The 133305-nt window shown below is 42.4% G+C and overlaps 1 protein-coding gene across 4 annotated transcripts; it reads right to left on the minus strand.

The window, feature by feature from the left end:
* Window positions 1–5209: 5209 nt before the first annotated feature.
* dbn1 (drebrin 1) lies at window positions 5210–121463 on the minus strand. 4 transcript variants are annotated; one of them, XM_073478812.1, is made up of 14 exons: window positions 121249–121463; window positions 25172–25227; window positions 22973–23085; window positions 20908–20982; window positions 18992–19132; window positions 18780–18857; window positions 18263–18414; window positions 16941–16998; window positions 15268–15324; window positions 15069–15183; window positions 8528–8653; window positions 7868–8328; window positions 7679–7778; window positions 5210–6079 (listed from the first exon to the last, which is right to left on the minus strand). In XM_073478812.1, exons 1-14 carry the CDS (start codon window positions 121329–121331, stop codon window positions 6024–6026), a joined length of 1671 nt encoding a protein of 556 aa, XP_073334913.1. In that variant the 5' UTR covers window positions 121332–121463; the 3' UTR covers window positions 5210–6023. The 4 variants fall into 4 exon arrangements, with proteins under 4 accessions (XP_073334913.1, XP_073334912.1, XP_073334911.1 ...); XM_073478811.1 differs by having other exon boundaries at window positions 18989–19132; window positions 121249–121362; XM_073478810.1 differs by having other exon boundaries at window positions 20893–20982; window positions 121249–121362.
* Between the last annotated feature and the right edge of the window lie 11842 nt (window positions 121464–133305).

A 133305-nucleotide genomic window follows, 5' to 3' on the forward strand; every position in this document is an offset into this window, starting at 1 on the left:
TCACCAAGTGGCCAAACCAATTGATTGGACAACCTCTGGAGCTTTCCCATCTGTCTGCCTAATTACAGTAAACCCACCCACCTTCACTCTCCACGTCCCTGCAAACGAACAGCTCACAGGAAGTACATTTCTCTCTCAAAAAATCTGAAAACATGCGCAATAAGGTTGAGTATCAGTTGTCGACACCCATCCGGCATTTGCTTTGAATTCTTGCCAAAATCTGGTTCTTGTTTCCTGCTGAAATGGCTTCATACTTCAGATTTTTCTGTCCTGCCACAGCAGCGTTAATAAAATCACGTCAGCACAATAAGGAAAGGTTCGTTCAGTCCCACACCATTTAAAAATCACGTAAAAATGTTCACTACATCTTCCTTTTTGGGTTTTACCGACAGTCGGTGAACCATCTTACAACCACCTCCTGGGCCGGAGAACTCCTCTGGTTCTGACTTGACTTTGTAAATTGTGAACATGTCTTCCTGTGACAATGATATCCCAGTTTTTTGTTGTTTTTTGGCAGATACTTACCACAATTTACCAAAACATTAAATATCCTCTGGAAATAATCGAGCTTCTGACCTGGAAAACCTTCAATCAGCAGGTGCTCCAGTCCCCAAAGAATATATTTATTTTGTTTTTTAAAGAATCTTTTAGGATTTGAGGGGCGCATGTGGCTATTTCTCAGTTTCTAATCACAACATAATGACCTCTGAGAAGGTTCTTGTAAAAATGGGACAATTTAGCATATAATCATAACAAAATATGCCACAAAAACATGAAATGTCTTGTTTTATCGTTAAAAAAGGATGGATTTATTTTTGCGACAGGAAAAAACTCAAGGAACTCAGTCCAAAGTAGACTGGAGCACACGGATTCAGACCACAAACTTTTCGACACCATGTGCGTCTTCATCAGAGTCAAACAATACAGAGACTCATCCTGTTAAATAACCTCCCCTCATTAGGACCTGATCCAGCACAGGCTGCAGAAAAGGGGGGGCGATCAATTAGAAGTGGAAGGTTAGACAGGTTCAGATAAAATACACATCAGTAAGCACACGAATCACAGAGATAGAGAAGCTCAGCTGGAGAAAACCTGAAACAGACAAACAATAAACTTTAATTCGAGTACCACAACAAGAGGGAGATAAAGGAAGCCTCCTTTGTATTAGACTCAGTACATATAGTAAATATAATAAACACATCAATAACTGTCAAAATACACATCATTCTAGATAATCAATAGAAGTAAAAACATACACATATAACACAAATATCCACCCTTCAAATGCATCAAAATAACTAATATCAGTGAGTCTTTGAATTGTTTGACTCTGATGAAGATGCACACGGTGTGGAAACGTTAGTCTTTTAATAAAAGTGTGTGTGAATCCATGTGCTTCCTTGGAAAGTCCAAGGGAAGCACACGGATTCAGACGGATTCAGACCGCTCACTTCCCTCCGTACTAAACCTTCCTTAACCAAAGTTATATTTGCTCATGGTGGCAGTAATGCACTGCTGTGAAGGAGCTCTGGATGTTGTGCACAGATGATTTTGTTAAAAAACTCGTGTGCCATGAATAGATATGATAGCAGCTGTCAGCCAATAAGATGTTTGCAGACGTAACATATAAATCATCCAAGTTAAGAAACTTTTAAGGTATAAAAACATGCTCATTAAAGCTGAATAATATGAAACCTTAATTAAAGCTGAGCTGCAGCTCTGCATCAGGCTGCCTCTGAACCTGTCAATCATGTCGTAATGACGAATAACAAATTAAAATTAATTAAATCCAGTAGACCTCAAGGTCGTCGCCATGACACCTCGGTTGGAAAAACAGACGGAGGGAGAGTTATAAACTCCAGTCCGAGAAGACGTCAGCGCTGCAGCTACGAGCTACATGAGAAATATTCTGAAGTCTTTGTCCGTCTGATTGGACTGTGACCTTCCTGACAGGTGAACAGTCTGAAGACATGAGTAGAAGAATTACATCCTGAGAAAACAGTCACAGATGATCGTCTGTGACACAAACTGTCAGTTATTTATGAAGACGGGAGAGAAACACCTGAGGATGGAGGACAGGAAACAAACATCCTCTCAGAGAGTGATGCAGAGGTCCACCAGAGAGAAGGAAGTACAATGAGGCCATCTAGTGGTGGAGCTGTGAACTACAAGACAAATTCAATTCAAATGTTATTTTGCTAAAATGAGTCTACAGGTCAGTGAGGTTTTATAGCTCTGATCCAAACTGCTTCATGCTGGCTGAGCAGTGAACACGTTGAAATGTTTTGTTTTCCACTCAGATCTCATTTTCGTTATGATCATAACTTCACCAGGAAAATGTGCAGCTTTTTGATTTTACCTTGAATATTAATTGCTCCTCCTCCTCCTCGTCCTCCCGCTGGCCACTAGATGTCACTGAAAAGACGAGTTTTGACTGTACTGCAGTGAAAATGCAGGAAAAAGAAGGAAAAAATACAAAATCCTTTTTCTTTTTAACCAAATTATCAGGGAATTGATGTCTTCTGCTGTTTGTCTCGGTGGTGATTTTGTGATGTTTGCGCCACACGATCCACGGCATATTTGCCTTTAATTCTCCTTAGAAATTTATTTTGATTTAATTATATTTCTATTTTTATTTGTAATCCATCAATATTTGCCACAAATTGCATCATAGCAAGACACACAGGCACGTTTCAGGGTTCATGTTCAGACTTTTCCTCTCGTTTTGCTGCACAAACTCAACTCAGGAACTCAAACTTTTCTAAACTTTCCCTTCAGCTTCTTTTCCTTTTTATAATTCTCTCTGTCTCTCTGCATTTCTGGATTTCTTGCAGTTTTTAATTGGCTGAATCGTGCTGCTGGGAAGATTCTCTGCAGCAGCGCCGGAGGAAAACCTGATGAAGACTGCAGGGAAATAAGATGCAGTCTTCATCAATAAAACATGAAATGAATACTAATAGATTCATGGTATTGGCACAGCAAATGTAGTTATTTATATTCCACATTTAGTCCAGATTCACCTTTTCACATCCACCGTTTCTTTTTAAATCAGCAGCTAAATTCTCACCGGGCGACACACAGCTCTGAATGATGAGATGAAAATGGCAAAAAATAAAACCAGGAGTTGTGTTTTTATTCACTAATGTAGTTTTTTTTTTAACAGAACTGAATATAATTTAGTGAACGTTGGATGTGAGCACGTCCTCTCCGTGCTCAGGACGCAGAAGTAAAAATCAGACCGGGTGAAATAATCTGCAGACGCCTGTGAGAAGCTGAAGTCTCGCTGTCAGGTGAACACACACACACACACACACACACACACACAGTATCAGGTAATCCTCACACACACACACACACACACACACACACACACACACACACACACACACACACACACACACACACAGGTGTTGTTATTGCCTAGGAGTTTTTTATTTTCTACAGGAATTTACAGCAAAAGAAAAAGAGACTAACAATGTTGTTGCTAATATTCAAAAAGGTCCTGAAAATCATTTCTAGCACACTTTTTGACAGGTATTAAAAACACACGCGCGCACGCACACACACACACACCTCCCGTCTCAGCCCGCCCCGCCTCTCGCTCCAGTTTCAAGGGCAACTAAACATCACATCAATAAAAACTAACAAAAAAAAAACTAAATACATACGGTGCTGTTTTCTTTTTGCATTGGCACAGAACAGAAGCAGTCGGGCAGCAGACGAGGGTCACACGGTCACAGAGTTTGTTTTGAGCTGCGTGGAGAAGCAGGAACGTTTTCAAATGACTTCACACTCACGCTGGAGATGTTTGCAGATGTTTGTAACTCTTCAGCATCTTTTCAGTTCTCTCTACCAAGACTCTGACAGCTGATTTTTGCCTGTTTAGATGTGATATAAGTCTGGTTATCTTGTTGGAAACAATGAGTACCACAAACTAAACTATAAAACTGTAAAACTGTAACACAAAAATCAATAGTCGGAGTAAAAGAAGCTGAGACATGCAAACTCTAAGTCTAACACAACACTACAGGTTACAACCTCTTGTTTGTTGGTTGGTTTGTCAGGATTACACAAAACACTAGAAGCCGATTACCTCTGAATCTCCAAGTGAAGTAACAACTTAAAATTATTAGTCCACTTTACCTGGTAATTTTGAAGTGATTGGTTTCCTCAATTTTTTTTAGTAAAGTCACTTTGTCTGATTTTACAGTGTAAACTAAACTTGGATGGAGGATGGGTCTCGGTCCAGAACAGACCCAGTTAACTTCTGGTGCAGATCCGGTAAAGAAGCGACGGCTCCAGGAATATTTTCTGACTTTCTTTAACTTCGTGAGATCGGACATTTTTCAGCATTTTTGACAATTTGGGAACAATGCACGGATTATCACCGAACGTAATAAAAAATGTAATTTCTGTCAATGTAACTTTAATCTATCTTTTCATTTTTTAACCAATTACTACCCGACTGTGACCTCTGGACCTCATGCAACTCTGTCGTGTCTTTTGCTCGATGTTCTCACCTGGTAAACAAAAACTTCTGGTGAGCCTGAAGTTGGGTTGTTTTCAGTCCTGTGTGAGTTCGTTCAGGGTGCTGCAGTGTACTTCCTTCCTCATAAGTTTCTATAATCTTCTGACTGTGAAGCTCAACATCTATAATTAAAACTGACACCATCGAATCAGCAGCGATGTGATAAACTGTGAACATCTGGTTTTCTCCACGCAGATTAAAAACAAAGACCCAAAAATAATATTTACGAGCGTCGTGTGGCCCCGGTTTGCTTCCTCCTGTCATCCAGTGACTGACAGAAATAAACGTTAAAATTATTATTCTTTAAAACCTCCCAACTCTGAACAGGAAGTGTGCCGAGTTTTAGCTTTTGGAGAAATTCAGAAGAATAAGAATCAAACAAAGGATTCATTGTTTTTTGTTTTTTTACTGTGCACAAGCTGGAGGAGGCGTCACGTTTGAGCCAAACTCTCCTAAAAAACTGTAACACTTGGAAAAATATCTCCAGTATATTCATCTAGAATTTTTCTTTTTTTTTTTTTGCTCATGTAAATATATACGTGGGGTTCGAACGATGAGTTTTATGGACGCAGAGGGGAGGGCTGATTGAGAAGCTGCAGCTCATCCACAACGAGGCAGAAGAAGAAGAAGAAGAAGAAGAAGAAGAAGAAATAAAAGTGCACTGAAAAAAAGCAAAACAGATTTACTGTACAAGCCATTTAATCTTGAATTCAGTCTGAAAATCATACAAAAGGAGTGAAAAAGGGTCAAAAAGGGAGCTGCAGTTTGACTCGATTCAGGAAATTTCTTGTTGGTTTCCATCAGTGAAAGAAGCTCAGATACACCAGAATAAATACAATAATCCACCTTTTTTTTTTTTTTTCTTTGTTCCAGTAAAGTGAGGGCTAAATACAAGATTAACTGACTTGCAGAGAAGAATATTTTGGGGATATTTTGGGAGGAAGGCAGAAGGAAGGAGGGAGGTGAAAAAGAGGTAAGAAAAGAGTGAAGATATACATGGCAGCTGTATTAGTTTATAGGGTGTTATTAAAGCACTACAGACTAGGTGTGTCGGCTGCCTGCCACACACGGGCTTCATTGTCTCTAATATGCAGCAGTGCGCTACGTTAATGTGTAATAAATCATTTACACAAACAAAGTGTCCCGCTCTCAGCTAGTACATCTGCATAGCAAAAAAAAAGAAGAAGAAAAAAAAACAAATAAATAAAATAACAAACACACAGAAAAAAAAAACGGAGCCTTCAAACCGTCTTTAATGAAACTCAAACCTTTTTTTTTTTTTTTAAATCGGTGGCTACTGTTTCGTTTCCTCTAAAAGATAATACAGAAGTAGTTTGATGCAAGATTTGTTATTATTATTACTTTTTTTTTTGTTTGTTTGTGTTTTTGTTTTTTAGAAAAAAAAAAAAAATCGGTTTTCTTCTCGAAGCGCACTTCCTTCTTCCTCTTGGTCCGGTGGTGTTGGTGGTGGTGGAGGAGTTTCTGATTGGCCGGTTCAGTCGTCGTCGTCGTCGACTACGGGGTCCGTGTCCCAGCACGTGATGTCAATCTCTGAACACACAGACACACAGAAGTTCACTTATGTTATCGAAGAAATGATTGATTTATGGCTTAATAACACATAATACAGATAGTCAGACTCATTGATATAAAAGGGGTGGACACAATAATAGAAACATCTGTCAGTAAAACACAACAAACTACAGCTGCCAAATACATATGCAACATTATTTGTGTTATTTAAAGAGTTATGAGAATATTTTCACCTTGTTATTAAATATTACACTGATATGAAGAGTTGACACAGGCTTTTATTTGAAATTAGTCATCTTAATATGTATTAAAATATATGAAATATAGATTTAATAATCTACTTGCAGTGTATTATTGAATATATCAAATGATATATTCCATCTACAGTATATTAACAAATACAGCAATTATTATATCTTACCATATACAATATATTATCTAAACCAAAAATTTATTAACTTGTAACATACGCAACACATATTTTAAGAAAAAAATAGTATATATTAATGATGTATTATCAAAATGTACGTTAATTGTATTTTGTAATATATTCTTGAAGCGAAATTTAGTTAGTTTATTAGTTTATTTTTAGTTTATTTATGTTTTACCTCGAAAAACCCCACTGAGAACGTTTCCTCATTTAAAATGCTGTTGAGCTGTAGAACAAAACAGTTCACGACAAACACAACAATGTGTTACAGCTAAAGGTTTGAATACAGGAGAAATATAGGGATGTAAAAACAATGAAGTATAAAGTAGAATACATTAAAAAAAAATACAAGAATAATAAAAACAGTTAAAACCATTTAAATCAGACATGACGATCAGAACCTGACGATCAGAACCTGACGTTCGTCTGTTGTGAGAACTTTAAAAGGTAGAAAGACTAAAATATGCAAAAAGAAAAGAAGCTTTTTCGGAGATATTTACCAGAAAATATTGGTGCGAGTGTCGGTTGTGATTGCTCTGATTAGACTGATTATCAGTTCATGTGTGTTTACTCGGTGTGTTTCCCTCTGTCAGTTGTTGGTTCGTGTCCGATCTGTTTACTTCCTGTGTTTCCTGCATTTTATCAGTCTGTATTTTATTTATTTTTATTCTGTAGTTCTTGGATTTTGTTCCGTCTGTTTCTCATTTTTTGTCGCTTCAATGTATTTAAGCTAAATTTTTTTGTTTCTGCTACAACTGCCCATCTTGAGTTTTGTATTTTTTTTTAAATGGGACATTTCAAACCAAACTGAACCAGAGGTAAAAGCAGATATTCAAACCTTACATAGTAGTCACTGAGGCCAGTCACTAATAAAGGCAGTAAACCACAGAGGGAAGTTATAGAAGTTATCTCTTCTATAATGGCTCACCTGGTGATTTTTTAATCCACTTGGCTGGTTTATTGCAGTTCAATTAGTTTTAAAAAAAAACTGGATACTTCTAGTTTTTTCACAATAAAAACCCATCAGGAAACTTTAATTTGAAACATTTGAGCAGGAAGTGTTCTGTACGGTTGAAGCCAATTTAAAATCTAAAAATAAAGCAAAATGGAAATAATATGTAAATGTTGGACAAGAGAAAGTGAGAGTAGCAGGGTGATGAGGCAACATTTTCAGACAGGTGTCTCACCTGGTGGCTTGTTATAAAAGACCGGTGCAGGTTTAGCCGAGGACTCCTCTGATTGGCCAAATTCGTCCTCCTGTGATTGGCTGAAGTAGCCCTCGCTCGCCTATAAGAGCCAAAAGAGAAAACAACTCTCAACCAATAAAACGACAGAAGGCGTCTTTATGAATCAGCAGCTGCATCAACCCGTCTGACCTGAGTCCCTTCTTTCAGCAGCGTCTCCCCGTTGGTCATCAGCAGCTGTCCGTCATCCAGCTCCTGCCCCTCCATGGACGCGTGCTGCAGTGCATGCTGGTAGCTGAGGGTCATCTGGTCGGAGGCCGTCACGTCCACCAGACTGGAGGGGTCGTCCTCGGCGGCCGAGCAGAAGGTCCCGTCCACCATGTCATCGAAGCTGACGAGGGGCTGAGGCTTACCGCTGGCGGTGGCGGAGCTGGGCGGGGCGTTGTCACCCATCAGGTCCACCAGATTGGAGGTCTGGGAGGTGTTGGGTGGAGGCCCGGAGCTGCTGTCCCACAGGTTGACCAGGCTGTCCGTCCCGGCGTCCCACGGGTTGAAGCCGGCGGAGTCGCGGGCCTGCGGGGCGACGCTCTGCACCGGCTTGGAAGGTGTCGACTCCTGGACGGGCGGTTTCTGCTCTGGCTTCGACACCGAATCTGACGAAGGAAACAAACACAACACCAATTTAATAATAATTCCTACATTTTCAATATCGGTGTTTGAGTGTTGCTTTGTATATTTCTTTGTGGTATTTCTGAGTTTGTAACTTCGAAGAACGCCACCAGACCGGAGTGCTCTCGACTGCCACAGTAACAGGTCGTCTGTTTTTAATTTGGACTTCACTTTCACTCTTACCCCACTCGTCTCTGCTGTCCTCGTCCTCCCTGTTGAAGTCCTCTTTGATGGGCGTGGTGACTATTTTAGGAATGGGCGACACGGCGGCCATGTTGCGGTCTAAGCTCGCTTCGTCGTCATCGTCCCCTACAGGGACAGAAGGGACACAACGACATCGAAAAAGGCACAGAGCAAAAGTCCTCGCCCAAATCCTCCTAGAACAAGAACATTTCACTCGTACACCAGAAGTGTTGAGCTAACACAGAATATTGATGCCTCACTTACAAATCGAGAAACTATAATAATCTGTTTTAAAAAAGTTTTTCTTTGATTTTAACTTGAATCAAGTGATGTTTATAAGAAGCTTCAGGGCGGTGAAGTTGTCACAGTCAAATCCTGTGTTACTTCAACACAACAACATATACAAATAAAAGTAATCACATCATCAGCAAACAGATGCAGTCACTGAGCCTGTTTCAGACCTCTGAACCTCCGCTCATATCTCAAATACTTGAGGTCCCAAAAGTTGGTAACGTAACTTAACTGTGTCAGACGGGCTCCTTAACCACATTAAAAGTTTTATTTTGGTGGACTTTTAATCTGTAAGTGTCGAGCAAAGTAAAAGATGAGCTCTGTAACGTCTGAAGACCAATCGGGACTCGTGAAATACGATCTGAGATGAGAACTGAAGTTCAGATTTTGTCTATTTAAACTCTATAGATTTAATCTTAGCCATGCTAGCAGCTTCGCAATGTGTCAGTCTGTGTTGACCATCAAATGGATTGTCATGGAATTTAGGTCAGATATTCATGGTCCCCAGAGGATGACCCCTAATGACTTTGGTGATCCTCTGACTTTTTTCTAGCGCAAACATGAGGTTCACATTTGGGGTTTTGAATGAAATATCTTGACAATTTATGGACAGATTGTCATGAATTTCTGTTTAACTACCTGCAAGTGAGGTGACTATCTGAAAACAGCAAAGGCGGCTCCTCAAGAGGTTAGCGTAGCTGCTATAGCATAGTTACAGCAGAACTGGAGAGCTTATTTCAAGAACAGCACTGAATTCTTGATGTTTTTGCTCTTTTGTTTTCACCTGGCTGACTTCGCTAAGACTTTACATTTTCACGGTCCCCTCAGGATGAATTTAAAATTTTGATTTATGACCAAATACCTGCAAAACCGACGACATTCCCATCAGCCTCAGCTGCTAGCATGGCTCTAAACTCTTGGCTTTGTTGCTGTGTCTTATCAGGTTTGACTGACATTTGTTTGAATATCATGAGACAGAGCCTGGAAGTGAGCGACTCGGCAAACTTGTCTCTGAATCGGAGTGGAAGACATGTGACACTACAGACAGAGGAAGTAGTAACGAGAAGAGCCGAAGTTAGTCAACACTGATAAATAACCACAAGTTGTCACCCAAAACAAGACGCACTATTACAAATATAATCCAGCAAGTCATGAAACACTCATCAGACATTCATTAATATGCCATCAATGTATGCGGACACATTGTGGGTGAGTCACAGTCACAATGTCGACACCACATCCAGTAATTCAGCTCGTTAAGACAAACATCAACACAGCGTCAGAGAAGCACTTCCACGCCACTTTTTCTCAGATGTTAGATGATTTCATGCTCGTTGAAGTCAGACGTCCTGTTCGGAGACCAGAACGAGATTTCCCAGAGGACACGAACACAATGAAGCACAGATGAAGAACAACAGAGTCACTTTGCCTGGAAATGACTTGAGCGATGTGACCCTGTTAAAATGACAAATCACATCCAGCTCAGCGGAGGCTTGCATGGGTGGGTTTTCTCCAGTTCACCTGGTGGTCAAAAAACCCTCTAAAAATGGAAACCAGTTTAGGAAACAACAACCTTTTAATACTGAAGTAAGAATTTGATTTATAGAGAACTTTTTCATTGTTGTCAGCTGTCACTAGGACAGAGATGAACTGGTTATTTCTCCACCCATCATAATATCTGCCATTACTGCACCGACACACATGCAACAACACGCTGCAGATCATAAAGGCGATCTGCATGATTTTGCATAGTAACTGCATAATTGCTGACCATTTTCCAAAGCATTTTCATACGTCTTTAAAGTCATGAGTCATCCACTAATTTTCTACGTTTACACCTTTACTGGTGTCTAGGCATGCATGTACGTAGTTTTGTGTTTCGTCCAGGCTTTGAGGTATTTAAGTCAATCTAAAAGTCAACAGTTGCGAAAATTCGCGTGAAGGCAGAATTGTTGAAAATATTGAACTCAAGTGAAATTTTCGCGTGACGCCGTGTCGTGAAAGCCTATCGGCGCTGGCGTTCACACTGACGTCATGACGTTCACGTTGCTGATGTCCAGACATTCATGAACAACAATGGAGGAGAGGATAATAATCACTAATCGTGGCCGTTTGTGGACACACAGAGCTGAACGATAACACATCTACTCGTACCGAGACAGGACACAAAAGGAGCTGCCGTGAAGGGAAGTGAGCTAGAAAGTCAGACTGCCTGGTAAGTTTTGGAAATACGTCTCAGCACAGCATAGCTCTGATCGATCCGAACTCCATTCAGGGAAGAAGCATTTTAAGAGTTGTTTGTTTGTCGTCTGGCCGACAGACCTGATGAAGCATGAATTCAGGTTTTTTACAAGGCGGCATTATGATGTTATTGTTTCAGCATCCTTCTGATCAAGTTATTGCAGTCAGATCACAGAGAAATCTCTTGGTTTTAGGTTCATGCCGATGTGGTTTGATGTGTTTTCCGGTAAGTCTGTGAGGGTTTGGGGCTATGTCCAAATCGTGAAGTGCATGAGGGCTCTGTAAGGGACATGTCTGCGTCCTAACATCTGTCAGGACGTTTGTCAGCTGACTTTGATTTTTGGTCAACAGAATTTGTCGCAGAAGTTTATCAAAGGAAGGTAAGTCATCTAAAAACACAACGTTGTGTGCTCTGGAAGTTGGTCTGCAGCGATGTCAGATGCGCTACCACAAACAAAATCACAGCAATGGTCTTTAAACAGACACTGGATCGACTCCACAGAGGTCGAAGGGCAAAGATCCACATTCAGTCGAACAAACATCGGTGGCGACTGACGGACGGCTCGACGACGTCACACACACACTCGTACGCAAACACTCACAGGTTGGTCAGTCGGTCAGGATTAAAAGCAGCAGCAGGAGCAGTGTGTGTTTGAGTGTTTGTGTGCAAAGAGGCGATGTAGCCCAGGATCAGAGGAAGAGGAAGAGGAAGAAGAAGAGGAAGGAGGTGGAAGAAAAACCAGTGAGATTCTGTAGTTACAATAACAACCTGTTTATACCTGAGAGAAGCACAGTTAGCTCGTTGCTAATTCAAACCAGAAAACATCAGAAAAAAAACAAACATTCAGGAAAATAATTCGACATCAGCAGCTGACTGGACGACATCTAAAGGATGAAGACTGAGGGGACGACAGACTCGACATCTATCACACAAACCGACAAACAGCTTTATGGTTCACGGCCATAAAGGAAAGTTTAGGAAATGCTAGTGTTAGCCTGTTAGCTATTGGCTAAAAGGAAGGTGAGTTATGGAGAGGTTTGAAGTAACTACTTCTGCTAACAACAAGAAAAAAGGTTTAAAATGAGTTTGTTTTTAATGAACAGACACAGCTAGCATGCTAAAAAACACGTAAAGTCAGATTTTGATGCCTTTTCTGACTCGATCTTTAAGGATTCTTCCTCTTTTTTAGCGTTTGAAAGCTGCTGGTGATAAATGCTACATATTTTTAGTCATTTTATATTTTTCTTATTGTCAACAAATCCCATGAAAAGACCAAACCTTCTGTAACAACGAACAAATATAGTTTTGTTTTTAAAAATAAGCTCAATTTCTTTAAACTTCTGGCCATTGTGATTTTTAGCCATCACTACTCAACCAGAAGTAAACAGTGTTTTTGTTGGGGACTATTTTCAGCGGTGGATTAATCCACATTTTGTGCTCTAGTGAGTATTTGTGGACCGTGTGTGTGTGTGTGAGTGTGTGTGTGTGTGTGTGTGTGTGGGACGGACTCTAAATAAACTGCAGTGTGTGTGACTGATGATGATGATTGATGTGTTGTTATTAGTTTATGACAACAACGGAGCTCGACGGCACGGAGGAAGAAGAGATATCAGTAACACTTGTTACTGGATACACTCACATGTTGGTTGTGGTCTTTTTTAAGGGATGTCGACAAGAAGAAAAACATAAAACATCAGCTTCTTTAAATTGCTCCGTAAAGAAGTCGCAGGGGGAGATGAAGGTTGTCGGGAGCGGAGGGCAGGGTCGGGGGTGATCTCGTCAGGGGGTTGTGAGGTGATTTTGAGGGTTGGTGCGCAAATGTGTGTTTGTGCTGCTCAGTGGAGTGAATGATGAGAATGAAGAGCTACAACTGAGAGGATGAAAATGCACGTGGACTAAAAAAACTGAGGCAGCATATCTACCTGCTGCCGTCCTGTCATCAGGTAACACTGTTGAACTTATCGATTGGTTGGTGCCGTTAATTCATACCGGAAACAAAATACTTGAATCAGTCTAAATAATAAAGTCTCATCTGATTCTAGTCTGATCAGAATCAATCTGTCTGATTCTGATCCACTAGCCTCAAATCTCACATCTGTTTCTGTTTGTGAAACGTATTCTGGTTTCTTAAACTTGTATAAGATCTTATTCTGGTTTTGAGAATAAAGAAACAACGGACCTCATTCTTATTCTAACCGTCTCGTTACCTCTCAGAGGTTCATTTGTTCAAATCGCTTCATCAAACTCTTTTAATGAGTCTTGTTACGTGAAGGATCCTGTTTTTGTTTTGGAGTAAAGATCATCAGAAAGTAAGATAATGTTTGAATCATGTACACAAGAAGCAGAATAACAAGATTACATGTGTTTTCTGAGAATGATCAACACCAGAATAAGACTCTTTGATATTGGCGTTAATGTAAAAGTACTCGAGGACGATTTAATGGTTTCTAATCCACGTGCAGTTTCATCCTCTGCTACTCTAATTTCTCCATATTTGTGGAGGGAGTTGGTGTCGGGGGGGGAGGGATGTTCGACCAAGCTGCTGGTGTCCACCGGTCTTCTTCTTCTGCTGTTTATCAGTTATGTGCTGTACCTACCGGCTGCAGCGGCGGGCTGCCTCCGTGCGTGTGGCGGGGTGCGGAGGGGCGACTCACCCCGGAGCGGGGGAGTCGGACTGGGGCTGCTGGGACTGTGCTGCTGCCTCAAGAACGGGCTGTCCAAACGGCCTGGCGGTCGAGGGGGGGGAGGGGGGACGACACACAGCCACACACGAAGATTCAAACACACAAACATGTAACAGAAGACACGAGGCGACGCAGCAGGACAGAGAGGATGGACGAGAAGACAGGACGGACAGGAGGAGAGGGAGGAGGACAGGAGAGGTCAGAGTCAAGACACAAGAAGAAGTTCAGCCCCAGAGGAAAAATAGTTAGAAGCAGAAAAGGATTGTGGGAAAGAGTCCCGTGGAAACCCCGTGAAGAAGAAAGAGAAATCAGAGGAACGGGTGAATAAATAAATATGAGTGGAATAAGAAGGAGTGAGGATGGTGAACACAAATGTGGAGTCAGATGAGTGAAAAAGAAACAGAGAAAGAAAAGAAGAAGAAGAGAGAAAGAAAGAAAGAAAAGAGGTTAGTGTTGCTGTAAACACCAACTGACAGCATGCAGTTAAGCAGAAATGAAAAGCTGACAGAGTTTTTTCATCCTCAGGTGTGAAACTGCATATTTCTGTAAACTCACGAGTCTGAATAATGAATCCCCTGAAAATTAAATAAATGTACAGTGAAGACAAGTCGCATCCCAAACATCTGCCACTGGAACGAGTGGACATAGTTTCTTATCTCACTCTGATGTAAACTTTCTAGGTGATTGTGTTTTATATATACTGCTGACAAAACTTCATGAAACAGTAAACTTATATGTAGCCTGAGAGGCAAAAAAACAAACAGCATTTCACTTTGATTTAGGAGAGAAAATCCTGACTCTTGACACCCATCCCCAGTGGAAATCCCTCCTCTGTCACTGAGACTCTGACTAACGCTGCAGACGAACAACGTGCAACAATACAAATTCAAATCATAATGACAGAAAAAGCTCAGCAGCAGTAATCCAGCGGTGAGAGAAGAGACAGAGATCGTCTGCTGGCTTTACGCTGTTGTGATTCTCTCTCTCTTTTTCCTCTTGGTATTTTATTTCTATTCACCAACATTGTAAATCTGTGAAGATGAAACATGTGAGTTGTGGATCTAAGGAAGCAGCAGAGGAGATGTTGATTACTGTCATGATGTCAGATGTCATGAAGCCTCTCACCCTCCCTCTGTCTTCTCCTCCTGGAGGCTCCTTCACCCCACACTTTCTTTTAAAAGCTTTTTTTTCTTTAAATGAAAAGATGAACGCAGTGTTCTCGCTGCTGAGACGATGTTACATGCATATACATATATTTTTTGTGTATTGGGAAAAAGCCTCGGACGTCAGAGTTTCTGATGAGAAGATGATTTAAAGAGTTTACCGGTCCTGTGGACGGAGACGGGCGAGGTGTCGCAGCTGATGGTCATGGCTCTCTCCTTCTGCTTGAAAAACTCTCGCGGGTTTCCTGACCGCTGAGCGATGATGGCCTTCGCCTCCTGGAAACACAAGCACACACAGTTATTTCCTAGTTTCTGTCTTTGAATTTGTGGTGTGTTCTTCCTCTTGTCTGTCAGACTCACCTCCACCTCAGTTTCCTTCTTGTCCAGGTTGAGGTCCTCGATGCTCGCCTCTGCTACCTGCAGTGAAGAAGAAGAAGAAGAAGAAGAGGATTGAAACATAAAGCAAACAGATCACAAGGAGGAAAACAATCACAAGATGCCACCAGCGAGGGGCGACAGAGACCGGGTTTGTTTCAGTTACATATGTACAGGAGCAAAGCTCAGAAACACAGACGCACTGCAGTGTTTGCAAAACTGCCATTTTGTGGCAAATAACTCTGCCAGAGAGTATCAGGAGCAAAAACTCATTATAGTTATTCATAGTTATTTCTTATCTACACTTTTTTGCAAATAAAATAGTCAAAAACAAGAACTTAGGTTAAAAAAAACATCCTGATCAAACAGCAAAATGCATAAAACTACATAAACCTGCATAAATACCAAGTGTATGGCTAATAAACTATATATTACTGGATTTGAAATCTCATTGGCTACTTGATGCATCAATCATCCTGAGGCTGGCGTGTAAGTGGCTCAGGAGAGAAGAGGAAGACGAGAGAGTGGGTCTCCTGTCTACACGAGCACTCATTGGCTGTTATAGGCTCTAGGGCGGGCATAGCAGCTCCTGTCAGCTCAAATAAGCTGTCAATCAAACGGCTGCCATCTTTTTAAGCTAGATTTAATGCAAGACCTGCAGACACCCTGTTAAAAGAAGCATGTAAATGTACATCTCATCCTTTTATTTAAAGCTGCCGTTCGTCTCTAACGAATCATAAAGTGCCTCTTTGTTCGCTGCACAGTTTAGCATTTTATTTTTCTCATCTTTATTGTGTTGCAGCTTTTCACTGTTTTTGTCACACGTCCTCTGTTACATTCTGAATTGTGTGTTTCACAGTCTTCAATAGTCCCATTGTGTTTTTACTGTTTGTGTTGTGAGACAAAAAGATCTGGACTGAAATAACAGTTTTTGTGCTTTCTTTGGCATCTCTCCTGTCAACAGACGAGTGTTGAATGAGTCTTTTTATATCTACTTTTGTGCTGATAGAAAACCATCGCAGCGGTTTCCTCCAAAACATACTTAGCTAATGCAAAAAAAAGTTACACATGAGCCGAACTGTCCGGACGAACAGCTCCATGTTTCATCAAACAGACAAAGAGGTGTGACAGGTGTGTAAATCTGTATAATATCTACGACACAATGATCTCCTTTTGTTGTATTTCCCCTCGTCCGTCAGTAACAAACGATGCCTGAAGCGTCTGAGCGAGTCATTATAACTGATGTGTGTGAACTCAGCCGCAGGACGGAGTTTAAGATGTTCGGGAGATTAACTGGAATATCAAAACTGTGCTACGACGCAGCAGGCAGCTGATTACAAGACGCTCCAATAGTTTTTATGTCTGCTTGTGAAAATAAAGCACACACACACACACACACACACACACACACCCACACACACACAATGAAGGCTTTAAATTTCTGTAAAGCACACACAGCGTGTAATCGCTCTCCTCAGAAACAAACCACCACCGTCACACACATTGTGTCCTTTTTCTGTGTCGTCTTCATGGCTGTTTGTGAGGAGCAGTGTGTGTTTGTGCTGGTGTGGTCTGATCTCAGTCATCTCAGAAGTTGTAATCTAATTACTGATTTCACTGGAAACAAAACCAAAACAAAACGAGAGACAGAAACTTACGATGGTGCTCTGGTTCCGCAACCTCTCTCTGGCCTCTTCCTCCTCCAGCAGCTTCTTCCTGCTCTCACACAAACGAACACACACTTTCAATGATACTTTACCAGGTCCAGCAGGCGAAAACCAGGTTTCACGACGCGATAAAAGGTCAAATCGTTCTCTTAAATTTCTACACAGTTCTGCTAAGAGCGAGTGCATGTTTGTGGGATTAAGAGCTTCATTTTCCAACCATACGCCAGCATGATTTTAAATAGTTTTTGGTTTCTCCTGCTGGTTCTGGAGCTTCTTCAAGGAACAGTTCACCCAAAAAATGAAAATTCAGTCATTATCTGTTCAACCTCATGCTGACGGAAAATTGGATTAAGTTTCTTCAACATTTCTGGAGCTTCACAGCGAATCAGTGCTGCAGCGTTCTGCTAAACAACCGAAGCAGCTGGAGACTTGATTTAAAATGTTAAAAAACAACAGAAAGAAAACATGAAATGGCTCCAAAATACGTTATTTACACCCTCGACGTGCGGTCGAGCTCGTGCAACCTCTTCAGACGGGGTGCGCTAACGCTTTTAGCCTCGCAGCTACAGTGAAAAACTTGTTTTCAAATCAATTTGGGATCCAGAGACTGTATGGAGATGTTTTTTTCTTTTTCCAACAGGTTTCTTTTTTAACATTTTAAAACAAGTCACAGCTACTTCCTCATGCTGACAGAAAATCTGATTAAGTCTGCAAAACATTTCTGGAGCTGCACAACAAATCAGTCCTGCAGCGTTCTCTTAAACAGCTGAAGAAGCTGGAGACTTGTTTTAAAATATTAAAAAAAGAAACCTATTGGAAAAAGAAAAAAATATAAAATGGCTCCACACAGTCTCTGGGAGCCCTGAGATCCCAAACTTATTTGAATACAAGTTATTTACGCCCTCTTTAAAGCTGAAACCTTCACTGTAGCTGCTAAGCTAAAAGCGTTAGCGCACCCCGTCTGAAGAGGTTGCACGAGCTCGACCGCACGTCGAGGGTGTAAATAACGTATTTTCAAATCATTTTGGGATCTCAGGGCTTCAGGAGACTTTGATTACACTGATCGAGCTGCGTGGAGCCATTTCATGTTTTCTTTCTGTTGTTTTTTAACATTTAAATCAAGTCTCCAGCTGCTTCAGTTGTTTAGAAGAACGCTGCAACGCTGTGAAGCTCCAGAAATGTTTTGTGGACTACAAAACTTCACCTGACTCGAAGAGAGTCTTAACTAATGACGGTTCATAAGATGGATGACTCTGCAGAAATAGATTTTTGAATCCATCAGTACGGTGACGGTCGTGTCTCTTGTTCCTCACCTGTGCTCCTCGATCTGCTGCTCCCTCTCGCGGTACCTCTTCTCTCGGTTCTCCTGCTCTATCCTCTCCAGCTCCATTCGCTCCTCCTCGTAGCGCTGCCGCTCCTCCGCCGCCTTCTTCTTCTCCTCCTCCTTCCTCAGCTCCTCCTCACGCTGGAGAGAAAAAGAAAACATGAAATGTCCGAGGCGATTGTCTTTAGATGTCTTGTGTTGAGGCTGGAAACAGAATAAGTGGCTCTTTTGCTTTATAAATGGTTTATCGACGATTAACTGATCGATCTAGTTCTGATATCTCCAGTTTCAGCGTCTGAAGCTGTGAAGGGCAGGTCCAGTGAACAACCCTGCAGCTGCATGAAGCTCGCTGTCATTTCACATTTTCTTCCAAAGTCCTGAAGGCGATACAGCCGGAGGACGCAGACGTTCGACTTTGTTTTTCACTTCATCTCAACACAACAGGCGTTCACATTGACTCTGATTCAACACTAATGACACTAAACACTTCTTTACGTCACACTCACCTTGGCTTTCTCCCAGAACTCCTCTCTATTGATTTTCTTCATCTCCACCTCAGCGTTGGTCTTCTCGTACACCGTGCCCTGCATCAGGAGAGGAGAAAGAGACGCTCTTCTTGAACTATTGGGAGCACTGACTTGGTTTTTAAAAAGGTAACACTGCAGTTTGTCCACTGTGAGTGCTGCCTCAGTGTTGCTGCGTAAATAAACCGTACCACCTCTCCGTGTTCTTCCTCGCGGGTTCTCAGGCGGCTCAGGACCGGACTCGCCAACGCCGCCGTCCCATTGGTCAGCCGCTGCCCGATGGCTGACGGGTCGATGTCTTCCACACTGCTGGCGTTGACGGTGACCTCCACCCCCTGGAGAGAGAGAGAGAGAGAGAGAGAGAGAGATGTTTGGTTTCACTGATCACAGATCTTCTTCAGGCTTCACATCTTTCACCGACGTCATCATCATCAGACACAAACTCATGTCGTCACATTTTAGAGACCAGAAAGATGAAAACTTGTTTCATAACCTGCTGTGAGAGTTTTCTGTGGAACAAGAAGCTACAGCGAATTAAACCTGTGGGAGGATCAGAGTGTGTGTGTGTGTCTGTGTGTGTGTCTGTGTGTGTGTGTGTGTGTCACAGTGCATGACTAATACCACCTCTTTTTTTAAGTAATCTCTCCGAGCAGAATGAAAATCCTCTCACTCACTGCCGTGTGTGTGTGTGTGTGTGTGTGTGTGAGCAGTGTATTCATACCTGTACACCTGACTGAGTGTGTATTTTGTGAGTAGATACAAAGATCAAGATTAAAGCCGAGGTGACGTTTTTATTTGTTCTCTCTCTCCACGTGAGTGTGTGTGTGTGCGTGCGTGCGTGCGTGTGTGTGTGTTGAAGTGTCATTATTGTAAGTGGCAGCACTCTCTCCCACACAGCCATCACACCGACAGGGTTTTCAATTAGCCCTTTTTTTGATTGCATACACAGCCCTTTACTGTGTAACGTCTGTGTTCCTACGCACAAGAGTGATGCAGTGACGGCAGCTTGTTACTGCAGGTAACACAACGGCTAGAGATAGTCAACTCATATAACCCCACATCACAAGGTCCAGACGTCAGAACATCAAGAAACATCAAGAAGAAGAAAGAGAAGAAAAAGAAGAAGAAGATGATGATGAAGGGGAAGAAGAAGAAGAAGAAGATCAAGAAGAAGAAGAAGAAGAAGAAGATCAAGAAGAAGAAGAAGAAGAAGAAGAAGAAGAAGATGATGATGATGATGAGGATGAGGAGGAGGAGGAGGAGGAAGAAGAAGAAGAAGAAGAAGAAAATGAAGAAGAAGGAGAGAAGGAGGAGGAGGAGGAGGAGGAGGAGGAAGAAGAAGAAGAAGAAGAAGAAAATGAAGAAGAAGGAGAGAAGGAGGAGGAGGAGGAGGAGGAGGAGGAGGAGGAAGAAGAAGAAGAAGAAGAAGAAAATGAAGAAGAAGGAGAGAAGGAGGAGGAGGAGGAAGAAGAAGAAGAAGAAGAAGAAGAAGAAGAAGAAGAAGAAGAAGAACTAGAAGAAGAAGAAGAAGAAGAAGAAGAAGAAGGAGGAGGAGGAGGAAGTGTCTTACTGCCTCGTTCGACCTCACGTCAAAAGACTCAAACCTCCTCTCTCACCAGCGGCTCTCGTCTTCGCTGAGTGGCGGTTTGTGTTTTTCCATTCAGAGAGCTGGTGTGCACGTTTCATCACGAGGCACGGCAGCTTCAGTTCATTGATTATTTAAATCTCCCGACAGGATCGGTCAGGATCTTATTTTAATAAATGTTCTGCGTGCTTCCACGCGACAAAACGCTCACACGCAGCTCAGCCGTCTGAGATGATTTATTTCAGAAGCTAAAAGTGTTCCTCTGTTTCTGTCTCTGCTCCTCTGGAGAGCTTCCTCTCTCCTGTCAACTCTACGGCTGCTTGGATGGTTTGTTTGCTGTTTGCTGCAGTGAAAGCAGCCAAACAATTTGAATGCAGGACTTTGTGTTTCAACTGTGTGGTGTTCATACGTTTACACAGGTAAAGGATCTGAACAGACAGGTGTAGATGGTTTTATTTCCAGAACCAAACGTACAGACATCAACATGGAGTATCATTAAACGTGTAGTACTTTGGTGGTGCTGACCTGGAAGAAGTCAGCGATGGTGGCGACGTGGCTGGCACAGGCACACTTCCTGGCATCCGGCACGTCTTCCCCGACCTGAGAGAGGGAGAAAAAAGGGGGGAGGGGAACATAATAAAAGTTAGAGAACAAAAAAAAAAATGACATCACAGCCGTCGACGTGTTTCTTTTCTGTTTTCATTCCTGTGCTCAGATTCACGAGGACTGTCTCCTCCCGGTGTCGGTCTCATCAGGGCCTCTTTGTTCGGCGGTGGTCATGATCAGTTATTGAAACGGTCGCATCATGTGATTCAGTAATCACGGCTCATTCACAGCGACACAATGCAAACACAGCAGGCAGCAATTACACAGAGAAAGAGGCAGGAACACGTCTGCAGCGCGTCTGAAATCATAGCAATTTATCTCTCAATAAGAACAAGTGATCACTTAATCTATCAGACAGACTGAAGAGGAAGAGGAAGAGGAAGAGGAAGAAGAAGGAGAAGAGAGCTTTAATATTTTGCAGTTCAGAGTTTGTGGTACATTTTGGTACAGTTCAGCGTATTATTAGTGTATTTTGTTTCATCTGAAGAACATTTTTGCACACTCTGTCCATTTCTGGCCCGGTCTGGCCCGGTTTGTTCTGGTCTGGTGCTCTTCTGGCTGTTAGTGTTGCTGTGCTGCATGATGACGGACTCCTCTGGCTCTGATCCCGGTCTCTCTCTTTAAAAAACCCCAAATGTCTCGTTCTTTCTCTCCCTCAGCCTCCATTCACTGCAATTACCGGACCTTTCTATCGCTCTCTGTCCCTTTTCTTACATCGTTCATCCTCTCAGACGTTCAGTTCATACAGAACTAATCCTCAACAGCAAACACGACAAGTGACATAATGTTCCTGCTCAATGTATCTGCAGGGTGTTTACTGACGTATCTCATTAGTTTTACCTGCAGAATGATGACAGTTCTTGGTTTTTATGTCCTGGAAACATCGTGGTCTTGGTTTGATATTGAAAAAGGTCGACAGTGACAAGTTGTTAAATCACTGAGCTCCACCGGTCTGACACGTTAAAGTGTGTTCGCAGGTCTTGAGGAGGACGACAGCGTACGTGAAAAAAGCCGTACGAAGCCTTTTGTGACTCCAGAAGAAGCTGCATGTAATCTGATATAATGCCTCCAGTGATATCACACAGTGAGTGAGTTGCATTGTGGGTAATGTAGGCGCCAGGTTTTGAAAAGGAAGAAGAGTGTGTGGAGTAAAAAAGGTGATATCTCTGCTGTGTTTGGTCATGTGTTTATAAAGTGTTTGGTTTAGTCATCTCATGTTTTATTTTGTAGATTACATCCTCATGTGTTTTGTGTTACATTCCACTTCCTGTCTTTTTCCCCGCCCTTTTTCTACTCAGCTGTGCTATTAGCGCACGCACCTGACTGGACGAACGGCAGTCAATGTACCTTCACTCGTTGTTGGTTCGTTTTACCTGCATTTGCTGCCTGTGTCCTCTTGTTATCTTGATTTGTACTTAGTTCATTATTTGTTCTGCTCCTGGATTATCCCTATTTTGTCACCAGCCTTTTGATTTCTGGATCCAAGCTTTATTTCATTAAAGCTCGCTGTTTGTTTTTCTGACTGCCAGCCGCGGTGTCCTGCGTCTGGGTCCTTTTATGATACACCGTAACACCATCAGTGTTAAAGGACTTCAGTGCTGCAGCAGCTTTTCAAAACCTGAAACTCGATAAATGTAATTAAATGAAGTCTTTAATAACAAAACAGGTACCATAAAAGTAGACTTAATAGCAGAACATTGGTTCTGGACTGGTTCAGATCGTACGGGTGTATCTGCGGCTCTAAACTGCTGCGGTGACCTTCCTGGCTGAGGCTGCAGCTCTGTGATTGGACGATGAAGACAGAGCATCACTGACGCGGTTCTTCCTGGTTAAACAAATGGCTCAATTAAAAATGTGCGGTGACCCTTAACGACTCTGGTATTCTGCTGTTATACCTTCCAGGATATTTCAGTGAGTGTGTGTTGTGTGTTGCGTCATGCAGCGCCCGTCTCCCCTCGTCTCCCCCCGTGACCCCGGGACTCACCCAGTTGATGAGGATGTATCGTGGCAGAGCGGAGTTGGGCTCCTTCAGGCTGCAGAAGCCGTACATCACCCTGCCGTTGTCAAAGGTCAGCGTGATCTCTGCCAGACCGCCTCCTGCGACACACACAACCACAGATCTGAGCACCATTAAAGCACAACGACAGTCATGTTAATGTTTCTGTCCTCTGCAGGGACGAGCTGTGAACCTCCAAACACACACACTGCTGAGAGATTAACGAATAAATCAACTCATGAAAGAAACTAGAAAGCAACCAGAGATCAAATACTGTGACTCTGCCAAGACCAGACAATCCTCGAAGTCCTGTCGGATATAAGCAGCCCGGTCGCCAGAATACAGTGTTGGCGGTATATGTTTCTGCAAACCACGGATACATTCACATTTATACGTGAATCATTGTCATATCTCCTTCACTTTATATGTCGGGACGTGGAGTGGATGGCAGTGATTTTAAAGCCAGAGGCCACTGTTCGAGACGGCATTTCAACATTCGTAAGTGAGAAACCAAAGGAGACATGTTTGTGGCGACCAAAACATGATCTTTTCTGAACCCTAACCTAAACTAAAGTGTTTTTTGTGCCTTAACAAAACCAGACAATGAGCACAGAGTTGTGCAAGAACTGAGCGTAAAGCAACATAAAAAATGTAAAGTAACACGTCAGTGATTTGCAGAAACGTACATCGCCAATCTATTCTGGTGATCGGGTTGATGTATCAGACTCAGAGTTATCATCATTTTACTCACATACATTCACATTTTTTTTTAGGATTTCTGACATTTTATAAACCAAACAACTAATCAGTTAATCAAGAAAATGATAATAATTGTTGGCTGCCGCCTAAATTTATGTCAAAAACTACAGTTTATAAAATATAATCCATTGTGACAGATTAAAATGGCTATAAACTGTTTGAATGTAACATTAAATGTTTTTACATATTCATACTGTACATCAGTAATAATAAACAATATACAGCAATATAACTCAGACAGGGTCCATACTTCAGTGATATTTTGAATGTAATGTTTTCACATCGTTGTGCTGCTGCTATTCTTCAGTAGACGGCCTGAATACTTCCTCCACCACAGTCTGCAGCAGTGAAGTCATCCAGGCCGACAGTTTTATGCCTCAGTTTATGATCTTGTTCTTCATATCTCAGCGTAGAGACTCATACGTTTGCACAAACATGAGTGTGTGCTGCTGGTTCCTGGTCTGAAGAGGCACATCGATTCCTCCGAGGTTTACAGTTCAGTCCGTCGCTGCTGAAATATTCACACTGATGACATGAAGGAAAAGGCTGCTGGCAGACGAGGCTCTTTATCACGCATTGCTCCAGCATTAGTGATGCAGCTACTTTCTCTGTAGTAGCTCCAGTTTATTCCCCTCATGTGACGTGAGATCCCATATTCAGGATTTCTACATCGGTGATCGCATTAGCCTCGCAGAATGAGTCGCCGTGGTTCCCATCAAAAGCAGATCAGACGTCCTGTTCTTTCACTAAATCTGGTATGTTTGAGAGGACGTGAGGCTGGTGTTGCTCTGGATTTTAATATCGTCAGAAATGTGTTAGTCGGTCTCATTTTTCTGTCTGCGACTCTCAGCTCAAAGCTCATTTGTTCCTACTGAAGACTTAAAAACAGCTCCCACATATAGAGTTTCATTTTTATCTAAATAGGCTCAGTTATATCCTCAAATATAGAGAAATTATCTGAATAACGTGTGAAAAACAAGATCATTTTGGTTGAAATCGGTGAAAACGGCATTCCTGTGAATTTACTCACAACACAAACCATGATGCAATGGCATTACTAGACGATGTTGGTGTGTGTGTGTGTGTGTGTGTGTGTGTGAAATGGAGGCATCTCATTAAACTGTAATGATCATGCAGCGCGTCATTAACTGTAGTAATAATGAATCCAGCTCTCTGACAATCAGCAGACAAAGGACATGATCATTTTTTGCCCCAAAGCAGCGGCAGAACCTGCAGAGCTCATCAGAGTTACAGCCGGCGGGCTGCAGCAGCAAATTACAAACCGTCTCCCCCCCAAAACCAAACACACGTGATGCTAACATGTTAACAGGCAGCCATGTTCATTAAAACATGAAGGGGATGACAGCGAGATGTCACCACCGGGGGAGATTAAAATCCTGGAATGAAGACAGAGAAGCTGTGACGTACCTCCGGATGAGGCGAGTGTCAAATCATTGCTGTCGTCCTCATATGTGTACAAGGCCCTGCAAGACAGAGAGACACAAGTTTAACCTTCATGAACGTTGCAGGAGCATGTAGCTGGTGATATAAAGGCAGAGGAAGCAGAAAACAATATATTCCAGATAAACGTCAAACAGTTCATCTGCAGCCATTCTGACAATCAGTTAATCAGTTAATCAGACTTGGAGTCGAGTCACTGAGAGACACGAGCGCTTCGAGCTAAATGCTAACATCAGCGTGCTAATACGCATGTAATATTTAGCAGGAATAGTGTTTACCATGTGTACGATCATAGCATGTTAGCATTAGGGGATTGTGCTGACACAAACAATACAGATAATGTACTTTTCACAGTGAAGGTAATCCGAGTATCCGAGTAAAATGCGTCAATATGATGAAGGAAAACTTGTTCTGTGATTAATTCTTTACGTCTTGTGATAGAAAACAGACCCGAAGCTCAATTCTGAGGCTGTTCTGGAAATAGATACCGGTAATGGTGTATTTTCTCATCCCTAGTTAGCATGCTAACATTTGCTAATTAGCACTAAACACAAAGTGATCTTAAAAAGACTCCTTAAGTATTGATGAAAACACCAGCTGGTAGATCTGCTTCTCTCAGCAGCCAACAAGAAAACAATGGTGATCTATTGAGTGATGGATGAAAAATGTATACTGGACCAGTAAATCTGCCTGATACGGGGAAATGTACATTATTTGTTATCTGTATCATTGAGGTGAAACATTTACAAATTGTGAAACAGCAGGTGGCTGTTTGCACCTTCGCAATCCCCCAATAAACACAGAGAAGAAGAATCTTTGCTTGCTCCCTACATTCAAGCCTTTCTTAGCATCAGGTGTGCATAAACTGCAGGTTGTAACCGTATTTTTAAAAAACATGAATATTAAATGATCAGTTATCTGTTGGTTATCGGTATCGGCTGAAGACAATCCGTATCGTGCAACCCTACATTTACCAGCTTCATGGACAAACCTGCTGGCGTGCAGCGTGTCATTGTGAGCGTATTAGCATGCTGATCTGACCATTAGCTTAAAGCGTAAAGCACCATTGTTCCTAATACAGCCTAGCAGAGACGCTAGCATGACTACAGACTCATCACACTGAACCTGAAGGGGGCAGCACGTCTTTATTCTTTGTCCTACTGTGACTTTTTCTTGCACACCAGCTCTCATGAGCTCTTTCGTGCCGTCACTACATCAGGTTCCCCGGGCGGTTCATACTGGCCCAAAATAAACTGCATTACCCAGGGGGGCACTTTGTGACGCTCCCCTGTCCCTGGTCTCACCTGCCTGTCGCCATTAACATTATATTAACCTCACAGTAACGCTGTACAGACAGTAGGGCGAGAGCCAAAACCTGTTGAGTGCAACGAACAGGTAATTCAGTCCTGTTGAACGCTTCTTGTGGTTCGGAGGATTTCAAAGCTCTGGTTCGTCATTGGGTTGATAAATAACATTGAATACACGCCGAAGGTTGCTTGAAACCCAGCTGATCTGGATGACCGGGCGATAAGACAATGAGATAGAGGGCCTGTGTCATAGTTGGGGGGAAGAGCCTTCTTATCCAGGACCGGTAGAAATCTACCTATCTATCTGTTAAAGTTATATTTCTGTCCCATCTAGATTTGTCTGATTCACCCAAGGAGGGCGTTTCCTAAAGAGTGTTTTATTTTGAAAACTGACTGGATGCACTATGTGGGACGCTGGTGGAAACTTGAGCATTGACTAGAACGGCCGCAATCAGCTCCGGCAACTGTATCACGGCCATAACGGTCCCGGTGGCATTTAGGGGATAGTGTAGGAAGCTAATTGTTTTATATTCTTATTAATCGAGATGGCTGTCCCCTTGTTTGAATACATTTATGTTGAAACATCAGTAACAACTCCTCAGTGATCGTTAGCTCAATGACTTGCCGATACACACGCCAACGTGTTAATAAGAGGAACACTTGCATTTAATTTTTTCCACTTCCTCCACTGATTTTACATATATTTAGCAGACACTTGACCCAAATTGACTCACTCTAAGTGCCTTCATCCACTACCATGTATATACAGTAGTGGTGCTACATGAACAAGAGGTCGACGTTATCAGAAATCGTAAGTGGATCCCTCTCGAACAAACTGTTCAGTGCTGCAGAACAAAAGCTTACAAGTGTTTTCCCATTTTAAACACCATCTCTTCTGTATCAACACCTCGCCAATAGCAGGATTTTAAGACTGATCTGTCGGTAAACACTGCAAAGCTACGACAAAACACAACCGTGCTGCTTCAGACCAACACGTACAAACCAACCTGACCTCAGATAACAAATCAGCTGCCTCCTGAGGACGACGGATGAGAACAATACCAGAGGTCGATTTCCGTTTGTCACCAGAAACAAGTGTTACAAACCTCCTTAGGATGACTGATAGAGCTGCTTTATCTGCTCGAGTGTGTGTGTGTAAAACAGATTACCCGGCTTGATTAACGACTGTGGGAAGCCTTCGACTAATTGCAACCCTATAACCAAGTCAGAACCCTCAGAACAGAAGTAAGAATCGGACTAATTATTTTCACTTTCTGCTCTCAAACTTCTGTTTTTCGCACCGTAACAGCTGCTCTCTCAGTTTGACCTCCGTCGACCTCTCCATCACTGTCATTGCACAACACTCACAGTACATTCAGGCACGTACAGCAAACACCTACTGCATTATATAAAATCTATTATATGCACACACACACACACACACACACGCACACACCTCTGACCTCTCTCTCTGAGGTCACGACGAGGTGACAGAGATTACAGTTTAGCCGACATCTCCAGATTAAACCAGTTTGACCTTCAGCTTCATGACCCTGCTGTAAAATCCATTAACCTGCAGGTCAGAACGAATTTACTGCAACAATAAAGCCACGTTTTTCTCTTGTGAAGCTTTCTGTGGATTCTTGATTGTTAAAATTCGAGTGGGGAACAAATGGACAGTTTGTCCTGAGGGTTGTTAGTGAAATTGAAAGGGTTTATCCTCTGTATGGTGGCCTATTTAGGACATCTCCAACTCAGCAGGCTGAAAGCTTGACTTTGTTAAACTCACAGTCTGTAATTTCTGCAACTGGGGGCTCTCAATTAAAACAAGACGTCAGCAGCGTGGGATCATAGAGTTGTTGTCTTCGTTGTTAAACATCCACCATTGCTGATGAAAATCTATGTGACACACTACGTTTTGTCTCGTTCTCCATCCTCCCTCACTCTCCAACTCAACAGGAGACCAAGTGAAACTCACCGTTACCTTAAATAAAATAAAAGTACGTATTTTTCAGGGTTTAAACATCGTTGGAAACATTTTGGATAATGTAAATACACAACTCGACAAAATATATAGCAATGGTCTGGTCGTTTATAGACATTTTCATGCAGGAATGTTACATATTATATCTGTACTCAGGCTAAACTATACTTTATAGATTTCATGTATTCCCACTCTTAAAAACTCTCAGCGAACCCTCCCTGATAAATATTAATAAAACCGAAAAATGACTATTTAATCATAATGTCTTGTGCAGCTTTTTACACACATAACAACAGGAAGTATCCAAGAAAGATCATATTATTACTTAAATCAAAGTAGCACCATAAAACATGGCAACAAACAAAGCTATTATGAGCTGCAACCTGCACATTTTGTGAACCCAATGAAAAACAGGCTCAATAGGTATCACACGAGGATGGAAAATTATAGCAGAGCGCATATAATATAGAAAAATTATCAATTTGTTTGGATCAGAATAAACAAAGAAATGCAAAAATGATTAAGTTTAGCTCCAGCTTCAAAGATTCACAACTAACAAAGAGACGTTTACGATACGATCCCCGATATGTTGCCCCCGATAACGATAATATCACGATACAGCGATTTTGTGATAATCGATACAATGCAAGACCATCATTTAATGATACATCACGATATCTGTGTGTCGCATGTTTTAATAAAAAAAATATGATATTTGGCGCCAGCGTATCGATAATCGTATCTCAGGTGGAAGTATCACGATATATTGCTGTATCGATATTTTGTCCCACCCCTACATTTTAACGTGTTTCTGAATTCTGGGTGAGTCGGCATTTAAACGACCCATATATAATATAGTGGAGTAAAAAGTCCAATATTTCCCTCTGAAATGTAGTGAAGTAGAAGTGTAAAGTAGGATAAATGGAAACAGAAGCCGAGTAAATGTATTTAGTTACTCTCCACCACAGGTAGCAACGCTCGATTCAATCACTTGACGAGCGGCATGTGTTTCAATCACCGACCATCTGCAGGGTCATGTGGAGTTACAGAGGATTTCAACATGTGCTTCCAGTTATTAAATATTATTTCTGTTCTTCAAAGTCGACATGATGTCTGAACACGAGCCGGCATGGACGAGAATCAGGGAACTAAAACTCTCCCTGAATGAATAAAAGGTATTTTTGGCGTTCGCTCTGATCACGACCGACTCTCCATCAAATCACTGTGGAAACTGAAAACCAACAGGAGGAGGCGGCGATCAAAATGGATTTTTCTCCATATTAAATTCATGCTGGGATTGAGGCTAGAGAAATTACCCTTTAATCTATCAGGGTTTAAAAAGGAGATTATAAACCAGAGCAGTGCACACTGTAGATTATTGAAGAATATTATCACAATAAAACTCTTTACCAAACTCTCAATCAGCACAAAAGCTTCAAGCTGCTGCCAACGACTGGATACATGTAGCTTCTGTTGTTTTTCACTGAGTGTGAGTGACTTCTCAGATAAGTTTTGGGGGTGTAACGTAAGTAAATAACGTGACTTACATATTTAAACCTCACAGAGTTGTTTTTGTGCTCGACTTTGTGTGTTGGACAACATTTATATCATTCCAGAAGTCATAATGTCACAATATGTTTGTCAGCAAACCTTATTTTGAAAGTCAAACTCCACGTTACGTATTATTGTTAACCCGTCTGTGGAGACGCTACAGAGGTGGGTAGAGGGTCACGGGCACTGACCAATATTTGGGTTGTGAGTTGCACCTTCAGATAGGCAGCTAGGTGAGACAGCAGCCAAGCCAGAGACGACTGTTCAGGATGGTGTTTTAACATTTCCAAACATCGTAAACCACTGGATATTTTTAACAAGGCATGGGGACAATTTCCAGCCATGTTTGTGGCGACAGAATCAGGTATATTGAGCCAAAACGTGATGACCACAAGCAGAAACGTACATCATACAAACGTACAACACAGCTAAAATAAAATGGCTCCTGTTTCTGTCTCCTGATTTGTAATCTTACTGTTCTGTCTCGTCACAAAATAAGCAAATACTGCTGAAGTCAAACTGGGATCTTCAAATATTTTTAAACCAACATCATAATGAGTCTTTGTGCTTTTTAATAAATGCATACTTTGCAAATGCTGTAAACTGTGATGTAATCCTGGAGAACAGGATGTTTCTTTCACAGCTGCGTGTCCTGTTGGAGATGTCCATGTGCCTGTGTGTGTGTGTGTGTGTGTGTGTGTGTGTGTGTGTGTGTGTGTGTGTGTGGCGGGTATTACCAGCCGGACTCAGTCCAGATGACCTCACACTGTTTCAGCCTGAAGCTTTATAGTCTGGCCTCCGTCTGACTTTCTGCCGACCGCACCTCCTCTCCCTCCCTCCCTCCGTCCCGTCTGTTTCTGCAGAGTCACTCTCTGCTTCCACAACATTTTTTCCTCGTTCTTTCTTTCTCTTTCTCTTTCTCAATGTCAGTCTTCTGGTTTCTTTGCTTTTAACGTCAGTAAAATAAATCTCTTCATCTACAGTCAGCTCCGTTTATCCATCCTCGTGTTTATTAAACTTCTGTTTACATCATCCAGAGTTTAACGATCATTCGAACACGTTAGGCTGTTGTCGGTACGCATGACAACCTCAACTAATGTTCATGGGAGTTTGAACTTCTTACAGAGTCAAAACATTGCACTGTACAGCTTAACTCCACCGATCAGGATGTCTGCAGCGTCTTAAAAAACTATTAAATGCTGTTTTCAATATGTATATTTATCCAAACAGGTCAAGTTTGCCTGAATTGAGTTGTTACCAGACATTTCCCCTCTTAATTCCTCATATGGTTTCATTTAACTATATATCTGAGGCTCTTAGAGGTTAAACTCTGAAATATTTCACAAAAAAGCCAAAATTAGACCAAAAATAACACAAATTTGTGTAGCAGAACTTTGTTTCTACCCCGTTAATAATCTCAGCACCCCTCAGATTTATCCCCGAGGTTGGGAACCACTGGATGAATCTAGCTCATAGTGTATAAAGTAATTACAGCTACAACATCATTGATGCAATATTAATAATCTAATGATAAATGATCTAATAATATGTCAGTCACAGGGCCAATTTTCTACAGAACGAGTTTTGCTTTTGATACCGTTTGCTGATGATACTCTACTTTTTCTTCAGTAGGACTTTGCATGCAGTACTTTTACCTGTTGTGGAGTACTTTAACATTGTTGTATTGCTACTTTGACTTGAGTAAAAGATTTTAATACTGTTTACCTGCTGTAACTGAATTGTTCTTGTATCTTGTATCTTTATTTATATTGGTATTCATATGTATATACTTGTTTTAAATTTATGGTCTTATTTTTGTATTTCTTAATATTCTGTATCTTTTTACTCAACATTGTAAACAGTGCTGCCCTCAATGATCTTTGAGTTTACATAAAGGTAATAAAATTAAGAGATGAAATATTGATGTGTTTATCATGTTAATAATACACATGTGATCATTTCGTGTGAATAATCCAGTGAAGATGTTCGGCCTCGTGCGTCTTTTTTAATTCATCCGGTTGCCTTTTCACAAGTCGTTGAGAAGTAATTGTTCTTTTTGTTTACAGACTCTTTCTCCACCTCCTACACTCAGATTTTGAGGGTAACGTCTTTGCCAAAAAGAGAGACAAACAAAAAGTTAAAGATAGATATGAGGCAATCAGGAAGACTATCTCTTCATTCACTTCTCTCCCAGCGTTTCTTCATGTACTCTCTCTCCATTCATTCAACCAGATTCTGCCTCCAACACTATCAGCCAATCACGTCTCTGCTGTCAAACTTAAAACCGCTCTCCTCCACCCCATCCTCCTCCAGCTCTTCATCCAGTGGCTCGGTTCGACTCACCACAATCAACTCAACTGTCGTCAGATCTCCAGGATCCTTCTTCCTCCATCACCACCACCAGTGTCTGGACTCCATCGGGGGGTTTCCTATTCTACGCACAACTTCATCACCTCCACAAATATTACTTCATCATGATGAAGTCTAACCGCCAAACTTTTTCTCATTCTTTATGGTACACATGCCGATAAATCTTCATGTTCACTCCAAAAATCTCTCTCCTGATTGAAATCCCGATAACATCGTTGTTATGAATGTGTTTGTCCACGATAATCGTGTTGTAAAAATCTGATATCGTGACAGCCCTTGTTTGCTCAGTTCATCCTCGAGTCCAAGTGGACATTTGTTCCAAATTTGAAGAAAATCCTTCAAGGCATCTTGAGATATCGACTTCTTAAGAAAGAAACACAGGCGGATGGACGACCCAAAACCATGGGTCACGGAGACGTAGAAGTATCTGTGTATGCTGATGACAGCGTGTATTACAACTGTAATGGAGACAAGCAAAGTCCTCAATAAAAGGTTGAGGGAGGGGATTATAGAGGGATATAAAGAGAGCAAAAGTCAGGGATTACAAAGATGACAGATACTAAAGACAACAGGGGATAAGAAGGATGGAAGAAAAGGGGATGAGAAAGAAGAAGAGGAAGCGTTTAAGATCGAGAGAGAGATACAGAGATACAGAGAGAGAGGCTCTATAAATAATTCTCTTTAAAGCAGACAGCTGTTTATTATTCATATAAAGCCCTCATGACCTAGAAACAGCTCAGTGTGTGTGTGTGTGTGTGTGTGTGTGTGTGTGTGTGAGCACAGCTGGGCACGTAAGAGGAGGAAGGAAAAAGAATAAGAGGATGAAAAAATACAAGAAAAGAGGAGAGTAATAGATGATGATGATGATTTGCTGGATAAAAAGGATTTCAGTGGTGGATATTATAAGTGTATTTACTCGAGTACTGTACTGAAGTGTCATTTTTGAGGCGCTTTACTTGAGTATTTCCATTTTGTGCCACTTCAGTATCTGAGCACAATCAGATTAATAATACAAAGTATAATTAACAAAAAAAATGATGTATTATCATAAAACTTTAATGATCCCCTGCTGAAAGGATTACATGTGCTAGAAAAATAAGATTACACCGTTAAAGTGATCAAGATATTAAATATTACAAGACAATATTATAATAAACATTAATCTGAAATGGGCTGTTCTTTAAAATCGAGTTTATTTTGATTTTTTTTTACGATGAGGTAACGTATTGATATGTGATTTTAGATGTGATATATGTGATCGGACCCGAGCACAGGCGTTAATAAAAACTATATAAAGACAGCAGTCTGTTCACTGATGGTCCAGTTTGCTGTTACAGGTCATTTACAATCATCAGAGGAATCAGAGACTGTTTCAGAAGCACTTAAAAGTTCCTCGTTGTCACTTTAATCAGAATTCTGAACGCAGGACTTTTACTTAATATTTAAACATTGTTGTATTGCTGCTTTTACTTCAGTAAAAGATCTGAGTGCATGAATGAGTGCAGATAAAAGACAGGAAAAGGAAGAGGAGGTGGACAGGAAGAAACTAAGGCAGGGTGGAGGTGGAGGAGGAGGAGGAGAACAAACATCCAGCAGCAGGATAAAAGATCAGAGTAACGAGGGATTGAGGAGGACCCATTTAATTAAAGTCTGAGGTCGAGCCGGGTCTGATCCACACAAGCTTGGTTCATCTTTTCATCCAAATAACGGTGAGAGAACAAGCTGTTCTTTCACATTTCAACCCGTTTTCTAGACAACAATGAATTTTAGATTTTTTTTTTGTCAAATTTGAATTAACCAGCAATTTAAACACAACCCAAGTCGTCATTAACTGCATGACTCACCTGAATGACGAGCTAATGATCATGTGAGGAGGTCAATTTAATCAGCTGTTTCAACAAGTGCACTAAAATGACATCGTGTACAAGTGATAAAACCCTCCAGTGGCCCTAAGGGATAATGACTCTTATATATAATATAAGCCGATCTCACTGTTGCATTGACGGGAGCGCACAGTCGAGATTCACGACAGTTTCAACCCTTCTGCTGAGGCTTCAGATGGGTTTCTTATAAGCATGAAAGAAAGTCAAACTCATTTCATCACAGCGTTTGTTCGTGGGCTCTGTCGGGATGAGCTGACGACGTCACTTCACAGCACTCTTTGATTAAAATAAAAAAGTTGGTATTGTGAAGCCGTGTGCGTGCGTCAAAGAAGAATAACCTGCGGGAAAAAGGTATTTTAAACTTTATCTTGGGGCACTGAACTTTAAGCGTTTTTTGTTTTAAATCAGATTTTTCGTCTTTATGTCTCAGTTACCATTAACAGAGAAATGATGGCTCCTTCTCTGCATTCATTTAGACTTCATCCACAGTTTTTTACATCCGTGGCATCAAATCGAACTGCTTCCTCGCAGGACTTTTCAGATGGTTCAGCGTCAGGTTTATTCCTCCAGCACGACTCGTTTTCTCTATTTTAGCGCTTGTGAAGGGCAACAGAGCGTGCAGCGGGTCAGGACTCACCTCTGAAGCACAAATATCTATTATTACACTGTTCTCGTGTTCAAAACAGAAGAAAGCCACGTCCCTAAAACACACACACACACATATAGTCCATACATCTACAGAAACAGGTCACAGGGGCTCAGTGAACGGTTCATTTAGTATGGAAATGATGTGAATCACAGCACGACCTTCAGTCACCTCACCTCATAATGCAATGGGGAATATACTATATATAGTCTATATGAACTCAGTATAATGTGTGTGTGTGTGTGTGTGTGTGCGTGTGTGTGTGTGTGTGCCCACGCTACCTTTGATGTGCAGAAAGAAGAATCACTGTACAGCTTTTAACCGGAGGCGGCACAACAGTTTTATTCTTTAATCTGCTCCTTACTGTAGGAGGCTGTGAGTGTGTGTGTGTGTGTGTGTGAGTGTGTGTGTGATCTGTTTATTATCTTGTGGCGCCACAAAGATGTTAACGTTTATTTTCAGTTTATTAGAGTCCCTGTTATACACTGTCACCTACATGGTGTCATGATTAAGACGCAGAAGTACAAACTGAGAAAAATGTCCAAACAGCGAGGAGAGAAATTAAACGATATCACTGCTGCAACGTTCACAGAGTAGTTAAATTCATCTCATCTCAGCTAAAAATGACTCAATTAGACAAATAAACCTGGTTTTGTGTCTTTGAACAGTTATTCTACACTTTTATCTGCTTTCTGCTCCACACACACACACACACACACACACACACACACACACACACACACACAATATAAATCATATCTGATACTGCTGCACGTTGTGCTGTGCAAACATGAATCAGGACGACTCTTTTCATCGCTCCCAGTCCATTAAAAATAACAGGAGTCTCAACAGGAAGACGCTACAGAGCCAGAGTTATTTTTAAGCTGAAAGCTGAAAAGCTGATTCGTGCTGTGTCACACACTCAAAACTCACAAATTATCAGGACCAAGAGGCAACTAACAGAGCGGGTTTAAACAAATAAAGATAAAATAGATTTTAATTTTTGAAAGATTAATAAAACAGAAGGATCAGGGAGGAGGAGGAGGATGAGGAGGGGCAGTGACGGTATTTAAATCTCCGTTACAGGAACAGGACGACCCAGGACTGAATAAACACCTCAGAGAGACAGTCAGTCTCAACAAACACAGGACAGCGTAAACTAAACCTTCCCCTTCAGAAAATGTCGTGTTTAAGAGGTGAAACGACGCCGAAGCCAAACGTCGAGTCGGGAGCGAAAACGTTTCATCCCGACAGCTGCTTCACATTCGTCTCACTTCAAGCTGTTTCTGTTATTTTGTCCACCCCCTGTATGCAGGAAACGGACTTTGGAGCCGTTAAAAAAACAAAAAACACACAAGGTTGCCAAGATAAACCACCTCATCCCCCCCGCGGGGAGTGTCACTATGGCAACCGGGCAGCATCCCCCACCATTATCTCGGCAACAGCAGTTTGTGACCCGAGGGGAGCAACGAGGACACACACACACACACACACACACACACACACAGCATGCAGTGTGTGTGTGTGTGTCTGTGTGTGTGTGACTTCACAACTTAAAAGGATGTGCGGACTTGATGTACTGACCTCTGTCAGCGGACTCTCCTTCACACCGGTGAACAGCAGGAGGGTAAAGAAGATACACGGCGGTGTCATCTTTCATAAGACAAACACGCAACAACACACACGACAGCACCGACTGAATCTCATCACGCACAGTGTGTTTCAGTACGGTGTCGTGAAACCTGCAGTAACTTCAAAATCGGCTCAAGAATCGGACTAAGATCCCAGGATGCAGCTGACAAACACAGCCTGCAGATGGCGCTGCTGGGTGTCGCCCTCTGCAGGGCTTCAGATGCACTCAGGTGGGTCATAGAGCTCAGAGTGGTCCGTTCGGGACAGGTAATCATTATTACTATTTCTGTTTTAGTGCCTTAATGATACCAAGGTTCAACGTGGGAGCAATTATTTATTTTGGTGCGTCAATTAAAAACAGAGAGACACGCAGTCCGATTAAAATACAGTCTTCTGATACCTGGCAGGTATTCTGGTAGGTGGCTGTGGCTATTTCCTGGAAGCAAACGAGGAACTACGTCACTGAATCTCGCTTTGGGGCCAGACTGTGGCGACAGCTGTATTGAAGTCTATGGGAGATGATGGAGAAACACACTAACACCCAACACATCTACATCGTATGACTTCTGATGAAGAAACACACTCCAGAGAGTCAGTTAACCACCGACTGTTTAATGGAAACATCGATAACGTGAGTGTAACTGCAGTCTCATCAGCGATATTTGGTCGGACCTGCCCCACGTATGTATAAAAGCAGGATGATTACAGTTAAACAATAAACTTTATAGTCCAAAAATGACATCAGTGCAATGAAACTACCAAAGGGATCTTTTTCTGGATTGTGTTACACATCAGACATCGATATATCTGCGACTGGCGAGATATCGGCCAACTGGGATATCGGTCAGGCTCCAGTATAGATAGAGTAAAATCATTTTCTAAGTTATGAGCCTTCAGCTTAATCTAAAGTCCGGCTGCTTGTGGCCTGTAAGTGCACAAAGCCGAATACTCCAAACACTCAAAGTAATGATGTGGTGACATCCAGCTGTGACGTTGCCAGAGGTTAAAAAGGACTTGAACGCTACGGTCCAACTTCAGATGAAGAGTAGAGCGACTCTGTCTGATCCAAGTAAAGAAGACGGCACTGAAGTTTGGAGCACAGCCCCATCTGACAGTTATTATTTTGGATATCGCCCATGACCAACCCGACATGTCGGAGTGACATCTCATGCCTTTGCTTTTGGATTTTTCATTTTATCAACAACAGCGAAAGACGACCTGTCCACACGTTTGCAGATAAAATCGCTGAAAGTAATGAAACAGGATAAGATGAATCACTTCGGGGACTCTTTGGAGGAGTTCAACTTTGAAAATTACGTCTCGGTCTCGAAGGCTTGTTGAAGCGAGAGCTCGAGAACAGCACGGAGTCATTCATGTGGATTTAACCATTTTAAAAGACTCAGTAATTTGTGGGTTTATTAAATCAGTTTTACATTCAAAACCTTCGAGCGTGTAGGAAATGCACCAGTTGCCATGACAGCCCGTTGAAAATTGGCCTAATTTGTCAATTTGTAGAGGTTAGAGGAGTCTTGAGAGGAGCCGCAGTCTGAGTAAAGAACAAGGCAATAAAGCTGCCAGAGTTTAAGGTCCAGACCCCCTCAAGGCTCCGGCCGGGTGGTGGAAAATGAAAAACGTCTTCACTCGTTCTTCTTTCAGGCCTCCTGGACGCATGTCACCACACGGCTGATGTCATGAATAGTGCCAGAAAGCTTTTTGCTGCTGCGAGCTGCTTTCAGCCTCTCCTGAGTCAGTGAAGACAAAACACCAGAGACTGAAGCCGAGGCTCATTCAGGGAAGAAACAGCAGATAAAGTAAAGAAATTAAAGCAACTATTGTAACATAAAGCAACAGCCTCGGATCATTTTGATGGTTGACTGACTTCCTCTTTTAGTCCGACTTTGTGCCCTAAACGCCTGTTTTGCACAATGTAACTTGGATAAGTGGGAATGATCTTCCTTCTGTGAAGAGTGAGGCAAAACCGGATCATTTTTTATGCACAAAATGTTTCCTGGTTTCCCCTCTGATGTCCTCCAGCTGCTCTGCCTTAACTCTGAGTGATTTACAGAGTCCCCTGATGGTCAGAGAGCTTTACTTACTGCTGCTGTCACCGCTAACGCCCCCTAAGTGTATAGCTGCTGTTAGCAAGTTAGCTCAGTTAACTTAGTTAGCAATGCAGGACCTGGATCGGACTGGGAGCTCAGAGCACCATGGCATTGTTGGTGTTTAAACCACTAGCACAGGAGCTTTGGATATCCAGGACGACAAGGTTTTCAGGCCCAGAGTGCAATGAGACAGAAGCTCAAAAGAGAAAAAGAAAGAGAAAACTGAAAACAAGAGGCCGAACTCTCAGACTGGCTATTGGTCTTTTAGTTGAACACTTCACTTCAGTGTATGCAAATGTTTTCAGAAAGTATTGTTCCTTTGAAATGTTCTGAATGAACTCTTGACATCATCAGAGATTTCCGGGCCTTAAACAAAGGTCTGAATTCAAACTGTATTGAATTGAGTAGCTTTGCAAATAAAAGGGCTGCAGGACAGACTTCATGAAAACAAAATGACTGTGATTTCTATAGAAAGTTTACAGAATCAAAAAAACCCTCCCATGCTAATATTTTCAGGGTGCAGGTGGAGCAAACCGCTATCTGTTGAAGATAAAAGAAAAGAAACCGAGCTTTATGCATTCGGCTAAGTCGCAGCTTCTTCTTGCTTCTGTTGCTTTAACTGTGAGACATGAAGCGAGGTGCGTGTGAACACACTGTCATGACGTCACTGCCGCCCATCTCATCGTCATCCTTCCTGTATCAAAAGACGTGAATTATAACAGATGCGGTAGAAAATGTGGCAATAATTTCCCTTAAAGTTCTCACAGACATTTGTTGAGACAGTGAGCATGAAATGAATCTTGTGTAGTAAAACCAAACGCAGTATGGTGAACTAGTAGCATATAATCAGTCAGGACAAAGAGTGAAAACAGACGTGCAGCGTGTTTCTCTCGGTTATTTACCCAGATTCTAAAGCAAGGCACGCTTTGTTCCCCGACACAGATCCAATATTTATCCTCGGGGTTTGAGGGTTATGGAGTCCTCCTGGGTTTTTTAACGGCCGGAGGGGAAAAGAGAAATATGTGCGGTTAGAGACTCTACAGAGACCGAGGATGCAGACAAAGAGCTGTGAAGACAGAAGCAGGCAGACAGAGAGCATTGTGGGACGGGACATGGAGAACTATGGGGGATGATTAAGCATGCTGGCAATGACTGTTATGCTTGTGGTCGGATAACGTAGCGTGATTTACAGAGGAAGAAACCTTCATGGTGACTTAATGTGAAAGAAATGAGGCGGACAGACACGAGGACGCAGAGTTACGGGTAATGTTTCAGAGGGAACAGCCGTGACTCGTGTTCCTGCCGGTCTGGGAATGTAGAAATCTGAGTTAGACACGAGTGTGAGAGGTGTGATGGGAAGGCAGGCTGTGATGCTCAGTACAGTACAGAAGCCTGTTCGATAGAGACAAAGTGTTGGGATATTAATCAGAAATATCAGGACTGAAGTGTGAAGTTTGTCCTGCAGGTGGCGCTACGAGGGAAAACCATGTTGTTTTCTGGATCAAAAGGATTTATGGTGCGTCACCAAATCGCCAGAATAAAATGTTTGCATTGTTTGTTTCGTAAGTTTGTATGTTTCATACATGTAACATCAACACTTAACTGAGGGGATGGTGGCGGCGGGACACTACGCTGCCGAACAAGAGTGAGAGAAGAGAGGCTGCAACATTTTCAAGCCACGTTTATGTAAAATGTCTTTTTGTATTTTTTAAATGCTGAATTATTTGTATATTAGTTAAATACATTTTCTCACACTCAGTATTTGTTTAGGTATATTTGAAAAACGAGTATCTGTAATCTGTTATTGTAAGATACTCCTTGATGTATTTGTGCCCGTTTCTTATTGTTGATTAAGACGTTTTTAACTGGTTTAATTCTTAATTAATCGATTAATCATTAACATCCCTAATGGCACTAATGACAACATTCGCCCTATGAATAAGCTTATGGGGACGGGAGTTCAAACGTGAACTTACTGGCTGGATATTTAACGATTCATCCTGAGTGACGCGTGAATGATTTATGATGCCTCCTTAGAAATAACCCTTAACAGTCACAATCACAGATACATTATCTCACAAACAGTGGGAGGACAAAGGGCAGAGCACAAAGAAAATAAAAAATATCGGAGTATTTTTCTTCAGCGAGTCACGAGGAGAGAGAAGGATTAGCAGAAGGACAAAAGGATGGTCTGAACTTGAGTCTGCAGGAGTCTGAGCTGGCATTAAATTATAATGAGGGGAGGAAGAAGTCTCTGGTAATGGCTTCCCCTGAGCATATCATCATCTCACTGGTGTGTGGAGCAGAGACAGGGTGGATATTAACGTGGTATTCAGTTATTTACAGTCTCCATACATTTTTTTTTTACAAAAATCCAAACCACTTCCAGCTAAAATAACATCAAACGCAGCAGTAAATCGAGCGGCCATTTTGATCTATTTCTGGGCTTAAAAAAACATATTTTAGTCACATTCTTGGTCGTAGTTCATATTCTGCATTCTGGAGATAATCTCATACTTCTTTAATACTAAAGTTCGATACATGACAACATAAACAAGTGTTACATAGAGTGTTTACTGTTTGAAATGTGTTACAGGAAGGTAACACGTCATCATACGAACGATATCAGAGAGGAGGATATAACGCTGATGCACGGGATGACCGAGCACGGTGGGGTTACTCAAAGATTAGAAGTTAAACTCACATTTGTTTAAGTGCTGGGATGAGCTCACGATGTCACTTAGCGTTATGGCTCTCACCACATTAATTTAGATAGAGGCCTCGTCTTGTTAGCCCCCAAATAACTGCCAAGATGGGGGTGATGCCAAGATGGCTGCCAACAGGCAAGACATGTCTTAAAGGACTTCGTCGGTATTCAATGGGAACTATACGATCATTATCCAAAGACAGCTGGTGGTATTTAAGACAAAAGCAAACAGTCGCATGAACGAATCAGATTTCTGTAATTTAATGTCCATCCTTAGAGTGTACGATGTTCGAAACTTAAGTCACTTCATGTTCGTGACGTCACTTAACTACGTTACTTAGTTAAAATACCTTTTGGTTTCACACCAGACACAAGCAGCAGTCTTTCTGGGTCAAAGTCCTGTTTGTTTGACCCGTCCGGCCACGCTATGCGGCCTTAGTCACTCTTCATGCTACTGTATCTCACCTGAACTCCTCCTTTGCTGTCGTTATCATGACTATGGCCACTAGAGGCCGCCACCTAACAATAAACTTAAAAATGGCCGTAGCAAGCTGCTTGCACAGTCAACCTACAGTATATGGATGTTTTTCTGGTGAGGATCGAGTGAAGAAGGTCTGGGAGTGGTTTCAAGTTTTCCATAACAAAATGATTTGATCTACTTTGATCACTGGAGAGATTTATCTTTCATCATTTAACAAAACTTAACACAAAACAGCTGTTCGAGAACCTTACCCAAAGAAAACGCAGTCTAAAACTGAAACGATCTGATCCAACGAGTAAGATTCATGAGTCCAACCAGATCCGATGATAGCTTCTGACACTCGACAGTCATGATGCTCTGTACAACAGACACATTTCTGCCAGAACCAGAAAAAGGATTCATGTTTTACACCCACTCCTGGTTCCAGGCTGCTTTTTTGGAATCCACTTCAAGCAGAAACACTGTCTCCTTTCAGTACCGGCACACACACACAGACAGACAGCTCTGTAAAAGGGTTACCCAGCGGTCACATCTCAAACTGAATCAACGTTTGCGGCTTGACACACAAGCTTTTACCCGGCAACAGAGACACAGACCGAGGGTGGTGTTTTTAAAGAGCGCCTTACACAAATCTACATCCTACTCTGAAAACAGATGTGGCCCAAATGTTGAACCACGCTTCCAAAAACACCGTCTATTATCCACGAGCAGTATATCATCTGCAGGAGTAGCTATTGTACTTGTGTATTCATACTCTCAGCTTAAAAACTTTACTTGTTCGAGGGCTTTTTCCAAACAAGATCCTTTGGTACAAACATGAATTATAGTATGAATATATTCTTTATATCTGACAGACTTCATATTTACAGACAACGCACGTCCCTGCCACCGTCCTACATGGCTAATAACAGATTCACCAGATGGAAAAGCTGAATTATCTCGCCAAACCAGGCGCTGCTGAGGCAGCAGAATCACTGAGGGGAACATTTTCCATCAATACTCAAGAATTTGGTGAGCAGACCAGCAGGCTCACCGCTCGTCTCACTGTCTGTCTCCATGTTTGGCAGCGGCGTCTTTGTAGTGTTGAGATTTGGAGGAAAAGGCTGACTCTCGACTGATTTTTTTTAAAAAAAGGAACTCTGCCTGGATCAGCAATTGTTTTGTTATGTTTGAACGAGCTGCGAGAAGTCGAACAAAAGCAGAGACGGCACGTCATTTTTGTCAATTGTCAAAAGAATTATGATTTCTGCAAATAACCACAATTAGTTTGGCAAAAGTGATGAAAAACGCACAGAATAGAAAGACATAACAGAAGGTCACCTTGTTACGAACGAACAGGAGGATTTGGACGAATCAAACAAAGAGTTGAAGACAAAGGAAGCTGCTGCACATGACGAAACCTTAAGTGAAAATGTTTACAGGCCTGAAGTGAAACCAGCACAGAGAAGTGACGGCGACACTGAAAAGAAGGAAATTAGCTTCGGTCCCAAAACAAGAGGTTTCATTTCTCTTTCGAGGCCCCAGGCTGAAAACATTTCCATGATATGAAACTGAAGATATATAGATATATATAAAAGACTCCCAGGATAAGACTGTGAATCCGCCAAAGAAATAGCAGAAGACTTTTCTGTAATGTTTCGAGGATTCGCTTCACAGAGACCTGTACTTTCCCGAAATCTTTTAAGATTTATAGCGTAATATTTCATGATATAACAGCACATTTCTGTGGAAGAGCTATTAAAAACCATCCAGACATTCACTCCTGGAAGATAACCAAACACAATATATAGTGTTTTCATTTCAGAGTTCAAGAAGGGTTCAGACTGCCAGCCAAATCATTTCTGGCGTGCTCAGATTGATTTTAGACAGTCTGGACAGCAGCAAGAAAAAGGAAAAAACACTCAATGCGTTTTTACAAATCAGATCCAAGACACATTTGGAGGTTTGAAGGTACAGAAGCATCTCAGTCCAGACGGGATGACCACTCAAGATGGATTTCAAAATGTCTTTTACTACTAAGCAGAATAAGAACATTTTATATCTGTCGCTTGTTTGTCCAATCCAGTAGAGGAGCTCTGCACCATGACTTCGTATCTCGATTGTTTGGGAGGTGAGATGATGGTTAATGTTATACAGAGAGGTCGTTTGGAAAAGGGCAGATACTAAAAAAAAGATACTCAGCAGATGATCGAATGAACCATCTGTTCATCACAAACCTTTTGCCGACGGCAGTCGAGAGAGGAGCGAAGAAAATCTTTTCCATCAGAAAGGAAAAATAAACTCTCCAGTTCTGATATAACTGATGCTGCAGCAGCGACGCTAACCTCTTGAGGCGCCGCCATCGCTGTTTCCAATCGAACAGTCACTGGTCGTCACACATAAATGCCCGTAACTGCCAGCCCTTGTTCAGCTGTGGTTCGGCCACAAGCACCGATACGCCTGCAGTCTCAACAAAGCCTGGATGTTCGCTGGCCACGGCAGTCCCTGTTTGTTTGAGCGAACCAGCGATGGCGAGAATATTTATCGACCAACGAGGTTCCTAGACGTCTCTGTTAGATAACCGCTGTAGAAATTCTTAGTTAACAAATCGGTCTTGAATATTTATGTGTCAAAGACGTTCACAATGTCTGATATGTGAACTTGTTGTCATTTTAAACCATAACTGTAACATTTAAAGATATAAAGTTAGAACACAGCGGTCCAACCTGTCTGATATTCCTGCTGTTCTTATTTAATGTACTATGTGTCTTTGATACCCAACAGCAACATCTCATTAACTGCTGGTGGAAAAGATGTTTTCACTCTCCTCCTCTTGATCTGATTGGATGAAGTCAGCTGATGTTAGGCAGTGATGGATAGATGGTTCATCCAATCACCTGCCGTGTGTTTTTTCCAAACAGTTTCCAGATGTTTCTGAGTGATGAACCATCAGGCGCGTCAGGTTATCAGAATGTTTGGAGGATAAACATTGTAGACACCGGCTGTGGAAATTCCTGTCTGACATATAGGTTCAGAATATTTATGCGCCAAAGACATCGACAATGTCTGTTTGCCGGTGAGGTCAGCGATGTTTATCTGGAAGTCTGGAATTCAAACGTCCAGATTTGACTGGAATGCCTCTCCTCCGTCCCAGACAGAAGTGCGTCTTGTTTGTCCTAGAAGTCATTAAACGCCTCCTTTGTGGAGGATAGGACAGTCACAACAGCCTCAGCTGTGGCCCAAAGTCTGTCACAGCGACTTAGTCAGCAGAATGGGATTTTATACTTGCTCAGGACACACACACACACACACACATATCACCACCACTCTCCGGGTCCTTGCTCACTCGCCCTAATCAGCTCTCCAGGGACGAGAATGTGTGAGTCCCGGGACTCTGAGGTCTGCTCGAACACTGACTCAGCAAGAGAGACAGCAGTGACAGACTCATACAACTACACAAAACACACACACACACACACACACACACACACACACACACACACACACACACATCTCACTGTGTCTCTGACTGTGTGTCAGAGGCATTGCATTGTATCCAGGGTTTCATTGAGTATTCAGTATTCATCCCTCCTCCGTCCACTCAGTCGCTCCTCGACGCTGAAAAATGTAAAAGTGCCTCAGGGAGAAGTCAGGGCATCGGTCCATTATTCCACAAATAGTCAAACTATCCTGACAGATGAGCTCAAAATCTCTGCTTAAGTTTTTTTTTATCGAAGGTGCAGCAGTACCTGTCCGTCTGTTTAAATACTGTACAGAAGATAATTCAATATATGCAGCAGTTTGGATGCAGAACGCGAGGCTGAGGAGACGCTCGAGGCAAAGTGGTAACGAGAAGTGTTGGGAACACAACAACGGACACAGTCTCAAACTAAAGTTAAAGATTTTTTGCATCAGCCGTGTTTTGTGAAGCACAGAATGAAAATCAACATGGCGTCTTTGTCAGAAGCTCCATCAGTGCAGACCGACAGCAGACTGGTGGAGAGCCACTTCTTCACACAAAGAAAGCAACTTCACTCTCATTAGTGCATTTCACTGCACACAGTAACACACATTATTATAGAAAACCTCATCAAAACATCAGATATCCTCGTATTTGGTCATCTGAGCCAGTCCTCAGACCTCACTATTACGACCCATATTTATGTTTGTTGTTAGGCGGCGACCTCTAGTGGCTGTAGTAGTTATTACAGCAGTACAGGAGGAAGTAGGATTACTGTTACTGAGGTAAGAAGAGACAGTTAGAAAAGTAACAGTGATTCAAACATAAACCTAAATGTTTTCCTAAACCTAACGCAGTAGTTTTCTTGCATTCATTTGAGTTGTTAATTTTCTCTTTCTTTCTATCGGTCAGACAGTCCAACCCCTTTAGTCCAGAATTAAATATTTCAACAACTAAATGGTGGATTGCTAATAAATCTTGTACCTTGTATCTTTGTACTAACTTTTCATCCGATGCCTGTACTACGAAGTGCATTCAACACACCCAGGATATGTTTCTGTGATCTGGCTTCACTGAGCACAACAATCACAATCATCAGTGTCACACCACGGACGAGTTTATCAGCTGCAGTGCAGAATCTGTTGTTACAGCAGAGCATTGAGACGAGTAGAGGACGGCTGAAAGCAGCACAGTCACAGCTGCCAGATGCAGGCAGGACAGTGTAGTTTTGTATCCTGCATCATTGGAGCACAATCTTGTTTAGTCGTCAGCCAAAGCTGCAGAAAAAATCCCTAATGATGGAAATAACATTTTGTTTCTCGCTGTAATGAGTTGATTATCTTGTTTTTCTGTCGATGACAAAATATTTAACTTGTGATCTGAAGATAACTTCATTAGGAACAATAATTAGTTTCAAGCTTGGCCTTTCTGGGCTTCCATACCGAACAGTTTACAGTCGAACCAGAGTGTTTTTAAAGGACTGAAGTATGTTTGGGATCAGATTTTCACACTTTGTTCTTTTTATCTTGTTGTTGTTGTAACGTGCCGCTGGCAGGTCATTCCTCTCTGGACTCTCCACGGACGCCGCAGCAGCTTTCACAGCCCTGCTTTGTGCGCTGGACGGGGTTACAATGGACTTCCTGTGGCTGTGGAGCCGCCGTCTCCTCTGCACCAATCAGAGCTCAGCACTGACCAACACAGCGTCCAGCACAATGTTGGGCCGTTGCCATGTGAGCGGCGGACCAGTGTAAACAGGAGGGAAAACAGAGAGTGTTTGGACTGGTTAAACTGGAAGCTGATGGTCCGCGGAGATAGAAAACAAACATTTTCTGTGTTTGGTCTCCGTCGTCCTGTCCTGACTCCACCAGCGAGTCCTCTGTTTGTGGTAAACATGATAAACATTTACTTTACCTCTCACACACTCATATTGTATATTTTCTCCTGTGAATTACGGAGGAACAGATGGCAACACTTCGTCTTTCATTTAGCTGTCACTCCCTCAACAAGGGACCTCCGGACACCTTTCCTGTGACCGTCCTTCGCTTCTAATATAGAAAGTAAACCAACAGTGAGTCAGGATTTGTGTCGGTGCAGGAGAGTGACGCACAGTGCACAAACCAAATGTCAAATATCATTCCTGACATTCCTGCCGAGTGTTCCTGGTCAGTAAACGTCTCTCAGACCTCCTCCCTCTGTGTCAGTGACGTCACATATCAGCATCACCAGCAAAACGCTCTCTTTTTGAAAAATATTCTACCTTTGTCTGTGTTGACCATCAGTCCTGCTGGGCGTCTCTGTCCTGTTGTGATTGAACTGTATATTTTGTTTGCCCTCCTAACAATGGAACAACGGCTTTGACTCAATAAATCTCAATTTGAGGGTGTTTATTGTGATTTATTGTCAATGAACACGACACAATTCGTCCTCTTGTCTTTTTGGTGTTTTCTCTGCTGAGCTGCTTCTGTTGACATAAACCTAACCTACGGGCCACATCGTCGGGGGGTCGAGATGATTGAGGCTCCCTGCTGGACTAATTAAGAAACATATTATTGTTATTATCATCGCTGTAATTAATCGTGCTGCTGTTGCTTCTATTGTAATCATAATTATTATTGTCAGAAAAACCCGGCTAATTTCTGCTCCGGTGAGTCATCACACGTCCCTCAAATGTAAAGTTTCAACACGTCTGTGGTTTGCAGAATCGCTCACTGCAAACATTCATTCACTGTCGAGTTTTTGACTTTGAGGACGTCTTTAAGGCCGTGCCTCTGCTCATTCAGATGCTGCAGGCTCATCTGGCTGTGTGTAGTAGCCTCAAAACAGAGACGTGTGTGTATAAAAGGCTGGTCTACACACACACGCACACACAAACACACACACAAACACACACACACACACACACACACAAACAAACACACACACAGACCCCTTGTGAGTTGTGATCGAACAATCTCTGGTGGTTGGTCGTTGTGGGCAGCGGGCCAGCGAAGCCTTTCATCCTGCCTCCCTCTCTCTCTCTCTCTCTCTCTCTCTCTCTCTCTCTCGCCAATACAAACCTTATGTCTCTCTGCCTCCTTTTCATTTTCTCTCTCTCTCTATTTAAAAACACACACACTCCATTTTCCTGTCGCTCTAAATCTCCACCTCCCTCTCTTTCTCTCTCTCTCTCTCTCTTCATCTAATATCCGGTGTGAACGAGAGGACGGACGTGCCAAAGTGACCCACACATCACAACATCACACGCACACACACATAAATAACCACACACACACACACACACACACACACACACACACACACACAGGCAGTACGCTGATGCTGAATGTGAAGTAGGTCAGTTGACATGTGGCCGGACACATTCACACACACTGCAGCAGGAAAGGGGCGAATTAAAATACATTTGAATAAACATATTTAACATGCCGTCGATGTTACGCCGCTTTAACTGGAGCGAGAGGCTGGAAGACATGTAGGACATCTGATCCCCCAGAGTTCCTCCACTGAAATGGATTTTCTTGGTCAAATGGATAAAACTGCTGAAAAAACACGATTATGTTGTGTGACGCGAAAAAACGCTCCACTGAGGACGGCGTTATTTATAGAGCGGCAGAACCGGAGCAGCTTTGCATCTGAAGGGTTGCTGTTTTCTTTAAATGCTTTCTTTTATTCACAATAGGAGCACGTCAGTCTGTCAGTCCATCCACCATTTTGGTCCACACCAGTGGTGGACTCGGGATGTTTGAAGGGCAGGGGCGGAAAAAAATCAACAGGGCACCACGTGTATGTGAAGAGAGGGTACTTCACCATGTTTCATCTACCATAGGGACGTCCAAGAGGGCACTTTTGCAGCTTTTTTGTCGAAGTCCGAGTCCGTGTCCACCAACGGTGCACGGTGAAATATCTCAACAACTTTTCCTCAAAGGCCTCCATGAGGTCGACATAAAATACCTGGTTCTGTCGTCACAAAAAGGGCTGGACAATGTCCCGACGTCCTGTTTCGAAATATCCAGTAGTTTCACTCTTACAAATGTTGGAACACTGTCTCGAACAGTGGTCTCTGGCTCACCTAGCTGTGCAGCAACCACCACCCCCTCATACTGTACATCATAGGACACTTCTTGTGGAAATATTAAGGTGATACTAGAGAATTTTAACACATTCATGTGCAATACCGGCATTTTATTCTGCTGACTGTGCTGGATTTTTCATCTACCTCCATCGCCAGGTCAAACTTCTATACATTCCCATCAACCTCAGCTGTACCTTCACCATCAGTGTTAAGTTATAAAGCACTTTGTCCATTAAGGCAGAGGAGTGCTGTACAAATGCAGTCTGCAGCCTCACAGAGCTGCTAACTTGGCTGCAAAACTCTCAGTCTTGTTTACAAATGCCAATTTCTCCTCAACACAGAAACACCGGAGTCTCCTGGATAATTTATTATGTTAAAGTAATTGGTTATAAATTTTTAACTCCTGTTCCTGACAAATTACATTTCCATTCAACGTTCGCTGTGCTGAAAGCCAATAAATACTACAGTACCCACGAGCCTGTGTGGCCTCTAAACCCACAAAACGAGGCAAACTGTAGATGTGAAGTGATTCAAGAGGCTAAATTCACCCACCTCGAACGTCTCATCGCTCTGTAAATGCAGAATAACTCTCATAAACTTTTTAAGCTAGCTTCTTTGAGTCACTTGACAAATGCTAAGGACGTCTACAACAAATACCACAGCCTGTAGCTCGGGAAATGTTACTAATGCTAATGAGAAATATGAGATAAAAATGAGATAGAAACAAAACAGCAAATAAGTCAGATCATTGTTTTGGCCACAGTATTAGCCCCGTCAAAGCTTCACAGGGGCTGTAGCTTCAGATATAAACGTTATCTGTAAGGTTAATTACCTAATCATTAGTTACTCATTAACTAATGGTTAACTAGCAGTTAGTTCCTCATTAATTCCTCATTCATTCTCTTGTAACTCCACAATAACTGTGTCCCTTATTGTAAAGGTGGGGTGGGTGTAAAAGTCCTCATAAAAATGTTTATCAATTGAAAATAATAAAGTTTGGGGATTCAGAAAGAAAAATGAAAGTGTCGGAAATCAAATTGTTATTCTCAGCAAAGAGGGCCTTTGTCAGCTAGACTCAGTGTTTCTAAAGGGGCAGTGCATGGAGATAAAAAACATGCTTTACAGAACATTGGATCAGTTGTATCCAAAGCACGATCAGGCAAAGCCAAAGTGAGCACACCATCAGAAGATCAATACATCGAGCTGAGTTCACTGAGAGGTTGAAAATGAACAGATACAGACTTTTTCTTCATCATTACTAATTTGTTGTGAACACATGCACGCTGTTGTGACAAGCTGAAGCATTAATGTCTTTGCTAATTTAGGCTACTGGCTGATAAGCTAGCTAATGGTTTGTTCTGAATAAGTGAGTTGATTTGAAGACAAGCCACTTTGTCACAGTAACCTTAATAATGACTGAAGCTGTTAATGAATCGTACAGCAGACACACAACTACAACTTCACTCATCTACCAGATGTTTTGACATTGTAAACACAAAGACATGTCTGCTGTGGTCCATCATGATGGATCCAGCTGTGGCTGAAATGATCTTTCTACATTAATGAGTCTGATGTGTTCGTCCTCCTTCTGTAAAACCACCCGGTGACATGATGTCATCCACCAGGGAGCAATTCAAACCCCCGACCCCCCCCCAACACACATCATCACCATCCAATGTAGGAACGACCTCATCCGTAAACACAAAGACTGACATCTGACAGAAATCTGATTTCTAAAGATGAGTTTTGTGGCGGAGAACGGAGACTTTGGCTGCTCGACAATTTCTGAAAGACCTGCGATCAAAATGTGTCCGTCAAATAAAAAACTGGCTTCCAGTTCTCACTTTGATTCAAAAACTGTCTCATCAAACAAAAAGTGACGACGACTCAAACTCAAATAAAAACTTTGCCAATTTTCCCAGACTGTATTAAAATTATGTAACGTCCTCCTGATTAGACGACAGTTATCCTTTGAGAACTGTGATTTGTGTTGTGAATTAATCTTTAAGCTCGAGTAACTTATCGTCTTCTCGTATTGAACCATTTTGAACGATACCCAGCCTGACATACAAGCTGCTGTTTAAATCAAATCTTTTAACCCTCAGAGACGGAGAATAACTCTTGTGCAGCCTGACTCTAATGTATTTATTTTGTTTTTCCTGCATCAAGGAGAAGTTCAACTGTCCGTCCGGCTCATTTTAAGTTTCAATTTTATGTTTGCTTAGTCCTGGAGAGTCTGAGAGAACGGATGGATTTACCAGAACATTTTTAAAAAGCCAGTCACAACTTGGCGTATTTGGATCTTTTACTCTTCCGATTGATTTTACATCTGAACTTTCCTCGGAAACAAAATCAATTTATTTTAATATTATCCTCAGTTTTTCAGTTTAAAACAGGTGTAATCCTTTATTTAATTTCCCGACCGTGTTGATGTGTCCATAAAAGAGAGAATAGAAAGGTTATCATATCATAACAGAGGATATTGAAGCATCAGTGACTTTTTTCAGAGAAAATTAGGTGTGTTTTAATTAATCAATGCTGCAGAACGTGATGGCATAATCCCGATCACTATTGATCCCCTGAATGCCTGTGAAACCACTGAAAAGCTGAGAATCTCTGCTTTACATGAGTCGTAAAAGCATATGAATAGAATAAGCAGTTCAAATTGATTAATGCAATGTAATTAATAATCAGCTGGTGGCTGTCCGGGTCTTTGAAGGTTAAATCTAGTCGCCACAGAAGAATCTCTTCAGACTTTTTACTAAAGATGGTAAAAATACAGTCGTGACGTGACGGATTTTAGCAGCGTTCTCCAGTAAGCGACTCACTTCCCTCATTTCCCAGAAGTTAAACAAGACCAGTCGACAAACTGAACCAGTCGGTGGTCCGACATGTCGCTGATACGATCTTACATGAAAGTGCTGCGGATGAATCAGTGTTTCTCTAAATATAAAACCACAAGCAGCTGGACCATAATAAAACCAGTGGCTCAGAGCTGAGTGGCATCATCTGTCCAGAGTGTCTGCAGGATGAATGCAGCTGCTCTGCATGAGTGCATGATGATGAATGTTTCTGTGTGTGTGTGTGTGTGTGTGTGTGTGTGTGTGTGTGTGTGTGTGTGTGTGTGTGTGTGGGAGGTAGCTGCATATGGAAAAAGAAGAGGTGGAATGAATAAAGAGGTTTGTTCTCTCGTGTTCGAACACCTTTATCTTTCATTCTTGACGCTCTCGTTCTCTCTTTGTGGAGACAGATTGTCTGCGTCTCATTATTATCACGGTTGTTAACAAATGTGTATGTGAACACATGTGGCAGGTGGTCCGTGTGGGGATTTGACAGTAAGGTGGTTTATAATTTGCAATTTTTTAAAAATATTTGAATCTTCTCTCAACTCGAACATAAAGACACACTTTGTTTGAGGGTCTAAAAGTTCCTCTTAATCCCTGAATTTCCTCACAGTTCATTGTTTTGAAACTCGACTCAGTTCCCCCGTTGAGTGAAATAAAAACCTCCTGGAGGAAGTTTCAGGACTTGAGGCACTTTTTGTGTAAATTAAACAAACCGGGGAAAACGCTCATGAATCCCTTGAACAGATGGGCATTTACTCAAACAGGAGGGAAAATAGCATTTGTCGGCGAATTAATCCACATGTGGTGGAGACAAACATTAATTCACGTTTTCTTTTGCCCATTTTCTTCGTATTTGGTTTCAATATTTGTCTCAGACATTATAGAGAGAGACGGACCACTTGAGTCATTTTGAATAGAAAAGTGTGTAACGCCACAGATGGCAGTTGTAAATGCCTTAAATGCCAATAGTTTGCTTTACAGCAGCCGAACCGGGAAAGATATCAGCGGATCGATTTGTTGCAGCTCCAGACGGACTTCTTCTGCATGTAACAGGAGGATCTCAGGCTAACACACATGATTAACAAATAAGGCGAGGTTATTCAGACATCAGACACTAATCTTTTTGTTCAAATACGTAAAAGAAGTTGGTGTTGTGAACCGTATGTGCACAGTAGAAGTATAACCTGTAGAAAAAAGGCGTTTCAAACCTTATTTCGGGGTAAAGTCACCAAACTTTTTAAGCAGTTTGTATCAGATTTGACTGGTGATTCTACTTCTGTATATATATTTATATATGTATATATTATTAAATATAAACACTCCAGTCAGTCAGCAGACATACAGTTGCTACTGCTGTAGTGCGGTTATTTTAGATCACACTACCTTGCTCGGCAAGACCCTCCCTACTCTGCCTCTGATTGGCAGCACCCTGCCCGTTAAGTAAGGCACATGTGCAACCGCAGACAAGGTCAAAATTAACGTTTCATGCTCTGGTTAGGTTTAGGCACAAACACCACTTAGTTAGGGTGAGGAAAACGTCGTGGTTTGGCTTAAAATACTTGAAATCTTTGGTGGCCACCATCAGATTTAGATGGTCCGGCCTTCCATGAAAAGTAGCCGGTTTTGGTCGACACAAAAACAGCTGGAAATTTCCCCAGGTCTCCTCAAAAAACACCCAGGAGAAACACAATTAAAAAACTGGAAGCTAGCAACTTTTTCTGGTGAACACACCAGGTGAGCAGTTGGACTGAAGAGGCGCCATCTTTGTGTCCGATATCTAGTTGTATTACAAACCGGTGAGTACGTCTATGATGCTTCCTCCACCTCAGGCTCAACTCTCAGCAGCTAGTTTCACTTCCTGAACACCCTGAGGTTGATTCTGAAAATCACACTTCTCAAGTTATTCAGCTGTTTTTTTATCCAGAGATGTGTGAAGCCAAATTCACAACATGTTTTTTTCATTTTTTTTTTCAGAAAGTCTGCTGAACCATGTAAGATTACAACATGACAGTGATGGGTATCAAAAAAGAAAATCTAATCTCGTCTCCTCTGCCTCAGACAGGAAGAGACGGAGACGGAGCAGCCCGTCATCTCGCCGGGCTTTTTCTTCCCGAAGTGACGCAGACGGTGAAGAGCTGTAATTAACGGCCGGAGAACGGAGGCACCCTGACATTCTGCCCACCGGAGAGGCTGTCACACACACACACACACACACACACACACACACACACACACACACACACACACACACACACCACCTGCTTCACCCACTAACCAATTACTGAACTCAGCTGGTGTTCAGCCGCCTTCAGGTGTGAGTCTGTGTGTTTGTCTTATTAATATTTTACATAGAGAACATTTTGTATCGAAGGTCGCCGACATGTTGACGTTAATGTCGGACAGATTTTTGTATTCACGCGGCTCAGGAGAGGAAGTTTCTCATTAGTGACGAGAGACAAATGCCTTCAGTCGGTCAGACCTGCTGGATCAGTGACCGCTGCTGAGCCTCTCCCAGTGGAAAGATCTGTGGGTCACTGGTTTTTAACTGGTTTCCTGGAAGTTCTGAATCATGCCTGGTGCTGCGAGCGAGCCACCCTCGACTGTTAAATAACTGCAGGAGGATTACTCATGTGATCATCAAACTGTGGCTTCAGTAGAAAACTCAGCAGTGAGCCATAAATGGTGCTGGATTTGGTCCTCTGTGGAAGAGCAAATGTTTCTGTGGAAATCAGCAACAGATTGAACTTCTGGGTCTGGAGCCAATCTGTGGGATCAGGATCAGAATCAGAGCCTATCAAGACATATTCTGATGAATCCTGTGGGTTTTATGAAGACAAGTACACCTCAGTCTATGACGTGTATACATTTCCTGCCTCCTTGTGTGGCTTCAGATGTCGTAAGGCAATTTGTGGGATTGGACTCAGGGTCTTATAAAGCCAGTTTATTCCTTTGTTTGTTTATTCACAGGAGCCAGAAGGTCCAATTACAGCCGGAGAGATACTGAATGTTTGAGGCCAATAGGCTACGGTTATCTACCTGATTGGTTCACACCTGTGCAGTCCAGTCATGCTGCCCGTCGGTTGCCTCAGTAAAAGATGCACACCATGAGAAGATCCCTCTTTCTGTGTTTTCACTGCCTTTAGCCTGCCTGAGCTGTTAGCAAACTTGTTAAAGGGGCTTTGTGTGACAATTTCTAGTAATTTACATGTATCAATATGTAGTAATTAAAGATTAGTGACCAACATATCCACCGAACAGGACTTTTCATCGTTAAGAAATAAACCTGTCAGGGTATTTGAAGGAATCCTGAAGTTAAATTTAATACATTTTAAGACCTCATCGCATTTACTATATATTGATTGTAAGACAGCACAACTAAACAGTCTTAGTTTGTGGTAACTCCTTATCAATACAACAAATTCAAATAGGCTAACCCAGTCTAAGGTTTATTGGAAAGAAACCATTAGAAACCAGTATGTGACCAATAAACAAAACAACTGACAAAACTAAAAATGAAATATATTAAACTTTGGAGGGTCATGCCACGTAGGAACTCCCTCACAAATACTAACTATTCAAATCTTGAACTCAAGTCAAAGTAGCAATACAACAATGTAAAAGTACTCCACAACAGGTAAAAGTACTGCATTCAAAGTCCTACTTAAGTAAAGTAGAGTATCATCAGCAAACAGTATGAAAAGTAAAACTCGTTCTGTAGAAAATTGTCCCTGTGACTGATATATTATTAGATCATTTATCATCAGATTATTAATATTGCATCAATGATGTTGTAGCTGTAATTACTTTATACACTATTAGCTAGTTTCATCCAGAGTTTCCCAACCTCGGGGATAAATCTGAGATTATTAACGGGGTAGAAAATAAGAAAAGCAGTTCACATTTGTGTTATTTTTCCAGAACTTTAATCTAATCTCAGTGAGTTCAACCTCTAAGAGCCTCAGATATCTATTTAAATTAAACCATATGAGGAGTTAAGAGGAGAAATGTCTGGTAACGACTCAATTCAGGCAAACTTGACGTATTTGGAAAATGGCATTTACGACTTTTAAATACTTTTTAAGACCCTGCCTGTCTCGTCTCTCAGGCAGAACAAATTGAGGCGGTTTCTAAATGACCTCAAACATAATATATCTTCAGTACTATAACTTAAGAAAACACATTTTTATTTCACTGTTTGTTCCTTTTAAGAGGCTCAAACCTCGTCCAAGGCTATTTTTTTTACTGCAAAGCTACAGAATATTAAAGAACCAAGATCTCTTTTTGGGGATGGCTGTCACATGTAACCACCACGATACATGTTGATATCAACGGTGAAGCTCAGCCATGCCGGTGCAGCCTGATGAAGCATGGAGCTGAAACAGCTAGCATGACCAACAAAATTGTATTCGCTCGAAAAAAGCAAACAGTTGGAGCAGGATCGTCCTCCCTTCAGGATGATCTGAGCTTGAAATAGATGCATCGCTCTGCTGCTGCTGTCCTGGCAGCCTGCTGGTGATGGCGGAGGAAGGAGCTTCAATATTTAGCCTGACATGAAAGTCATCGCTCACGAGAGGAGGAAGTCAGCAGGAGCTAAAAAAAAGAGTTTCTCAAAGGACACGTTCCTGTTGTGTAATCATCGGAATAATTCATTGAAGGTTTCCTGCAGCGTCACGTTTCTCTCACAGATGCAGAAAAAGAAAAACGATTATTTAAATCATGGCTGATAGTAAACGTCCACATGAGCAGTGAGAAGCGACAGGAAGTGAAAACCCTTCAGGAGGTTTACAGAAAGATACGAGACCACCTGCTGTGCGAGTAAAACGTGACAGGATCTCGTTCTGTGAGTGAATATTTAGAGGAACAACATTTGCTTCTCGCTGCTGCTCATTTATTTCCCCCCCCGACCGGTTCAAAGTCTTTTGATGTATATTGTCATTCAGATGTATTCAAAATAGGCTTTTAAACACCAATTATTCTAATTTAGGGATTTAACATTTAAGTAGCAGGTTTGGTAGCTATTGTTCAGTCACTCTTCCTCCACCTACACATCTCCCAGCGTGCTCAGTTATTATTAAAATATCTTCTGCAGAGCAGAAAACAGAGGACTGAGGGACGTGGTTAAAATAATGAATATATCCTTTTAGCAAATATTGTTTGACAGCCATGTGCAGATATCTGTGGTCTCCAGAGGATTCACTGCTGGTGGTTATCCAGCAGGTCCAACAGTTCATGACCAAAGTCTGCTGTTGACTCTTTAGCACGGAGGTCCGGTGTGCCTATGTCTTGTTTTGAGATCTGTGAATCAACCTATTCAGTCGTTACCTAGGTTAGGATCAGCGGGCCGTCATGACCAGAACACAGTACCGGCACTTTTACAGTTTACTCTCCAGTGTACAGCGACTTATTCTTGCATACCAGCACTTCTCAAAAGCTGCCGGTACCAGTTCCTGCCCTCTCCGCACAGAGCACGCTACATCTGCAGCGGTCGTTTCAGCATCTGGTTCTATTTTCTTCTGCGTGCCACGAGCGAATCAGGCAAGAAAACACACTGACGATCTGTTAGAAATAGTCTTATCATCATATATTATATACGTGACGTAACTTTGCTGCCTTAGTAACTTTAAATAGCTCCCCACTGACTTCTGCTTTCACACTGGACACAAGCTGTGGACCTCCTTCCTCTACCGAAGAGCTGAAGTCACACCTCTTCAGGTTTATTTCAGAAAAACCTTTGTCTGGTAGTGAATGAAGGGAAGCAAATAATTTATTGATCCTGAGGTCAAAAAGCCATCAAACTAATGAAACGTCAGACTGTGACGTCATTATAAAGACGACACAGCCAACAGAGTCGTTAGTGACGTCGTCTCCTAACTGAAACACTGTAGAGCTGCTCCTGTATATGACCGGCTCACAGAACTGAACCAGAACCAGAACTGCAGTTGTCAATATGAGCATATTTATTGTGGTGTTCATCTTTTTTACGAGCCCAGCTGGCTCCATGTTGGTGTCGGTGACGTGTGCTGAGCGATACGAAGGTTGTATTTCACTTTAATTACGACAAACTGAGACTTTATTGACCCGAACAATTGATCTTTTAAACTGACAAACATCATGTGTGTGATTCATGACACAATTCAAACAGGATCAATAAAGTATTTGTCCACCGCGAGGGCCGTGACTTCCACTTCTTCACCTCGCTTCCTCCTTTGTATCTGTAATATCTGTAATATTTACTTCAGCTGCTTTCATTTTCAACCTTTATGGTCGTTTTTCTGATGAGGGCTTCAGTCGAGTCTAGTTTTTGCTGAGGCGGACGCAGTGTCCTCTTTCCCTCTGGTGTTTTTTTGAAGGTTAGATTAATATTTTTGTGCCCCACGAGAGGTACAGAAGAATAGCTGAGGTTGTCTTTGTCCAGTAGTTTTGTTTTCTGGTGGCGTTTCCCAGCAGTGGAGTAAAAACCTGAACTTTGCGGCTCCATGTGAACCTTTTCTTTCTCCCTGCCGGACTCCGCTGCAGTCCAGTCTTCTCTGACGCAGGCGGAGGGATGAATGAAAAGAGGCCGCCGGTGTTTTTGTGCAGTGATGTTGGCTGAAACCTGCCGCTGGTGCTGGGAGTCCATTTCCTCTGTTCAGCAGCTCAGAGGACCGGACCAGACACAGAGACAGACGAGACCCCCGGCTGGACTTAAAAGCTTTTTGAGCTTTCATGCCGTTTCCTCCTCCATCACTCTTCTCCTTACTCCCTCTTTCATCATCGTACCTGTCTCCATCCTTTCTTTCTTCCTTTATGTTGCTCAAACAATCCTTGTCCTCTTTAAATTCATTTCTTTCTTCCTCTTCTTCCTCACATATCAGCACCTCTTCCTCTCTAACCTCAGCCACTGATCTCACATCACGTCAGCTCGAACACAAGACGGAAAATAAAATCTGACAGCCGACGGACTTTCAGATGTTTTGTCTTGCTTGCTGCTGTTTGATTTAAAGCACCAGACTCTGTTTTCTCCTTTAAATCCTCACATATTAAAGCACGACACGGCAACATTAGCTCCGTTTCTGCCTCTCTCGGCGGCTGAGTGCAGGTTATTGATCGGCTCTGTCGATCGGCCTGACTTTTAACTCAGTTAACTTTGTTTATGACTCGACTCGACTGCAGCTCGGAGGAGACAAACAACGCAGGACATCTCCTCCGTCATCTGATTAAAACAACCAGCTGGACAAAGGCTGAGCTGTAAAATACATTTAAACTCTATCAATGATATTGACGGATGAAACAGTCGTACATCATTTTATATTTAACAATCTTCTTCTTTGCCTCCTTCTTTTAACTTCTTTTCAAAGCCGACTTTTAATATCCCTCGTGTTTCTTTAATATCTTGTCTTCCCTCTTCTCCGAGCCATCATGGAACATGTGTAGCAAGTTGCAATAATGTTTTCTTCCTCTAAAACTGTAAAAAATAAAAATTAAAGAAAGGTCTCATCTCTGTTTGTTGGTGGATTGGAAACACGATCGGCTTGACTGGAACCACCTCTGCAAAGAAGACGGCTGGCCTCATCGTCGAGATCAACATTGTGAGAGAAGCATCTGTAAAACGGTGGATAATTGTTTTTCTTCGGTCCAATCACATTTGGAAAGTGTAGAAGAGACGCACGACTAAATTATTTTATTTCCTTTCAGGTTAGCCGGGAGAATTCTGGAGCGCTCTCGCTCTATGCCCTCATTTTTATCCATGAATTTACAGTTTGAAGTCATTTATCAAGTAAAAACAACAAACATTCAGCTAATTTGGTTTTAAAAAGTGGAGATTTGCTGCTTTTCTCTCATTTACATTATTGTTAGCTGTATTTTGGGCTGAACAAGATATTTAAATGAGTCATCTCAGGCCCTGAAAATGGTGACGGACATTTCATCATAGACTCAACATTTATCAAAAACTTATAATAACCAGTTTAATTGATGATACATGAAGTTGTCTGAAATGTATTTGTGTCTGTTTGTTTTGTTCTGACGCCTGCAGCTGCACTTTGCTGAGACGTTCAGCCGCTCGTTGATCTGTTTTATAAAAATGTGTCTCCCGGTGCCTCCAGCAGCGCCGCGGACTGGACCTTTAAGTACCGGCTCCTCACAGAGATAATAGAAACTCCTGCTGCTTCTAAAGCCACAGAATCTGCTGGACGTTCGTCTTCTGGTCGATACCGGTGAACAGTTTAATAACCAGCGCTGCAGGAGAAGCAGAGCCTTAAAAATACTGCAGGACGGACACAAAGAGGAAAAAACCAGAGAGCTGCAGGGACAGAGCAGGTTTCATGGAGAGGTAAAGTTCAGGTGTGAAAGAAAAAAGGTTTGATGCTTTAAATTAAAAGGTCAAAGTCTCGACCATCGCTCACGACGAGGAAAACATCCCAGCATGCATCTGCGCTGCCGTTTTGAAAGACCAAACAAACATTGAGCGTCGTGCAGAAAGAAGCCGACCAATCGCAGCTCTGCAGCCTCCAACAAACCACTTCAACATGTTTAAGTAACAAAAGTTATGAATAACTTGAGGTCTGTGCTGAGCTTCTGTTTGCAGACGAAGCAGAAACACAACAGGTTTGACTGACGGCCTAATTAATGTTCACAACCTGTAGTTACAACCTGGACATGAAGCTCAGCAGCTTCAGTCTTATTAGCTTCAAATACACATGTACTGCACGCTCTCTTCTTCTCATCTATTCCCATATTATTTCATTTATCAGCTCGAGGTGAAATCTTTTATGTTCGCCTCAACATATTTCAGCTGTTATATTCCTCCGTCGTACAGCAGGAGCACGAGCGAAGCCTTTATCGTCCAAACATTCCCAAACATCTCCACACCCTCAGCTTTCACTGGAATTCAGCGAACTTCAAACACCCTCAGATTTAATCTGCAGCTGCGATAAGGTTTCGGCCTCGAACACACACCGGACGCTCACATCTGAGCCCGCTGTGGACGTCTGTGTGTGTTTATGTAGAAAACAAAACAGTTTCTTACCTGATAGGATCAGACGGAGTCACAGGAAGAGATCAAACATGGAAGAGAAGAGAGAAGGACGAGTTAATGACCAGAACATAGAGACGTGTTTACTACACAACAAGTCAACAAGTCAACAAGTCAACAACCTGCACTCTTTTCTTCAGCAACTTGAAAAACAAGACAATGAGGCAACAAAAAATATTTGACCTTGTACTTCCTTAATATAAAGACCTCCTTTTACATCCACAATCACATTAATTCCAAGACACCTTACATAAACAGTCACTAGCCACACATACAAACAGATGTCCTCAAATTAGTACACACACACACACACATACACACGCATACACATGGTAGTCTAGACGAGGGGGGGGGGAACATGCGGTAATTATATGATGGGTTTGATTCAGCGTAGGTGGCTGGCCTCATTCCTGGTTTGGATGAGGCATGGATGTGGGAAGCCCATTGCAATATGGGTGACCTGGACCCTCGGTCGGGGATGGGGCCCGTGTGCGTTTGGGGTTGCGGTGCCGGCTGGGTGCCCGTTCGGCCCCGGGGCTGGCCGGGGGGGCGGGGGGGGCGGTGGCAAGTGACCCTGGTTTCCCTCCTGGATACCTCTGCGCACTACTGCTGCTCCTGCAGGGTGGGGTCCATGGTGTCTCATGGTTTCGGGGGGCTCGGTGTGGGTAGGCGGGTTGGACGGGTGGGTGGGGCGCGGGGCGGCCGGTGGCGTACCGGTGCGGTGGGGGAGGGCGGGGTGAAGGGTGGGCATGGTCTTTGGCCCCCCTTTTTCCTCTCCTATCTCCCTGGTGGTATCTGACCCACTCCTGTCCGGCTGTGCCTGGTGTGCCCATGGCTGGGGGACCGGCTGCTGGGGCCGGATGGGTTCGTCCTGGGGATCGTGTCCCCCATACAGGGCTGTGTGTCCACTATCCCCGGGGTAGCGCCGGACGGTGCCTCCGGTCTGGTACGGCGCCCCCGCGCGGAGGTAGAGGACCTTGTCTGCCGTGCGGTGCTCGGCCTGTGGGGTGGGGCTGGCGGGGGGAGGTGGGGGTCCGGGGGATGCTGGGGTACCGTTGCCCCACGGGACCCCTCGGATGGGGCGGGCAAAGACAGGCCCTGCCTTTTTTTTAAAAAAAAAAAAAAAAAAAAAAAAAATCATATTTAAACACATATAGATTAGGGATGGGGGTGCGGGTGGGCTAGATGTTGGCAGGATTGGGGGGGGGGGCAGACAGTAGAGCAGTCATGCTGTGTCACTCCCCCCCCCTCCCACCTCCTCCCCTGTACTCCTATTTTTAATGCACTTCACAAGAATAGATCACACAGCTAGAGTAGGGAACACAACAGGGTTAGAGGGGTGGGTTGGGCTAGGTGCTGGAGGTGTAAAAGGGGGGTAGGCTGTAGTGCAGTGGTGCACTGCAACTCTGCCAACCCCCTCCTCCCGTCACCCTTCCTGCCCTTCTATTTTAATGCACCACACTAGAATAATAACAAAATCAAAAAGAAATAAAAAGAATTAATTAGGGGGGGGAAAAAGAGAAAAAAAAAAAAAACACATATAAAATAAAATAAATAAAAACACAAATATGGCGGGGCCTGGGTTGCCTGCCCTTGCACAGTGGGGTGCCCGGGGGATGGGGGGCCCCGGGTGTCCCCCCCCCCCCCCCCCCCCCCCAGTCTCTGTGCTACTTCCCTGCAGCCCTGGCCCCCGTTGGACCTGGTCCTTGGCTGCCGCCAGCGGGGGTGCATCTATCCTGGAGGTCGCCGTGTGGTTTTCCCTGGGGGTGGATGGTTTCCGGCCTTGGAGGGTTGCTACGACCGTCACCGGGGGGACCATCTGTGCCCCGGGGGTCTGGTCTTCGGCTGTGGGACACGGGGCTGTGCGGGGCTGAGGGGTTGGATCGACTAGGGGGATGGGGGGAAATGCCTTGCCCCCCTCATGCTCCGGTGCGCTGGCTGGCTGGCCCTGGCCCGGGCTCCTTCGGCGGCCTGTCTGCCTGCTCCTGGGCTCTGCGGGTTGGGTTGACTCCTGGGCTCAACCGATGGGGGAGGGTGGTGGTGTGGCGGGGGTCTCCATTGGGTGCGTATGGGTCTTCCCCCTGCCCCCCTCCTCTTCGGGGGGGCCTGGGGGCCGGCATGGGCGCCCCGGCGGTACCCGACTTCATCTGGTCTGGGTCCTCTGCTGGACTGTGGTCCTGGGTCCCCCCAGGTGCTTTTGGATCCTACGGCCTGACTAATCTGGCGACCGGGGTGGGAGGCTGACCCGCCTGGCTGATCGGACCCAAGTGGTAACAAGTGCACCGGTAGTAGTCTTGTTAGATAAACTAAACCAACACGGTGGCAACCCTTTGTGACCCAAGCTTTACTAATGATTGTGGCCACTTAGCGTTGCGTCACCAACAACATCACATCGCGGTGTTTTGACGATAGGAGTAAATGGTTTCACTCTCTATCTGAACACTTCTATTCTTGCTTCTCTTCTCTCTTTTTCTATTTCCCTGCCCTCTGTATGTTTTTCTGTATTTTTATACGTATTGGTGTACATATGGCGTATTCTACTGTCTCCCACTCACGGTGGTGTCTTAAGCCCTCTTACACAGAATGTTATTAGTTGTCAATAAAAGATAGGCCGATGAACTAAGAGGGTTGGTGGTAGTTGCATGCACATCACAAGCACTTACACACAAAAAAAAAAAAAAAAAAAAAAAAAAAAGTACTGCAAGAACAAAATTGCATTCATATATTACAGTTTGTGACAAATATGACACAAACCAGAAATATATACATATGCAGACAAAAAAAAAAAAAATAAAAAAAAAAAAAAAAAAAAAATATTTGCCTATAAAATGCAGTGGAGGTTTTAAGTTGCTGGTTTAAGCTAAATGCTAAATGCTAAATGCTAAAGTACAGTATGATGTGCTGTAAAGTGAAGCTGTGTCAGCTTTAAAAGAAAACATTAATCACTGCAGTGTGTTCACAGCAAATTCAAGCAAAAAGATAAAAAATGAATGAATTACAAATTGGACGGACAGAAATCCAAAATCCAAACCACCAGATTAATTAAAAAGCCCGTGACAGATAATTAGTTACAAGATTAATAAATGCTGCGAGGTTTAAAGAAGCAGCGCTGGTCGGTTCTGTTCTCTCATCGACTGCTAACGATTGTTCTGGAGGACGGACAGAGGCTCGGCCCGGTCGGCATCTTTCACAGAGAACCGGCAGGTTTTTATTAATTCATTGAGAGCCTGAAGGACGCTGCAGCCTCTCCTCTCACCCCTCGTTCTGCCTCAGAGCCACTCAGGTGAACAACAACACCATCATTCAGAGAGAAAGTCATCGGTGACAAACTGACCAATCACAGTACAGGAGGCCGGGGCTGAAAGCTGGCTGATGAGTGTTAGATATTGTCAGTCGGTCAGAAGAAAATGAACTGCCGACTGTTTAGATACTTGATTAAAAGTCATTTTTCAGCAGAAACTTCAAACATTTGTTGGTTTCAGTTTCTTCACTGTGAAGATTCGCTGCTTTTCTCTGTCATGTCTGACAGTAAATGAAGAGTCTGTTGGTTTCAGACTGTTTTGGACAAAAGAAGCATTTTGAAGTGGTCACTCTGGCAGGAAGGTAAATCTCCTCCATCTTGTATTTATAAATGTGCACTGACTTTAATTAAACATCAACTCTTCAGAGAGCGTCCTGTGTTTTCCACCTGGTAAGTTTCTCTTCAGGCTGAATGGTGATCATCCCTCTAATAACACGTTTCACAAAGCTAATTAAATGTTTGGGTTGCCTCCACATTAAAGTCCGAGATGTAAAGAGTAATTTCAGCGCAGTTAATGAATAACTTGACGCCAGAACCAGCCGGCAGGGAACCGAACCATGAACAGCTCCGTTAATACACAGCGACATGAGAGAAAAATGATTATATGAAAAAAAACAGACGCTGTCCTGAATAAACTTCAGAGGAAAGACAGGATGAGTCTGTTTTTCTGAGAAGAACAGAGTCATCACAGCGACTCTGATTTAATTCTGACTTTCCTTTGACGAGCAGCCAAAGAGGCATTATTGTGCACTTCAATAATAAAGCAGCAGCGCTGGCACGGTCCTAAAGGAGACGTGGAAATAAGCTGCACTGACTCCCAGAGTAAATGTGGGTGGATCATTTAGTGAGAGAGCGGCGTGCTGAGTGGGAGGAACCGCTCACAGATTACAATATCTGCCTTAAATCAGCCTTCGTTCTGCTTATTCACCCACAGTGAGACACTTACTGGAGGCCTAAATGAACTTATTACTCTGTGGAGACATAAAAGATCCAGAACCGCATCAGTGTCACATCTTTACTAAAGTTAAACCACAGTCATGTGTTTCATACCGCTCCATCCTGCAGATGAATCGCTCATTGTGTTTCTGTTTATTCGTCCCTCATGTGTCTGCAGTCAGTCTGAAGACATGTCCAACACGGACGTCTGTGGGATCCTGCAGCAGCTCAGAACATACTGAATGCTAACAATGCTAATTAGCCTTAAACACAGTGCAGCTGAGGGTGATGGGAATGTTGCCTGTGTTGCTTGATTTGGTCATAAACCAAAGTAAAAACTAAACTAAAATTTTATGCCTCCACCTACGAGGTTGTTGTTGTTCCTGAGCTGCGGCGCTGAATTAAGACCAGATTTTTTTTTACAGAATATTATGATGTCACGGTGAAGTTGACCGTTTGGAAATGACATCAACAGACATTTTGTCATAATTATCATATGAATTGTTGAGAAGTGACACGTGCAGGTACGTCTGCCTTCTTGGACAGCTAGGTACGGCAACACGATGTGGACAAACCTCACACAGAACAGCAGTAAACACACATTTTGTTAAGTTAGTTTAATATTATCATTACACTTAATTAGTAATATCAAATTTGATTGAACAAATACAAATATACTTGTGTTAACATCTTTCTTGTTCGTTGTTATCATAAACTAACTTGGTTTGTCCAAGTCGTGTTGCCATATCTAGCTATCCAAGATGGCGGACGTACTTGCGCCACCAACGTCAGGTAATGACAGTAACCACTGACTGCTTCCCACTGTCGCTGCCGTTAGCTTGTTAGCTGAGGTAGCGGTGTGCAAAAATCCTTGACATGTAGCCAATGAGCCCAATCCACGATGCACTGATTATTTCTGTATTGATTTGAAATATTTCCTCCGGTCCTGCCCGGCCGTGTTTGAACTCCTGCATGTATGAACACACCTGAAGCCTCCAGCTAACCTGGTGTGTGACTGTGTTTGTGTCACGGCCCGCTCACGGTGTTTTTTCAACCTCATCCAGGAGGATCAACATGCTCGATTTCATCGACATGCTGTTCAGCATTCACAGCCACATCCATTCACACGTCTGAGCTGCCATATGTGGACCGAATGTGCCAGTATGGACAGACTCAGGGCCAGCTGCCTTCAGACAACCAGTCTGATCATTGTCAGAGGTGTTTCGCTGCGTCGTCTCAGTCGGACGAGGACAGAAAGCCGCGCTACGCCCACGGATCAAATCAGAACATTAGCATCTCTGATAGGGAGGCGTTAGCTGCAGCTGCTAGCGGTGAGCTGAAGGAATAATTCATCTGTGCTGAAGGAAGGAAAACCCTGGTTATTCCCCCGGCAGGGCAGAGTACAGTAGATTAGAGCAGGAGAGAGGCGGTGACCAGAAAAAGGAGAATGTGTGTCGAGATGTTTTTAGCTGGAGCACAAAGACTGAGTCAGAAATACCGCGGCCTGCTGGGATATCACGTCTGCAGACACAGATACAAGGAGAGAGGTGATGAAGGGAGGGGCAGGAGGAGGAGAGCTGGATACAGGGCTCGTATCTGTTCCTGGATTTAAAGGGAGACACTGCAGGCGAAGAGGGTGGACTGGATATCTTAACTTATAGATATCACCAGGACACCCAGCTGATTCCTTACATTAAGGAACATTTTAGTTTTCTGAATATGCAAAGTCATCCTGCAACGTCGACCTCAGTCCAGCAAAGTCAAAGCTGTTGTTTGGATTTTTCCCCGCAAGCAGTCAGAAGCTCTGTAAGTGCTCCTGTCATTGATCTATAACAGGCTGAACACACTGAATTATTTATTTATTTTATAGGCTGCAGACGACCTGTAACAGCCCGTGTTAGCTGGAAAGACACATCATATAGTCTTACATCGTCCAGGTTCAAATTTAATAACAATATCACTGAAAATGGACACTACCTACCCCTATTTGCATGAAAATACTTGCATGAAATACTTGTTTCGGATGACCAGGAAACCTTTTATTAAGATGATTAATTTTTTGTTTTCATGTGTTAAATATTTAATTATGCAAATGATGGTATCTAATTAAATATGCACTAACTTGCGGACGCGTCATGAACAGAAATGTGAACTGAAATAAAGACTATAATGTGTATTTTGGACGTTTTCTTTCCACTCGTCTGTTATCGAAGCGAAATAGACCAAAATCTGAGAACTTCACCTGTAGCGTCCTCAATAAGACCGATGAAACTCTCTTATCTCGGCCCCACAACGTCACCACATAATGGAAAAATGAGTATTTTAGTCCTATTGTAGATTGGAGGCTGTCATCAGACAGTGTGGCGGTGCTCCATGCCAGGACGCCACATGGGGTCCCAACATGCTGTTTTCCCTGCAGACAGATGGCCACTCTCTGTTCCTTCCAGAGGACAGAGGGCCGGCTCCTGTTTGTTTTCTTTCTTTACGTCTGTGACTGTTGACAGTGAGGAAGAGGAGAGGGCAGCTGCTGGCCAGAGTCCAACCTGACGGGATCCTGCATCATCTGCTTCAGCGCTCGGACGCGTCTTTGCAAGTCAATAAGTCGACTGTGGATTTTCCTTTTTTCCTTTCTGAGACTGTGGCCTGTCATTTGCAGAGTCATAATAATTAAATATTCAAGCTGAGTGGCTCTCTCTGTCGCTATCTTATCAATTTTTTATCGCAGCAGGTCAATGCTGCAGTGTTTCTGCCTTCAAAGAGCGAGTTCCCCCTCTGATTCTGCTCCTGCAGGAGCCTCGCCTCCAGTATGTTTTATAAATGCGACAAAAGAGTGGATGTGTGGCCACTGCATAGTGAAGCATGGACAACAGAGTGCATTCACGCGTCAGAAGAGGCATGGAGGCTAATGTGGCTGTATGTTAAGGCCACGCTAACATCATATGTGCTGTCACATTATCATCAACACGCTGTTTAAAGTGTTTAAATTAATGTTTCTGCTCGTCAGCACTTCAGTAAGCGGCGTGTCGCTGCCACAGAAGTCATCTCTTCATCGGCGTCTGTAAAAGCTTGTTAACGTTGCTGCATCACCGGTACGAACGGATCTAAATGAGCTCAGAACCAGAGGAGTCCGTCCACAGGTCAGAGACCCGGGAGTGGAAGATAACAGGACAGAAACTGATCAACAGCAAAAGAAAAACATTCATGACTGAAGTTTCAGACTTTAACTCACCGATCAACCAACAAACTATCAAACCGTGACATTAATTATAACCGATCATGACTCATCATCAAGTCACTTTTACTCTATTTTGCTAAATCTACTTTAATCAGGACTCCAGACTGACTTTTTACACTGAAATAATACATGTCAAGTGAACTTCTTATCACACTATGTGCAGTAAACAGGAAACAAGGTGCAGATGAATGTTTTCTTTTCATTTAAATCACACGGAACAAGAAAGTTCAGCAACCTTGACTGTTTGAAAGTCAAGTTAGAAAAGAGCTGATGTTTAAAATGCTTGACAAACAAAAATAAATAAATGTAAATACTACTGGAATATTCTAAAAACCATTCATTTATGTTTATACAATTATTTTTCTGACATTGTTTAGTCAGATTTTTGGGTGCAGGCGCAACCAAAATAGTCGCAGCCAGTAGCCCCGTTTATACTTCATATTTAACTTTTTTCTTTCTCGGAAGTTTTCTGAGTTTTTGGCACATAGTTACTCTTTATAAAAGGTCAACACACACACACACACACACACACACACACACTCCAAAACATTTTAATGTCCAGTTTTTGGTGTCGAACAAGCCATCGAACGTCCAAATCAAGTCTTACTTCTTCATTTTTCTAACTTTAGACAGACGTTACAGCAAGTCTCAGCTCTGGTACTGGTAATGGGTAGCATCAGCAGCAATGACAGCAAGAGTAGTGTTAGTAGTGGAGTCATAGCAGCATAATAACCAGCTGTTGTCGTATCAGTAGAGTGCAGTTAGTTGTACTGTAGCGCAAGAAGAAAGCTTAACAGCAGGAGTAGTACTGTGGAAGTGAAAGTAGTGGCAGCAGTTGTTGTGTAACAGTGATATCAGTGTTTGTGTTGCAGGAGAATAAAATCCTTAAAATCTTTAACTCGTCCTTGTGTGCGTGTGAAACAGTTTGTTAAGACACCGTATACCTGATGAGAAACTTTCCATGAACTCTAGTGTCACTTAAGGTGAGACAATTTATCTTAAACCAAGAGAAAAACTAATGGAAACCACTCCGACTGTAATCATGGAGTCACATTTACGTCAGATAAAAGCATCGCTTAAGAAGATAAAGTGCATCCAGAGCTGCGGTGTTTAAAAGTATTACGGCGAGGTCACACAGTGTGAGGGACATTTAAAATAATGTCTGGCTTAAATGAACACATAATAACATCAGGTCTGCAGTCCTGCTTCCTGAAAGAGAACAACACGTCTATAAAAAACAAGCTCCCGAAGCTTCAGTAACCCAAGAACAAAAGTAAAGTTGTCTAAAAGATCTTGTTTCCTCCAGAGGGGATTATCCGAGCTTTCCGACCACATTACAGCTGTTTTCTGTTAGTTTACACGCTGATGCAACTCTGCTGAAACGAGGATACGAGGGTGAAGTGGATGTTGGGGAGGTTATCGAGGACAAACTGCGTGTCACAGTTTACAGTACAGTTGTTTTACAGGTCATGGACACTGATGACTTTGGATGAAAACCAGTCACTTCGTTATGAGGAAAAGACTCAAATCACAAACAGAGAGACGGACTGTTCCAGAGAGTGTTTCAACACTTGTAAGCAAAGGAGGCGGCTGCCGAGCCGAGCCAGAGACCAGTGTTCAAGATGGCGTCTCAACAGTTATGAATGGGAAACCACTGAAGCGCTCTTCGATACGACATCTCAACACTTTTAAGAAGGAAACCACTGGATATTTTTGAATTTTTAAGTACTCACAGTGCTCTTCTGCTTTCCACCAACTAACCGCGAAAAGTGTCCGTTTATAAACCGACAAGAGAGTGTTGCAAAATGATGACATGTTGGTGTGAAGCCAACAGTTTCAGCCTTTCTCTTCCAGGTGTCCACTAGAATAAAAATTATACACCAACAAATCAATGCAAATGTCTACATAGTGGTTTCATGGTAGCTTTCTCCTTAAAGACATATTTGCTCCGTCTTCTCCCGGTGCTATTAATAGCTGCCTGTGAACATAGCTGGGATTTTAGCTCAATAGCTTGAGTGATTTGTAAGGGTAATATTAAAAAACTGCATATTTCTTGTGTTTGTAGGTCTGTCTGGAGGCTGAAAATAGATCCTCTCTTCCTCTCTCACACACTCTTTTCTCTTTTGCTTCTCTTGTGCAGTTTTTAGGATATCTTGAATTTCCCAGATGTGTTTCCAGCTGTACAGATGTGATTTCACGGGCCTGGTATGTTACTGTAAGAGTGATAAAGAAAATGTTTTCCAACAGTGGGAATCAAAGTACGTTTGATGATCACTGACGGATTTAATGCACAGTGTACTGTCATGTATGATATTTAACAGATCTTCATAAATCACTTGTTTAAAATGGCCTCTCTGTGATTTTATCTGCTTTATTATTGCGTTTTTTTACTCTCTTATGTGTATGGCTTTAGCTGCTTTAGCTTGTTTTATTTCCTTTGTGTTTTATTTGGTTTTGTAAAGCACTTTGTAATCGTGTTTTGAAGGTGCTATATAAATAAAGTTTAATTTAAAATATCTTTAAATGTAGAACAACACACTGCATTTGTTTTAATTTATGTGGACCAGCTCCAAACGTGGGGTTAAAGAGTTTAAAACAGGTCTCAGCAGTACAGATGGTCTCTAGAGACAGCAGTAGAAACAGCAGAAAGGACAGCAGTAGAGACAGCAGTAGAGACAGCAGTAGAGACAGCAGAAGAGACAGCAGTAGAGGCAGCAGAAAGGACAGCAGTGGAGACAGCAGAAGAGACAGCAGTAGAGACAGCAGTCGAGACAGCAGAAGAGACAGCAGTCGAGGCAGCAGAAGAGACAGAAGTATGAACAGCAGTAGAGGCAGCAGTATGAACAGCAGTAGAGGCAGCAGTAGAGACAGCAGTAGAGACAGCAGTAGAGGCAGCAGTAGAGACAGCAGAAGGACAGCAGTAGAGGCAGCAGTAGAGACAGCAGAAGGACAGCAGTAGAGACAGCAGTAGAGGCAGCAGTAGAGACAGCAGTGGAGGCAGCAGTAGAGACAGCAGTAGAGACAGCAGTAGAGGCAGCAGTAGAGACAGCAGTAGAAGCAGCAGTAGAGACAGCAGAAGAGACAGCAGTAGAAGCAGCAGTAGAAGCAGCAGTAGAGACAGCAGAAGAGACAGCAGTAGAAGCAGCAGTAGAGGCAGCAGTAGAGACAGCAGAAGGACAGCAGTAGAGGCAGCAGTAGAGACAGCAGAAGGACAGCAGTCGAGGCAGCAGTAGAGACAGCAGTAGAGACAGCAGTAGAGGCAGCAGTAGAGGCAGCAGAAGGACAGCAGTAGAGGCAGCAGAAGAGACAGCAGTAGAGACAGCAGTAGAGGCAGCAGTAGAGACAGCAGTAGAGGCAGCAGTATGAACAGCAGTAGAGGCGGTAGTATGAACAGCAGTAGAGACAGCAGTAGAGGCAGCAGTATGAACAGCAGTAGAGACAGCAGTAGAGACAGCAGTAGAGACAGCAGAAGAGACAGCAGTAGAGGCAGCAGTCGAGGCAGCAGTATGAACAGCAGTAGAAAGCATCAGGCTGCAGGGTTTCTCTTGGCCTACTTCTTGAGCTCTGACCCTGCTGATACGGTGACGAGCACATGTTGGTGTTTCTGCAGCAGCGAGCATCAAAGACGCTTCAGATCAGGAGATCTCGGAGGTCTGGAGCAGAGCGATAAGGCGGGCGGAGAGCTCGGTGTCATCATGCTGCTCTGATGCCGGCCGGAGAGTTTGATTTGGATTGTTTCTGATTTGTTTTGTTGGTTCTCTGTTGTCTTTTCCTCTCCTGTGTCTGTTTGTTGAAGCCAAACAGTCGGCCCCGCTCAGCTCCGTGAAATATACAACGTGTTGTTTCTGTTTTGTGTAAAGCATCACAGCAGCTTGAATTAGAGCTGACGGTTTAATAGGTTTGTCTCCTGGCAGAGCGAGGAGGAGATGGATGGATAGATTTGGCCCTCTCCTGTTCTACTCAGTCACTCCGATTCCCAGCCTTTTATTCATAAATGTGTCACGCTGACTCAATCGAAAAGCTCCTCAAGCGTGACATACAATACACACACACACATATATTACACACAGAAACCACAAATCACACCCTTCCCCCATAAACACACAGCACATGCTGCTCTGTATGTCCGACGTGATCTCACACAGAGCTGACTGCTGCTGACCAACAGTTAATATCAACATTATTTTACATTTTTACGTCGGTAAATCCCAATCCCAAAGTCATTTTAATTATTTAAACGTGAACTTTGTCAGCTAAGTACTGAGATTTTTTCAGTTATCGTCGACTCCATATCACCCCGTCTTGATTATCGTCTCTATATTCAGCACTAAATCGACTTCAGTCGGTCCAAAATGTAGCTGCAAGGCTTTTAAAAGTGAGAGAACACATTACCCCAATTTTACTTTTCCTTTATTGGCTTCTCATTGCTTCAGAATATAGTTCAGAATTCCATTAATCTCTTATAAGGCATTTAATGGATTCTGGCTCTGAGGTATGTTTCTGACCTATAAAAGACTTCCCACCTTACATGGGATCTGTAAGAAGGTTCACAAAGCAGACTGTGTTAATCTGGTTCATCGAGGATGAGACAGCAGTATCAAACCAATCAACAGAATTAATGTTGGCAGTTTCTTTAGGTCCGATTTCATTCTGTGCTATTAGTCTGGTTAGGTTCAGGACCGAAAACCACTTGGTGAGGAAAACATCACGTTTTTGCTTGAAGTACCCGGTTTTGTCGGCACACGGCTGGAAAAATGTCTCGACATCGCGTTAAAAATATCCACTGGTTTCACTCTTACAAATGTTGAAACACCAGCTGAACACCACCGTCCCCTCCACCTCCTGACATGTCATCAGACTACGTACCTTTAACGTGAACATGGTATAGCACAGTCAGTATGGTACGTATGACACGTACAGATTTGAACTTATCCATGATCTGCAGCAACGTGAAATGCCAATTTTATTCTGCTGACTTGTCCGTCTGTATTATATTGTGTTTATTTTGACTCAATCTCACATATATTGTCCTGCTGCACCACATGAGGATTAATCCACCGCGCAATATAGTCCCAACAAATGGATCATTTCCCTTTTTCTACAAAATTGTATTAAATAAAACAGACAACGTTACCTAATAAGAAGTCGGTGTAAACATTACAATGTCAACTTCATACACTTGACAGGTTTCCTTCTACACATTTTAGTCGGCATTTTTAAAAGTATCAGTAGTGAAACAGTTCACTGCTCTTCAGAGTTTGTTTGACATTGAAAAAGCTTCTTCATGTTTTTTCGACAAAACTGTTTTCAAGACAACTTTCTCAACACAAAGCAGCAGTACAAGACAGCTGCCTGGAAAAAAGTCGTGCTGCAACGAGTAGTCGATTGCAAGAAAATTAGCACACCGATGAATCATTTCAGTCATTTTCAAGATAAAATGTCGGTTTTGCTGGTTCCAGCTTCTCAAATATGATGATTTGCTTCTTTTCTCTGTCAAATATGACGGTTAATGAAGAGTCTTTGTGTTTTGGACTGTTGGTTGGACAAAAGGAAGCTGACTAACTGATCAATCATGAAGATAATCGTTAGTTGCAGCTCTAAATAAAAACAGATTTAATTGACAAAATGTTGATATACATGAAAAATAAGATTAAAGAGCAAGTAAATAGACTAAACATGTTTGTCAGTATCAGAACAGTATTGATACACTCGAATCCACTGCTGCTGAAAGTGTCCAGTAGGACGATATCGTGTGTTACATCCACAGAAAAGCTTTCATTAAGTGCAACTCTGCAATCTGTAGCTCTCTCTCTTCCTGTTCTTCTCCACCTCTCTCTACCTCCACCCCTCTCACATCCAATCAATAACTTTCACCGACTCGTTTGAGCGTTATTTATCCCCGAGGGGAAAATGGAGCCATCACAGAATCAAATGAAAGGATGAAGATAAAATGACATTACGTGGCAGCGTGGGGGGGGACACAGCGTTTGTCCTTCAGCTGAAGTGCCCCTGAGCAACGCGACGGTTCACCGCTGCCTTCACCCTGCCCTGTCATAGCGTTTCACCAGCGCCGCCGCGTCAATGCTGCTGACGTTATCTCGCGCATAAAAACACGAGGATTACTTTTGCTGACTGGAGGCGAAACGTCAACTTATAAAAGTAATGAGCCGCCAGACGAGTGAGATTAACAGACATCTTCAAATCAGCTGCTGTAGCAGAGAGCTGCTGTCTGCTAATCCCTCCAATCTGTGATTCCACCCTGATAATTAGATTAATGCTCTGCGCCTTCAGGCCTTCGCAACAAAACCACTGACAACCGCAGCCCCGAAACCAGCAGATACTCTGTTGATTTTCCATTTCATGATCATTTTCCCCTCTACTGCTTCATCTATTTGTTATTTTCCAACAGTGTTGTACAAAAATGTAAGTTGTAGTCCCTGCTCCACAAGAAAACACATTTTTTTATGGGGGAGTGTGGAGGATCTCAAGGGATCTCTTTTGGCAGATGGCAGCAGGGTGAGACATGAAAAATAAATACTACAGAGCCCGACCGATGTATCTCTTAGCTGGTATATGACAGATACATGGTGTCAGTGTATATGCTGACGATATCGGCCGATATGAAAATGTTTGGGTTTTAAAGAACACAGTGCAGAGAAAGATGCTTAGCTATTAAATTTATCGATGTCAGATATTTTTAGGTATCGGCCCCAAAAATTGCATATTGGTTGTGTTTCTTATCCTTATAATCTGTTTGTTTTCTTCTTTTTATACTGTTTTATTTATCATATGTTTGCATTTGTGTTTTGTATGTGTCAAATGAGCTACTGGATTTCTAAATTTCCCTCAGGATCAATAAAGTATCTACCTACCGACCTATCTATCTACTCTACCAATGATACATCTGACAAATATAACACACTACATGGTGTTATTTTGGAGTACTTTTTGCTGCTTTGCTGTCATTTTACTGTACTTTTACTGGCAGTGGCCGTCCACACAGTAGTCACATTACTTTTGTGTTTGTCTCCACACAAAGTAATCTGAACTTTTCGTGCCTTGAACTTCTCTTCAAAGAGCTCAAATGTTCTTTGAGCCTGTTGCTGTCAGAGAGTCTACCGTCGTCTGGAGAGCCGTAAAAATGAGGTGAATTAGTCCGCTGACGGTCATTACTGTTGCAGACTTTGTCCTCGACCCATCTGTCTTGCATGCCGTCTGCTGTAACTCCATGCTAATGTGTCAAAGCACAAAACAAGCTGCAGAGTTCGTCTTTTTTAAAGTGGTGGTGTAAATAAAATGCTGCGAGTACTTGAACAATCATAAATGTTCAGCGCTGCAAAACCCCAGAACATTATTTAAATTCCTAGTCCTCAATGTGACATAAAATATCTTAATACTAGTTTCCACCATGTCCTCCATCTAAACATGAGATTGCTCTTTATTTGCAAAGCAGGAGGGCTGAAGCATGAAGCACAGGGTAGTTCACATGTGACCGCTCACTTCTGGTAGTGTCCAGCAGTACTGGTGGGTCTGGATCTTCTCCCCTGTACCTGTAGCCGTAAACACACACCAACGCAGCCTCATTTTCATAAAACTGAGATATTTTCTGCGTGAACACCTGCTGAACAGACAAACAATCGGTCCTGTTTTTCTTTCAGCGTTTCTTTAATTGAAAGTCAAATCTGAAAATGTAGTTTTGCATATTTGGGTGCAGCGTTGGCACTTACCGACTTTTACCTTGTGTTTTTCTCAGGTACAACTCCAACTGGTTCTTAAAACTTACACATATTTTAACATATTAACTATGTTATGAGTGTGATATTTCTGGAAAGCAAACGGAAAATAAAGTTTCACTTCTTACACAATATATTTCCACCCTTTCTGTGTCACAGACTCACAGCAGACTGTTATAACTTTGCACCTTTGGCTCTCAGTGGGAGTCGGACAGAAATAGAGTGAAGTGTGGCAGCCTGATGCTCTGTTTACCTGCCCGTCACACTGGACCTGTTTGAAGGGATTTATCTGAGCTATGCACTGGTTTTTTTCCCCTTCAGGTGGCTTCATATGTCCCGGTGAGAAGGACATCAGTCCAACTCCTGTGGCACCGAACAGAGACGCTGAGCTAAAGGTTCAGTAGGAGGGAGAATATAAAGTGGACCAACTCAAGGGTTTATGAGAGGAACTCATGTTGACATCTGATAAGCAGCAGCTCTTCATGCTTGAAAAGACAAGTGGAAACAGATAAAGACCGGGCCGATGTCTTATTGAGCGACTTCTTGATGCATAAAAAAAACATGGACACAGCTGTCGTGTTCTGCAGGGACGACTGGCCAATCTACTGAACACCACTCCAAAAAACAGCCTCTCTACATTTTCCAATAAATCTGAGACTGACAAACTTCCATATCTCAAACTACTTCTGCAGCAGGTTCATCTGAAAACCTTTATACCTTTTGCCATCGATCCGATCAGCACCACGGTCGGCACCAATGCCACCGTCAGGCCGTGTGTCAGAACCAAAGGGGAGGGAAAACAACAATGGTGGCCGCTACAGACAAGACAGACGCAGCTTTTACAGAAACTCTTCTCAATATCTCCTGACATGATAGTTTTTTAAACCAGTATGTTGCCATGGCGGATACGTACGTCTCAAGTGATTGGTTCAGGAGAATCGAACGGAGAGCAGGGTTTGTGTCCTGTTGGGAACGTTTTGTGACACTGTTCACTGATTATTTCTGTTTCTGTCAGGGCACACCGGACGGGCCGTGACTTTGCCTCTCTATGACGTTAAAAACCGTGATTCATCAGTTGCAATGATGGTCCTGCAGCGACATTAATAACGATGTTCCAGGAACTACACCAACACGCCCACACTGAACAGAACCAATTCAGGATTCAGACCAAAGAAAATGAACGGTACGTATGATCACATCCTGCTTTTATCTGTGTGCCCGACCTCTTCTCTGCCTCCTTCTATAACCTTCTCCTTCTCTGTCTTTGTCCCTCTGGACCTCTTCAGAAACAGACACACAAAAGGCCTCTCGTTCTGTTCTGCTCCACCACATCCATTTTCAATTACAGGTACCGTCCTGCTGCAGGGTTATTTTTAGCCGGCACTGGATATCTATAGCTGCTATTCTGAGGCATCCGTCACAGATGCTGCTGCTGCTGCTGCTGCTGCTCCGTCACCTTCTCTATTATTTACATCTACATTTAAATGTGAGCCATTTCACTGATGCTCTAATCATCCAGCAGAAAAAGATTACTTTTTTTTTTTTTACTGTAGATGGAAAGCAACCATTCAGATGGTTTGAACAGAGGCAGAGCTGCTGAAAAACGCCTCTGTTCTCGTGATATCTGAGTGGTTATGTGGGAGTGAAGAGGTGTCGGTGCAGAAATAAGAGAAATTAGAGCTCAGGCAGATGGTTTTTACTTCAACATAGGGAGAGAAAGCAGGGAGATGTAGCAGGAGGGAATCAGTGGGGGAAAAGGTGAGGTGACAGGTGAGCAAACGAAAAATATTTCTGAAAAATACTCGTTTGGATGTTTTTCCTTCTCTGAAATCACCTGAAACAACCAGTGATGTATATGTGGCCCCATGTTTAGTGGACAGTATTCTTCTTCTACGTTACATGGCTGAAAGTATCATCAGTGTTGGGCGTGTTTAAAGGAGCAGATCCCTTCAGCAAGGATCCAAAAACTGGTGGAAAGAAAGAAAAACATAAAGACAGTGGCAGCAGAAGCATTTCAGCGAGGTCAACCAGAATTTTGCACCAAAATTCAAAAATCCTCACAGCGATAATAGCATCTGGTTTTCAGAAAACTCACCGGCTGTATAAAATATGGACAAAGCTTCCTGGTCTGACAAGTGAAGTCAGTGAGGAAGACCTGACCTGAATCCTGCATTATTTCTTGTGACCATTTTGTATTTTATGTAAGCTTAAGATCTGATTTATTACCTCACTCGACAGTTTCGCAATGAGTTTAGTCTTTTTCCACATGATGCTCATTCTGTGAATTAGCTCCCATGTCATGACGCTACAGCAGGATGTCCTCCTCAGCTCCACCGTCTCCTCCAAATACGGTCCGCTCTGGCTCCAAAAAAAAAAACAAGAGGGCGGCGGCTGTAATGCCTGACTCGAGCTTTCAAAACGCTTCCACTACCAATGGGTGACGCCACAGTGTGTTTACACTTGAGGAAGCTAAGCAAGCAAAAGCGCCGCACCACAGAGACTGAACTCATCCAATAATGATCCAAAAACAACTTGAGACAAATATCTGAGTCTATCCAACACAGCTCGACCTCTGACTTCCCTCCACCATCAGCCACCCAGCAACGGAACTGACTTCCTTCCTTAGTTATGGACACAGTCGTGTACAGAGAGTTTCTACGACAGTCCTGACTCTATAATCGGAAGAAATATTACATTAACCGACCAGAAGAAACATGAAGGGATCTGTTATCCCTCTGTGTTTGATAAAGCCTGAAATAAGTGACTTTCACTCTGCTCAGCAGGTCTTGGTATCAGGTTTTAGAGTCAATACTTGCAACCTATTTTCGTCTCCTCTCCGTCTGATATCCAACACCTGAATCTGAAACTGGCCTCTTCTAAAAACCATCAAGGATGTCCTTGTTTCACAATGATTTCGCAGCTTACAGACTTCAGTTTTCCAGTGAAGAAAGTTTAAATCTTTGAGATGATGAACTTGATAATGAAGTAAAACTCTTGTGTCTGAAAGCATCGACGTCGTGAAGGTCGTAATGAGGTTGATCAGATAACAGTTTCACTCCAGCAGAGACGAACAAAATGTTTGTGTTGACTTTTAAAATGCTGCAGATATCAGTTCATGCAGTGTGTGTGTGTGTGTGTGTGTGTGTGTGTGTGTGGATGCTGAGAGTCAGGCACAAACTGTACCAGAGTGCAGAGTAAGCTTCACATTTTACATAATAGCATTTTCCTGCGTGATGCTCCCGCGCTGCGCTTTGCCAAAAAAACATAATCCCTCAGTGTGGAGTGGGAGTTTCATGTGCCAACAAACTGAGGAGATGAAAAACCACCTTAAATGACAGAGAGGGAGCGACGAAGCTACTCTGTTTGAAATTTTAAAAACAGGTTTCATTACAGGATTTAAAAACTATTAAAAAACGAGGAGGGAGGAGTCGGCTGGTGGCGGTGAAACTGAGACAGCTCTTTAATTCATGGCCTCGCTTCTAATTTTCTGTACTTTCTTGTCTCAGCAGCTTTGAAGCTGAAGAGATTCAGGAAGAGATTCAGATCTCAGTGCTCATTTTTAATGTAACATCAATTATTAAAGAAGCGTATCACTCTGCTGCATGTTGAGTGTTGACTGTAAATGATGCAGCGGGTGAAGAAACACGTGAGGAGAGCCGGTCGCAAACCTGCTTACAGTTTTTCTGGTTTCATAATGTTAGCTGAAACTTGATCCGGTATGTTCTGAGAGAAAAAGGAAAATTCTGATAATCATTGATCAAGCTCTCCAAATTGAGCAGGTCTGAAACATACTCACTGATTAATTAGCGAGCACTGGGCGACAGTGACGAGAAATAAAACTGCCTTTAACAGAAAGAAACCTTCGAGCAGAGCCATCGATTGGTTGTAATTAAAATTCAGCCAAAAGTGCCGTCTTTAAAGTCCAGGTTAGCTAACTAGCTTAGCCGACATATGCTAATAATGTAAAGGTAGTTAGCATTCTGTAAACACTGTAAAACTCGAAACACAACTGATAGCAGGTACACTTTGTCTTCAACAGAGCAGGATGACTCTCCTTTATCTTACTTTATCTACTTAATTTAGCAATCTCCTGTTGCTCAGTCGTCTCCTGGAGTAGTGAGTGACGATGGAAATGATGATGCTCTTAAAAACTTCTTTCTTTGGCAAGTGACCATGGCGTTAGTGGGATAATGCCCCACGAGGTGTCCATAGTCAGAAATTAATGCACTCTGCGTCGTCCATTAATTCCCGATAACGGACACCTTGCCAGGCACTATTACGACTACAGCTTAGCTTAGCACACAGACTAGAAATGGGGGCAAACAGCTAGCTGGCTAGCTAGCAAAATCTGCCACCCAGCACTTCTAAAACTCACTGATACAAACATGTTATTTTTTTCTTTACTGTTTCACAGGGGTTATTAGATCAATAATAGTTCGGCACACAAACGTGAAGGTGGTATTGATCTTCTCTTCTAAATGTCAAATCATTTCTTGAAGCGTTGTATTTGTCAGCAGCAGGAGAAGAGGGCAGTGAAGGGTTAACACATGCAGGACTGATTGATATTTGTGAGGTTTTAAAATGTCACTACAGCAATCCTCTCTGTCTGCCAACACTGACGTTATCCCTCTCCGGTCTGTCCTTGTTTGGCTCTTGTTGGCTCAGTCCGGTCCAGTTCAGTCCAGAGAAACACTCAGTGAAGTAAAAATGCTGTCTGATCATTTCTGATGTGTGTAAAGGCCCATCACTGTAATTTGAGAATCAGAATCGGGGGACAGCATCGAGACACTGAAGGTCATTGATTCAGTTTTTGGCCTCAGCGCCTTGATTCCACTAAAAGGCGTCTTGGTGGACGAACAGAGCGCCGAAACGTCGGCTGAACAGGATGAAAGACGGATTGAAAGCTCCTGAGTCAGAGCCCTCGCAGTCACACATCCGTCTGTTTTAAGTCCGAGCCCGGCTGGACATTTGGTGCTGTCGACACTCGTCATCGCTGCTGCAGGAGGAAGTGACACGCTGACAGCTGAGGGACCCGGTGACCGGAGACAGATTCTGAGCAGTGACTTCGAGTTCGCTCTGAATACAAGAAGACGGCGCTGAGTGAGAGATCACAACTGTGGTGTGAAGATTATGACTTCATATTTTGTCATTGAAATTTCACAACGACTCAGAAAAGACTTGATTCATGAATTTATTGTGTTTTTATTGTTAATCCATCAGGCACTGATACCAGAATTTACTCATTTTACACATTTATTCTACACTTTTATCACCCTGTTGTGTTTTTGTTATTATTATTCTGATGTGATATGAAACCAACTGCCTTTAATAAGTTGTTAGGATCAACATGATGAGGAAATGTTCTTTATGAACATGTCTGATACTCGTTTGTAGAAACTAAGGGAGACATGTGGCTCAAGTCATTTGGTCCAAGTCTCAAGCAAGTCCTAAGTCATATTTTCTTGAGGAAGGCAAGTAAAGTCCCAAGTCAGGTCACCCCACCTCCAAAATACTGCAGTATCTGGTCTTTACAAAGACAAAAGGTAAAGTATTAGTAATATTATGACTGATATTATTGGCCAGTTTATCTAACATGTTCGAAATGTATGACAATTAATTGAATTTGTATTATAATTATTGATATTCAGTGAAATAAATGTAATCAAGCAAAAATAAATAACTCTAAAAAGCTAATTAATTATTCCTCCCCCCTTTTAAACAGTGCAATACTGACAGACAAACAAAAAAAGCTGAAAACAAAAAAAGGAATGAATGAAATCCATGTTGAGTCTCAAGTCATTCATGAAGTGTCGACAGTGACTTGACCTGCATCGCTAAACTCGAGCATTATTTAATGTTTAAATGCGTAGGTCAAACTTTGTGACGGTTCAGGAAAGATGGTAGTTTTTGCACAAGAAGATTTAAATGAAACCTCAATCTTTCCTTAACTGTAACCAACTAAACTTAACCACGAGGTACTCAGGTTGTGAACCCATCTCATGCTGCTAAAATCAATGCAGAGGACAAGATATTCTGACTTCAAGCTCCAAGAAACATTCGATCCTACACTTTCTGAGCTCCTGTAAAGCTCTGAAGCTTCATGATGGTTTTGTAACAGTTAGCTTAGCTTAAATCCTTTCAGCTTCCATATAGTATTTGTCTCTGACTGCAGCGCACAGCACAGTGTTGTGTAGCTGTGTAAAGTTGTCAGCCATAAGGAGAGAGAGGCAGCAGGGTTAGCTGTACCCTGCCAGCACCCAGATGGTCTGAGAAGGATGTGTGAAGCGTGAAAGTACGATGAAAGAAACAGAGGGAGGAATTATCTGTCTCTCTCTCTCTCTGGTTTCCTAGACAGTGCTGGTTCTGAACGCATCAAAGAGCCCAAAAATAATACAAAACTGTCTGACAAAAGGCAACTCAATTAACCACAGCTAAAAAAAAAAAGATTAAAATATTACAAACAAGTGGACAGAAGAGAAGGGGGGGTGTACAGAGCTGTGGATTACTCTCCTCCGGCTTGGACTGGACTTGTGTAACACAGCTATGTACATTGGGTCGTCATTATGCTCAAATAGCTGCGAGGCATCGAGCGTCAGGGGCTGATTTATTGGAAGCAAACAGCCGGAGAAAGCAGACCGCCGACTGTAAGGAGCTGCAGGCAGAAGATAACTTCCTCCGCACAGTGTGCGGGGAGAAGGAACATGAGCAGGGCTTCCACCCAGCTGTTTCTGCTTCTTGTTGTTGAATTGTGTAATGAACATTGACTGAGCTGCTGCAGCAGAAAACACCGAATACTAACACATCAGCGGATACTGACATGATCCTGCCCCGGTCACCAGTACAGCAGGTTAGCAGTTAACAGTTCTGACCCGCAGATACATCCAAGGTCGACACTCACATCGAACGTAGCATATCACAAACACATTATATGCTTATAAGTGGACTTTCACATCAGGAGGTGGAGGAGAAGGTGGTGGCATTATAACAAGCCAGCAAGGCTGCCAAATGGGCGACCGCAGTTCAGAATCTGTGGGGATATTTCAAGTCGTATTAGTGGCTCCCAAAAGCTGCTAATTTTCACGGGAAGTCACGTCTTTGTGGAGACGAACACCGGCTGTTTTTCGTGGGAAGTCGGAATATCTCCAGGTGTTTTTTGTGGTGGCCAAACCAGGTATTTTGAGCCAAACTATTATGTTTTCCTAACCCTAACCAAGTGGTTTTTGTGCCTAAACCTAACCAGAGCTTAGGTGTAAACTGAACCTAAACAAAGGTTCAGGTGAAACATATAGAAACATTCATTTTGCAGAAATGTGCTTAGCTAACATTTACTCTTGTGACTGGGTTGCATGATCAGAGGTGCAGCTTTGTTTGGCTGCAGAAACATCTTCCGACTGTTTTGTCTTAAATGAAAACTGACATGTGGTCTCACGGCCTTCAGGCTGGAGGTCATCACATTACCAGAGTCCTCACACAGTCCTGTCAGCCGCATTACATCAGCCATAATTAGAAAAGCAGCTACACAAATAATGCAACTTGTATCTGAAGTATTCAGCCAAACTGCATCTTCTATGGGCCAGACCGCAAAGTTGTAAACCAACCACTGGACAGCCGACATGATCTATAAACTATGGGATCAGAATTGGCAAACCATTGAACACAAACACCTTGATAAAGTTGCATTTTTGAACAAGCTGGATGGAAAAATATGTAAAGGAGAGTCAAATGTGGAGAGAAGAAATAAGAGAATAAGATGAGCTGAAGCAAAAGAGACGGCAGGAAGTGCTGCACTGCTTGTATCCAGGCAGAGGGAGAAAACCTGTGACAGAACTACCCACAATGCCCCTGTGGGCTCAGCTGCCACCCTCCCTCCTCTGAAACACACACACACACACACACACACACACCAATAAGGCAGAGTGCTTAACTCAGCAAACTGCAGGCCAAGCTGCGATCACTCATGTTTGTCTGTTGGCTCACCATCTTGTTTTTCTCTATTTTCTGTCTGTGCCGTTTCTCTTTGTTTGTGGTCACCGTGTTCACAGTTTCAAGATCATAAACACGGTGAGCAATAAATGTTATTATGTTAAACAGAATATTGTGTCCGAGGTCGGCGTTCGGGTGATGATGGAGCAAACCACCCTCCTGCAATCATGTTTGTCTCGTCAACCAACAGCCACGAACGAGGTCTTTACAATCAGCCCCAATGTAGCCTAACATAAAAATGAGTCAGATCATATGATTGGATTAAAAACACAATACTATATGTGGACAGAGGTGAGTACAGAAACCGAAGATAATCAAAAACTAATGAAATAACTGTCTACTGTTTTATTTTTAAAGCTTGGGTAATTGAAAAGTCCAGACTGAAAACTCTAAATCAAAAACTACAAACATCAACTCAGACATCATTTTTGCAACGTGACCTTGATCGTACAATGCTTTGGTTTCTCAAACACGACTTTGATTACCCGAACGTTAGATCAATGTCTTCAACGTGACTTTGGAAACTCGAAAATCTTTGGTGACTTGATCTGATCACCAAAATGTTAGATTAGGGACTTGAACATGACTCAGCAACCCAGAGTGGACTTTGGGGACTCGCACAACACTTTAGTTATCCATAAGTAAGATTATATGTAAGATTATATATACAGACCATCACCAGTATACTTTCAGAACCAACGGATCCACAGAGGATGCCATATCCACTGCCCTCCACTCAGTCTTCACACACCTTGAAAATATGGCTTTGGTGACTGTGACATGACTCGGAAATGGCTTTCCTGACTTGGGTTTTGGTCGCTTGCATAGGAATCTGGACACCAAAATGTTAGCTAAGGGACTTAAACATGATTTTGGTGACTTCGACAACACTTTAATCATGGGAAAATAAGATAATATATATATGGACCCTCATCAGTATGCTTTCAGAACCAACGGATCCACAGAGGATGCCATATCCACTGCCCTCCACTCAGTCTTCACACATCATGAGAATAACAACAGCTACATTAGATGATGTTTGTTCACTTCAGCTCAGCATTTAAAACAATCTCACCCATGAAGATGATTGAAAAACTTAAACACTTTGGGACTGAGTGACACACTCTGCAATTGGATATTGATTAGTGTAGATGACTTTGGCAACTCATAAATTGGACTTTGATGACTCAGACTATAGATAAGCGACTCGTATAATTGTTAACTATGACAGTTCATTGTATTGGGAACTTGAGACTTGACTCAGACTCAATCTTTTGTGTCTCGACCACAAAACTGACACGCTGTTTATTTAAAAGTCAACACATGTGACCAGTACATTGCATCAAACCCTCAAAGTGGCAGCTAATGCCTAACACCTGTTGTGGTTTTCTTGCTTTCCTGGCAGGACTTTCTGTTTCTTCCAGAACTATTTGTTGGTTGGATCCTTGCGGTATCATGTCGGCTGGTATTGGCTCTGAAATCAAAGTTTTGGTCTGGCAGCTGCGTTGCCGCTAGGAGCAGCAGAGGAAAGTGGTTAGTTGCTATCAGATAGACAAACTGCTCTGTGCTTCGCTTGACTTAAAACCACATGGAAACAAAACTGGGCCACTGGGAGCAAGCAAGCTCACGAGTCAGGAACAGTATGGACAGGAATCCAGAGCGAGGAGGAACGTGAAGGGTTTCACTGTATACAGTTCAAACTGTGAAGTGATGTCTGAATGTTCTGCTCAATAACACTGACGTTGTACTGCAGGACTGCGGCTCATTTTTTATTAAAGACATAGCCAGAGATATTATTCCAGTGCTGAAGGACCAAAAACACACAACTGCAGCATTTTTCTATTTCTCATTCGAACTCAAGGTACCAAGTGAGTGTCAGGATCCTCAGGCTTGTAATAAAACAGAAAAACAATGCAGGCAGGTGTAAGGTCCAGTTCTGACTGCAGGCAAACACCGTTTTTGTAGTAATGCCAAGTCCTGAGTTGTATAAGCAGTGCCAACTCCAAATAAATGCTGTCCATCTTTATTCAGTTTGTTCTGTTCTCCTACATTATCACCCAAAAGACAAACTCCTAGCCTTTTTATAATGTTGTTTAAATGTCTGTAATGTGGTGGATGTATGTATTATGTATTTTATGTCTCAAAGTGAAAGGAGTTGCTCATAGAAATGAACTCACAGAGAATTATCACCTAACTCTATGGGCTGTTTTATCCTCTCTCAGCTCATTGTTTTGGCTTTCTACGCTCCTGTTTTGAGTCAGTCTCACAGCTCACATTAACTTCAACAAGGAAGCAGCTGTTTTTTTTTTTGCAAAAAAGGTCTGATAGCAACTGTCTGCTGAACACAGTGGAGCATATAGTGACTAAAGACGCAAATACTTTGTCAGGAGTTGGTGGAGACCAAACTCGAGCGTAAAAGGAAGTCAATATGTGACTCACATTCATCAGGTGGATACGACTGGCAGTCGGGAACCAAATTGTCCAATTCATCAGAATCGCATGGCTCCGAGCTAAGCAATTTAATGATGCCATTGCCAAATGATGATGTCACACTCGTTGCGTCTACACTGCTGGAGACTGCTACAGGAAGCAGTCATGGCAGTGAGGAAGAAACACTTTGCTACAGCTTTTTGTTGCTTGATACAAAAGGAAAACATAAACCGTTCTCATTTTCCATAATCTAATCTACAAGAGAAGTCTGATATTACATGATTTAGTCTGATTTAAGGGTTCTTGGATGACTCGTTGAAATTCAGGCTCTGCATGCGCAGTAAACCACAACCATTCTTGCAGGGCCTGGTTGTTTGATAGAAAGCACCTCCCTACAAAAACCCGGATCGTTCTACAGTGGTTAATTCTTTCCAAACAGAGTTATTCAAGTCATCTGGAGGAAATTCTCTTTTATTCTTATCACAATATAGCAGAAAGCCAAAATAGAGCAATATCAGTTTTTTTTCCAATATCGTGTAGCCTTTGTCCAAAGGGTGGCTTCATTTCATGAAGAAAGATGACAACAGTGCTGGTAATGTCTGTAAAATGATAATCTGATCACATGCATGCTTTTTCTGCTCTACTTCTACACTGTATTCAGACTCTGATAAAACCTGTTGAGGCCTGTGTTTTTTGTCCACAATGAAAACTATCAAAAAAGGACAGACAGAAAAGCAGAATCGATAAAGGCAACGGTATCAAATAAGTCCAAACACGACTCCAAATTAAAGCAAATGTTGCTCTGTCTCTGCTGAATGCGTAAATAAGAAACGTTTTGCTAACTTTATATGGTCATCATGTCAGTGTTGTGTTTTCAGCTTGTTCTGGTGTGCACGAGGGGGCAAAGAAATCTATTGATAATGTTATATATAAAGATACAGATTCTCTAAAATCCACTAAATTATAGACTGAAAGCCAGGTTCAAAAGTGTAGTCAAGAGAAGATTACCACTTAAAGGATATGTTTGATTGATTGATTGATACCTCTGCCAATCAATCCAAGATAACTGCCACTTTTCTGTCCTACCTCTGCTCCACCTACACACATGTGCCCAGAACTGGATTTTGTGGCTTCAGTAAATGACAATGATGAAGTTCTGAATCCAAACATCATCTCAAAAACATACCTCCAAGTGTTTTTATTGTACTGATTATATTCTGAATCCAGCATTTACCTTTTTATTCCCCTCCCTGACAATAACAAACAACCGGAGACATTTTGTCTTCATGGTTTTTTTTTAAAAATAGTTTTTGCTGTCTTGTCAGCTGTGAGGAGTGACAAGAAATGGTAATCTGTTAAATAAAGCTCCTCTCAGTCTCCTGTCCTCTGGGGCTCAGAGCCGAAGCCTTCACCCCTGCTGGGACCGGGCATGTACAGCCAAATCTTACGCTGCAGACACGCTCCTGCCATCCAAATCCCTGTTTAATACCAGGACATAACGGACTAATGGAGAGGGGGTGAGGAGGGAGAAAGAGACCGACTCCCCTCAACACACACAAAGCCAGTGTGCAGTGAGCCTTTGGCAGGACACCTGAAAAATCCCCTTCACATCAAACAGTGCTGCAGACAAAGGAGCACAACTGCACCACATCATCTCTCTGAGGAGGCCATGTGAGGAAACGCCTTATTAGTCTTTTGATATCACAGTATCACAGACATTTTACATTTTATTAGACTACTAGACAGTTTGTTGTGAGCATCAGCTTGGATGTCAGAAACCTGTCCTCAGGATTTGTCCAATATTTTCTGGCATTTTGTGGACTCGTCTCACCCGTCTCGCTTCCCAGTGTCGTTGGCATCGGCTCAAGCTCTCCCCAACCCTCTAAAGGATAAGCTGGTATAGCTAACGGATGTATGGATGGACCTTTAGAGGATTACTTGATTTTTACTTTCAGTTACACATTTGTATTTCTATGTTTATCAAAGCACAATGCATGTGTACAAATGGATGACCACAGAAACAGAAACTTTTTTCGCTCACATGTATAAAGAGGGGTGGGAGGAAGTGGCCATTGTTCTTACTTGTTATAAAAAAGAAAGAAGATTACTCAAGTAATAAAAAGAGCATAATAGTTCATGCTAAGCAAAAATGGTTGCTTCCTAGCTGGCTTCATTTGCAGTTTTTCAAACTATTCCTCAAAAGAAATACATCAGTAAACTGTAATACTACTGTGGCATCTGTCCTCACCAAGAAATCAACAGCACTGGTCATTAAAATCACCTGTGTTTAGGTTACAGTAGCAAAGTAGTAGGTAGTGTTATGTTCCTGAACTTTCGCCAAAATGGGAGGAAATCAGAGCTGCTTGTTGCAAACAGTCAACATTGGGTAATTTTTAAGGTTGCAACTAACGTTAATTTAAGTTTTCATCATTGCTTCATTACAGATTCATCTTGTGATTTTTCTCTCAATTAATCATTTGGTCTGTGAAATGTTAAAAAATGGTGAAGACATTGGCCTTCACAATCTCTCATCATGTCGTGTCTCAATCAGTCTAAAACCTTGATATTTAATTTATTGTCATATACAACAAAGAAAAACTGCAAACTTGAGGAGCTGGAACTAGAAAATGTTTGGTATTTTTGCTTTGAAAAAAATGACAATTAATTTTCTGAGGATAAAATAAGCGATTAGTCGACTAATCTTTACAGTTCTAGTTTAGACCATTAGGACGATACGTCATTTAACTTGCGTATGAAAAAACTCACTGCTGGTGTGTCACTATACAATGGCATTATATGTTAAACAATATAAACAACTATGTTGTTTAATACTTGTTTATTTTAGGTAGATAAAGTCTGACTTTTTGCAGATGATACTCTTCTTTCTCTTAGAGACGCAGTGGACATTGATGCTCAGTGATCATTTTTGTTCAGTTTTTCTTTTCCTGCCACATTTAACCATATGAAAATAATGCATCACTACCATCCATGTGGATCCACATTAATTGATATAATATGCATTTAAAACTGTGGGAAATTGATCCTTTGGTTAGCACAGGGTTCACGTCATTAAAATAGATTTTAAAATAAAGCTCTTATGATCGTCTGTAAAAAAAAAAAAAGTTTAAAATGCATCGCACAGTTTGTGTTCTAACTACTGATGTGTTGATCTGGGATGAGTTGCCTGCAGCTGAATTCACCAAGAGGGAAACAGGGAGCCTTCAAAGGCTCAAAACAATAGAATGGACCATCAAACACCATCGCAGTGCAAAAACACACTTACACTGCTGCACATGCATGCACACACCAGGTGCGTTTGAACTTGTGTAGTGTGTGTACGTGTACTCGAGCACACAACAGCACCATTTCATCCATCCTCTCCTCCTGTGTGTGTTTAGCTCGTCCACCTGAGGCATCGGGAAAACACTGAACAGCGATTCCCACTTTCTCTGCACTCTCAGTCTACAGGGAGGGAAAATTATCACCCTGCAGGCACATAATAATATTATTTTTCTGTTTTATCCAGGCTTTGTTTTATCGTCTGTAAAATATGTTCAATATGAAATCAAACATCAACGTGAGGATTCATTTCAATAACTAAATGTTAAATTTTAGTTTTCATCTTGTCAATCACAATGAAACGGCAAAATCTCTTCTTCCCTGATCTCTTTCAGCTCATCTTTAATTTACAGCAGAGACAGACAGACACGAGGACCGGCAGACATTCAGGGGATCAGCTGTCTGGATGCACAAAGAGGCAAAAACAAATCAGGGCCATGTTTCCTCTCCAAGAGACAGAATAAGCTAAATCATGCAGATTCAGTCTCGTCAACAAACTGGAGGGCAAACTGGCGCTTGTGTGCCCCACATAACAAACTGAATAACCTCCTGTCTCCTGGAAATTACACGTGGATACTTCTAATCTGTTTTACCATGTATTTTTTGGGAAAAGATAATTACTGCCTGGGTTGGCAACTCTTTATTTAATTGAGTGATGGAGGTTTTTTGTTTATGTGCTGCATGTAAACAGCGCAGAGGAGGTTGCGGTCAATGGTGGGCAACCAAAGTGTAGGACACCGGAGACCGTGGGTTCACATCCTGTCCAAGTATTACATTTTGCAAAAATGATGAGGACCCAAACCACCACGACAGGCAGGTTATTGCAAAAAGTGAGCTTTAATGATAAGCTGATAGTCCAAAGTCCAATATCCAAAATGCAGGCAACAAAACTGACAAAAAAGGCGGGGGCAAATCCAAAAACAACAAAGACAACTAAATGAAGTACAAAGCAGGATGAGCTTGGGGAATACAGGCAGGATTGCAAAAACAAGATGGCAGAAAATGCATGAAGCATTCACCGGGAACAAAACAGACAAACTGGCAAAGACTAAAATTAACAAATGAAAAACAGGTGTACACAGAAAAAGAGGGGAAAGAGACAAAAACAGGTGGGAAGTCACAACAAGACACATGAGAATAAATTCTACAAAATAAAACAGGAAACATCTAAACTGAAAACCAAAATCATGACATGAAGGAAACACTGCCATGTCATGCCTTGTGCTGCTGAGTCACTGTCGACTTTAGACTTGAGATAAACCAAAATAATGATCTTTCTCAAACCTTAACTATGTGCTTGTGTGCCTGAATGTAACCATAAAGAAAAGCTTTATCATGAACAAATTACTGCAATCACAGATATTATAGGAAAACAAAATATATTGTCAGTGAACATTTTGCCAACCCGGTCCCCATTAATGTTAGCCAAGTATGTTTCTGCAAAACCACAGATAAATTTAAACTTAACATCTATTTATGTTGCGACTTCACGTCTGTTTAGGTTGAATTTTCTATGTCTCTCCTGTCACAACGCTGTGTTTATCACTCTGGTCAGGTTTAGGCACTTGGTTATTGTCAGGAAAACATCATGGTTTGGCTTAAAATACCTGTTTTGGTCACCACAAACACTGGAGATGGTCCCAGACGTTAACACCCAGATTTAATCGTATCAAAAACGGCTGGAAGTGTCGCCACAGACTACAACTGCAATTGCCCGTTTTGCGGCCTTGTCGCTCGTAATATCAGACCACTACCTCGACTACTGTGCAAACATTTTGGTTATCGGAGTTAAAATTAGAGTTTAAAATGTGGGAAAGTATTTGGGAACGCTGGTGCGAGCGACTCTGAGTTCTGACATGTGAATTGGCAAAAAAACACAGATTCACAAAAACTCAGACGTGCCAGATGGTTTGTCACACAGAACCATCTGGACAGGCGCCACCAGGAACTGTTTGGAAAAGGGCAAAAAAATATTTGGCAAGTGATTGGACGAACCATCTGTCTATCAACGCCTATCACGGGCTAACTTCAACCAATCAGATCGAGAGTAGGAGATCGATGCCACCAGCGCATCCAATACGCAAATCAAACCACTGAAGCCAGTTCAGAGAAGAACGATAACATCTTCTCGATTGAGATAAGACAGTTCCTTCAATGAAATTAACTCTCCAGTTCTGATGTATAACTGATGCATTAGCAGCTGTGCTAACCTCTTGAGGAGCCGCCATTGTTGTTTTCAAAACAGACGATCGCTTCTCTTGGTGGCCGTCACACCTAAAACCACGCATGCAAGATTTGCGAGATCGCATGATCACGTGATCACGTAAATCCAGCTGCTTTGAAAGGTAAAACCTCTAACACACCTCTTATTGAACAATTTATTTCTCCTCCCCTTTTATTACAAGAGTAACGTACAAAGCATATTAACATTTATCTTGTAAGTAACTCGATCTTGATTCAACGGGAAAGAAAATGAGATCATCGCGACAGATTTGTCGTATATACACATTATTTCTCGGAGACGGGGTCGAGTGATGCATTTGGTATCAGAAATAAAATATTAATTGACCTTGGAAAACTGGGAAAAAAGTCAAAACCCCGCATGATATTTTCAGCTGAAGATGAAGGCCCTGTTGTCGAGGAGGAACATCTGAGATTTCTTTCGACCTGTTTTTACAGCCAGCGGCACGACGATTATCTGGGGATGCGGTCGAGCCTCTGCAGGGTCTCTTCTCTGTGAAAATGAGGCAGCTTGTCTTCTCAGAAACCATATTGTGTATTGATTCAGCGGAGTCAGACAGAACATCAGTGCACTCACTGGACTGTGGCTGTTACACAGAGGAGTGCTGACTCTTTATGGACGGCACTCCGAGTTTGATAAGTCAAGCTGTGCTCAGCTGCATGTGTGCCAGCACGCCTGCCGGGGCTTATGGGATTGGATGGAGAGAGACAGACAGATACGGAGAGAGAGAGTTTATGACACTGACATTTACATCGACGGGGAAACGAGCTTGAGTAGCTGCCGGCTGCAGTCAGACTGAGGGAAACGTCACTTAAAGGAAAAGGTTGTTAAACGATCTTCACCGAATGTTGATCGAATCATTTGTGTGAACACGCATGACGTCGTCCTGCTGAAAGATCAGAAAACAACTCTATGTGTCTCTCCGGAGGAAGAAAAAACACATTTTGTGGTTAGATTTGAGACTTTTTGGACCGTCGAACCCTCCTGACCAAACTTCTCCTAAAAAACAGCTCAGTTTTATCCTTTGCATCTGAGAGACAGCAGTCATTAATCACACAAAAGTGCAGGATGCTTCTTAGGCTTTTATCTCTCTGGTGAGTAAGAATATCCAATAAAATCTGAACACCTGATATTTAATAATTACAGGATTTGACTTCATGCCAGGACTCGTGGAAGTAGAACATATTTGGCTCGTAATCTTCCGTTTCCTGCTGACAGAGTACAGTACGGTACCATAATGATTCAGAGATCTCATGTCCTATTTCAGGCGTCAGTTATGAAACGATGAGCACAGAACGTGAGGACAGAAATGACAGAAATGACAGAAATATAAAACATGTCTCTCCGGCACTAAAAATAAACAGGATGTTCTGTCTCCTCTCCTAAACATGGGGGGTTGAGTTATTATTTCATTCTCCTGTGCAGAAGCTGCCAGTTCCCTCATCACACGCCGGTTGGCGGTCGGTGTGTGCGGGGGAGCGAGGCCCAGCGGTTCGCTCGGTTATGTGGGTTACAGCGAGAAGACGGAGGCAGTGATTTGAGAGCAGAGCGAGCGGTCGTTTTGTTCCAGCGTGCTTCAATCTGCCCTCCTTTTTCTCTGAACCTCAAACGTCTCTCTTTCTCATTTGACTCATACATATTCATCTCTCTCTCTCCTCCATCCCCCTCTCTCTCTCTCTCTCTCTCTCCACATGTGGTAATACTATTAAAATGTCTGTCAGTGATTAATTCCTCCAGCCTGGATCAGGAGAGAGAGACGGAGCCAAGCTGCAACTCTTAACTCAATATCTGTAACGGCACCGTGTTATTTTACTGCGTAAAAATAAGAGAACGTTTTGAGGAGATTTACTCGTTTATGAATGCAGCAGTTTAATAATGATTACTATAACTGTTAGCGCTACGACTCAGTACAGTGTACGGCAGCAGTCGTCTATGTTTTTTGGCTTAGTGACTGCTGGTGAACCTGCCGGCTCTCAACATGAGCTGTCAGCTACCAGAGAGGGATTATTGTTCTCAGTCTGAACCTGAAGAGGTGAAAGTATCCAGCGTTTCATAAAACTGAAGAAAAGCTTGCAGAAAAATACATAAAATGTTCTCTTCTTTTTCATCCTTATGATTAATCCATGACCTCATGGGGGGGTGGAGGGTACAGAGTAGAGCGAGTATTTCCATTTCACTTTATTTTTTATACTTTTCACTCCGCTGCATTTATCTGACAGCTACGACTGCTACTCAGTCAGTCCTTGACAGAAAAATGATCATATGAAAGCAGCTTATTCATCCCATATTTAAATGTCCTGTTTGGCAGCGACCCCTAGGGGGCCGGAGTTATTATTACAGCCACAAAGGAGGAAGTCAGGGACGGACGGTCTGATAACCTGATTTATTTATGTAACACAGGTTTGCAGCTGGAGTTACAGAGGGAGTTATTTTAACTAAAACAAGATAGTTTCTTAAACATAACCAAGTAGTTTAAGTGCCTGAAGCGTGTGACGAAGGGCCGACACACCTGCAGCGGGTATGTTGTTTTGGAAACGGTGATAAATGGACAGGAGTCACCGGCATTTCACCTGTTCAGTCGTTTTGTTACGAGGATGTTTGGCTACTAGTTACTTCTACTAAAATCTAAAATGAACTGCTAATCATTCACTCTCTCCTCAAGTTGAACTTTGAGACTTGTGAGTTAGGGACGGCGTCTGATCCTCACCTGTCCTCGTCTCTCTTTAGTCCGACAGCTTATTTAGCCTTAAAACTAGCCTGTAATCCTCACAGAGGCATCAAAGCCCCCCAAAATGGCACCCTTTGTTCCTGAATTTGTCATTTGTACCAATCCTGAAAGCCTCCAACAAAATGACGACGACCAGAAAACACTCAGATCTGAATTCTGTTCCACGAGAGAAAGAGGAGCTTTTGTTTTGCGTATGAATAGGTTTTAAAAACGCAGCGAGGATGAGCTCATACATGGTTACAACATAATGTATCTGTTTCCCTTCAGGGCTCCCACTCAGCAGGATCATACCGTGGAAGACGTGTGTGTCAGACGCTACATTAGACTGAATCATGCTTTGGCAGAACAACCTCCCGCTCCATCTTCCTTCCCGACTAAACCCAGAATCAGAGCTGCTCCGCTGCCTCTCCACCACATCCGACCCACAAAAAGACACTTTAAAATACTACGAAATAAACTCGAAATTCAAGTCAACACATGCGTCAGCTCCAGTCTGTCCTGCTTCAGTTTGAATCCCTCACAATAATTGCCTGTTAAAGTCGTTAAAAAGGGAAGTAAGAGAAGACTAAATATGAAACATCCTGCACCTCTGCAGAGCCTCAGTTCCATAAATCACTTTCATAAATCCCTAAGCCTCCGCCGTCACCCAGCCAACAAACGATACGAGGAGACAGAGAGAGGCCTGAGCAGGAGCGAATGTTCAGGTGGGGGGATGGAGGCATGAATACCGGGTTTATTTCACTGGATTAAAGCACATTTCTCCACCTGGAGTTCATTTATAGACACGTCAAGTGGAGGGAGGCTTCCTCTGCTAAAACGTGATATCCTGGGAGAGAGAGAGAGCGACGGAAATGGAGCAAACTGAATTTAATTACGGTGGAAATTAAGCCGGGCGAGAGGAAGATGACGAGGAAGAAAACAGATGGATAATGATAAGAGATGAAGGGAGAAACAGAAAACATGGAGGCTGATCCCCGTCTGACGGAGCTGAGAGGAGGAGCCTGTGAGGAAACACTTCATCCATCACTGTTTGGTTTTCAAATAAAACCCCTGACACCTGTAACCCGCTGCAGGCTTTTGTTTTTCATTATCACCTTTATTGCTGGAGGTGTCGTGCCAGTGATCGCAGCTACAGAGAGCCAATAAAGTCAGTGTTAATGTAAAGGTGGCTGTCTGAGTCACGGGCTGCGGTTCAGTCATCATCGGGCCGCGACCTCCTTCACTTCCACATTACGTGACTCCAGATGAGTGGCCACTTCACCAGTGAGGGGGCTGAAGTTAAAATGTGGCATGCACTCATCTGCAGTCTCCACAAATACTATCAAATACTGTTCATCTGCCTGACTCTCTGAGCCTCACCTTTAATAATACGGCAAACTAATATCAGCAAAGACATGGTGCAAACATTTACAGTGAATAATTGCAACCTAGTAACAACCTGACCAATCCTGGACTGGTTGCAAAACATGTCAGGTGAGGTCACTTCCTCATCCTCATCCTCAGACAACGGACTGAATTATACTAATCTACATCGACATTAAAGAGCTGCTGCTACCATGACACTTGGTTTTATTCACTGGTGCTAGCTTTGCGCTGGCCGCAATACAAAACTCCCATAGGAAAACTGCTAATTTAACAGCAATGAGGCAGCGTTTACGGCTAATATACTGAAAGGTATTCTGGCTGTTTGGGGCAAATAAACTTGCGGTAAAGCTCACAAGAATAACTCAAATATACACAAAAGATCCTTCAATCAATGGCGAATAGCGTGAGGCAAAATATGCCACTCACACCAGGAGTTTGTTAGCATAGCTAGCTTGCTAGGGCTAGGTGGGCGCGTTCAGTGACCAGGCTTCTTTCAACTCTCCTCAGGCCTCACACAGGCTTCACCTGCCCAAGAAGGCGGAGTCAAGTACTGCAAGATAGCGATGGCCTTTTAGTATTTCTTATTTTTCTGTTTTCAGACTGAAAATGTTTCAGTCTCCTTGTTAGATTTTATATTTCTTTTGTTTTGTGAAGTTTGTCCTGACGGTGGTGCTCGAGGAAAAGTCAGACAGTCTCCAAATCCATTAGGATTTATCCTCAGTTGACTTCATCTGATCAACATCTGCTGTTGATACTCATCATCATGTTTCTGGATGAAAATGTTCGACCTCACATCACCTCGCAGTCGCCCACTCTCGTGTAAAATATCAACACGGTATGAAAAAGCTTTGCCACATTACACAGACGGGAGGCAGCGCGAGTGATGAAGATATAAACTGAAACAATAAAGAACGGCAGAGACACGTGAGGAATATTTTTAGCTTCTCTGAGTTCAGCGTGGTGTCAAAAACGTCAACTTTTCTAAAATAAAACAACATCCTGCTTTCTTCCTCTGCTGTTGAGTCAGACAGCGTTCACACCCACAGCACTGTTGTTTCAGTCGACCTGGAAGCTCAGCAACACATCAGCAGGAGCGTTGAAACATCTCGCAATAAAATATCTCAAATTTAAAATAGGTTTGTGAATTCACAGCACAGACAGCAGTTTTAGACTCCTTCACCTCGTGGATGTAATTAACATCTCACAGGCTGAGTCCGTCTCTTTTTGGGAGTTTTACAGCCGCCATCATGCGCCACGTATCAGAGGTAGTATGAACAGTCGTTTGGGGACATGTCTCCACCTGGACGTCTAAACTACTGTTCATTTTCCAGGTAGCGGCAGCCACTTCAACACCTGCACCGTGAGTTGACCCTCACCGCCCTTTACAGGCGATCTGGGTCTGGCTGTTCCGTCAGAACCAGAGATTGATCGACAGCTGTCACACCAGCGCAAACAAACAGGTGAGGTGTAAAAGCAGCCGCGGTGACTCACTGGACAGGATGTTTTTACAGTCTGAGGACAGAGACGGAGATCTGAGAGCTGCAGTCTGAGATGTAAATGCAGAGCGGCAGCCGTCCTCCTCCTCCCGCTGAAGAGTGCCACGCTGGATTATTTCCACTGGTCTCAGCCAGTGACAGTATGATGTGGCCGGATTATCTCCATTTTATCTGACACACCCCTGCAGACAGGTGAGTCTTTAAGACAAGTACACAGAAAGCACTGACTGACAGGTCAAACAAAAGACGTCTGGACGTTTGGGAAGGTTTTTAGGGATTCTCGGTCACATGCAGTGTTGTAAAAGTAACCAGAGGTCAGAATTATACTTATATTAATCTACATCGACATTAAAGAGCTACCGCTAGCATAGCACTTGGTTTTATTTACAGGTGCTAGCTTCGCGCTGGCCGCAATACAAAACTCCCATAGGAAAACTGCTAATTTAACGTCAGTTGGCGTTGAGGGTTAAAGTAATATTTTATCATAATATCTTTACTTTTGCTTGAGTTTGACTTTTGGGTACTTAAAAAAATAACACACTGCTTTTATTTTGGTAAAAGATCTCAACACTCAACAGCAGATATTCAGCCATCTTGTTCGCTTACGCTTATTTCTCTCGCTCTCAGTTCGGCCTGATGGAGCAGACATGAAGATACTGTCACTGCGAGGGGGAGAAGAAGAGGATGTAACGACAACAACGACAACATGATGAAAATAAACACGTTATCTCTGCAGCCGAAGAGGAATCAGATGGAGGGAGGCGCTCGGAGGAGGAAACAGCTCTGTGCTAATTGTTAACGGCTCAGTCAGCAGCAGGCTGAAACCACTCTGCTCTTCCAGGAAGGAGTCGATCAGACTGCGATACGGGAGGTGGACAGAGTGTGTGTGTGTGTGTGTGTGTGTGTGTGTGTGTGTGGCATGAGCTCTGTGATCAAAACAAGACATTTAAACTGCAGCCACGTGACGCCGTTTCTCTTCTTCTTCTTCTCTGATTTAACAAACTGCAGCAATTTCGGGGTCAAAGCCTCAAAACAAGCTCTGAGATAGAGAGACATAACCTCATCATTACCCAGAGAGAGAGAGAGAGAGAGAGAGAGAGTCCCAATCTCACCCTTAAAGCTTTCACCCTCGTGGATTTGAGTGTGTGACATCATCGAAACATGTGACGTACCTCTGTGAGTTTGGGGCTTTAAGTTTTGACGAGAGGTCGTTGTCCAACGATTAATTCATTTAACTTTTAAGTCTTTGAGTCTGTGAGGGTGGACACTGGGATTAGGGCCAGATTAGGTGCTGGATTATGCGACATTAAAATAATAATGTGACGTTTATCAAGATATCGTAAAATCAGCTCAACAGCACTATATTTTAACATGTTAATCCATTGTAGGGAGGCCTGTGGGGTCGCTCACAAAACATTAATAATACTTGAACTCATTAAATGTCTCGTCAGCAAAGAGCAAAACATTTTGGTTTCGCTGTAAAGAGAAATCACAGATTGAAAATGTGAATTTATCAAAAATGTCCGAAGTTATATGAAACTATTAAATTAATCACAAACTTTTTGAGTTATTTTCTCAGCAAATAAAGTCTAAATTCTCTCTCCCAGCTTCTGAAATGTGAATATTTTCTGCCTTCATTCCTTCTCTGTGGCAGTGAACTGAATATATTTGCGTTGTGGATAAAAACAAGACATTTGAGGAAGTTGTTTTGGGCTTTTGAGAAACACTGATTGACATTTTTCAGACCGAAACGAATCCATAATAATCCACAAATGCACCGACGGTGAAAGTCATCGTTAGCTGCAGCCCTTCTTTCCTCAAATGCAGGAGGAATATTTAAGGAGAGACGGAGGTTTACTATAAATCCTCCTTCATAACTTCGCTCTCCAACATTTTTCCTCTCTGAACGTCACACAGACAACAGCTGGAACGTCGCTATTATAAACTGAAGCGCTGACACATGCTGGATTTGGACGAGCGCCATCATCTCCACCTCGACTCCAACCCAAACAGCAATGTAAACATGTGAGAGGCTTATTTCAGCTGCTGACCGTCTCCCTGCTGCGCCATCATCGGCTCTGATTTTCATTCAGAGACACAAAGCAAACACATGTGGAGGGAATAATGTCTGCAGGCTGCAGGGGCGAGGCTCCACAGCTGCCGCCGCTCCTCCGCCTCCACTCGCTGATTTACAAGTTTCAACAATTCACCCAGAACGTTTAGCAGCCAGCAGCTGGGACAGGACCACGCCGGAGGTCAGGGCAGGTCGGACATCAGCACACACACACACACACACACGCACACACACACACACACACACACACAGTTTCCACAGCTGTATAATCTGATGTCCGAGGTACGAGACTGAAAACTAAGAAGCAGGTGCTGAACGACGAATACACGGTTACTTTCACTGCACGGATTATAAAACGCTCGACCACCTGCTGAAGGAAATATACCTGAAATAACACCTTCTACAAATGAATAGAAAGGAAAATATGTTATTGTTTTCCTTCCTCACATTCAAAAGGCAGAAATGCGTCTGTGCTCGTATGTGCACGAGACACATGAACACACAACATATCACAGACGAAAAACAGGAAGCATTAAAACACATTAACATATAAGCATAATTGGAGGTAGATTAAAGGAGCAGCTGGTCCTCTTTGTTTCAGAGTGAGTCAGAAAAAGAAAGATATAAAGTGCTGTGTGATGTTGAGGAAGCAGGCTCGCTTCAGAAAGAAGCTGGCGTTACTGATTTTGATGTTTATGGCAACAAGGACAGGACATTTCCAGAGTCGTCCAATGACGAGCGGACGTGTTGTGTAACATAACAAGTCAAGCATGTCAGAAGTTTTTGTATCTTCCTGCCTAGTTTGACATCTCCTACGACGTGGTCCTGGACGTTGACCAACAGGATGACAGAGTGCTCTGACGCGTGTATGTAAAGATGGCGAAGAGGACGAGGGACGCTGCTGTCAGGGGGAACGGTGAAGCAGAGGAACGGTGGAAACAATACCCTCGAGGGACGACCACGACGTGTCCAAAAAGAAAAATGTTGGCGAGAAACAGCGGAGGCTAGCTTCGGTAGCCATGATTGAATGAATTTCAATCAGAACGAACTGAGGCCCAGAGCTGAGCCAGTTCTGGTTGAGTCGGTTCGCTCATCCGACCCTGCTATGTTCTGCTTGTGGCTCAGATCTGGCAAACAGGAGTGGACTGCCATCATTCCACGTGGTATGTTGGGCTGGATGAATGTGTCCGGTGTGGGCCGGATCTGTTTGGGTTTGTTTGCAGCCTGTAATTATCCTTCCCAGTTGTCTGATGACAACTCAGATGCCATCATTGTCGACCTTCCTGATATCTGACTTTGTCATCAGTCACCTCGACACGTCATGCAGCACGATCTCCTTCTCTGACATGATGATCTGTTTGACCTTGACGGGCCTGACTGCAGCCTCCTGCAGACTGATTCTGGTTGAAAACAGAGGAGATCTGTGGACTCTTGTTGGTTTTCAGTCGACTGTATGCAGCAGCAGAAGCTTCAGGTTGAATAAAGTCCTCCTCCGCTCTGCAGACAGTTAATATTACAGCAGAGCTTTACTTTAAACCCTCAGACTTCACTGTGAACCCCCAGCCGAGTTCAGATTACTCCAAACTGGTCCAGCTTCATGTGGCTGGACTGGGAGAGAGATGCAGATAATATGTCTCATAAACACACAATAAATTCCTCCTGACTGTTCGTCTGTTTCAGAGCTGCAGACAGCAGAACGTTTGTCTTCCAGTCAGAAGAAAATCTCACAGGACAGTAAACTGAACATCACCGAGATCAGGTCCTTGAGCCAGACCAGAAAATCCCGGTCTAATCTTCACAGCCAGGGGTGAAAGGTTTTAGAAGATTTCAGTATGAGCCTGTCAGAGACATTTGGCTGTTAAACCCTCCAAACCAAATCCACTGGTCCCCGAACGCCTCGCAGAAACACTGCTGGGAAGACTTTCAATTTATATTCTGTGAGAACTGTGAAAAGAGCAACAATAAACATATCAAGTGTTGTGTACGGAGGAATAAACCTGTTAGTGACGATGCTGACTGATCTGTGTTCACGTTAAATTGGCCGATTTGTCAGCTGGACTCCAGAAATCATCATTCCAATATTTAGATTGTGTTGAAGCTGTTTTTTTTTTTTTTGAAAATAAAAATAACCACGAACCACATCGGTATGAACCCAAAACCAAGAGATTTCTCTGTGATCTGACTGTAATAAATGGATCAGAAGGAAGCCGAAGTCACAACATCATGATGGTGCTTTGTGAAAAACATGAATCCATCCTTCGTCAGGTCCAGACGACGTGCTAAAGCTAATTTTTAAAAGAAATGCAAACGGGAATAAATATACGTTTTTCTTTTTTTAAAATCTCAGCATGACAAGAACCGTTTACAAAACAAACTACTAAACTTCAGGTGCACCTGTGCAACCAATGACAATGTTGTGTCGCTCTGTGCAGCACACTTTATTTTGAAAGTCTAGCCAGAAGTTGCATGTTTACTATTACTGCTGACTTGACTGCGGAGCCCTCCCCATACAAAACGCTACAAGGGTTCACATCACAGTTTGAAGACCAAGTTGCAAACTGTGATGAGTCTGGAGTGAGAACGTGTTGGTCTCAGGTGAGTCACATGATCGTCTGTGAAACTACAAACCAACAAACAAAACAGGAACAAAAGCCTGTAAAGAAACCGGACGACGGAAGTAAAACCTTTCAGCCGTGACAATTTAAAATATAACGTTACTCTAACATGGAGGAAGTAAACAAACCAGTCAAACTTTAAGAACTGTTGCCTTGAATGTTTAAGATTGTTTGACTTGTTTATCACTTAAAAGATTAAACGGTCAAACTGCTGTAATTAAAGAGCCGCTCCGTAAAAACATCCACTGTAAAAAAGTTTCCACGTTGACGCGTCGTCTCAAACTAATGAGTCCTGAAGTGTTTGTTGGTTTTAAGATAATTGGAACTAAAAATTAAAAACTTTGAAACTCAGCTGATGCTAATAGGATCTAACACACACACACACACACACACACAACACACACACTAAGTCCTATTTGGCCTGTTGTCAACAGTACTTCAGTGTTTACACCCCCCTCCATTGACCTCTTTAGCCACTAGTTTCAGTTTCTATCCCGTCTCAAATCCTCATCAGCTCCCTCTAAGTCTGCCCTCTCCCATCCCCCACCACCGCTCACTGCTCCTGTCTGCAGCTCTGCTTTTTAATTTCTATTTTAATATAATAAATACCAACATTTTTTAACACAATGGCGAACAGACTTCAAAACTAATCTGGCCCAGTTTAAATGAGACGTTTAGTTTTCTTTTAACGAAATCAAACTTTGTCAGATTATTTGTTTCTCAAACAGAAGTTTGGGATATTTTCTCTCAACAAACTCTGAATTTTAATTAAAAAAGAAGAAAAATTCTGTGTAAACACGAAAATATCAAAAGTTTTCTGTTTGCGGTGAATAAGATGAATTCGGCGAGAGGACGCTGCCGGAGTAAACTGCTGCCGAGGGAGTGAAAACCAAACTGAACATAACAGAAACATCTCGTATTTAAATTTTTCAAGAAGTGAAATAAAAAATTGATGGATTTAATGTAAGGAAACTGGAAATGAGCCCCATTGAAGGGAAGATGGCTGCCAGCGTTCGGGGAATGTTTGATGCGTTTACTTTTGATGAACTGTCCGCACCTCGCTGCGTGACGCCGCTCGACGTAATCTGAGACTTTTGCAGTTTTTTCATGACTGTACGAACCTTGTTTGATAGAAAAAGTAGGAAAATCTGCAAACTGCATTGTGTCCAAGAGACAAAAGATGCAGACAAACATTTCGATCTTTATCAGAGGTACTTTTGCACTTTCTGGTCTCTTTGCAAAAGGCTGGAGTTGAAATAATTAGCTTGGAAAAGAAAAAAAATGTATCTGCTTTGAATCACAAGAAGTTTTAAATGTCTTTTTTTAGACTATCAAATATATTTTAGTTGCTCAAATTAAAATGTTCATTTTCAGATATTAAAAAAAAGTCAAAAAGTCAAAAAGTCTTGTTGCACATTTGGTATAAAAATCCCTCATTAAATCAAGACTCCTGTATTTTTGGCCTAAACGGCTCCTCATAGAAACACGCCACCATACATCAGCTCTTTATTAAACTGCTCACAGAGTCACTGTTCAACACGCTCTAGTGATCGTATAACCTTTCAGTTTCAGTGCTCAACACACTTTTACATTTAACAACGTACATTGTATGGTCGTCTGCCATTTATCTTTTATGCACCTCTGTTTTATTTGTATTCTGTCATGTTGCTTTTTATCTGTTATCATTTTTTTGAACTCATTCTGTTTATTCGCTCTGATATGTTCGTTGTTTCTGTTTGTTATCACATTCTTGCACCTATTCTGTTTTTTATTTGTGTTCTGGACATCATTGAAAATGACGACTTACCCTCAATGATTTTTAGAGATTTAACTAAAGGTTGAATGAATTCAAGGAGCTGATAACTGATATTTATTTGCAGTAAAAAGTAAAATCGTAGGTTTACTTCATCGCTGGTTATTCGAAATTTAGTCAAGTTTCTGCTATGTTACACTATTAGTATAAGTTAGTATTAGTTACTAATTAGATTATTTTATTGTTTCTAGGCTATACTGACGGGTTACCAATCAGATTAGTAGCACAAAGTGAGAGTAGCACATTTTTAAAATGAGTTTAGTTTATCAGCAATTTACCCCGAGATTTGATTTCAGCTGTCGGGTCGAAGTTTGTTTGTCCTGGAGGTGAAGGTCCAGACAACACACACACACACACACACACACACACACACACACACACACACACACACAGTGACAGTGCTGTCCTCAGAGCCTCTCATAAGCTCTCACACATGAAACAACAGAACAATCAAACACAGACAGAACCGAGTGATGTTGTTTCCCTCTCTCTCTCTGTCTGTCTGTCTGTCTGTGTCTATGTCTCTCGCCCTCTCACAGTCCCAGGCAGTGTCGTGGTGACTCAGAGGTTCGACAGGACAAACGCCGACCTCTGTCCCTCCGTCTTTTTGTTTACACACAGAGCGTTGAACTGTTTGTTTTGTAGGTTGAGTTTGAAACGAACACAAGACGAGTGTGTGTCGCTGCTGTTGACAGAGATGCAGAGAGAGGGAGGAACGACAGATGTTTCCAAAAATACAGATTCGTCTGAGGAGAGACGGGAATAAAAGGAGGGGTGTGGAGAAATGTAGGCTACGTTTTTTTAGAGTTTGAAAAGAAAAATGTGAAGTGCAGGAGGCGACGGATGATACCGGGAATCAGAGGGAAAAGAAGAAATTGAGAGGAGGGAGACGGGAAATGATGAAGAAGAGGTGGAGGAGGATGGAGGACGAGCAAACGTCAAAGACTCATCAAACAGCTAAAATCCATACATACAGCGACAGCGACAGTCCTCTGTGTTCAAAGGTTAACATGTTTAGAAATACATTAAGTTCAGTCCAGAGGTCGGAGGAGAGGCCCGGTCACACTGAGCTGCATTGACTTCCAATGTGGATCCAGTCTGAGGTCCGACCGGCTGCAGCAGCGTCTTCAGGGCCGACGGGTTTTTATTCAATAACACACAAAGTCCAAACGGCCACCAGGGTTTAAAAACAGCAGCAGGTTTTTATTTACAGAGACACGTTTGCCTCACGTTATCACGACCAGTCTGTGGTGAAATACCTGGCCGACTGGATCAATATGATGATTAAAGGGAGAGTTCACCCCAAAAATCAAATACCACTGTCACACCCAAACTAGCGTGTGTATGTAGGTTTTTTAAACGTGGTTTTAAAACACGTTCAATAGATGATTGTCGTCTTTCTCGTTACCAGGAGACGAGTTTTCCTTCCTGTTTTATTTTTTTTATTTGTGCTTGTGAAAGCAGTAGATCATATACCTCATCTGAGCACATCCAGAAGACGTTAAGCTTGTTTTATAAAGTCTTAATCAATAATATTCTGAATTAGCCACACTGTCTTTTCTGGAGCTGGTGATGGAAGGACGGAGAAGTGTCACTTCTTTCTCATTTCTTGTCACAGTTTGGGTTTTTGGTTGAGTCATTTCCTGTTTTATTTTGTAGGTTGTCTCCTCATGGCTTACACTTCCTGTCTTTGTCTTTATCTCGGCCTCGTTTCACCTGTGTTTCATTAGCTAGCTCGTCCTTGTGTCTTTGAGTCTGTGTTTCATTCACTCTTTGTTGGTGTTTCCTGTTTTCTCCTTGTGTGCCCTCAGTGTTCCTGCTTTTGTTCCTCGTGGCTTTCTGGTTTATTCTTTAATTGTGTATTTCTCTTTTCTTGGAATTTCTTTTTTTTATTTTGTAGGTTTTCTCCTCATGGCTTACACTTCCTGTCTTTGTCTTTATCTCGCCCTCGTTTCCTGATGTTTTCTTTAACCTAACCAAGTAGTTTTGTTGCTTAAACCCAACCAAACTGTGAGCGTACGACAAAAAAAATCCAGTTTTCCTGTCGCTGATATGCTGCAACACTCATGATGTTTCGTAGACAGTGATATGTCATCTTAAGAGACGCCAAAACTCATTAACTGACATGAAAACAGTGTAGATGGATAAATATCACTACAGGTAAGAAGAGAAATATACATTTTTGAACTTTAAGGCTCAAATGTGAGAGCTCCTCATATCTCACTGATTATCATCTTTTATTATTATCAGATTATCAGATTAGCATCTTCGGTCGGACGCACAACACTTCAGTTTGCTTTTGACTGAACTGAAAAAGATCAGCAGCTGCGAGTTCAAACACTCACAAACGAAAGCTTTAGTCTTTTACTGCTCGTTTCAGGCTATTCAGCGACGGCCTTGTATCGCCGTGACTCTTACACACACATTCAAAGAGCGTCACGCACTACATTAAAAAACACTTGAAATCACAGCTTTCCTTCACCTCGCAGTCATCCCTCAATCTTCTCTTCTCTCGCTGTGGACTGTCTGATGAATCAGAGACAAGACGGATCTACAACACATGATTGACAGGTGGTCTCTGCTTCTGATGGAGCTGGAGAATCACACCTGAAATCATTATCTGCAACACGTCTTTTTAATGAGCGCAGACGAGGTTTGGGAGTTAAATCCCGCAGATAAATCTTTAATGTGGCTGTAAAAGTCTCGTTCTTTCTGTCCAACTGGCAAAATGTTTGACTGCAGTCTGTAAGTGTGTACCTCAGTACTTTGGCAGATTTTACAAGTAACTTGAACAGCCTGTTCATCTAAATCCGACTTGTGCTGAGATTTTTTTTTTCTGTCTCCAAAAGCTCCAAAGCAAAGAAAAGTGACATTTAAAGCTCAGATCTGACTGCAGGAGCCCGGATCAGAACAACCAGTACATGTGTTCACACACAGTGGAGGGAAGCCACCGAGTACTTCAGGATCATTTTAATACTTCCATTTTAAGCTACTTTATACTTCTACTCCACTGCATTTCAGAAGGAAATATACTTGTTAATTGTTGGCTGTCTGAATCGGCCACCACCACCACATCTTTACAGAGACCCGTCTCCGCCACATCTTTACGGAGACCCGTCTCCACCACATCTTTACGGAGACCTGTCTCCACCACATCTTTACAGAGACCCGTCTCCACCACATCTTTACATAGGCCCGTCTCCGCCACATCTTTACAGAGACCCGTCTCCGCCACATCTTTACAGAGACCCGTCTCCGCCACATCTTTACAGAGACCCGTCTCCGCCACATCTTTACAGAGACCCGTCTCCGCCACATCTTTACAGAGACCCGTCTCCGCCACATATTTACAGAGACCTGTCTCCACCACATCTTTACAGAGACCCGTCTCCACCACGTTTACAGAGACCCGTCTCCACCACATCTTGACAGAGACCCGTCTCCACCACATCTTTACAGAGACCCGTCTCCACCACATCTCGACAGAGACCCGTCTCCACCACATCTTTACAGAAACCTGTCTCCACTACATCTTTACAGAGACCCGTCTCCACCCCATCTTTACAGAGGCCCGTCTCCACCACATCTCGACAGAGACCCGTCTCCACCACATCTTTACATAGACCCGTCTCCATTACATCTTTACAGAGACCTGTCTCCACCTGTCTCTTGCATTTCGTTATGCAACCCTGTGTTGTATAATGGTGAATAAATTACCTTGTATCTTGTTTGATACATTTAATTCACAGCGCAGAACAACTCAAAACTTTCACGTTTCTGGAGCTCATACTGTTTTCTAGGATGGCGTCACATTCATTCCAGTGAAAGTTGCTCATTGGACAGTGAAAATCTTTTTAAAACTTCCTCAGCCCAACATGAATTTGGTCCCAGAGAGCTCATTAGAGTCTTCTGGCTGACTTCCTGCACACAAGAGTTACATGAAAACGTTTCACATTTAATTGGTTCTACTATAACTGGATTTAAAGTTGAGATACAAAGATAAAGATCAGAGCTCTGACACTCTCAAAAGTTTATTCATCGTATTACAGCCGTCTTCTCCAGTTTCTGTCTCTTGAGGACTCAAAACACTTTACGGAGAAAACAGGGAGAGGTTGAAAGTGTTGCAAGTCCTTAGGCGACAGACACCAGTTCTGTTTCTTTGGACTCGTCACACGTTTTTGGTCGTGTGATCAGAAACACTGATTGATTGGTGATTGGATTGTGTATTGCACTGATGTTAGTGCTGTTAGCATTCAGCAGCCATCGGTGGTGCTTGTTGTTCTTGATTGAAGTAGTTAAAACACAAGAACATCCTCCTCAAAAACATGGGTGTACAGGCCGTCTGTGCAAGCAGCTTATTACAATCCATAATGTTATTTATTGTTAGTCTGTGACCTCTAGTGACCGTAGTTATTATGACAGGAGCAAAGGAGATAGTCAGGTTACATTGTGTAAAAAGCAACAAAGTGTGTCCCGTGTGAAAGCAAAAGTCAACATTAACTTAAGTATGTTAATTAACTTACATAAATAACCCAAACCAGGATCTTTCTCCAAACCTGGCCAAGTAGTTTTGGTGCCTAACCCGATTCCTTTAGGACTTAGGACATCTTGAATACGTAACATTCACATTATTGTGGAAAATATTTACAAGCACCTCCTCCTTCACTGCATATAATGAGGTCAAGATTAAAGCTGGGCTGACGGTGGTTTAAAAACAGCATTTCCACGACTATATTTCCAACACACAGAAATATAGTCATTTGAAAGAGTCCTGGCAGCTATAATCTGAATGGCAAGCCATAAACGGTTTGGCTGACTCAGTCAGAATTAGACTGTATAAGACACCTGCTGTCCGTCCAAAGCTTTAAGTAGAAACCCAAATCTCTGTCGGATGAAACACAGAATCACTTCGACATGATTTCTGACTGCAAAAAGGACTGTAACTGTAACTCCGGTTGTAATTTCAATGTGTTCGATGTGTGAAAGCGAAGCTAAAAATAAGAGCGGACCGACTTCTGGCCAATTTAATCTCCCTCTCCTTCTTCTTCTTCTTCTTCTTCTTCTTCTCTCCTTCCTGCTATGAAACTGTGAGGGCAGAGTACAAATGATTCACGGAGGAGGAAAAATATCCAGAAAAGCTGGGAGGTTACAAACTGCAGGCTCCCTCTCGTATCACCGCTGAACTCAAAAACCTTCGACAGCTGCAGCAAGATGACAGCCCGACACTTTCACTCCACTGACTCAACGCTTTTATAAAGTGGACTGTTCACTTAACAAAATGGTGGCTCGTGGATCAAGGAGCTGTTATAGATTTTTCTCGCTTAAGTGACACAACTTGACTCAAGCACTGTGTTTAAATATTAGATAACGGTTTCTGTTTCTGCCCTTGAATCTGTGATGTTTCCCCACAAAACAAAAACCCAACAGATCAAGATGAAACATCCACATCTCCCACAGAGGGCTGCAACTACTGAGTATTTTCATTGTCTATTAATCAGTCGGTCAATTATCACTTGGTTGTTTAGTCCATGAAATGTCAGAAGATGGTCCAAATGTCAATAAGCTCAAGATGTTGTCCTCAAATGTCTTGTTTTGTCCACAACCCAAAGATATTCAGTTTATTAGGAAAGAAAACAGAAAATATTCACATTTAAAAAAAACTAGAATCAGAGAATTTAGACTTTTTCTTTCTTACAAAAATGATTATAACCACAATAAATCAAACTATTGATGCTACTTTTGGCTCCTGGATGTTTGTCAAGTGAGTGTCAGACATCATGTGGCAGAAACATGACACGAACTACAGCAAACAAAAGGAAGAGAAGTTTTTCTTGTCAGCAGACATGGACATGAAAACACCGTCCTTCTGTTCCTAACACATGTTCATGTCCTGCAAGCTGCTATTAATAACGAATCAACCAAAATCTTTCATCAGTACTCATGGTTGGTTCTGGTTCACAAACTTCCTGTTTTCAGTGGATAAACAAGGCTATCCTGTCTCCTACAAAATAAAAGTATTTTCTGTACTTAGCATGTTAGCATGCTAACATCTACCAATTACAGGGTTTCCCCCCGTTTTCAGTGCCATAAATATACAATCAATGTTGAAGGATTAAAACTGATTAAATGTAATTGTTGTCGTTGGTCTAGCAAGTTTTGTCTTTAGGCCTTTTGTGTGTTGTTGATTTACTGTCTGCTCAACTCTTTGTACACAGATATGGTGAGAAAAATGGTCAAACTTATGTGAAATAGCATATTTTTAAACATTTTCTTGGAGGAGGACCATCAAACCCCTCTGCAAATACATCTAAGTACCTCAGTCTTTCAAAAACCTACAAAAAAAAAAAAGTACATGTAAGACTTTTTGTTTTGCAGCTATTTGGTCAAAAACTGGAATGATGTTGGAATGAAAACTTGAGGGCTCACCATCCTGACGAGTTAACTAACGAGATATTTCACTCAAAAAACACGAAATGTGCCGCTCATTTTATTTCCTACAAGAGGTTGTAAGGAGGACAGAAGTTTGTGAAGCTGTGAAGCGTACTGTAGCTCTCCGAGGGAAAAGAGAAAAGCTAAATGTCAGTAATCCGATGAGAAAGGAGACAGGATCAGAAATCTCAAAAGAGAGCTTGGAGTCAGTGAGGAGAGCAGATCAGCAGGGGGAAGAAAAACACTGATACTGACCTTCAGCTTCACCAGCACAGAGCACAATACAATCCAATAACTCTTATCGTTATCTCAGAGGAGGAAAACATCCAAATACTTTCAGCGCTGACATCAGACTCAAGTCTGATCGGAGTGAAGATCGTCCCTGAAGTCAGTCTGATACGTGAAACTCAAAACTGAACAAGTTCTGAATTCATTCTCCATCCAGTCCAATAAAAAACAGAAAACCTCCATTATGTGTTACCAACAAGTCCAACCTGAGACGGGTCATTCATCATCTCAGGTAGCTGGTGTCTGGAGTCCAAACCAGCCTCAGCAGCACGATGCTTTAATGAGTCCGCAGGTCCACGACGAGACCGAACACTCAGACCAGTCTGTTCTGCAGCCCGAATTAGCCACAGGCCTGTTTGTTTTGGACCTCCATGTGGACAGAGACTGTTTACTTAATAAATAATGAAGCTAAAACCCTGTGAGAGAATGAAAAAGGGTCAGAGACTTACTGAAACAGACGATTCTTGTGTTGTTGTCCAGTTTTTGTCCTCTAACCTTCAGATTTGTCAATTGTTAAGTCATCAAAGCTCTAAGAAATACTGGCTTTTTTCTTAAATTACATTTTTTTTTTAAAATACTGACGCTATCATTTGAATAAAAACCAGTTCCCCTCCTCCTCCCTCTGGGATCCAGCCATGCAGACACTTTTGATCTTACTCGTCCTGGTTCTGAGCGATCCAACTCAGTGGTTTGTACCAGCCCAACACAACTGAGGGGGAAAGAATTTCTTTTGTGATCATCTGAGCTTTGAAAATGTGACCACAGACGTGTTTCTGTGCACAAACTGTTTCTTTTTCCCCTCTGAATGTAAAAACATCTACATTAATCCTGATTTACAGCTCGATGTAGCCGCTCTACTAACAATACCAATAAATCAGAACTGTTTCAGAGTCTGCTGTGGAAAATATCAGAAGAAGCCTCTGGGTGTTTCATCTGTGAGGCCCGAGGCCAATCTGGTTTTGATTTGCTGGTTTCATCATCTGGACTCGCAGCGTCACGTCACCCTCTTCACTCCTCATCATGACGCTGACCTCTGCCTGACGCGCCGCCGCTGTCCGACCCGCAATCTCACGTTTCTCCGAGACATTTACTGAAGGTTACAACCCCATTATGGAGCTGCAGCCGGTCGGAGGAGGAGGAGGAGGCGGTGAAATGATTCAAGAGCTTTCAGAGATATTCAGGGTAAAACACAAACAAACAGAACCGACCCGAAAGCAGCAGACTCCTCTTTTAATATAGTTTAGCCTCGTGTGAGTGAAGAAGCTATAAATGGAGGGAGATTAATCGTCCGGGGAGATGAAGTCCGACAAAGCAGACGTGATGAAAGTAAAAGACTGTTTTCCACGTTGTACCACTGACCCGGTTCTATATTAGTCTGAGAGAAGGCAGGTGGTGCTGAGAGAAAAGACTTTCTGTATATTTAAATGTCTGCAGTGGAAACACAAGAAAAAAGAAAAAAGAAGAATAAATGTGTCCTCAACCGGGACGTGAGGTCAGAGGTCAGCCCCGGAGAGACTTCCTGTTTGCTTCCTGAAGCGACACACTGATGAGACGCTGTCGTTAGGAACACGAGGCTGATTGGAAAATGTCTCCGTCTTTGTGTTTCCAGTCAGAGGATCCATTAATGATTGGGTTTGTCTCTCGCTCCGGCACCAACGAGTCTACGACAGGAAAATAATCAATGATCAGTCGGGTTTGACTCTGAATCCATCTGGAGGAGATTTCACCACACTGACACAGAGTCAGAGCCATGAGAGCCAGTGTTTCTGATTTATTTTGATTTATGAGAGATTAGTTCAGCAACTAACAAAGTCCTGTGAGTGGTTCTGGGTCGAGCCTGACAGATCGATATCATCAGCTGATATTCACAGAAATAAAGAAGAATAAAGATGCTGGAGGTTATTTTCACAGTTAAGTTTATTACAGCTAAACGTGTGTTTAAGTGAATTTTCTGTGATCATAAGAACATCAGCCAACACAATATCAGAATTTTTGTATTCCTTCACATCGGTATCGACATCTGTCCCCGAAGTCGAGTATCAGTCGGGCTTCTTATATTTTCACGAGCACGGTGACGATTATTCGATTGACTGTACATCAAATAAAATATTCTATTTGATGGATTTGGACATTAAAACGCATTTTTCACTATAATATTATTTTTTATTATCTTATCGACTTGCGGGAGTCAAACTCTTCCGCTGTTTCATTTGCCTTCTTAACGTCTCTGAAAATGAAAATCATCCTGTTTTTATCAAACGAAAAGTTCAGCACCACACTGGAGACATCGGTACTATTTTCCTTTTTTAAAACATCTTTTACTGTGATTAATAATTTATTATATATCTGTAACGTTGTGTCTTTTATCTGGAGGAGAAAACAATCTCATCATTTCTCCTCGTTTTAAAGAACGTAATGTTTTCTGTGTGTCGTCCCTGTTCAAGAAGAAACACATGAAACATGACAGATGAAAAATATGAATCAATAATGACAGTAATCGTTAGCTGCAGCCTTATTTTATTACATGTATCCGTCCTTCTCTTTAATGACGCAGACTGAAAAGACTTTTGTTTGAGTTCGTTTGTCTCGAGCTGTGAAAACGCTGCTTCTGTAAATCTTTAATCTTTGAGCTCGACCTGAGATAACCCTGATGACATCACCACGATATCATCAGGTTAACACTTCACGAGGGCGACTGCGTGAACGATGAAAATAAAATTTGATGACAGATGACCTCTTCAGCTGAGCTCTGACTGCGGCGGCTGTAGTTTCTCTGCAATCGCTTCATTTCCCCTCTCGTTTATTCAGGCTTGTCCTTTTATTTATTACCTGTCTCAATGCAGCAGTGAGTAAAACATTCACAGCGAGGCCGGGATGCCAGAGTACACGACCAGCAGCTGTTTTCTTCTGCACTGTTGTTTTTCCTTTGACCTCCAGCAGCTCCTCCACTGACCGACCTTGAATCCAGACCTCGGTGTGACCGGAAAGCTCTCCCAGGGGTAAATAAAGAGACCGCGTTAAAAAAAAAAAAAAGACCAGCGAGGTAGAAAAATGAACAGAGGGCGTCTACGAACGCATCAGACCTGCAGCTTCTTTGTCTGAAAGCTTCAATTAACGAAACATGACTCAGAGCCGGTCGACCCTCCTGCTCGGCTCCTCTTACCCACAGTTTCTTCTCTTGTCAGCCGAGGAGAGGCGACTCACCAGGTAATGGCTTCCTCGAACAGCTGGAGGGGGTCAAAGGGTCATGTGACAGCAGCCTCGGGGCCAATCAGCATTCCTGAACGTCTGCGGGTGGTTTGATATTGGATAACCCTGATTCGCCCGCTGCCCTTTTCACAACGTCACCTTCACTGCGATCTGACATTTGTGGTTTCGAGAGCCGACGTGCTTTTTCTTCCTCCTCCAGGCGCCGCGTGAAGTAATGGAGGTAAAGTCAACCCCCTCTGATTACATCTCTTGTATCTGAAGCAGACATTTTGACACTGAATGTAGCAGCACTGATGTCAACATACTAGATACACGTCGTACAAGATTAACAGATTCAATCGTTTAGTCCATAAAATGTCAAAAATCACAATCTAGAGCCCAAAGAAAACAGCCCAAAACACAAAGACTCACATTTACTGTCAGGAATGACACAGAAAACTGTAAATCCTCACATTTAAGAAGCTAAAACCAACAAAACACTGAATTAATTTATCAAAATAATCAAGAATAGATCAAGATAGATATTGTTCCAGATCAGATTTCCAGATTAAACCACATCAGCAAGATACATCAACAAACAAACAAGCTAACAAACTAGCATGTATGAAGTTTTGCCAACTGACAGATAAAGTGTCTCACTATATAATCTCAGTAACGTAGTTTTTTCATGCAGACGCCATCGTCCCTCCACACCAGAGATCTAAGATGGCAGCCGTTTGATTGACAGCTCATTTGAGGAGATAGACGCTTATGTGCCCGCCCTCAAACCTACAACAGCCAATGAGTGATCGAGTAGACAGGTGACCCGCTCGCTCTCCTGAGCCACTACAGGGCGGCCTCCAGATGACTGATGCATCATGTAGGAGTCCAGTAATATATAGTTTATTAGTTACTTTGATATAATAGTAGTAATAATATATATATAATAATAGTTGATAGAAAGTAAACACAGAAAAGGAAATGCAGATGAGCTTCTGATTATCACTAATGGTAATTAATACAAGATGAGGAGTGTTCAGCACGACGAGCAGCTCTGAGAGGCTGCACTGGTGGTTATGAAGGTATTATGAAGTTTTGAGCTGATTATGGAAAATAGATTGAACGTTAAGGGATCAATACAGTTATTAAAATCCGTCCTGAGGGGACCGTGAACGTCTGAACCAAATCTCATGACAATCAGACCAACAGTGGTCGAGATATTTCTCTTAAAACCTCAAAAATGATCCTCATGGCGCTGCAGAAGGAAAAGTCAGAAGATCACCAGAGACATTAGGGATAATCCTCCGGGGACCATGAATGCTTGTACAGAGCTTTATGGTAACTCATCTGATAATAATTGAGATATTTCAATCTGGACCAAAGTGCTGAGCCATCCAGAGAGCCACGACGCTAACATCAGTGACAACAACAACATCAGCTTTAAGTGACCTTCCTCCGTCAGTGATGCATCAAATCGAGCCTCATTTTCAGGCTCATTATGCAGATTTCTCCTCGTAGAGTCCTTGTCAGGATGATTTTCTGTGTTATCAGCTTCCCTGACTGAATACAAAAGGACACGACCGACTCATCCGTCATCTGAATCCCTCCTGCTTGTTATCACTTCAGGTCCCTCAAACACTTAATGGCGTTTCAAGGGCTCAGAGTTTGAGTAACAAGCTGCACGGCGGCAGCGTGGTGTTAGTGAGCGAGGCCGAGATAAGGCCCGTCCACAGGGGACGGCGTTATGTTCGTATGTCATCATGTAATTAATGTGTCACCAGACTCCATTAAGAAATCCCGTGATTTTAAGAGTTGGTACGTGTGGAAAAACCAATAACGCATACTTTGAGAAACAGCGAGGCAAATCTCAAATCATCCGAGTCTTCTTGTAAATTCGGCATTAAACACAAAACACAAAGTTGTTTCCTTCCTCGTAAAAAGTGTCAGTTTGTGGCTGCATCACTCTACCAGCTTTTCTGCCTCTGTGTCTTAAGTGTGTCAACATTTAGCAGCTGTTTGAACACACTTCATTCAAGAAGACAACATTTTATTAACAGTAAACACGTCAAAGTTTACAAATACAGTAAACAGACACTAATAAAAGGCTCCTTCTTTGTCATCCGTGGAGAAAGTCCCCAGACTCCCTTAACAAAACGCTCAATTTTGAGACTTGTTGCGTTAGGAGAAGCTTTATAAACTGTAAAACACTGCCTGCAACATATTCTTAGTTATTTGGGCCTTCTTGTAAATTCGGCTAACGTTGTACATGAAAATATTTATTTTGTACGTAAATACAACGACGTATGATTCGATCACTCATCTAGATGGATAAACAGCACGACAGGTACGAGGAAAAAGATGTATTTCTTAATTTTGGGGTAAACTGTCCCTTTAACCTGTCAATATTCATTTATCAGCTTGCTATAAAGTAAAGATAATTCTTGTCACAGCCCATAAAGCTCTGACTGGTTCATTGTTTATCCAACAGAAGAGCAGATGTATGAAACTGACCCTGAAGCCTCACACCAGAAGACTGCTGGACTTATTTAGCTTAAAGAAATCTGGCACACGACCTCCTGACTGTCTGTCACTGAGCCGGACCTGACGCAGATTTAAACTGTGAAACACTTCCTATGAAGACAGACAGACTGACAGATAGGGGTTTCTTTAATAGGCCACAGGGGGGTGTGTGGTGTTTGGGGGGTGTCCTGTGTTGTTTGGGGTCAGCGGTGTTTCGAGGTCTCTGCCTTTGTTCGAATCACATCAAGTGTGAAAATCGGGGGCAGGCCTGAGGCCCTCTGCATCATCGTCACCACCATCATCGTCGTCTCCGCTCCACCGGATCATCTGAACAAGAACAAATCTGAACACCGTCGACCTTCGGGGTTGATTGTCGGCGGCTCTCGCTCGCACCAACACGTCGCAGCGACACTTTTACAGTTTGGGGAGGCCCGGAGAGGATTGTGGGTGGAAAAAGCATAATTTCCTGCCGAGTTCAACAACTTAACAAGCTGTTAATAATGACGTTTTTATCCCCCGGAGAGCTCAGTGACAGACTGCTGTGACGCAAACAAGCTCAGGAACAGTGACAGAAAATTAGTCCAGGACTTCATCGAGGCTGCAGCTCAGGATTATCTTAAATCATCCATCAATCTGCTGATTATTTTCACAATTAATCGTTCAGTCAATAACGTCCTGAAGTGTCCAAAACCAAAAGACTCTTCATTTACTGTCATAAATGACGGATAAAAGCAGCAAATCCTCACATTTACGAGGCTGGAAACAGGAAATATTTCACATTTTTGCAGCTCTGGACTTTATTCTCCTTCTGATGAATGTGTAATGTGTCCGCGGGGCTTATAACACTTTTTGAGTACAGATCAAAATGTGTCTGTTGCATCATTAATCGAGCTTCTCGGGCTTGTTGACTTTTTCTTTCATCAGATATTTCCTCATTTAAAAATACCTCTTTTGCTGCAGTTAACTTTTGACGTTTTATTTAGTTAAATACATGAAAAGGGTTTTGTAGAGATAAATGTTTATATCTCTCAATATAAGGTATCAAAAGGGTTTGTTGTATCCTTACAAACCTCATAATATACATTGGTTCTTGTATCTGAGTCCTAAATGTGTGATAACAGCACTCAAAATGTATTTGTCCAAATCCTCGTAGATGGTATTTCACTTCCAATCCCCCAGTTTGGTGTAGTTCACCTAAAAAAAAACTCAGCTTTGGGGGATTTTTGTGGGTGATTTTAGGCCAAACTCAACAAAATCATGCCGTGAACTGCTGATATTATCTCGTATCTGAACAGGAACATCCTCAGTACTGAAATAAACCTCCAGAACTGTGTCCAAAACCAGAAACAAAACGAGGAACCAAAACTAAAATCTGCTCCAAACCACGACGGCTACAGACTGAAAGAAGAAGCTGAGTGTGTATTAAAGGACAATCTGACCTCGTTTAGACTAATGACCGGCAACAGATGGCTCAGGTTCACATTTCATAGTTAAGACTGTGACTAGAGAGTGTTTGGCCCCAAACGACCCAAAACAGGAACCGTAATCTGAGCTGAAGCACCGAAAACACTGAAAACACTGAAAACACTGAACACACGACCTCCAGTGATTTTAAAATCAGAGGTCAGGCATCAATCAGCTGCTGTTCAGACTGTAAATGTAATAAAACCGCTTAAAACAAAGGCATCCATCTCTTTTAATTAAATGTTAATGAGGAAACAATGCGACTCCTCCTGATACTGAGCTTCAGCTCAGTTTACCATCATGACCATCCTGATCAATATAATTAATAAATAATCTTATATCGTCTACAAATGTACAGTTTGTGTTCACTCTCAGCGCCTCGGGCTGTAAAACAACACGACCTGCTGACGGACACAGTTACCCCTCGATTACACCGGGACCGTCATGGCCGCCATTCAATCTCATTGATGTGATAATAAAGTATTGACTCTTCACAGGTTCGTGGGCCGGATGATGGTTCTGGTGCCGGGTCACAATATTTCTCTATGTAGGAGTGAAAGAGTGACTTTGGCCCGACTGAACGTGACTGCTGGCTTCTTATCATGATCAAGGACAACAAGTTACAGTTTAACTTCAGACCTACAGTCCTGCTCAAAGTCAAATATCACCTCAGCTAATAACTTCAGCTGCTTCATTAACTCGAGAAATGAAACCAGGAGAGTGAATAAATCACAAGCAGAGTAGAAGGAGCAGGGACAACTAAAGAAGAAGAACCAGAGGAGGAGGAGGAAGAAGAAGTAGAAGAAGAAATAGAAGAAGAAGAAGAAGAAGAAATAGAAGAAGAAGAAGAAGAAGAAGAACTAGAAGAAGAAGAAGAACTAGAAGAAGAAGAAGAAGAAGAACTAGAAGAAGAAGAAGAAGAAGAACTAGAAGAAGAAGAAGAAGAAGAAGAACTAGAAGAAGAAGAACTAGAAGACGAAGAAGAAATAGAAGAAGAAGAACTAGAAGAAGAAGAAGAAGAAGAAGAAGAAGAACTAGAAGAAGAAGAAGAAGAAGAAGAAGAAGAACTAGAAGAAGAAGAAGAAGAAGAAGAACTAGAAGAAGAAGGACTAATTTTCCTCCATGCAGTAAAAGCTACAGGCAGGATTCAGTGTGAACTTTACCAGGTGAGCTACTCATCAGTTTGATCCTCCAGCTGGGAGCTCTGGCCTTCAGATAATATCACAATATTTTTAAACTGTTTCATGATACAGGATATATCTTGATATTTTGAAATGTCCTCTTAAGCACTTAATAAATATCAAACCGTCACGATATGTTTGACGACACCTCAGTACTGATACTGCGACAATAACGTACGGACGACTATCAGAACATCAACACGATGAGATTTATGATAAACAATCATCAGTAACGTGGATACAACGACGTGACGGAGAGTCTCAGACATGTTGGGGAGGCCGGTCAGTTCAGAAAATTACATTTGTGGCCTTTAAAACCAGGAAAAGACGACACTGATGCTGATATCACGATATAACGACATCCAAAATATCATAGTCTCATATCACGATACCGATACGTATCGTATATATCGTATATATCGTATATATCGTCCAGCCCTTCATCCAACCACACCTGGTCACCTGGTAAAGCACAGGCCTCAGTTTGAGACCGGGGGTTGAAGCTTCATAACAACTTTAATTTTGACCCACACAGACTTCTTCAGACGTCTGGAGCTGCAGTTTAAACCGTCTCTAATTACACACTGTGAAAACTTTAATTATGAGCCCTGGAGGGACGTCTGCTGGTCGTCACCGGTCAGCCCTGAACGCTCACTCCCCACCGGACGCCTTTTAAACGTCGGCAAAGACGTCGAATCGTCGCCTTGTGGATGTTTTTTCACCCCGACAGTCCAGAATGAATATAAAGTACCACTCCTGGTTTTACTACAGACTCAAAATCAAAGTGCACGCTGTGTTTGTGCACCAGTTAAACCCTCAGTGTGTCTGAGCTGTTTTCTTCTGCAGCCTCAGCTGTTATTAGAGTAAAAAAAACCCTGATGAGCAAACAGTGTTGATTACTGGAGACGCTCTCTGCTCTCAGTATTCCTGCAGGATCTGGTTTTTATCGCCACCTCTTGCACAATTTCCGAGTGAGGAAAGGCCACAAAGGGTGATGATGATGATGGAAGCCCCCCTCCTCCTCCTCCTCCTCCTCCTCCTCCTCCTCTGCCTCCCCCTGCCTCCCTCCTCGCTCCCCTCCCACCCCCTCTCGGCCTCGCCCCTCTCCTCTCCGCCCTCGTTTTGGGGATGCAGGGGGCTCATCAGTATCTCTGGACCAGGCCCGTCACACACACACACACACACACGCACACTCCTGCATCGCATTACATAAAAGCCTGAAATTGCTTCCAGCTGGAGTAAAACCTGGTCCCGACTGAGGAAACAAAGCGCTCCGTGCGCACACGGATCCGTCCGGTGCGCACAGCGGCGCAGCGCAGCGCAGCGCACGTTGGCCCTCAGCGTGCAGCTCCGTCTGGAGACCTGCTGCTGATCACAACTCTCACTTTCGCTGCTGCTTTAATGCGCTTCATGAGGAGGAGGAGGAGGAGAAGCTGCAGCTGGAGATAAACTCGTGTTTCGGCCCGTGTGCGTGTGTGTGTGTGCGTGTAGTTTACACCACAGTCCCGGTGTGGAGAGGACGAGGAGGAGGATGCTGCTGCTGCTGCACGGTGCGCTCCTGTCCTGCGCATCCTCAGCGTGCAACCGAGCCGGACAACAGAACTAGACCCGGACAGAGAGGACAGAGGACGGAGGACGGAGGGGAGGACTCACCAGTCGGTGTCCGAGGTCTCGTCGATGACGTCCTGGTAGGCGGTCAGCAGGGCCAGTCTGTTCTTGCCGAGATTCACAGCCATGTTTCTGTCCCTGCAAGCATCCAGACCGCTGCTGATGGAGAGAGACACGGAATGAGACCAGCGAGGACGGAGGAGAGGAGGAGGAGGAGGAGGAGGAGAGGAAGAGGAGGCTCTGACTGGTGGAGACAAAGAGACGGGCGGTGTCCGACGGGTCCTAGCGCCCGAGCTTTAAAGGCTGCATAGGCTGATGGGTCCTAGTGCCGGAGAGTCAAGTCAGGTCGTCCTACACACCCAGAATATATAAATTATATATTCTGTTTATATCAGAGCTCTGTATTCTTTATAATACATTTTATATAGATTTATATTTACATGTTACTGCTGCTGTTGTTATTCTTATATAAACTTTTTTTATTTGTATTGCCTGTTTTTGTCTTTTATTATTTTAACTATTCATATTGTTTTTATTCCATGTAAAACACTTTGCTTTGTTTGAAAGCTGCTGTATAAATAAAGTTTTATTGTACAAAACATGAGCTGCTGTCAAGGAAAAACAGTAACTAAATACATTTACTCAAGTACTTTACTCAGTTGTGAGGAACTTGTACTGCTGCTTAATACTGGGGAATTACTGTGTGCTGATGTCATGGACCAGGAGCTCCAGGGGATTTTTGGATTTCTCTATTTTGGACTTTCCTGGAAGAGAAACTGAAAGTATGACTTTAATGTAATCTGTATTAAGTGAAAGTAAAATTATCTCCACATGCAGCAGCTGCAACACAAAGTGATGAACACACCAACGCACCAACATTCGTAATCAAATAACATAATGTATATTATTCTGCTGCTCTGAAAACTGACTTTTGACCCTCAGTATACAGTTAACATGCTGTAAATATAAATACATGTGTAATGTACTCTGTGAATTTGAATAGTTTGTTGTAATTTGGCTCAGTTAACACCGTCAGCTGGACGTTTTCCAGCCGCGTTGTCGATTTCTTAAAGTTTTTCTCTCTTTAAAATGAAAAATGTTTTTTTATGTCCAACAATCTCATTTTGTTGCATGACATAAGAGTTTTTAAAGGAGTACATGTGACGAACACAAAGTAATGACAGGAAAAAAGCACATTTAAAGAAGAAACCGACTTATTGCACGACAGCTGAGACAGATAACTTCAGATTTCTTGTTTCTTTTCAAAATTTAAAGCTGTTTTATCCAAAAGCTCTCAAGAATCAGCGAGACACTTTAAGACTTTTACTTCTGGTAACTTTCAGTTCTGCAAAATAATATTTTAACACGTTATCTTTACTTTCACTCACATGAATGATGAATCTAAATGCCTCCTCCTCCACTGATGATGTTTGATGAACAGCAACAAAGTGAAAACATCCAGTTGTATTTTTTTACAGCTGGAGAACGAGATGAAATCAGAAATGTTCCCATCCCTCCTGCGTCACATTCAGATGTTCTGGTTCCGGTCGCACAAAACTTGTTGCAGCTCGCTCATCGTCTTCGCTTATTAAACACTGAAATGGAAAATAAGCACAATAATGTCTGCGTGGTGGAGCGACAATCAATTTAAATACTTCACAGTGTTATAATCTGTGTTTTTGTGCTCCTGGGACCATTTTTCTGTCAACAAACTTTCTTCTTCTTCTTCTTCTTCTTCTTCTTCTTCTTCTTCTTCTTCTTCTTCTTCTTCTTCTTCTTCTTCTTCTTCTTCTTCTTCTTGCAGGAGCTTGGAGGGCGGAGTCACAGGTGATCAGGGGTGATTCAGCTCACCTGGTCTGAGCACCTGTGAGGCTGCATGAGCTTGTGTCAGTCTAGTTTTCACTGCAGCGTGAAGTCATTTGTCTCTCAAGTCACTTCAACGTACAAACACAAGGAGAATTTCATTTAATAAAAGTCGAATAAAAATGTAAGAAATCACGTCACATGATCTGTTCTCGAGACTTAAATGAAGGTTTATGTGTTGAAACTCCTCTCAGGTGTTTCCTCGCGTCGTCACAGGAGTTAAAAGCATCTTTGAGCTTTTCAGGGTTATTTAAAACCTGTCAACACTTATTTTAGGGGATTAAAACACACGCCAACTCACCTCTCGACTCGTCTCCTCAGCCTGAAGTGTGCACACTGTGATTCACAAACATTTCGACTTGACGTTGAGATCAGATCACACACAGGTGGAGGCGACACAAGAGCTCCTGAACTGACGAGGCAACGAGCTGCATCTGCTGCGATTAACAGCAACAATAAGAGATTTCTGTGAGACTCTGCTGACTTTAAAAACCAGCTGGTGGTTGAATGAGGGCGTCTTTCCATCGTGACTCATGAATGTCGTCCGGTCAGCAGCTCTTTACAACGATTATCCAATAAATGTCGGCGATGTCGTGTTGAGATGACGTGTCTTCATGTTGCAACTTTACTTCTGAGTTTTTCAGTTTCATGTTGTGCCATCGCTGTGCTCATGATCTGGTTAGGTTTAGACACAACAAACACCTGGTGAGGGTTCAGAAAAGATCATACTTTGGCTTAAAATACCTGTTTCTGTGGCTGGAAATCAATATCTTGCTTAAAACACCCAGAGGTTTTACACGCACAGGTTCAAACAGTCGTCTCTGGTCACTCAGTCAAAAGTCGGCTCGTATACATGAAATCTGGACGTGATACGATACAATGATACAATATGATGCATTGTAGAAATGTTGATATGATACATGTGGCATGTACAAATTTAAGAAATGTACAATGTGCACATTTAATTAAATTCTGGCTGTTCATTTATAGTCAGATTAATTCCCTTAAGATGTTAAATTTCAGTGTTTCACATCGAGGAACCGAACAAAGAGGGAACCGTCATCACGTCACACAATAAAACCCAACATATCTGCATCATTCGACTTCTGATGAAGAAACGCCTCCAGAACATGAAAGAACAAACGTCAGAGGAGGTTAACAACTCGCTTTTTCATCAACACGCTGTTCATACCTCGATTTTGTGTCGGAAAGGCTCCTGTCTGAGTGTGATTGCAGCCTCATCAGCGGAAATCAGTCGGACCGACCCCGTCTGATGACAATATTATCAGCCCTGTCAATCATTTGGGGAAAAAACGGGAGATGCATATAGAAACACACTAAAACCCAACATATCTGCATGGTACGACTTCTGATGAAGAAACACCTCCAGAAAATGAAAGAACAAACGTCCAAGAGGAGGTCAAACTCTGACTTTTTCCCAAAATGACTGAAAGGGCTGATAATATCGTGACCAAACGGAGCAGCTCCGACTGATCACACTGCGAACTTCAGCACGTCCTTCACAGATTCAAGGAGCGAACAACGTGTCGATAGAAGAGTCGGTGGTTAACTTCTCTCTGACGTGTTCAGGAGGCGTTTCTTCATCATGCGACGTAGATATGTTTGGTTTCAGTGTGTTTGTTTCTCCATGAATCTCCCATAGGCTTCAATACAGCTGCCACCACAGTCTGGACCCAAAGTGAGCTTCAGTAATGACCCTTCCTTCTTTTTTAGGTTTCCTTGTTTCACATAAGACAAAGGAAATAAAACGACTCCACTCTCGGATCGACTTCACGGGACCTTGTTTGAGAATCTAGTTCCTCTGACATCCAGCTGTGACTGGACCCAGATTCTGGTCATGTTGGATGTGAACGTGTCCTGAAAGCCAGACTGAACCCTCCGGGCTGCTGCTATATAGCCGATAAATCAGCCGATGAATCAATACTGGATAATTTTAACCTGCTAATGGACGAGTCTAAGTTTAAATATAAGTCGTAGTGAACGCCTGACACTGAACACATCCCTCTCTCTGCAGGCCGACTCTCCCCGGAGCAGAAATGTGTCAGTGTGTCGCTGTTGCTTCGTCCTGCCTGCAGCCTCTGAGCTCAGAGAGGAGAAGGATCTCTGGGCTGTATGGAGATTCAGGTGGCAGCTTGTTGTTTCTGCAGGACACACAGGCAGATAATGAGGATGTTGTTTCCTGGAGCAGCAGTCTGAGCGTGCTGCCCTGAAATCAGAGCTTCATGGTGTCCGAGCGAGCGTTTCACAGGCGGTTACTGCGCAGGAGGTTCAACAGCAGCACTAATGAGAACTGAAATTCAGATACGATGTACAATGTGTAGGATTTTGTATGTTTGTGTCTGCGGCATCTGTTTTTGTCATCACACAGCAGGAGACTATTGTTGGAAGATCAAAAATGTAGAAAGACTTTTGTTGTTTTTACATTAATGAGGCCAAAAGTGTGAAGTAAAAGACGTAAGAAGACGTAAACAGACAGAGAGGGAGGCTGGAACGGGGAGAAAAGGCGTGTTAGTGTCTCGTATCTGCAGAGAGTTTCTTATTTTCTCACTTTGTTGCTGCTCGGGACGCTTTACCAACCCAACATGTGGCTATTTGACGTCCTGGGAATGAGACTCAACAATCAACTATCTATGTGGTGCGTTCAGGAACAGCTGGGACAAATCCTACTGACTCTACCTTTAACTTTAACAGTCTTTGAATTATATTAATATGACGTGAGCTTCAGTTAGCTTTGACCACAAATGTCCTTCAGAGGGAGACTTTCTACTCTGATACTCTGAGTACATGTCAGAGCCTGTACTCGATTACTTTTACTGGAGTAAATACGTTGAGTCAGTACTTCTACTTGAGGAAGTACTCATTACACAATAATGTAAATTAATGTACCGTATCTGTAGATGTATAAAAGTGTACGTCACTTTAATGTTGCACCTGATGGAGGATCTGGATGTTGCCTCCATCACTAGTGGGAGCTAACACAAATCTAAATAGCTCCAGAGCTAACTAAGCTAAATAGCTAAGGGGAGCTAGCTACAGCCAAAGATAGCAGCAGTTAGCGGTTATGCTGCCCCCTGTAGTTTTGGAGCCACCTTCAAATTCGTACAATTTACACCTTCAGTCAAACGCGACTAAAATTTAATTTTGTTTTACTTCATTCAGACTGAAAATGTGTTTTTCAGACTCGGCCCATCACGAGTATCAGCAGCCTACCACCAGTATGTACTCAAGTACTTTACTTGATTACTCTACTGGAGTATTTCCATTTTATGCTACTTTATACTTCTACTGTACATTTCCAGATGGAGATATTGTCCTTTTATTAACTTCACTATGTTTGTTTGTCTCGTTCCCTTTTTCTTTCATGATTCAGATATGTATAAAAATAAACTGATTATGATTTGGAGGACATTTTTAATATCTAAATCAAATGCTTCAGTGACCTGATGCTGAGTTTATTCCTCTCACAGCTCCTTTTGTAGAGTTTTTTAAAAACCTCTCCTCATGAACGATGGGCTGAAAATGAGCTTCTTTTCTTCTTCGTTTCCAGGAAAAGTTGACATTTAAAGGAGGTCTTTTTTTTCTTCTCCCACCCTCAGTCTGGCCGCGGTGGTCGGTTGCCGTGGTAACCTCACACGGGCAGCCCCGGCTGTTTTTCTCCCAGGCCCGGCTGGCACCGAGCCCACATACCTTCCCCCTCGGAGAGGATAATAGAGGAGGGGCGGTGACGCCGGTGGGCGCTTTAATTGGCACAAGCGGTGATGTCGTCCAAGGTGAACCTGCTGAAACTCAGCTCGCATCGTTTCATCTGATGTGTGTTTGCGTTCATCCTGACCCGCTGCTCATTTATTTACTCACGAGGTCACTCGTACGCTTTCATTTTCACAGAAGTGACCCTCTCGTCCCTTTAAACCGAGGCTCGTCCTGTTGAACGTCGAGTTTTCTCTTTTAAAAGACAAAATAAAAAGCCTTCATCATCACTGCACTTCATGTTTTCTGCTCTCACAGTTTAAATAAGCCTATGAATAATAAATGAAAGACAACATTTCACAAGAGGACCGAAGAAAATGTGTGTTTGGGTCATTTTGTAGGAATAAAGAAGTCATTGTTCCCTAGCAACAACAGAGAGAAACAGCTAATGTTTTTAATCCTCATTACGGTTAATAAAATATTAATAACTGAGTTTGTCCAGAGTCAAGGGTCAGATGTAAGATATAATATGTAGGAATTCTGCAGTAAAATGTATAAAATCTACACTTTTGTTCTACATATTGTTGAGTTGTGTTACTTACATTATCCCAAATGTTTCCAATAAAGTGTAATGTTGCTCAAGCTAACGTACCGTTAGCTTGAGCAACATTACACATTATTGGAAACATTTGGGATGGGGAAACTACACTTCACATGAACATTCGTGTTTATCTGCCCCAAACAGCCAGATTACTTCACCGTGCATTAGCCGTAAGCTAACGTTAGCGAGCAACAGGAAAGCAGAGACTCCGGTTCTCGCTCTCGTCATGAAGTAAAGTACATTTTCACCTCCGGCTTCAGTTTGTAATCACCCGACACTGGAGGTCACCTCACTGCTGCAGTCAGGCTGATAAACAGGAGTGAAGAAAATCCCCAAATTTAAAAAGTCATCTCCTCCCGTCGGATCAGAGCAGATTCTGATGTGACTCGGCGAATATCTTTAGAGGTTACATGTTATATACTTACATTTTGCGTCCGGACTGAACCTCGCTGTATTCAAGTGAGTCTGAACGCCGGAGTCTATTTTCTCCTCCATCAGCTGTAACAAACCTTTTCTTCTGTGAAAGGCTCAGACTGATGTGGAGAGTGACGAGCAGACTCTATTATTTTCCTCCAGACTTTCTACTTTTCTGTCTCGTCTCTGTCGAAGCAGCTCAAAGAAAATCAGCCTGTCGACAAGAAGAGACTGTCAGACACTTTTCAAATTAACATTTCAGGATCCGTCCGATGAGTTTTTCTGACTGTCGACAAATTCTCTTAATTCTCAAACTCAAAATCTTAATATTTACAATATTAATGAGGTGATAATTTGGGGCGTAACGATACATTGATCCGGATTGATTCAACGATCGACAATCCAGTAGCATCAATGCAAAGTGAAAACATTGATTCATATCGCTGCCAACCTACATTTATTGGTAACTCAGGTAAATCCATCTGCTCCGACTTCACGAGGGAGCGGTCGTCTGACGTCACACCACAATGAGGTAGACGACAATATTTGTTTTAGGCTAATAAATATAATATTTAGATAAAATATATAATACATAAAAGTGCAGTAAAATGAATGAATGAATTTTTTTCCAACCAAAAATTAAAACAACATAATAAAAAACAAATAAAACAAAAGTTAGAGCGTCTGAAAAGGAGGAGAGAGAAGTAACACTTATATATCCCTACACCTTTCTCACTTTTCTTCTCTTAACTCAGATTATTTCAACAAATTCTCAAATTTATTTACAACTAATATATAAACAACTATCCCCAGTTTGTTTACCGACCAATCATAAATAACAATCCCAGTTTATTTACACTCCACATCTCCTTTCTGGAACAATTGATAAAATAATATTTCAGTAATAAAACTGTCAAATCATATTTTAGTTGATATAAATGTAACTGATTGTGTTTAATGTGCAGATGATACCGTCTCATATCGATCGCAGGCTCCTGTATCGAAACGTATCGAAATCGTATCGTGGCAGACTTTGTGATATCGACAAATATCGTATCGTTGTCCAAATAATCGATATGATATCGTATCATGATGAAACTTGTGATTTACACCCCTGGTAATAACACAAACTCAGAAATATGTATTTTTTGTGAAAGTGAATAAACAAGCTGTTTTTGGAGGAAAATAAGGTCCAAGCTAGAAAGGTGGCAGGGTCCGCCACGTATAAACAAAGTAGAATAGTATAAACTGTGTTGTCCTTTAAGGTCAGTTTGTTTATTCAGTCATGAAAACAAAAAGAGTTTGATTATTTAGTTTGTTTATCAGTCAATAAACATCAAAATACAGAATAACGATCAAAACAAACAGCTGTTGTAAAACAAACAAAGCTGTTGCAGGTTTAAGTTGCCTGTGTTGAGCTCTCTGGGCCACCGTACTTATCCTTCACTCTTTATCTGGATCACATTAGTTTCCACAAACTGGTCGCTGGTCTTCTTTGGTGTCCAACAGCAACAGAAACAGTTTTTTAAAAAAGCTTAAGACGTTTAGTCGTATAGATTTCTTTAAAGTTTGTCGTCAGTCATGTGATTTTCTTCCTTATTCACACAAACACGTCAGCAGAAAAAGTTTCTGTCAGAAGCCTAAAATTAAAAGTAATCTGTCCTCCCGTGTTGCAGACTTTGACCTAATCCTGAGGGATTTACAGCTGCTCTTCGTGGCCGTTCGCTGGATTAAAACTCACTGATTTTTCTAAGTGTTATTTATTCCTTACTGAAGCTGCAGCAGCAGCCGCGTCGCTGTAATCTCCACCAGTTCAGCTCTGGCAGGCCAATTTGCCCAGTCAGAGGCTCCATTAAGAGAAGGCAGTTTAGTGTCAGCTCGCTCTGCGTGCTGCAGATCTCATTTAGAGGAGACGATTTTTGCTCTGCGAGAAAGTCGAGCTCGTCCAGAACGAACTGATTTATTTTTTATTCTTCACGGAAAAAGAGAAAGAATCAAATCTCCTCTGTCAGGAGGCGTCTGCTCCGTTACAATGTTCTGGGGGACTTTAAACATCGAGGATAATCAGTACGAGGGGACACATTTATGGTTACTGCAGGCCACCGTACACACACACACACACACGCACACACACACACACACACACACACACACACTAACAAAAAAACAAAAACAAACTCAGCGTCTGCAGGAAACAACGACGACCTGCAGGGTGAATTAATACTAACCCACTTACCAGGAGGGGGAGGGGCTGTGTGTGTGTGTGTGTGTGTGTGTGTGTGTGTGTGTGTGTGTGTGTGTGTGTGTGTGTGTGTGTGTTGGGGGGGGGGGTGAGGTCAAAGCTAGAGAGTCATGGACCGAGACAGGAGGAGGGAGCGTTTGCCACGCCGGCAGGTTGTTTCTACAGACGGACACCACTTTGAAATAAACTCACATTATTGGATGGATTTCTATGAAACGTTGCACAAACATTAATCGTTCTTCAGAGGACGAATCTTACGGACCTCTAGCGCCACCATCAGGTCTCATCTCAACAACTTGTAGCATAGACGGTCATTAAATGTGGTTCAGATGTTCATGGTCTAGTCAGGAACAAGCGAACTAACGCTGACGATCCTTTTTAGTTTCATGTAGCTCGATCAGCTCAACAGTTTGTCTGTGGACACGTCAGGTTAAACTTCCATGTTTGTGTCGTATCGAACGTCATATCTGATCGTAGGCACGTTGTGTTTATTCTGTTACACCGCCGTGTTTTTAATCGTGTTGTGGGTCTGCGTGCACGAGGATGCAAACATAAACATCATCAGTCATCATCTGTACTTGTGTTTCTACGCAGCGGCTTCCAAACAACATAAATTCAGTTTTGTTAAGATTTAATTTTTTTGCTAAAACACTGTTTTAATTTGATCATTTCTGTCGTGACTTCCTCCAAAAGCTGCTGCAGATTTTCCCCAGAACAAAGAACATTTCTGGACCTAATACCGACCCCTGTGGGACCCCAGCAGTCATGTCTAGGCATGTTGATGTGTAATCACCCATTTGCAGGCCGTAATAATGACGTCCCACGTGTTGTTTTCCTCCTCAATTTCATTTATATATGCAAGCTGCTGCATGTTGAGGGTTCAATTCTCTGTAAACTTGCCAAAGAGACTTCATTTTGTGACGGTCGGCCACGTTCTTCAGCTTTGAGTTCAGAAGTTGATGAAGAAATGCAGCATGTGAATGTTGTCATCGTGAGCATGTTAGCATGCTGACGTTAGCATTTAGCTCAGAACAACTCTGTGCTCCGGCCTCGCAGAGAGCAGGAGGTCAGAAATGTTTTGAGCTCTGAGTTTTCTTGAACGCAGCACGACATTCAGGATTGTTGCGCTAGTAGCAGCTAATGTAGCCTGCAGCAGAGGTGAGGAGCTGCTCTCTCGAAAGTAGTCAAGTACATTTACTCGAGTACTTTTGGAGGATTTGTTTTAAGTAAAAATGTGAGAAAAGTCTGTGAGAAAACAAAAACCTTTAACTGGTCTCAGTCTCTCCTTTGTTTATAAGGTCGTCCTGCTCCTCTGTGGCAGAGCGGTTATTGATTGATTTTATTGATCAGCTTCTATACTGGGATGTCTGAAGGAGGAGGAGGAGGAGGAGGAGGAGGAGGAGGAGGCAGACAGGTGGACAGATGGGAAACAAAACAAAAGGAAGAAAAAGAAAAGGACTCCCTTCCCATCTGTAGTCTTTGTGTCTCTCTGTCCGACAATAAAGGAAACAGTCTCTTAATATTCACTTTCTTCAATAAATCAACACACCAGCGATCAATAAAAAAGCTCTGGACGTTTGAATTCTCTCTCTGTGAGCTGGAGTCCTCAGAGATGGACTCACAGTTAAGCCTTCTTACATTTTGTTCAGCTCTCATCCACACGCTGTCTGACTCTGTCTGAGTGGAGATAAAGAGACTGAAGCATTTTAGAGTCTGAACATGAAGATTTGACGCTCTGAATGTTTCCAGTCACGTCAGAAAATGTTCGTCTTTGTGTTTCTGCTTCTGTAAAGCTGCTGATTCACCAGATGTCCGTATGTAGGTGGACCGGTTCTGTCTTTCTTTGAGCTGCTCGGCTCAGACAAAGAGGAGAAGCTTCAAAAGAAAATATTTATGAGCCTCGAAGGGTTAAAAAGTCTGTCGGGCTGTGCAGGAAAAATACCACTCACATACCAAACCAGTGAGACGGAGCCCCGCGGTGACTTCTGTAATCCAGAAAACAGAACCGGACCAGAGACCCACAGGGACTGAACGACAGGAAGTCCAGAACCAGGATAAGACAAACAGGGTTCAGAGTCTGTGGACACGTCAGGTCAACCTTCCATATCGGTGTCGTATCGAACATTATATCCGATCTGAACTGAGAAATCATCACGATTTTAATCCAGCAGTTACGGAGCAACATGATGTCTCATGAATAGTCGTGTTCGTTTGATCTGAAGTCCAATATTCTCCTTTTTTAGCTCTGATTTTGGTCTCCACCACCTCCTGAGAAGAAAGTGTTTATGCAGGCACGTTCTGTTACACCGCCACCCACTGGCCTGGCGTCCACACTGCAGTGCTTTTAATTGTTTTTGTGGATCTGCGTGCACGAGGATCGTTTTCACAATGTTGTTCGACACAGAATTGGGAAAACAAGGACATTTTTTAATTTTTAATTTTTAATATTATTTTCTGTATTTTTCTTATTTTATTTGTTATTAATTTTTTATATTTTTTAAATCATTTTTTATATAATTTTATTTGTTATAAAGACATTTTTTGTTATCATTTATTTTTTATATTATTTTTATTTTCTTATTTTATTTATTTATTTTTTATTATATTTTTTTAATATGTATTTTTTATTTTATTAGTTATTTTTTTTAAATATTTTATTTTCTTGATATTATTCTTTATATTTTTTATTTATTTTGCTATTTATTTTTGTTTACAGAAAGCAAAGTGGGTATGTATGTTCACATATTTATGTGTGTGTGTAAATATGTAGATATTAATGATGAGGGGTAAGCAGATGCTGGTGAACATTTACTTAAATAAGTATAACATATATAATTAATTACATGTTTATAGAAGACCAAAGAGAGCAATACTTCAGCTATAATACATGAGATAATGGTTGATAAATTAAATTATATTTTGTAGGACATATTTGGTTATAAATTATATATATTTGTATGTTTGTATATATATATTACCTGTTTATTTATTTATTATGGTTGAATAAGGCCGCGGCCTCACTGGGCTTCACAGTGAACGACACCGTCTGTCCTCAGACGCTCGACTCAAGTGAGGAAAAACTTCACCGTGTTAAAAAAGCAAAAGTGTTTCTGTTTTTAGTCAAACTGAGGCCGAAACTAAACCGAACCGAACATTTAAAACCAAGTCTGAACATTCAAACAGCCAGCTGAGGTTCTGCGGACCGACAGGAACCAGAATTGTAGGTAACAATGTTCCTGCAGCGGACTGAGGAATGTGTTCATTTCCTCTCTGG

The sequence above is a fragment of the Pagrus major genome, chromosome 13, assembly GCF_040436345.1.
Source record: "Pagrus major chromosome 13, Pma_NU_1.0".
NCBI classification, from domain to species: Eukaryota; Metazoa; Chordata; class Actinopteri; order Spariformes; family Sparidae; genus Pagrus; species Pagrus major.

What these genes read in the sequence shown, in the direction of transcription:
- dbn1 (XM_073478809.1), bottom strand. Translation starts at nt 121,331, where the DNA reads ATGGCTGTGAATCTCGGCAAGAACAGACTGGCCCTGCTGACCGCCTAC. An exon ending in TCCAGGTCAGCACCACCAAA is followed by an intron (nt 19,133 to 20,892) that starts GTACTACACGTT and finishes CTCTCTCTCCAG; the next exon opens with GGGGTGGAGGTCACCGTCAA. An exon ending in GGACAGCAGAGACGAGTGGG is followed by an intron (nt 8,329 to 8,527) that starts GTAAGAGTGAAA and finishes TTCCTTCGTCAG; the next exon opens with ATTCGGTGTCGAAGCCAGAG.